This window comes from Coenobita brevimanus, chromosome 50, assembly GCF_032717465.1.
Source record: "Coenobita brevimanus isolate Jiangsu-jjx chromosome 50, ASM3271746v2, whole genome shotgun sequence".
Taxonomy (NCBI): Eukaryota; Metazoa; Arthropoda; class Malacostraca; order Decapoda; family Coenobitidae; genus Coenobita; species Coenobita brevimanus.
Genome location: NC_137003.1, coordinates 40,778,251 through 40,922,429, shown reverse-complemented (window position 1 = coordinate 40,922,429; position 144,179 = coordinate 40,778,251). Strand labels below are relative to the sequence as shown.

The following is a 144,179-nucleotide window of genomic DNA, read 5'->3' as shown; positions in this document are numbered from 1 at the left end:
GTGAGAGAGAGAGAGAGAGAGAGAGAGAGAGAGAGAGAGAGAGAGACTAATAAACCGATCATGTCTTTCCCATTCTGTTACATTACTGATTCAGCACACGAATACGTATATAAGGAAGAGATGAAAAGAACTAATCTCTCTCTCTCTCTCTCTCTCTCAGACACTGCTAGTCGTAATGCTGAGCACCTTTCAGCTCTATCTCAGGAGACAATGTGACAGCAGTCTTCCATGTCTGCTCTGTTTTCGGCCCAAGTGATACGAAGATATAAAAACAAAGATAAAGAGGAGCGGAAGACCAAGAAAGAAGTGGAAAGATATTAAGTATAAGAGTACGTAGGGAAAGGATGGTGCGTTGTGGGAATACGCTTCGTTACTGAGTAGGTACACCAACGCCTACAAGTCTCTTTGTCGAAGCCGCCCCTCACAGAACACTGTCACTTAACAGATATAAAGAGATAGGCTAGACAGATAAATTACTGACAGGCTGATAGACAGAGGTAGATAGAAAGGGAAGGGAGAGAGAGAGAGAGAGAGAGAGAGAGAGAGGGGGGGAGACAGACAGACAGGCAGAGAACGTAACCAAATTTCCCAGGCAAGTGACAGGAAGTGATTTAAAACAAGTGTAAAATAATAATCTGTGGGCCGGAAGTGACTTGACTGAAATACACTGTGAGTGTGAATTTCCCAATTTAGCCAGGGAGGGATGGTAAGGTAGTGCGCTCTCTCTCTCTCTCTTTCTCACATATACACACACGCACACACACACACACACCATTGGCACAGCCAAAGGGAGGAGGGAACCGAGAGGACCTGGCTCCTCTCCCTTTGAAACAGACTAAGCTGAATGAGAAGGTAGTCATTTAGCAATTCATTTATAATTTTGTTTACTCATTCAGGTATTAATTACTGTTTCCTGCGTTCTTGCATTTGCTATTAACAACTGATTTATATTTCTTTTATTTATAATATAGATACTGCTCGGATACTTTGCACACAACTGTATCTCAGCAATAATGACAACCAAAATTAAGCCCTCCATAAATCCACGGCTGCGCCCTCTTATACCACTTCCCAAGACGCATTCCTCCCCTCTCTCTCTCTGCGCCAGACTCAAGCCTCTCAGCGGTGTTTGCAGCCGAAAATAGACTTACATAATCAAGGTCGATGGAGACGTCATGCGTATGAAGACTACCCCAATACCAATTACAAAGGAGGCTTCGTAGTACCTGTTTCTTAGCGATTTGGTGTGGAAATTGGAGTTCAGCATTTTTGTTATACGTTGATTGTATCGTTTAATGTCGACATAATCTGCATCGATAACATAAAAGAGGATACTGAGGTGTAATGCATAGAATAAATCTCCCACGAAGAGGTGTTACGAATTCTCCAAAGTCATAACAGGACCGTAAAAATGCCAACGTCACTCTCTCTTCTTGTATTAACTCCCGGAGACTTTTTTCTGTTTCATTCTTGCTACCCTCAGACGATTTTATACAGCTTAGGGGAGGGTTCTTACAGTGAAGGGTGGAGGGAGGCTTTATCTAACCTTGCAGGTTCGAAAAGTCACCCCTGAGTTGAATGAAATCATTCGGAGACAGCAAGAAAAATAAAAAGCCACCGTTTCCTCTCCAACACTGACCTCGTGAGTGAATCATTCTTTTATAACTTTTCGTCCTTTTGTAGATTATTCCACGCAGATCAGTGGATAAAAAAAAAAAAATACTACAGCTCTGCATCCTAACCAAATCACTTCGTGACTAGCATCATAATCTAGCGTTTGTCTGTTGTTACAACTGAGAATTCAAGACGAAGGGATGGCTATATTAGGCCAAGTTAGATTAAAAGGAAAGTACAGTAGCATAATTTTAACGTCTTCACTGCCATTACGTTTTTTTTTTTTTTTTTCAATTGACAAAGGCTACCAGCAGACGATCTTATCCAAAGACTTTATTCAAAGAGAGTAGAATGGGTTGATTAGGGCTGTACCTCTCTCCCAATTATAAAGATCTCTCCTGATATATAAAAATAGTCTGGATGTAGCAAGAATTGAATAATTTACCAAAGAAAAAAAAAATGACAGGGTTGACTCTTAAGGCGCCATCTTTAACCTCTTCACTCTGGTAACGTACTATTTTCATTTTATTCTTGCTGAATTTCAAAGCTTTTTTAGTCAGCTTCGGAGTGATGTCTGGCAATGAAAGCGTTAATGAAACCTGTATTTAAGCTCCCCAGTTCAAAATGTCTCTTTACCGCCGATTAAAAATGCCTAGGAGCGGCAATATTAAAGAAAAAAGAAAGAGATAAAGAAATAAATAGACAGATAGATAGATACATAGACAGATAATTAGAAAGGTGGGCAGGTGGGTAAGTGGGCAGGTAGATAGACAGATAAAACAAATAACGTTACCAAACTGACACGGTGAAGATACTGATGAGGTGAGGGTAGCAACAAAAATTTACATCCTAAGGAAAGCCTTTTTCTTTACTATCCTTGCCTTACTCTAGTAGTTTAGTTACTCATGTAGGAGTTGCCTAGCATGGGCCAAATGGCCTTCTGCAGTAGGCCTAATCGCCTCTTCTTATGTTCTTAAGTTCTCTATGGTGGTATTCTCATTGGCCTAAGAGAGTCCCCAGCACCTCTCATTTACCACCTCACCTCTGCACACGGCACGCTGATATTCTATGGTACGTTGCTGATGCCACTTACAGTGTAACGAAAAAAAAAAAAATGCATAGACAACAAAAAAAGAAATGATTTTTTTTTTTTCTGCGGGAGGTTCTCTGAGAAGAATCTTGTCTGTCTGCCTTATAAAAATCGTTTTTCTTTTTTCTATAATTTATGTCTCTTTGTCACTTCACTCCCATCGACTACAGTGACATCAATAAAACTCAGAATTACGACTCTGAAGCTCCAGCCTCTGTTGAGTATTTTGGTACTTGTTCTTTTTTATTATGCTACTGTCAGGCGATTTCATTAACGTTTAGAAAGGCCTCTCGTACTAATGAAGTGTACGAAGGATATAGCTAACCCCTCCAGTTCGAACAGTTCTCCTCAACTAAATACAGTCCTTTGAATACAGAAAAAGAGAAAGAGAAAAAAGGAAATGAAAAGAAAAAAGAAGTCACCATACTGAAGAGGTTAAGCTTACGAAAAACCAGGCCCATGGTAACAAAGAAGAGAAAATTAGGCCTTCCCGCAGCCCAGAGAATTCGCCTCTACAAACACCACACCTGACCATACAGCTCAGTAGGGAACAGGTGTGTGTGTGTGTGTGTGTGTGTGTGTGTGTGTGTGTGTGTCAATAACATCAACTTACTTTCTAATTAAATGCTCCTCTGACACACATCTAAAAAATAGTAGTGATAAATGCCAGTAATCATACCTTCCACGCTACGTATGCATGAGGGTCATGAACACTGAAATGAAAGAAATATTGCTCTTTTTTTTGACACAGCTATCATACATCTTCATCCCCGATTAGGTTAACTTATGCAGACACCTGAGAAACACCTGTACACACACACACACACAAACAAACAAACAAACACACGTTACGTAAGTGTTTATATCCCCTCTATACGAAATCGTCACCATTCATATAATATTTCAAAAAGGCAATAAAATTTCTCTGGCATTAGGCAATATCAGTCTAACTATTAATACTGAAACACTCCTGTATGTGCACAACTGCAGAATAAAAAAGAGAGAAAAAAAACTAGAAATTCTGTAGATGTAAAATTGTCAAGTTTCTCCTGAGTCAACTTATTCTTCCATCCCTAACTGTAGGTAGGAATATAGGATTTGGATATAATTTTCTCAGTCCTAATTTATTTTCGTATATCAATTTACTAAGTATTAAACAGAAGCCAGTTAAAATGAAGTCCAGCAAAACCGAAACAAACGAGAAAAAATAAATAAACTACTGAGCATATGATTTTCCTAAGTTTCTCTTATTCAGATGAAGTTGCTAATCAATGTCATTATTGTAACCTATTAAACAGGAATAATTAGAGTGTAATAATCATTCAAAATAATCTTCTGCTACTCAATCCATTTGCCTAGACGGAATACTAACATCCTCCCGCAAGAACAATGAAGGAAATGGCCTTACCCTGGGCACAAGTCGCCAGTCAGGATGATTAATGACACGCGGGATGACTGACGTGTTGTGGCGGGTCGGGCACTGACGAGCCACAGCTGACAGCCTGTGATGGATTGCAACCACAGTCAGTTAGCGACTCGTTCACCTCAGTAATATGAAGAAAACCATCATCTCAGTCAGAGGGTTTCAGACATCTTCATATCAAGGACCGCTAAATATGAACCCCTGAACATGGCTCCCAGGCAAGAAAGAAAAAGAAGAAATTAATAAATAAATAAATGAATACGTACATTCATATATAAAATGCAGTATCAAAAGAAAATCATCATCATCATCATCATCAACCACATCATCATCATGACCATTTTTCCTACCTAAGGATGGCATCAAACTAAGGATGCCTCATAAACAACATCTCATCCATCCGATCAACATGCCTTATTCACCCAATCAACATATCATCCACCCAACCAATATATCAGCCACCCAACCAATATATCCACTCAACCAATATATCATCCGCTCAAAAAAATATCATCCACGCGACCAATATATCATCCACACGACCAATATTTCCACCCAACCAATATATTATCATCCCCCTAACCAATATATGTCAATCATCCAACCAGTTTATATTAACCCGATCAAGTTCTTCACAACAATAACATATTTTATTCTTTATTCTTGCCAGCACCATTTATATATATTTCTTTTAGATCAGGAGAAACCTCTTGAATCGAAAAAGCTTTATTCAGCCTTCATTATCGCTCTAGGGGGCTCCTTTCATTAAATAAAATGGTTTTGTAGGCGAAGAATTGTGATTTCTCCCTCTTGAATGTTGAACTATAATAAGAGATTAACACAAGAATATCATACAAGTCATGAAAAGATGCTAGGGAAAGGATGTAAGGCCGTAGCATTATCTTATTATGCAACTGAGCAACACAAAACACGCTGCACACTGGCGAAAATCTCCGCCTAATTAAAATGACTGATCCATAACAACACTGAACGTGTGAAAATGTTTAAAGGTTTGAAATGGAAGCTAATCCTGATATCGCTGGTTCGACAACCCGTGTGTCAAGGAGCGGTACTGCTAGGATTAAAACTGTTCAAAACAATAACGAATTTTTCTATTAAATCATCCTAGCCTCAGATGACTTCCCCCCTCCCCCTCATGGTTTCGGAGACATTTCTAGTTGGAGAAGATAGACGCAGCCTTAACTGCATGACCCCTTTACTATCTGTATCAAGCTGAATAAAAACATCTGATAGTAGCAAGAATAAAATTCTAAAATGTCATCGGAATGAATGAATTCACAACTTTTTACGATAAACAAATTTCCGTCGCAGGAGAATTTTATCATGAATTCCTTTGCCGTAGCTTTCACACTATTGTTCACTCCAATCTGGTTGTCAAACTGTTTAATGTATGTATGAGTAAAGATAATAGCGTAAAGAAGAAATCTTAGACACGGTCTTACGAAGGGATTTTAATTCGGTCCCTGGAGCTCACGGCATGTGGCACCATTACATCGGGGTCAAGAAACTTGAAAGAAATAAAAATGACTATGAAAATAAATGGATCGTCCACCTGGCCAAATGGCGTTCACCCAACTAATCTGTCACTTAACGTAATCCACCTTTATCTACCTATATAAATTTACCTGTCATCTGCCCAAAATGATATCCCTGATCAACATATCATCAGCCTGCGCCATCATCCACATAGTCATCTGCCCCATCGGCCTGTCGTCTATCCACCTCGACAGCGTCATCCACACACCCGTCCATCCCACCCACTGTCCACCTGCGTGCAGTGATCCACCTGACTACCTTGTCATCTGTCCAACTACACATTTATCATCCACGCAGCCATCCCTCCCATTCCAAGTTCACCCACACAGTTATCATCCACTGTCCTCCATCCCACAGCCTTTTCACCTATCCACATGAATAATCCAAACATCCACCCAGCCCACTCCCTGTCCATCAACACATCATCCACACATCCATCCATCCTGCTCCCTGTCCATCAGCGCATCATTCACACATCCATCCATCCCACTCCCTGTCCATCAACACATCATCCACACATCCATTCATCCCACTCCCTATGTACCAGCACCTGAATTGTCTTCAAACACCACTTACTATCCAGCCATAACTGCATCATCCACGCCTCTGTCCATCCTCTGCCCTGTCACCTATCCACCAACACAAGAATTATCCACACATCATCTATCCACCACGCTGTCATTAACTCAGCCGCCATAATCCCTCACCGTGTGCCACTAACACGCAAACACTTATCTAAAGTAGAGTCTTATTCTAAGTGGCTTTGGAGATTTCGTAATGCATCTTTCTTGGCAATTAATTCATTACAGTTCTCAAGCATGTTATTGATGCTAACTTTGTCGATATTAAAGACCATATAAAAACACAGAATAGGATGATAAGGAGTAACATGTATGCAAGTCACCAAGGAAGAAGTACTACGAGGCCTCCTATGCCACGCCCGTCTTACCTAACAGTTCGAGCGTGACGAAGGCCAGCAGCAAAAACCAAACTACGCTCCTCTTATCTAACCTATGGCCGTATCCTGTTACGAGCTAACCTGAATTCACATGACTTTTCCTTAACCCAGTCACAGGATTTTTTTTTCTTGCTATCCCCAGACCATTGCACTTAGCTTAGACGGGATTACACACAGCTTTCATTAACCCGATATAATAGATCGGTTCAACTGCCTGGTCATACATGATACAACGCCCCTTAACTACTGACCTATCTCCCAAAAGGAGGATGGTGGATTACAGAAGACGGGTAACTCAATCCTGCAGTATACCGGGTCCACGGTTCAGATGGGCGTGAGGTCACAACAACAACAACAACAACAAAGAGACGTAGGTCGCTTATGCTGAGTAATATCGTCCGGCAATGGTAAAAATGAGCTACAAATTTACGTCGTGTTGTGGCGATCAGGTTAACATGATCAAACCTAAACTGCCGTAACTTGCCTTAACTTATTATAGCCTTATCGGAAATAGCTAACCTGCCCTGCCATCATCAGTAGGGTATCATCGTTATCATCATCATCATCATCATCATTATTGTCAGCCTTCTCTGCCCTAATGTACCTAAATTAAAATTAGTCTCAACTCTTTTCCTAGCGGTTACAACTTATAATCTTGCTATCACCAGATAAATTTCTTCAATTTAGGATATATTACTCGTGCTGAAGGGGTTGATGAAAGCTACACCTAACTCATCTTTAGTTCAATCTCTCCTAAGCTGAATATAATTGTCCATGGGTAGAAGCATAATACTACTAGGCTACTAATGCTAATAATAGTAATAATAATAATAATAGTAATAATCTCGGTCAAGTGATTAGCCTAAATCAGCGAACAGTACATTGGAAGATAACGAGGGCAGGGTCAAGAGGGAGGGGATAACGTAGGGAGGGATGGGAAGGGAGGAGGTAACGTAGGTAGGGGTGGGTAGGATAGGAGTGTGTGGGGGAAATGAGGGGTAACAGAGAGGGAAGGGGGGTTGGGTTAGCGTTGGAAGGTGTTGGGGAGAGGTAAGGTAACATAGGGAGGAGTAAGTTAACGTAGGAAGGGGTGGGTTAACGTAGGAAGGGACGAGGTAACGTTGAAAAAGAAGGAGTTGAGCAGATTATAGACCCTGTAGTAATAATGTAGAGGGAATAGTGAAGTTCTGATGATAAGGATAACTAGGATGCCAAGAGGAAGTGAGAGCCTTAATGAGCTGGGCCGCTTTACTGACTTAAGATTTGTTTTTGCAGGAAGAACAAGAAGAGAGTACTGACTTTTCCCTTTGTGTCTCTTATTCTTTCTGCAAAATTAAATCCGAGTTACTAGGTAGAGCTTATCGTGAGTTTGTAAATCACTCCCTCCCGTTTTCTTACTCCTCCCTGCTGCAACGTCCTCAGGTTATGCTGAAGACCAGATGGCATATATACACGCACGCCTACTATACACGGACATATAATTCTTCACATACATAGAGAAGAATGCAGTACGCCACTGCATATTAAACGTAGTCCATGGAGGACAGAACATCTGTAGGTAGTGATAGACTCAGTCTGTCACTTACCGCAAGAGGATGGCCTACATAAACTTATAAACTATATGTGCAATCGTATTTCATTATCGTGGAAGTAAATGTCAAAACTGTATGAGCATAAGTCCAATTACGCACCTCACCGTCTTTATCACCAGCATACATCCGGGGTAAATGTTCGAACCCAGGGACCTATTACTCTCCTCCTCTTAGTAAAAGTGGCATTTTGTTATGCGCCTCATGTTTTTTGTACATTCCTGACTGAACAACAAATTAGGGTCATACACTCATGCATCATGATAACGAATCTTGAACACTTGTTAAGGTGGAGTTACACGTGGCGAACGAACGTGAACAAACATCAGCGAACATTGTAGTGGGTATGCGCTGTCGATATAGCGAACATCATCGAACCTGAACGAGCTCATGTGAATGTTCGAATGGTTTTATGAACATCAACTTTTACTTCAAGAGCCCGTGGGTGACATGCAAGTGCCTTCTCTTTGACATACTTGTACGGGAGTGATTGCAACGGGAATACTGATGCCTTCATCTACTACGAAGATTCCAGAACATATACACGAATGTTCGTGAGTGCTTGTTCGTCAGAATTTGTTCACTTTCATTCACCAGGTGTAAATCCACCATTTAAATACAAGTAGTTGAACTCTCTTTGCGACGAGCTGATATTTACATGTGCGTATCGATTCTGTCCCGCTCTCAGTATTATTATATTATTTATATTAATATCATTCTGATCATGCCATATTTCATATACGGTAACAATCAAAACTTGATCTTCCTATTATTATCACGAATTTTTTGTCCCTTGCCACGTTGGCTCTTCCTAGTTTTTCCCGAGTGTGTGATGACGTGTCACGCATGTGCTATTCTCCTCCATAAACACTTGTACACTAACATACACACCACCTGGTTGTTTATGGACGTAATTATGAGCCAAACCACACCTAACAACATTCACCATCACCAACGCCATCACCATTATCATCATAATTATCATCAAGAAGTACAAATACTTAAAATTAGTTTTTCTCTGGCGTCACAGATGCGAGGAAAAAATTTGGTGTTACTGTACTTACTTGGCTAAACATATGGGTAAATGGGGGAGATGGATCACGGGGAGAGAGAGAACTTGGTATACGGATGAAATGTAATGTTAGAAGCCTAAGGTCAGACGAATAAAGTAATGTACTGAATGAAAACTTAACTCACTGAATGGACGTCAGATAGAAACATGGATGTGTGGACGGATAAATGAGTAAAATATGGCTAGAAATTCACATGTACAATCTAAGACACAATTATCTTCCCAGTTCCGTCTACAGAAAACTTACACCTGGCGAAATACAATGAACACCCTATCTCAACTAGTGCGTCTTTCAAATGGTACGATATTTCAGCTATATACTCGTCAAACTTTGAGATGATAATTATGCCGACTAACGGCTATATTTATATGGGGTGAATGGATGGAAAACTACATGAAAAAATCCAAATATGGGAATTCACCTTGGGTTAAAGTGGGATGGACTATGAGCTACAGAGATAATGAGTGTGTAATGAAAAAGTAATACTGATTGGTGAATGACTGTGTAAAGGAATGGTAATGATGACCAAGTCGATATGGAGCTGCTGTGTGTGTGTGTGTGTGTGTGTGTGTGTGTGTGTATGTATATATATATATATATATATATATATATATATATATATATATATATATATATATATGTGTGTGTGTGTGTGTGTGTGTGTGTGTGTGTGTGTGGTGTGTGTGTGTGTGTGTGTGTGTGTGTGTGTGTAACATCCATTCATTCGATGTAGTGCTGCTCTTGGATGACTGCCCATTCCTCTCTTCATTCCTTCCTTCCTCTTCTGTCGATGTAGTGCTGCACTTGGGTGACTGCCCATTCCCCTTTTCCTTCCTTCTTTCCTTCCTCCCTCATCTTTCCTTCATTTTTTCCACTTCCTTCTACCTATGGGTGACTCTACACCAAGTGACAAGCCAAATGGTTTCTCGTACAGCAGGAATTCCATTTAGAACACTGGGTGGTATTCATATAGGCCTAATCAAATTATGGCGCTTGGCGGTTTAGAGAGTAATTTAAGCGCTCCAGTCGGATTGAGCCGATGCAGGTTTATATCCATGGGATGGTTGAGGTTACTGCTCACGTAATGCCACTCAGGGATGAGCGAGGCTAGTCACTCTCATCATAAATATCAGGACCAACTTGCTTAGCCTTGGGCTCCTACGCTCCTCATGGAGCAACATAGGTTTGGATGATGTGTGTGTGTGTACATATATATATATATATATATATATATATATATATAGCTCCTCATGGAGCAACATAGGTTTGGATGATGTGTGTGTGTGTGTACATATATATATATATATATATATATATATATATATATATATATATATATATATATATATATATATATATATATATATATATATATATATATGGCAAATGGAGGTGCCCATCATCCACTCACTCAGTGTAGGGATAACTTATGGTCTCCACACTGAGTGACATGCCAAATGGTTTCCTGTACCCAGGAAACCATGTACTAGACTGGGTGGTAACCATATAACCAAGGTTTTTGTCCAGGTCAAATGTCCCTCAGATTACCCTATCTAAAATCACTTAATTATGGCAAATGTTTCGGAGAACTTTGGAGGGCCCAATACCTGCCCAGGGCCTCACCCAGATGGGCAGATTTGCATGGCCATGTAGAATGTTGGAGGTGCGAATGAGGAGAGCAAGAGGGTGGAAGTGGTGAATGTGTTCAAAGGCACGAGGTATGCCGTGATGGCACTGTGTGAAACAAAGATGAAAGGGTGTGAAGTAGAAGAGTGCGAGGGTGTAAAATGTGTAAGATTGGGCATGAACGGGTGAGGAAGATACAAGGAAGGAGTTGCTTTGTTGATGCATTAGGTATGGCAGAGTGGCATGACAAATGTGTCAGCTCGAGATGTATATATGTCAATTTCGAGTGTGAGAAGGTGAAACTGGCTGTGATTGTAGCATAAGCACCATGTGATGACAGGAGTGAGACAAACAGGTTTTGGGATGAGCTGGATAAAGCAGTGGGAGAAATGCCCAGGAGCTATTAAGTGATCCTAATGGGCGATATGGATGGAAGAGTAGGCACTGGTCCTGAGGATGACATAATAGGTTGTAATGAAGTACCAGGAGAAAATGAAGATGAGAAGCGACTGAAAGATATGTGTCAGGAAAGGAGGTTGTGCATTTGTAATTCGTATTTCAAACACAAAAATGCACATAAATATACATGGTATAGAGGGAACGGGGATCGTATTGAAAGGAGCCTGACTGATTACGTGCTCGTAGAGAGGTCGATGCTGGGAATGGCTGCTGATACGAGGGCCGTGAGAGGACGATGTGGAGGTCTGTCAGATCATATGATTGTGGTATGCAATATCAAGCTCAGAGGAGAGAGGTGGACCAGGAGAGAAAGGAGCAGTCAGGGAGAATGACTGAAAGTCAAGAAGCTAAGGATCAAACAAATGGCAGATGAATAAAGGATCAAAGTAAGGGAGGAGGTGGAATCAGTGAACTGGAATGAAATGGATCTGGACAGCCTGTGGAATGCATATGGGGACTGCTTAGTTAGGACTGCTGAAGTGGTGTGCGGTGTGGCATGAGTAAAAAGAAAGAAGAAAGGTGCGGCATGGTGGGATGAAGAGGTTAAGAGAGCAGTGGAGAAAAAGAGGAAGTGGCTAGAGTGGTTACAGGACAGGGGTTCAGTTGAAATAAGAACTGAATATACTGAGAGCAAGAAGCAGGTAAAGAGACTAGTGAAGAAGAAAAACAAGGGGGTAAATGATGATCTAGGAAGAAAACTGAATGCAAATTACTCTGAAAATAGGAAGTTATCCTGGAAAGAGGTGGGCAATTGTAGAAGTGACAGCGGAAAAAAATGTGAAAGTGTGAAGGATGTAAGTGGTAGATTATTAACCGAAGGGGATGAAGTAAGGACCAGATGGAAGGAATATTTTGAAAGCCTGACGCATGGGAATAGAGAAAGTAGAGCTACGGTAAACATGATTGGTTTTGGGGATGTGCAGAGAAGGAATGCAGTGCCAGGAAACCTGACACTCGCAGAGGTGAGGAACGCTGTGAAGCGGCTGAAAAATAGGAAAGCAGCTGGGGGTTGATGAGGTGTGCGCAGAGATGATTAAGTGCAGTGGAGAGAGCGGAATGAAGTGTTTGTTGGAGATATTTAGGCGTGGATGAGTGAAACTGTGCGGGAAGAGCGGAAAAAGACTGTGATTGCACCGCTGTACAAAAAGGTGAGTGAAGTAAATGCAAGAATTATAGTGGCATAAGTTTATTGAATGTGGTAGGGAAGGTACATGGAAGAGTTATAGAGAAAGTAAGAGATTTATCAGAAGTCCTAGTGAGTGATGAACGGGGTGGCTTTAGGAGTGGCACAGGATGTGTGCATCAAATATTTGCAGTAAGACAGATAGTGGAGAAGGACTGTGAGAAGTACTATGAGGTGTTTATGGCATTCTAGGATATGGAAAAAGCATACGACAAAGCAGACAGAGAAGGACTGTGGCTCTTGACCTAGGACTGTGGAAGGTTTTGCGCCTGTACGGTGTAGATGGTAAGCTGCTACTAAGGATTTCAGGGGCAGTGTCCAACTGTTTTTTTTTAATAACGTCTCAACAAAGCGTCGGACAAGGATTTAACTTTGGCAGTGCATGTTTGAAACCCTGACCTAATTTGTAAAATTATGTTTTTGTACCAAATGTGTATGATTAAGGCATTTATAAGAGTAAATGTAGGGTAAACTTAGCTAAAATCGTCAGAGGCATGTAGCGAGGCTAGCTTCGGTCACAAGCCCCGCCCACAATTCGGAACGTGACGTCGGTGTGACGTAGTAGTAATCACCGACGCAAGTGGCATTTCTATCTTTCTAAACCCCCCCCCCACATACTGTACTCTCTCTCTCTCTCTCTCTCTCTAAAATCGTCAGAGGCATGTAGCGAGGCTAGCTTCGGTCACAAGCCCCGCCCACAATTCGGAACGTGACGTCGGTGTGACGTAGTAGTAATCACCGACGCAAGTGGCATTTCTATCTTTCTAAACCCCCCCCCCCACATACTGTACTCTCTCTCTCTCTCTCTCTCTCTCTCTCTCTCACACACACACACACACACACACACACCGAAGTAATATTTCACCCCTACTACAGATTCAGTATGGTCCTTATATGAGAAGAACGTTTGAGAAAAAAAAGGTGCCGGCTCAGGCAGTGATTACTACTCTTCAGAAGTGAATAAGTCATATTGACGTCACAATATGTGTAAGAGGGCGATGCATATACTATGTACTAATAGGGAGTCTGGAAGGATGTACAGTCACTCTAAAAATCAGCCGCAGCTCAGAAATATCAGTAACCCTGAGGCATTGAATCTGAAGCAGCTTACATAAAGACAGAACTGCCACTTGCGTCGGTGATTACTACTACGTCACACCGACGTCACGTTCAACCGAAGCTAGCCTCGCTACATGCCACTGACGATTTTAGCTAAGTTTACCCTACATTTACTCTTATAAATGCCTTAACCATACACATTTGGTACAAAAGCATAATTTTACAAATTAGGTCGGGGTATCACACATGCACTGCCAAAGTTAAATCCTTGTCCGACGCTTTGCTGAGACGTTATTTTAAAAAAACAGTTGGACACTGCCCCTGAAATCCTTAGTAGGTGCCGTCAAGTTTTTATGATGATAGCGAAGCAAGTGCAAGGGTTAATGGGCATCGAAGTGAACGGTTCATGATCAGTTAACCTGTGTAATGGAGAGAGGGATGGCACTGGTAATGAATGGTGATGTATGGAATATCTCAAATTTGTTGTATGCTGATGATGCAGTAGTAGTACGACTTGCAAATACTGGATAAGAGCTTGGTAAACTAGTGCAGAGTTTTGTTGGTGTCCGTGAGTGTCGTGCCTTGAGAGTACTGTAAATGTAGAAAAAGGTAAAGTGATGGTTATTGAGAGAAAAGGTTACTCCCAGTGTGATGTTACTGTTATGCAGCGTAGTCTGGGCTCCGCCTTCTCGGGTCCAGATACCGTGCGGCCTTGGGTTCTTTGTTCACGACCGAGTCAGAGTACACAGACAAGGAGGGGAAGTCCAAACACCGACTGGTAAAGGCATACGTATATATTAACAATAACAAATTACTACGGTCCATGACCAAACCTAAATGATACAGAATATTAATATAACACAAGGAAGTATACCTTACACTGAATATCTCCACCTGGTTCATATAGAGCTTTGACCAACACACACAGAGGTATGCCTCTACTTATACAGAATACAGTAATCCCTGTACTATCTGGACGCCCACTTTCCGGACATCCCCACTTACCAGATATTTTGGTCCCAGGATCCAATATTCCAAAAATGGGCCAAAAATCGAAAAAAAATAAAATAAATAAAAATCCGACTTTTTTTCCGCCTGTAATTTTAACTCGGCACGCACGGCGTGGACCAGCTGTGTTTTGGTGCGTAGTTCCGCCGCCGTCCACCAGAGCGCCCCTGCATCCTCCCCATTTACCGCCCATCTCTTGTTGTGAGTGCATGCTCATGATCATGGCCGTCCACATGCTTGCTTTTGTGGTGGTGCCTTACCTGCTGCAGGCTCTGCTGCTGCTCTCGTGCTTCTTGTTAGTGTGTGTGATGATGGCCCTGCAGCCTGAGAAGAGGAAGAGAGTGGTTTTGACTCTGGAGAAGAACAGGGAGATATTGGACAAGGTGGATGCGTGATGGTCAACCCAGGTATCCTTCGTGAATTCAGCCTGGCCCGATCTACTTCGTTTGATATCAAGAGATCTCGCGACAAACTCATGCAGTACATCACTGACTTCTCGTCCAAAAGCAAATGCAACGTGGAGAGGAAGATGATGTTTACTCCCCGGTACACAGAAGTCGACCGCTCCACGTTGATTTGGATCGACAGCAACGTTACGTACTGCTGGTGTGCTGGTGCATGGCACGGAGCTGAAAGCTGCTGCTGAGAAGTTTGCAAGGCTTCACGACGCCCTAGACTTCAAGGCATCCGAGGGTTGGCTCTTCGCGTTTAAGTTACGAAATGGCCTTACCAACTGTAAGGCCCATGGCGAAGCTTTGGATGCCAACGAGGATGGAGTAGAGGAGTTTCGGCACAAGGTGAAGCGCTTGATCGAAAGGGAGGTCCTCATTCTCGGTCAAGTCTACAATGCCGACGAAACTGGTTTATTCTATCGCTCTTTGCCAACGAACACTCTAGCCAAGGAGACGGAGAAGCATGCACCTAGCCACAAGCTCTCCAAGCAACGGATATCTGCTTTGTGTTGTGCCAATGCTAACGGCATACACCGGCTTAAGCCCGTTTTTATTGTTGGCCGTGCAAAGCAGTCTCGGTGTCTTTGTGGGGTGATGGATGTCCTTCCTGTCATTTGGTACCATTCTTTGAAGGCATGGTTCACTGCCCAGATCTTCAAAAACTGGTTCCATTGCCATTTCGTCAAGGAGGTCATCCATTACCAGACAGAGAAACTGGGAATCCCATGCGACCAGGTAAAGGCCCTCCTTCTCCTCGACAATGCACCTGTTCACCCATGCGACACGGACTTGGTGGCTGAGAATGGGCGCATTAGGTGCATGTTTCTGCCTCCTAGTACCTGCTCTTATCGAACCAATGGACCATGGAGTGATCATGGCAATGAAGAGGCTGTACCGACGGAAGTTCCTGGACGAGGTGATGGTTGTTCTCGGGGACGAGGACGAGCGCAGGGAGGGACGGGACACACGAGGCCAGCAGACTTTGGAAAACCTTCGCTGCTACAACATCAAGGCTGCAATTTACAACTGGCCCAGTGCATGGAAGGAAGTCCCCGTCAAGACTCTAGAAAATGGTTGGTCTCGTCTGCTTCTCGGAACAGATGTGGAGCCCGATTTCCTAGGTTTTGACGTGGATGACTTCCATGCACGTCTAAGTGCGCATGGGAATGATGTTGATGTGGACGAAATGCATGAGTGGGTGGATGACGACGAGGGTGATCCTGGGTATCAGATAATGTCTGATATCGAGATCGCATCTTCAGGTGCATGTGTCAGCACCCAGCTTGAAGATTCCGATGAGGACGGCGATGATGATGCGGACTCCTCTCAGTGTGACACTACTCCAGCCATCCCCAAACTGAGCGCACTCCGGGAACACGTATAGTTCGTTCTCAACTACCTGGAACACCCAGAGATGAGGCCCTTGGGACTTGTGGAGGAAGTGCGCACTTTAAGGCAGAGCATCATTAATCACCAAAATCATCGTTCCTTGCGTCAATCAACCACTGACAGCTTTTTCAGACTCGTGACCCCCACTGTGCCCAGCCCTGGCTCCACTCCAGTGCCTCCCCAAGACAGGCCTTCATCCTCCGAGCCACAGCCCAGCACATTAGGCACGGTGGAGTCACCACTTAACGTGAGTTTGCGCCTGTCTTCAGAGTTGTCTGCAGTGGGTTCTCCATCACCACGACCCAGCGACGCACCCCTAGGCCACCCACATCAGCTACTCTCAGACTCTGACAGTGATTAAACGGCAAGAACTTCTCCACTAGACCACACGGGAATTTACAGAGTTGTGCAGTGAAAAAAAAACAGTGCATAGTGTTAAGAAAATAGAATTCAGAGTGAAAAGACTAAAGTGCAGAGTGCAACACTGATTTTATTGACTTTCAATGGAGCGCAAATTAACTAGAGTGTGTTATGTGAGAACGCTAAATCATGACGGTAAAATCGATGAGTTAGTGAAGGTTTTTCAAAATTACGGACTTGATATTTGTGCTCTGACAGAAACTAGATTAACTGGAGTCGATAAGTTGGATTTGGAGGATGGTATACGTTTATTGATATCTGGTCGACAGGACGGAATGCATTATCAGGGAGTAGGATTGTTGCTGGGTTGTAAGGCAAATAAGGCATTATGTGAGTGGGATCCTATAGATGAGCGATTGTTATACGCACGGTTTAAATCAAATCATGGCAACATCAGTCTGTTTGTGTGTTATGCACCTACTAATGATGCACTCGATGAAAGGAAAGACACATTTTATGAAAAGTTGCAAGAAGGAGTAGGAAGGGTACCTAGACATGATGTTTGGATCTGCGTTGGAGACTTTAATGCAGTAATGGGCTGTTCAAATGAGGGATTTGAGGCATGTATGGGTAAGATGGGAGTTGGTAGTAGGATGAGTGAAAACGGAGTGAGGTTTGGAAGCTTCTGTCTAGCAAATGACTTAGTCATCGGGGGCACACTCTTCCAGCATTGCAATATACACAAGACAACTTGGGTGTCGCCGTGTGGAAAATATAAAAATCAGATTGATCACATCGCTATCAGTAGGAGGCATAGAAGTTCTCTGCTAGATGTTCATGTTAAACGGGGAGCGGATATTGGTAGTGACCATCAACTCAGCATTGCAAAAATAAGGTTTAAACTTAAAAATCAGAAGAAGGAAAAATCTGGTGTTGGTAGATACGATATTGTTAAGCTTAGAAGGGAAGGAGAAGAAAAGGAGGAATTCAGATTAGAATGCAGAAATTGGTTTTTGGTGTTGGAAACGTTGGAAGAGGGGGAGAGAAGTGTAGATGAGATGTGGGAGGATGTGAACAAAGTTTTGCATGAGACTGCTGAATGTACGATTGGAAGGAGACATAGCTTCAGGAGAAAGAAATGGATATCAGAGGAAACGTGGGATATGATAAAAAAGAGAGGTGAGGCTAAATTGAGGAGTGAGATGCAATGCGTTGATGAACAAGAGATTGAATTAGCAAGAGCTGCGTACTGGAGTTTGAATTCAGAAGTAAGAAGGTTAGCTAGGAGAGATAAAAGAAGATGTGTGGATGAAAAGGTTGCAGAGACTGAAATCTTAATGAACAAAAATGATGGACAGAGTCAAAGAATAGCATATGAATCGATTAGAGAATTGAGTGGTAATGCAGGTAAACGCAAGGAAATACCAGTTAGAGACAGGGAAGGAAATTTATTGACCAAAGATGGAGATATTAAAAATAGATGGAAAGAGCATTTTGAGACAGTTCTTAATAGACCAATACCACCAGAAGAGGATATACCGTCTGCTCAGGAAGATTTAAATATAGAAACAGGAGAGTTGAGGCTTGCAGAAGTGGAGAAAGCAGTAAAACAGTTAAAGAATAATAAGGCACCAGGGGAGGATGGTTTATTTCCGGAAATGTTTAAAGTGGAGGGGGATAGATTAATAATGATCTTGACCAAGCTATTCAATAAGATATGGGTGACGGGGTTACTACCATCAGTTTGGAAGAATGGTGTAATTGTTAAAGTTCCGAAGGAGGGAGACCTGAGTGAATATGGTAATTGGAGGGGAATCTCTTTGTCACCGATAGCTTTGAAAGTTTTCAGTAGAGTGTTGTTAAATAGGTTGGAGCCAGTGGTTGACGGTATTCTGAGGGATGAACAGGCTGGTTTTAGAAAGGGACGTGGTTGCAATGATCAGATCTTTATAGTTAGGCATTTGATGCAGCAAGTTAATGAAATGAGAGTACCGTTAAGTCTTTGTTTTGTTGATTTTGAAAAGGCTTTTGATAGTGTTTCGAGAGAGACTATGGGGAAGATCATGAGACATTATGGAATACCAGAGGAGTTTGTGAGGGTCATTATGAACATGCATGAGGACACATTTTGTAAAGTGATGGTTGATGGTTGTCTGAGTGATTCGTTTGAAGTCAAGTCCGGAGTAATTCAAGGTGGTGTTCTATCGCCTTTACTATTTATATTGGTCATTGATTACATTATGAAATGCGTTGGAACAGAAACCGGTGCAGGTATACTTTGGGGAGAGAACAGGAAACTTTTGGATTTAGATTATGCAGATGATATAGTTTTGATTTGTGATGGGCCAGAAGAGATGCAGAGTGTTGGACTGTTTGGTGAGTGAAGGTCGCAAGGTGGGTTTGGTTATTAATTGTGGAAAAACTGAAATAATCAATATGAATATGGAAAATGCGCAGGAATGTGTAATTGGAGGTATGGTTGTAAAGCAAGTTGATAGGTTTAAATATTTAGGTACTTATTTAGCCAAGGATGGTTCTTTGAACTTTGAATTCGAGGAAAGGTTAAAGAAGGCTAATCAGGCAATGGGAATGCTTAAGAATATTTGGAATAATAACAATTTCTCTGTGCATACAAAAATCAAACTTTATAAGGTAATGGTTAGGAGTATCTTAATTTATGGACACGAGTCTTGGTACAGCACAGTGACTATTCTTGGTGTTTGAAAATAAAGCACTTAGAAGAATATTAGGAGTTAAGTGGTGGGAAAGGATACCAAATAGTAGAATTAGAGAAATAACGGGAGTGCAGCCGATCGATGAATATGTTAGATTCTCACGATAGAAGTGGCTAGGACACGTGTATAGGAGACAGGGAATAGTACGAGGTACACCAGGGTGGGTGGCACTTGGTAGGAGAGGTAGAGGAAGGCCAAAAGAGACGTGGGTGAGGACAATGAGACGGGAAGCTGGAGATGAGTGTTGGGGAGATCTTGAGGAGTTAGCACAAGATAGGATGTGGTGGTGTGAGTTCATCGAGGCCCTATGCATCCCCGAGGGTGCCACAGGAAATGATTGATTGATTGATTGTGTTATGTTTAGAAAATGGATTTATGAGTGCAAAGACTTTAAGTGCAGAGTGTAACACTTATTTCATTACGGTACAATGGAGCGCAAGTAAGACTAGAGTGCGCAGTGTTAAGAAACTGGAATTCTGAGTGCAAATGACTAAGTTCAGTGCAAATGGGAGAAATGGAGTTCCCCCGAGCTAAGCCCTGTATTGGACTATATAGCCCCGCTAGGGTTACAGGAGGGAGCTACCCCTCCCGGCACGGCAGCCCGGGCGAGGCTCGAACTTGCAATCCCCCGATCACAAGTCCAGCGCGCTACCACTGTGCTACCGTGCCCCCCTAAGTTCAGTGCAAGCCTTCATGTACAGTGTACTGCAGGTACTTCAGGTACTCCTTTTTACTGTCAGAGTCTGAGAGGAGGCGGGTTATTCATCGAGATGGCCAGGAACTTGTTGCAAGTACCCAGAATGTTTCATATTGTACTGGATTTTCCATACTTACCTCTAAAACCTCATTTTACTCTATTATGTCCCTTATTGGTGTGAATAGGGTCTTAGGTGCTATGCATGTGCAGTACGGAGGTGTTTTTCTGAGTTAGGCTAGGTTAGGGTCCATAACTACCAGTACAGGAGCCAGGGACTTGTTGTAAATACCCAGAATGTTTAATATTGTATAAACTCACCTCTAAAACCTCATCCTCTGGTTCTTTTGCATTTATTTCAGTCTTTTATGTCCCTTATTCGTGTGATTTGGGTCTTAATTAGGTGCTATGCATGTCCAGAGGGAGTTGTATAGGTGTTTTTCTGAGTTAGGGTCCATAAGTACAAGTCCAGGAGGCTGGGGTCCACTAACCGGACGGGACCACTTTCCGTATATGCCTTTGGCTCTATTTCATCGGACAGTGGAGGGATTACTGTATTTCCACACGACAATACACGTATATCTCATACAGTATGCCAGGTGTGTCCTGGTCCCGTATGTATAACACTTTCAAAATAGTTTATTTCAGTATACACAGTGCGTGACAGGGACGGAAGTATATTCTCATTCCTATACACATTCACGTGACATAGACAGCACTTTATACCAGCTATAACACATCCACGTGACACAGACGAGATCTAGGCTATCTTATGTTACGCCTGCATGACATGGGATGGAAGAATATACCACTTATTACCTACTCGTGTGACAGGGACGGAGGATACTATTGTTGCATAGTATCTCTATGTAGGCCAATTACAGAGAGTATACCCTGAGTGTATGCACTTGGTGTGTACGGAATAAGACTAAGGGGGAGGGAAGAGGATATACGATAATTACAGGGGCAGGGGCATGGCACTGATACTTGGAGGGAGTTTACCATGTATTGCAGTGGGGGGAGAGGTCACACTGGGGAGCAACCAGGACCTCTCACCTTGTACCAATACTAGTAGTCAATGTGGATTTCCCCTGGGGTAGCTATTTCAATTGTCCACGCAAGGGGGTGCAACACTGGGGCAGTGGGGAGGGTCTGTGTCACATGGGATCATATCTTAACATCACCAGGGGACAAAGCAACAACAGTCTTTCTACTCACGGGTACAGGCAGAGAGGGGCGCTAGGGCACGCTGGGGAGAACCCTATACTGACAGCCACAGGTGGCAGCCAGGAATAGGGGGTGGGCCGTCAGGAGTGTGCTCTCGGTGTAGGTCATTGTCAGGATCGCCACGGGTCCTACGGGATCTGTTGGGCAGAGTGGTGGGCAACCCTATCTCTGTAAGGGCCCTGGGAGAAGTGGGGCCCTCGGGACTGGGATCGAATAGGGCCAGGAGGCACGCAGCACGGCGCCGGCCCTTCGTCGTGGTAGGAGTCCTGGGGGCAGACCTGGCTAGGCCTGGGCTGAGGGTTGGCTGCAGGTCAGGCGGCACCCTTGAGAGGCCACAGTCCCGTCCGGCAGGGGCAGCCATCAGGGGCTGGCTGTGGCCACCTACGCCGGGAGGGGTCCGGCGGCTATGGTGGGCGGGAGAGATGGTTCACCTGCTACAGAGACTGCAGCCTCGCCTAGGGGAGGAGGCCGCCAGGGGTGGTCTGCGGCCGCTCTCTCTGGGGGAGTCCAGCAGCGCCTGTTGGTGGTGAGGGTGGAGCCACAGCGACAGGACACCAGGCCTAAAGGTCGGCTCCCCCTGGCTGGTCTTTGGCGGGGTACCTGCAGGGGAGCAGTTCTCACTCTCCGGGGGAGAGGGGCGGGGGGAGCGGTGCCTGGCTCTGTCACAAGAGGGGCGGACTGAGCAAGGGGTGTTACCCTCAGTAGGAACCCCGAGGGTCGTGGGAGGGGGGGAGCAACTGAAGATCGGTTCCCCGGCTTGGAGGGCCTGATGGTCCCTGTCGAAACTCCAGACTGGGACGCGAGAGGGAGACCCAGTGGGCACTGCCGAAACTCCAGACCCGGGACAGAAGTACAGGCAAGTCCAAAGGATGCTCCCTCAGGTGCCGCTTGTCCCGGGGACAACAGGACGGGGAGGCCCGATGGGCTCTCCTGGCTAACACTGTGGGTCCGGTGGACTCTGTCCTCCTGCTGTCAGGGCAGGGGCACCTGTCCCGGGGATGACGGGAGGGGGAGGCCCGGTGAGCTCTCCTGGTTGATGCTGCAGGTCCGGTGGACTCTGCTCTCCTACCATCGGGGTTGGGGCAGCTTGGGGGATGACCGGTGGTCTGTCCCATGAAGCCAGCTCCGGTGGAGTCTACCCCTGGGCCCACCTCCCTCATGGAGACATCCAGCGAAGGTTGTCTGTGAGACGTGCCGACGTGCTGGCTCCCAAAAGTGAATGGCAGAGGCGGGAGAACCAGTGGTCACTCCACCTACGGTAGGTCCGGTGGACGCTACTGTGCCGCTGCTCCCCTGGGGTGTAGCAGGACTGGAGGCTCCGGTGGAGTCCTCTTCTCTTGTGAAGGCCGATTCAGTGGACACGGCATCCGAGGGCCTGCTTGGGACTTGGTTGTTGCAAGTCCCACCCCGAATCTAGTGAGTGCTTCCTTCGCCAGAGTGTAATGCTCTCAGGCTGAGTACTGCCTGATGGTCTGGCTGCGGGGAAGAGGGGCGTCAGGTCACAGGGGAGATATGTTGCTCCCGCTCGGAAGGCTCGGAAGGCAAAAAAGGCCTCCCTGAATTATAGAGGCAAGAGAGGGAGTATGTCTCATGATAAGCAAGAAGTGGAAGGAGAATATAAGAGAGTATGGAACAGTGGGTGCAAGGATTATATGGGTGAGGATGAAAGTAGGTATACAAGCGTGGGCGATTGTATAATTCAGCGAGAGAGTGCTGTTGATTAGAGACATGAATGGCAAAGTTGGGAATGTACGAGAGGATGGAGTGGTTGGTCAGTGGGGTGTGCCAGCTGACGTAGATGGGAATGGAAGTGCTTTGGTGGACATCTGTGCTTGTAAGGGGTTGGCAATAACCAACACCTACTTTCGGCATAAGATGATCCACTGGTATACATGGAGAGTAATGAGGAGGATGGATGGTGAACTTGTTGAACGAAAGGCAATGATAGACTACGTGTGGGTGGATGAGCGAATGAGAAGACAAGTGTTGGATGCAAGAGTGTGGAGAGGGTGGGGGAATGGAGTCTCGGACCATCACTTAGTGATGGCCAAGGTAGACCTGCAAAGAAAGTGGTTGAGGAGAAGAAGGGGAAGACAGGAGGAAGCAACTCCTGTGAGAAGAGTGGAGAAATTGCAAGATAGTGAGAAAATGACAGAGTATAAGAGCATAGTGGAAGAAAGCGTGGGAAGGTATGAGCTAGAGCAGATGGAAGGGGTGGAAGACGTTTCGTTTCGTTTCGTTTTCGTTTAGTTTTTAAAGGCTCCAACATGCTTGCATGTGTCGGCCTTGGTCACCTAATGGCGGCTCTCCACGCTGCACGATCCATTGCAGCCTCCCTGTTCAGTCCCTTAACCCTAAGATCACACTTAATGACCTCATCCCATGTCTTTCTCGGTCTACCCCTCATAACCCCACCCCCAATATTAACACTTCTCACCTTCCTCATCCAATTATCATCCCCCATCCTCTCCACATGTCCAAACCACCTCAATCTACCTCTCCTCATCACAACACCAATACACTCCAGTCCCATCCTACCTCTCAACTCTTCCATTGTATGGAAGATATTCACGAAAGAGATAGGCGCAGTGTGTGAGGCGGTTTGTGGAGTGAGGAGGAGATGCAAGGGTGTGCAAGGGACAGCATGGTGGAATGATGAGGTGAAATGAGCTGTGGAGCAAAAGAAGAAGGCATATAGTGAATGGTTAGCGAGTAGAGGTAGGGGAGAAGATGAGAGAGAGAAGAGAGAGGTATATGTGAGCAGGAGAAGGGAGGTTAAGAGACTGGTGAAGGAGAGTAAAAAGAAAGTGGGTGAAGAGTTTGGGAGGAATCTGAGTGTGAAATGGAGGGAGAGTAAGAAATTGTTTTGGAAGGAGGTAAAGAAAGTAAGGCAGTGTGAAAGGGGAAATAGTAGGGGATTGAAAGATAGGAATAATAGATTGTTGGTGGAGAAGAGAGAGAAACTGAGGAGATGGAAGGAGCACTTTGAGGATTTGTTGAATGTAGAGAGTGACAGCAGTGCGAGTATAAGTGGTTGGGGAATGGCTGGGAGAAGAAGAGATGAGAGGAGGGAGGAAGAGATCAGTAGGGCGGAAGTAGTGGAAGCGATGAAGAAGATTAAGTTGGGACAGGCCCCAGGAATTGATGGAGTGTGTGGTGAAATGCTTAGGTATGGGGGTGAGATTGTTGTGGAGTGGATATGGAAGTTGTGTAGATTGGCTTGGGAAGAGGGAAGGGTTCCAGAGGACTGGAAATCAGGTATAATTGTTCCTTTATACAAAGGAAAAGGGGAGAGATAAGTATGTGGTAACCATAGGGGTATTTGCCTACTTAGGGTGACTGGTAAAATATATGGCAGAATACTCATTGATAGGGTTAGGCATATGACAGAGGAGCTAGTTGGAGAAGAACAAGGGGGATTTAGGAAGGGAAAAGGATGTGTAGATCAGATATTTGTTCTAAGATGTTTAGTGGAGAAGTATCTGGAGAAGGGAAGGAAAGTGTATGCTGCCTTCATGGACTTGGAGAAAGCTTATGACAGAATAGATAGGCAAGGTATTAAGAATATATGGAGTGGAGGGGAAATTGCTGAGTGCTGTGAAGAGAATGTACGAGGGAGCTAGGGTTACGGTGCGAGTGGATGGTGAGCTGAGTGAGTTCTTTGATCTCAATGTGGGACTGAAACAGGGTTGTGTGATGTCTCCATGCCTGTTTAATATATACATGGATGGGGTTGTAAAGGAGGTGCAGGGTAGGGCAGTGGATGTGGGGGTGGCTCTAATGAATGAGGGTGAGATTTGGAAGCTTCCGGTGTTGCTGTTTGCTGATGATACAGTACTGTTGAGTGAAGATGAATGGGAGTTGCAAGGTTTGGTGAATGAATTTGGGACAATGTGTAGGAGGAGGAATCTGAAAGTTAATGCAAACAAAAGTAAAGTTATGGTGTTTGAGAGGAATGAAGTCACAGAATGTACAGTGAGGTTGGGTAGTGTGATGAGTAAGGATGGAACTTTGGGGGACGAAGTGCGTGAAAGGGTACAGCAGGGAAGGAAGGTTGTTGGTACACTGAAAGCAGTGATGAGAAATAGGGAGGTGAGTATGGAAGTTAAGAAGTCACTGCATGATAGTACTGTGATCCCTACCCTGACGTATGGAAGCGAGGCATGGACCTTGCAAGAGGGGAACAAGTCAAGAGTGAGAGTAGTGGAAATGAGTTACTTGAGAGGAGCATGTGGAGTGACATGGAGGGACAGGTTGACGAATGAAGAAGTGAAGGAATGCTGTGGGGTGGATGTGGTTGAGAAGATTAGGAGCAATACACTGAGGTGGTTTGGACATGTGAAGAGAATGGAGAATGAAAGACTGACTAAGAGGGTGTATGTAGGTGAGGTGGAGGGAGGGAGAGGGAGAGGTAGACCGAGAACGAGGTGGAGGGATGGAGTTGAGAGGTATATGAGGGAGGGGGGGTGAGTTGGGGGGAGGGTAGTCAAATGGTGGGTGACAGAGCGACTTGGAGGCGTTTTGTCTGCGGCCACCCTTTGCGGGATTAGGGCATCGGGCTATAGATAGATAGATAGATAGATTGGAGAAAATTCAGAGAAACAAGAGAGATACAGAGGAAGTGGGATATTTGCCTAGGCCTTTATAGTTCAGGAGTGGAAAAATTTGTGCCAAGAGTAAGAGGGAAAGAAAACAGGAAAAAGGAGTGGTTTAATAGGTGTATGATAGCAAAAAAAGAGAGAGGCACAGCGTGGAACCATTGAAGAAAGAGAGGTAACAACAAAACAAAGGAAGACTATAAAAGAACTAGAAATGAATACACAAGAATACGTAGAGAGGAAGAAAGGAATTTTGGAAAAGGTATAATAGACAAATGTAAAGATGAACCCAAACTGTTTTATGGATTTGTCAATGGCAAACTGAAACAAAAGGAAGGAATTACCAAACTGAAAGTAGGAGAGGTCTATGAAGATGCGGTAATGCAAGGAGAAATAATGAACAAATGTTTCCAATCAGTTTTCTTTAATGAAAAAGAGTTTGTGGAAGGAGAGGGAGTGACTAGAAATGTAGTGATAAAAGATATAAGAGTGGAAGTACAGGAAGTATATAAATTACTGGAAACTCAAGATGTAAGGAAAGCCCCAGGACCAAATGGAATCTCTAATTGGGTACTGAAGGAATGCAGAGAACAACTGGCGGATAAGATTCACAGTTTAATTGTGGATTCTCTGGAAGAGGGGAAAGTGCCTCAAGAATGGAAGAGGACAAATATGGTACCAATTTATAAGGGAAGAAACAGGGAAGAACCCCTGAATTAAAGACCAGTGTCCCTAACCAGCATGGTCACAAAATTGTGCAAGAGAATTCTGAAAGATAGATGGGTAAAATATCTGGAAGAGAAGAATATTTTGGCTGAGTGTCAGTTGGATTCAGAAGTGGAAGGTCATGTGTTTCCAACTTGTTGAGTTTTTACTCAAGAGCGATTGACGTGCTTCAGGAGAGAGATGGTTGGGTGGACTGTGTGTATTTAGGTTTGGTGAAGACCTTGGACAAGGTATGCCATAAGAAACTAATGTGGAAACTAGAGCATATAGGATGACTGAAGGGGAATCTCCTGGAATGGATGAGAGACTTTTTGAGAGACAGACAAATGAGGACAGTAATAATGGATAGGATGTCTGGATGGAAGGAAATAACATATGGGGTCCCACAGGGTTCAGTGTTGGCGCCAGTAATGTTCCTGATTTAAATAAGTGATATGGTAGATGGAGTGAACAGTTATGCAAGTCTGTTTGCTGATGATGCAAAGATTGGAAGATAGAGGCTGAGGATTGTAAAATGCTGCAGGAGGATCTGGATAGGCTACATGAATGGAGCCAGATGTGGGAAATGAAATTCAATGCAAAATAATGTGAAATTTTGGAAATGGGAAAAAGTATCAAGAGGCCATCACTGAACTATCTGATGGGTAATGAACCAATTACAAAAGCAAGAGAAGAGAAAGATTTGGAAGTGCTGGTCCAGGACAGTTTGTCACCTGAAAAACACATTAACAGGACAGTTAGAGAGACGTATAAACTCGTGACTAATATAAGAGTAGCTTTTCATTATATGGATGAGGAGATGATGGAAAAACTGATAGTGGCCATGATTCGCCCCAGGTTAGAATATGCAGCAGTAATGTGGTCGCCACACAAAAAGAAAGATATGAACATGACTGAGAGGATACAAAGAACATCAACCAAAATGGTCCCCAGTCTGGCAGATGTCGTACAGAGAGAGGCTGTAAGAGCTGGATTTGCCTTCTTAGAAAAAAGGAGAAAGAAAGGCAACATGATTCAGGACCATGATGGGAGTAGATAAAATTGACAAAGAAGATCTGTTTTTATGGGATAAGAGAGTAGCAAGAGGACAAGGAATGAAATTGAAGAAGCCAAGCTGCTTGAAAGATATCAAGAAATATAGTTTTCCTTATAGATGTGGAATAGCCTGGACAAACAGATCGTCCCGTCTAAAAACTTAAACGAGTTTAAAGCTAAATTTGACTTATTGAGAAACAGAGACGGGACCCCACGAGAGTAGCACATTTCCTGTATATCACAATTAGGTAAATACACATACACACACACACACACACACACACACACACACACACACACACAGCAACTCCAGTGACATAAATTTCCACTTGTGCTGCTCATCCAATACTCCAAAAGCCTTATACACTTATACTTTTATGTGAGGCACTGGGTGGGGAGGTAAGTCACTTCTGAGACAGAAATGGCATTCCTCATCCAAAGGAGCAATTGCCCATAGGAACCAACAAAACAAGGCTTGTATCTGCACTGCAGAGCTGTCCACCAATTCAAATATGTGCAAGCTGGCTGCTATAATCCATACCAGTATGGTACATACAGTACACAATCAACAAGATTCCTATTATTTTATGATCAATTTTGTCCTCACTTTGGTCATGTTTCTTTTTGTTCAAAGGCACAAGCACAGCCAGCTTCTACTACACTGGCAAAAAGACAATTTCTGGGATATTTCCTATGAATATTCCATTTCTCTCTATCCAGTACATTTTATCATCTCTGGCTATATATCATAAAGTACTGGAATCTTCCCATTTTCTCCACACCATTCTTCACTTCTGCAACTCCCACAGCCTCAGGCACCATATTGCTTTCATCATCTTTCAATTTATTCTTCCCATATGTTTCTTATCTCTTTTCCTTTTGTTAACATTCTCCTCCTCATCCCCTACATTTTCATACTTTTTCCATATTAATTCTTACATTTTCCTGTCTTCCAAAATATTTTACATCTATTTTCTGAGTAGATTACTTCATTTTCCTTTCATCATTTACCCTTCTCTTCCTCAACTAACCTCTGTCAACCAAGATTTTTTTTTTTCCCAACAGTATCCAGCAACTGTTAGAGAGTGATCAGCTGGTATGACATTGTTAATTTTCAGCTATGTCTTTACCATCCCCACTACATGGGTTCCATAAGAAGAAGCATATTGGGAATCAATAACTTCCAGCAGAACAGCTACCATCAAGGAAACTTACAACCATCACAAACAAATTACTTTTATTAACTTTTACAGAGCTACATGGATTCAAAACTAATCCTCAGGTGATTTCAGTACATCATCTATCAACACTGTTAACTTCTTTTTGGATTTATTCTTCTGCTGATATTCATTTTGCCCGTGGTTTCTCATCTGGTAAGCTTTATATCTGGGTTGTGAAGTACTTACACCAGGAACAGATTTATGGTGCTGGTGACCAGCTGAAGTATATGGCACACTGAAGGCAGCAGCATCTGGCACTGAATAAAACTTTGGGTGTTTCTTGGCTACACCAGGCTGTGTTGGGCAATGACTACCAGCATCAGTGGTATGAGATGTGGGATGTAAACAGACCCACGAGCGGGGTGCCTGATAGGACTGGTTTGATGGTTTTGGTGCTCCACTTTCATAGGGTACATGCCATCTGCCTTCATCTCCTTGGGCTATGGCTCCAAATTTTGTAGGGCCCTAAGAAAATGGGAATTAATAAAATTATGGGTTCAGCCAGCCCCAAAGAACCTAATAGAATGAGATACTATAGTTTGCCCAACTACATATACAGTATGACCTCATTGTAACGGACTAACTGGGACCCAAGCCATTCTGAAAAATGCGAAATTCCGATAAAAGCGACATCTGGACTTTCCCTGCTAACCCGGACTTTTTCCAATGTATCAGACATTAGTCCATTCAACGGTTTGTAAACTGTTTTCACTACCATTGCAGTGCTGTACTGTATAATACTTTCACTACAATAATCAAATGGTATAATATATATAATAATACTGTACTTGGCTGCCAAGCGTAGGGCTAGAAGAGAGGTATACAGGGCAAAGTCTGAGTCACAGAGACAATTACTTGATGACCTAAATCATGGGGAAAGGCAAAATATATTTAGGGTGGCAGGTTAGGTGAAGAGGGATAATCAGGATATCAGGTGAGCAGTGTGAGAAGAATGATGAAGGAAGAGTAGTGGTGAACAGTGAGGATATTAAAGATGCATGGAGAGAGCATTATAGCCGGTTGTTGAATGAGGAGTTTGACTGGGAAAGGGAAGGTTTGGAGCCAGCAGATCCAGTGTCTGGCCCTTGGCCTTTGATTGATACTGCTACTGTGAGTGAGGCAATAGGCAGGATGAGGGTGGGGAAGGCAGCAGGTGTGTCTAGGTTGACTGCCGAAATGCTGAAGGCCTCAGGCGATATAAGGGTGAGTTTAGTCACTGACCTGATAAATAAGATTATTTATGAGTGTGTTGTCCCAGATGATTGGTTGAAGAGTGTAATTGTAAATGTGTATAAAGGGAAGGGTGATGCCCTGGAAAGATGAAATTATAGGGGTATAAAGTTTTAGATCAGATAATGAAGGTAATGGAGAGAGTTTTAGAAGGTATGATTAGAGAAAGAGTGAATATTGATGAGATGCAGTTTGGGTTCATGCCAGGTAGGGGGACCACTGATGCCATATTCATTGTTCGACAGCTTCAGGAAAAATGTATTGGTAGGAGAAGGGATCTTTATTTTGTTTTTGTTGATTTGGAAAAGGCCTTTGACAGAGTCCCTAGAGAGGTGGTGAAGTGGGCAATGAGAAAGCTTGGCTTGGAGGAGTGGCTGGTTAGGGTGGTTATGGCCATGTATGTGGGTGCTCACACCCAGGTGAGAGTGAATGGAGATTTGAGTGATGAGTTTTCCGTGAATGTTGGTGTGCATCAGGGGTCAGTCTTGAGTCCCATGTTGTTTATCATGGTACTTGAAGCCCTTTCATGTGACTTTAGAAATGGACTCCCGTGGGAGTTGTTGTATGCTGATGATTTGGTGTTGATTGCAGAGAATAAAAGGGAGGCGGAGGAAAGGTTTAGGAAGTGGAGAGATGGTATGGGGCAAAAGGGTTTAAGGGTAAATGCAGATAAAACAAAAGTGATGATATCTAGGGTTGGTGGCAGTACCATCAAAGACGAGGGAGAGTGGCCTTCTGCAGTTTGCCATAAGGGCGTGGGAAGTAATTCCATCTTATGCGGTGTGTGTGATAAATGGGTGCATAAGAGATGTAGTGGTATCAGAGGCAGACTGCGAGATAATGCTGATTTTATGTGTATGGCGTGCCGGGGTGAGCAGGTGGAGATTGTCAGACGGGAAAGGATTGAACTTGCTGGTGAATCTCTTGAGTGTGTGGAAGAGTTTTGTTATTTGGGAGACATGTTCTGTGCTGGAGGTGGGGCTGGAGCTAGCTCTGTGGCTAGGGTGAGAAGTGGTTGGAAGAAGTTCAGGGAGCTCTTGCCTCTCCTGACATTGAGAGGGCTCTCCCTACGTGCTAAGGGGTCTTTGTATGCAGCATGTGTTAGGAGTGTAATGCGGTATGGTAGTGAGACCTGGGCAGTGAAGGAGGAAGATATTCGCCGGCTCAGACGTACAGAAATGACAATGATTAGGTGGATGTGCAGTGCGTCCCTGCGTCCAAGGCCTGGAGGGGCTGGGTTTACAATAGAAGAGTTGAGAGGTAGGATGGGACTGGCGTGTATTGGTGTTGTGATGAGGAGAGGTAGATTGAGGTGGTTTGGACATGTGGAGAGGATGGGGGATGATAATTGGGTGAGGAAGGTGAGAAGTGTTAATATTGGGGGTGGGGTTATGAGGGGTAGACCGAGAAAGACATGGGACGAGGTCATTAAGTGTGACCTTAGGATTAAGGGACTGAACAGGGAGGCTGCAGTGGATCGTGCAGCATGGAGAGCCGCCATTAGGTGACCAAGGCCGACACATGCAAGCATGTTGGAGCCTTTAAAAACAAAAAAGAACGAAAACTGTACTGTACACCAATAAACATGTCTTTTATTTACCTTATTGTGGTGAACATAGCTGGATGCAGTCCAGACTTCTGGATTTATCAGACTTTTTTTGATATACAGTACATACACGCACACACACAAACACACACACACACGTATATATATATATATATATATATATATATATATATATATATATATATATATATATCATCTCATCAGCTGTTTGAGTGTCCAGTGCAGGACTGGCCTATCCCGACCGAAGTGGGGATGATACAGCCAGTGTATCTCTAACAAGTGGCTTAGGCTGTCTGGTAAAGATTGTATGTAGGGTGAGAAGTGCTTGTAAGTGTAATGGTTGTGCTGGAGTGGCTTTGGATGTGTGTGTAGTCTGTGAAACGAGTGTAATCGGCCCCCGCAAGCCGACTGGGTGCAAGTATACTTTATAGTATGCAACACTGGTTCAACCACAGCACCCCTTGTGTCCATCAATGCAGTACGTGGCCAGAAGAATGCACCGAAAGTTTATCACCCTGGCGGGGTGTGAACATTCGTTCTTCAGTGTACAAAAACGCACACATTACCGCTGTACCACAGAGGATCCATATATATACTGTATATATATATATATATATATATATATATACAGTATATATATGGAAGGAAGAGAAGACGGAGGGGGGTGCAAGGAACAGAGTGGTGGACTGAAGAGGTGAGACAGGCTGTGGCACAAAAGAAGAAAGCATACAATGAATGGATGAGAAATAGGGGCGTGGAAGAAGTTGAGAGGCGAATGAGAGAGTTATATGTAGAAAGAAAGAGAGAGGTGAAAAGATTAGTAAGAGAGAGTAAAAAGAGAGTGGATGAGGAATTTGGAAGGAATTTGAGTGTAAAGTGGAGGGATTGTAAGAAAATGTTCTGGAAAGAGGTGAAAAGAGTAAGACAGGGTGGAAGTGAAGTTAGCGGGGAAGTGAAAGATAAAAATGGTAGATTACTAGTGGAGAAGGGAGAAAAAGTGAGCAGATGGAGAGAACACTTTCAGGAATTGTTGAACATACAGGATGGAAGTAATGCGAGTATAAGTGGCTGGGGAATGGCTGGGAGAAGGAGGGAGGTGAGAAGACAGGAAGAAATCAGTAGGATAAAAGTTGTGGAGGCAATGAAGAAAGTTAAATCGGGGAAAGCCCCAGGAATTGATGGAGTGTGTGGTGAAATGCTGAAGCATGGGGGAGAGATAGTAGTAGAATGGATGTCGAAGATGTGCAGATTGGCCTGGGAGGAAGGTAGAGTCCTGGAGGATTGGAAGTCAGGTATAATTATTCCCTTGTACAAAGGAAAAGGGGAAAAAGAAGTGTGTGGTAATCATAGGGGCATTTGTCTTCTTAGTATAATAGGAAAAGTGTATGGTAGGATACTTACTGACAGAGTTAGAGAAAGAACAAAGAAATTAGTTGGAGAAGAACAGGGAGGCATTAGGAAGGGAAGAGGTTGTGTAGATCAGATATTCATTCTTAGATCTTAAGTGGAAAAAATTTCTAGCGAAGGGAAAGAAGTTGTATGCGGCTTTCATGGATTTGGAGAAAGCATATGACGGTGGATAGACAAGGATTGTGGAAAGTGTTAAGAATATATGGAGTAGATGGGAAGTTGTTGAATGCTGTGAAGAGTATGTACGATGGTGCGAAGGCTGCAGTGCATGTGGATGGTGAACTAAGTGAATTTTTCTCTCTGAAAGTTGGGTTGAAACAGGGATGTGTCATGTCTCCATGGTTGTTCAATCTGTACATGGATGGGGTAATAAAAGAGGTACAAGGTAGGGTAGTGGATGTTGGAGTGGCCCTGGTGAGAGAGGATAGTGTTTGGAAACTCCCTGTACTGTTGTTTGCAGATGATACTGTGTTGTTAAGTGAAGACGAAGGGGAGCTTCAAGGCTTGGTGGATGAGTTTGGGAGAGTGTGTAACAAACGGAATTTAAAGGTGAATGTAGGGAAGAATAAAGTGATGGTCTTTGAGAGGGGTGAAGTCAGTGAATGTACAGCGAGGTTGGATGGTGAGGAATTGGAAAATGTGAGTACGTTTAAGTACTTGGGTAGTGTGATGAGTAAGGATGGAGGTTTGGAGGGTGAAGTGCTTGAAAGGGTACAGCAGGGAAGAAAGGTTGCTGGTTCTTTGAAAGCAGTGATAAGAAACAGGGAAGTGAGCATGGAAGTGAAAAAGTTACTACATGACAGTATTGTGATACCAACTCTAACGTATGGAAGTGAAGCTTGGACGTTGTTGGAAGGACACAAGTCAAGAGTGAGAGCAGTGGAAATGAGTTATTTAAGAGGAGCCTGTGGAGTCACATGGAGAGACAGGCTGACGAATGAGGATATAAAGGAGCGTTGTGGTGTGGATGTGGATGTGATAGGAAGCGTTATGAGGAACACACTGAGGTGGTTTGGCCATATGGAGAGAATGGAGGGTGAAAGACTGACGAAGAGAGAGTATGTGAGTGAGGTGGAGGGGGGAAGAGGGAGGGGGAGGCCGAGGATGAGATGGAGGGATGGGGTGGAGAGGTGTATGAGAGAGGGGGGTATGAGTTGGGAACAGGGCAGTGAAATGGCAGGGGACAGGGCGACTTGGAGGCGATTTGTTTGTGGCCACCCCAAACGGGATTGAGGCGTCTGGCAATAGATAGATAGATAGATATATATATATATATATATATACTGTATATATATATATATATATATACAGTACAGTGGGGCACCAATTTTCGCGCCTAATTGGGTCCAAAAATAATGCGCGAAAGTGGAATTAGCGAAAGTTGGGGCATTGTCTTTATGGCAAAAAGGCTAATTGGTTCCCGGTTATCCTAAAGTAACATCAGATTTTCATTTTCACTTGCAATACAGTACATCAAATCACTATTGTACATTGCATTGTGAGATACAAACAATAAAAACTGTACAGTACACATTATATGAGGAGAAACATACCACAGAGACCAGGTTGAGGTGTTTTAGCCTTGGCCTTTCCTCCCGACTTTGAATGTCCCGGCCACTTTTTATCACCACCACTGCCTCCCGGCCCTCCCCCCACACCACCAGGCTCTCCCCCCACACCACCAGGCCCTTTTCCCACACTACCAGGTATAGTAGAGGCCATTGAACCGTGAGAATCCAACACAATGGAGCTAGCACGCTCGTACACAATGGCGGGAATGGGTGGACAGAGTGTTGACATGACGTCATGCAAGATGGCGGTGGGTTGCGGGCGGGCGGTGCAGGAAATTCAAAGTTCAAAATATTGTCCCAAACCCAAAATTTGTGCGCGAAAATCGATTTTTTTCAAGCGAAAGTGGAAGTTAGGGAATATTTGGTGCATGCCGCGAAAGTGGATTCCACGAATCCTGCTGCAGCGAAAGTTGGTGCACTACTGTATATATGTATATATTGTATATACAGTAAAACCTCGATATAACGGACTTCAGTGGACCGGAATTTGTTTTTATCGGACTCGAGGAGCTACGAGACTAAATTCCTATACATCGGAAAAAGTCCGATAAAGCCAGAAGCAGTCCGGACTACCTAACCACTTCAGCTATGTTTACCACAATAAGGTGAATAAAAGACATGTTTATCAGTGTACAGTACAGTATTATTATATATATTATACCATTTGATTAATGTAGTGAAGGTATACCACAGTGCAGTACCGAAATGGTAGTCAAAACAGTTTAAAAATCATTCATGCGATCCAGACTATGTCTGATATAAAGGAAAAAGTCCGAGTTAGCAGGGGGAAGTCCGGATGTCGCTTTTATCGGAATTTCGCATTTTTCAGAATGGTTGGAGCCCCAATTAGTCCGTTATAGTGAGGTCTTACTGTATATATATATCTCTCTTCCCTCATCTCATCAGCCGTTTGTGTGTCCACTGCAGGACCGGCCTATCCCGACCAAAGTGGGGACGATAGTATCAATGTATCTCTACTAAGTGGCTTAGACTGTCTTGTAGAGATTGGATGTATGGTGAGAAGTGCTTGTAAGTGTAACTGTAGTGTTGTAGTGGATATGTGTGTGTAGTCTGTGAACCAAGTGTAAACGGCCCACGCAAGCCGACTGGGTGCATGCATACTTTATAGTATGCGACACTGGTTCAACCACAGCACCCCTTGTGTCCGCAAAAGCAGTACGTGGCCAGAAGAATGCTCCCAAAGTTTATTACCCTGGCGGGGCGAGAACCCTCATTCTTCAGTGTACGAAAAACGCACACTTTACCACAGAGGCTCCACACACATACACACATATATATATATATGTACTGACATATACATATATATATATATATATATATATATATATATATATATATATATATATATATATATAAATAGATATACTGATATATACATATATATAAACATATATATATATATACATATATATATATATATATATATATATATATATATATACATACAGGTCTCCCTCATTTTACGCTGTATCGTTTTACAATATTTCGCATTTACAATCCTTATTCTTTAGTACCAAGTGTTCATTTTACAATTGAGCTCCCTCGCATTTATGATTGGACATGTGGAAATCCCATGCTCACAGGCAGATCAGCTGAGAGTTGCGTGGCATACCCACCCAAACCTCCACCTCCACCACCTCTCATTCTCCTGATTCATGCACCCCTGCCACCCAGACCTCCACCACTCCTGCTTCCTCCCTCTCCACCTCTTGTGTTGACGAGTGATGGGCTTTGGCCCAGGATGTCTCCTAGCATCGGAGGAGACATTAAGGCACTACGTCCTTCAGCCTCGGGGGGGACCAACTAAGGGTGGATGTAGCTACAGTACAGTAGGAGGGTACATTACAGTACAGTACAGCTATATTTCATGTTGTTTTTGCTATTTCATGTCTTTATGTTTGCAAATGTACAAACCTATGAGATTCTGATGCACTACAATACATAAAACATCATCATTATTATTGCATATTAGATCACTTGTATGGGTCTTTGGTTCCTTATACATGAGTCCAGGAACGCATCCCTATTTTTCCCATTAAACCTTAATTTCGCTTTACGATATTTCGGTTTACGATTGCCTTTCTAGGAACTCATACCAATCGTAAAACAAGGGAGACCTGTATATATATATATATATATATATATATATATATACTGATATATACACATATATATATATATATATATATATATATATATATATATATATATATACAGTAGAAGTCCTATTTTTCGGCATTTATGGGACCGCCAGTTTGCAGTCCACAGTTAATCCTCTGCACTCTAAATTCTAATTTCTTAACACTGCACAACACTGTAAATTCCTGTGTGTTCTAGTGGCAAGGTATTGCAGTTTATTCACTGTTTATTCACAAAAAACAAGCACCTGTGGCTTGCACTGTTATGAGTATCTGCTCTCCATCGGAGTTAAGCTGTGACTGTTGATGTTGGTGGGGTAACAGAGTTGCCAGATCGCAACAGCCACATTACCAATCTCCTCAACTTTCATTGTCAAATATAACTTTTCATTACCAAATTAGTGAACATACTGTATATAAATGTAATGGTACAGTAGGCCTACAAGTTCTCATGCACTTACCTATAACTTATAGTAGGTTCCTTAATTACACTATGTACAATAGAAGGGGTTAATCAGAGAGAGCAAACAATCCACCATCTCCATCCTGTGTATCCTCATACATGTGAAAAATCCATTTGGTAATGCATTATTCTAATTCATTACCAAACGATTTTTTCATTACCAAATTGGCCCACACTTGGTAATGAAAAATACCAAATGGCAACCTGACAGGGGAGGGGGAGGAAGGAAGGGGTGAAGGGACCATGGTGTAACAGCTGTTTGGCGCCAGGCGGGAATTTCAAATTATGGGAGGGAAAAAAGTCAGATTTTTTTTTAATTTTTTGCAGTTTTTGGCCCATTTTGGGAATATTGGATCCCAGGAGGATTATGTCCGGTTAGTGGGGATGTTCGGATATTGGGCGTTCGGATATTAGAGGGATTACTGTATATATATATATACATATATTTACAGTAATCCCTCCACTATCCGATGTAATAGAGCCAAAGGCATGTCCGGAAAGTGGTCCTGTCAGGATAGTGGGCCACAGCCTCCTGGACTTGTACTTATGGACCCTAACTCAGACAAACACCTATACAACTCCCTCTGGACATGCATAGCACCTAATTAAGACCCAAATCACACCAATAAGGGACATAAAAGACTGAAATAAATTCAAAAGAACCATAAAATGAGGTTTTAGAGGTGAGTTTATACAATATTAAACATTCTGGGTACTTACAACAAGTCCCTGGCTCCTGGACTGGTACTTATGGACCCTAACCTACCCTTATTTTGAAAGCCACCTAAGTAACTCCCTACCGGACATGCATAGCACATATTTAAACCTATTTAAGACCCCATTCACACCAACAATGGACATAGAGCTTGAAATAAATGAAAAGGAACCAAAGAATGAGGAATTAGAAATGACTGTACCTCATCCAGGGTAATTACAGCACGTTTGTGGCTGCCTTTTGTAAGGTTTTGGCTGTGGTGAAAGTCTCTTGAAGCACGTACAGTAATCCAGTGTTGCGCTGCACTTACAGTAATTCTTTGCACTGTGAGTTATAACTGTTTAACACTGCACATTGTTAATTGCACCATGCCAGTTCCAACTGCCATTTGCACTCCACAGTTAATCCTTTGCACTCTAAATTCTAATTTCTTAACACTGCACAACATTGTAAATTCCCGTGTGGTCTAGTGGCGAGGTATTGCAGTTTATTCACTGTTTATTCACATAAAAATGAGCATGTGCAGCTCCCATTACAACATGCTACCACTCGCAATCGAAGTTAGGGTATAACTACTTGGGTGTTGGTGTGTGAGGAGGAAACAGAGTTGCCAGATTGCAATGGCCACATTACCAAACTCCTCAATTTTCATTATCAAATTTAACTTTTCATTACCAAATTAGTAATGCTAGCATTTGTTCTTCACTAATTATATATACAAGTGGAAATACATGTAATCACTCTTTGTATAATTAACAGCATGTTGGTTATTTTCACGCTATGTACGTTAGCAGATTAATCAGAGAAAGCAAACAATCCACCATCTCCATCCTGTGTATCCTCATACATGTGAAAAATCCGTTTGGTAATGCATTACTCTGATTCATTTCCAAACGAAATATTCATGACCAAATTGGCCCACATTTGGTAATGAAAAATACCAAATGGCAACCCTGACAGGGGAGGGGGGATGAAGGAAGGGGTGAGGGTCTGTGGTGTAACAGCTGTTCGGTGCCACACGGCAATTTCAATTTATGGGTGGGAAAAAATTCGGATTTTGGAGGGATTTTTTTCTTTTTTTGGCCGTTTTTGGGTTCCGAAGGTCCAGGCCCACAATGTCCGGTAAGTGGGGATGTCCGGAAAGTGGGCATCCGGATAGTACGGGGATTACTGTACATCCATCCATCCATCCATCATCCAATCTTACGTTCCCCCATGAGGAGCATAGGAGCCCGGGGCTAGGCAGTTGGTATATCTATCTATCTATCTATATAAATAGTGTATATATATATATATAAATACATTTCTATCTATCTATGTATCTATTGCCAGTCGCCTCAATCCCGTTTGGGGTGGCCACACACAAATTGCCTCCACGTTGCCCTGTCCCCCGCCATTTCACTGCCCTGCTCCCAACTCACACCCCCCTCTCTCATATACCTCTCCATCCCATCCCTCCATCTCATCCTCGGCCTCCCCCTCCCTCTTCCCCCCTCCACCTCACTCACATACACTCTCTTTGTCAGTCTTTCACCCCCTATCCTCTCCACATGGCCAAACCACCTCAGTGTGTTCCTCAATACAGTATATATATATATATATATATATATTACAGTACACTCACTATTGTCGCGATATATATTCTCGCGAAATTTCATTTCCCGATGGCAAGGAAATGTTTTTTCCTAAGAGTCTCGTGATTTTCCTACGATTTTTGCGAGCCCCTGCATCTCCTCAGTCACTTGTTTTCAACCCACCATTGAGGAGATGTTGGAAACAGAAGAACAAGTCAATGACAACAAAGTTCAGGAAGAACCCTTACCTGTCCCACCAGGTGAGCCAACATCTCGCCAAATTACAGACTTATTGACAACCTCTACTTGTTTGAAAGAGTAGATTGAGGAATGTGATGGGAGGTCAGAGATCAGGGACACCTTCCTCCCGATGGTGTATAAACTTCTGGCTAATTACAAGGACCTTTTCAACGCCAGAGTTCATGCACGTCATCGAACTCTGATAACATCATTCCTGTCCTCTCGTATTCAACAAGCACAGGGTTTGGAGAACATACGGGCTGAGGAGGACAACGGTGCTGTGGACGAGGACATTGACGACACTGGGGAGCTTGATGAGCTCCCACTGGATTTTGAGGGCTTTGATGTTGAAGCATCGGGAAGTGGTGGTGTGTGGGACTCAACAGTGGTGGCGGGGAGCAGTGAGGTGGCTGGTGGTAACTAACCACTGCTCCCAGCCTCGGAACTCATCTTCAAGCCCCATCAAGCAATTCAGCCCAGGTGTCAATGTTAGTAAATTCTTTGTTCAGTAATATATGTCCGATTAACAGTATGTAATATACAGTAGGGATATTGTGTCATTAATGGGTAGCTAAGGGGCAATGAGGTGGCTGACCCCGGGAATCAATTACCACTTATAACATGTAAAGTATTCGAACGAATTTTGCGAGTTTGACTTTCCCGCAGCAACTGCGGTACCAATTAGGCGCAAATATAGTGACTGTACTGTACATATATATATATATATATATATATATATATATATATATATATATATATATATATATATATATATACACACAACAGAGCATTTATCCCTTACCTAATAACACAGCAATACCTTAGCATATTCCAGTTCCCTTACATACCAGCAGTCTGAGATATCTGTTGGCCTCTGGGACAATCTGATGTGCTCTCTGCCAACGTCTAAAGGTAACCCTCAGTAGTGGCAGCTCCAGACGATGAACGTGATCACGTAACTGGTCACTTGAGAGAGGAAAGTGTGATAATATGTGAGCAATCAAGTACGGCATAAAACAAATGCTCTTGGAAAAAGTTTTTTTTTTTTTTTTTTATTATGGCATTGTACTTTCTACTACTTAAATCATTTTTCATCCCCTGTCATACTGGAGCATCTTCTCCTCTATATGGCACTTCTCTCATGTTTGTACTGTACGAAGATTCTCAAATTCAATAATACAGAATTAAGAGCTGTGCCTTGATATGGTACTAGTAGCTTTACATCTGCAGCTCCCGGATCATCTGAAATGTGAGTGGTCTGAATGCTGCTGAAATTCCTCTTCTCCAGCAGTTCACTATCCACCTTTTGGGGGATAAAGGAGATGAAGGATGCCTCAATAACTGAGCACTGGATCTGCCTGGCTTCATCAGGTATAAAGAAATCCCCCTTCAGCATCATCCTGTCCAGAACAGACACTGAGAAATCAAGAAAGGCTTGCAAGGAAATTTGGAAACAAAATGTACTACGGAAAATCACTGAGTAAAGAAAGAAGGAATATGAATATGGGGAGGCAATGAACACGATAGTGTGCAACACACATTTTAGGAAGAAAGAGAGTAGGTCAATTTTGTACGAGACTGGGGGAAATAGCAGTCAGAGAGATTATTTTCTGATCAGGAGGGCTGATAAGAGGTTAGTGAGGGATGTTAAAGTTATAGGAAGTGAGGAGTGTGTGCAGCAGCACAAACTATTGATTTGTGATATGGTGCTTAAAGATCGAATGATGAAAAAGAGGACTTATGTACCTAGGAGGAAAATATGGAAGCTGGAAAACCAAGTGGTGAGGGATACCTTCTATAACGAGATGAGATGAGAGTGGTGGCTGAACAGGGAGCCATGGACAGAGGTGATAACGAACAGTACAGTGCCCTCAAGAAGACCCTCTTTTGAGTTACTGATGTATGCAGTTGGACAAGAGGACCACCAAGACATAGAGCATCTTGGTGATAGGATGAGGGTGTAGAAGCTGCAGTTAAGGAGAAAGGAAGGCTTTTCCGGGAATGGAAGAAGGGTGGTAACAAGAAGGAATACTTGGCTGCCAAGCGCAGGGCTAGAAGAGAGGTATAAAGGGTGAAGCCTGATTCACAGACTTTTACTTGATAACCTAAATCATGGGGAAAGGAAAAAAATGATATTCATGGTGGCAAATCAGATGAAGAGGGATAAACGGGATACTATAGGTGAGCAGTGTGTGAAGAATGATGATGGAAGGGTAGTGGTGAACAGTGGGGATATTAAATATGCATGGAGACAGCATTATAGCCTGTTGTTGAATGAGGAGTTTGACTGGGACAGGGAAGGTTTGGAGCCAGCAGATCCAGTGTTTGGCCCTTGGCTTTTGATTGACACTGCTACTGTGAGTGAGGCAGTAGGCAGGATGAAGGTGGGGAAGGCAGCAGGAATGTCTGGGTTGACTGCCAAAATTTTGAAGGCCTCAGGAGATATACGGGTGAGGTTAGTCACTGACCTGATGAGTATGATTATATATGAGTGTGCTGTCCCAGATGATTGGATGAAGAATGTAATTGTAAATGTGTACAAAGGGAAGGGTGATGCCCTGGAAAGAAGAAATTATAAAGGTATAAAGTTTTTAGATCAGATAATGAAGGTAATGGAGAGAGTACCAGAAGGTATGATTAGAGAAAGAGTGAATATTGATGAGATGCAGTTTGGGTTTATGCCAGGCAGGGGGACTACTAATGCCGTATTCATTTTTTATAACTTCTGGAAAAATATACTGGGAAGAAAAGGGATCTGAATTTTGTTTTTGCTGATTTGGAAAGGGCCTTGACAGAGTCCCTAGAGAGGTGGTGAAGTGCGCAATGAGAAAGCTAGGGTTGGAGGAGTGGCTGGTTAGGGTGGTTATGGCCATGTATGTGGGTGCTCGCACCCAGGTAAGAGTGAATGGAAATTTGAGTGATGAGTTTTCCGTGAATGTTGGTGTGCATCAGGGGGACAGTTTTGAGTTCCATGTTGTTTATCATGGTACCTGAAGCCCACTCACACTACTTCAGAAAAGCACTCCCGTGGGAGATGTTGCATGCTGATGATTTGGTGTTGACTGCAGAGAATGAAAGGGAGGCGAAGGAAAGATTTAGGAAGTGAAGAGATCGTATGGGGCACATGGGCTTAAGAGTAAATGCAGATAAAACAAAAGTAATGATGTCTAGGGTTGGTGGCGGTGCAGTCAAAGAGGGACAGTGGCCATATGCAGTTTCCCACAAGGGTGTGGGAAGTAACTCCATCTCGTGCAGTGTTTGTGAAATGGATGCACATGAGATGTAGTGGTATTAGAGGTAGACCGCGAGATAATGTTGATTTTATGTGTGCAGCGTGTCGGGGAGAGCAGATGGAGATTGTCGGGCGTGAAAGGATTGAACTTGCTGTAAGTCTCTTGAGTGTGTGGAAGAGTTTTATTTGGGAGACATGTTATGTGCTGGAGGTGGGGCTGGAGCTTGCTCTATGGCTAGGGCGAAAAGTGGTTGGAAGAAGTTCAGGGAGCTCTTGCCTCTCCTGACACTGAGAGGACTCTCCCTATGTGCTAAGGGGTCTTTGTATGCAGCATATGTTAGGAGTGTGATGCTGTATGGTAGTGAAACCTGGGCAGTAAAGGAAGAGGATATTCACACGCTCAAACATACAGAAATGACAATGATTAGGTGGATGTGCAGCGTATCCCTGCGTGCAAGGCCTGGGGGGGCTGGGTTTACGATGGATGAGTTGAGAGGAAGGATGGGAATGGAGTGTATTGGTTTTGTGATGAGGAGAGGTAGATTGAGATGGTTTGGGTATGTGGAGAGGATAGGGGATGATAATTAGGTGCAGAAGGTGAGAAGTGCTAATATTGGGGGTGGGGTTGCGAGGGGGAGACTGAGAAAGACGGGGGATGAGGTCATTAAGTGTGACCTCAGGGTTAAGGGACTGAACAGGGAGGCTGCCATAGATTGTGCAGCATGAAGAGCCGCCAATAAGTGACCAACGAGCTTTCAAAAACAAAACAAAATGAAACGAAAGAAAACAAAACAATAAAATGCCCAAGTAAAGTCAATTAAGTTCGGCATAAAACTAAGCAAGTGGTATACCACCTAATTCACTACAATGGTATCATCATCATCATCAAAATTCTGTGTTGTCCCGTGAAGAGTCTAGGATCCAAGAGCTAGGCCAGTTGGCCCTGACATTTAAGATGAGAGTGATCAGCCTCACACATCCCTGAATGGCATTAGGTGAGCAATAAACCCTAAGCACCCCTTGGATATAAACCTACACACGCTCAATCCAGCTGGTGCACTGTAATTACCCACTAAATCACCAGGTGCCATAATTTGGTCATATGATTACCACCCAGCATAATAAGTAGTTTCCTGGTGTACAGGAAACCATTTGGCTTGTCACTCAGTGTAGAGTCACCCATGGACAGAAGGATGAGGAAGGAATGAAGGAAAAAAAGACAGAAGAGGAAGAAAGGAAAGAAGGAAGGAAGACAGGAAAGGGCAGTTACCCGAGAGTAGCACTACATCAAGTGACTGGATGGTGAGCACCCCCACTTAATGGTATATTTTGTATTCATCAATCTGACTAGCACATACTCTAATATTATTCAGCTTGGATGACAGTTTCTGAACTCGAGAAGTTAGATACAGCATTCAGTAACCTCTTCATTTCAAGAAATCTCTCAAAAGATTAATCAAATAATTTGGTGGAAGTAAAATACAACTGAGGAATGTCATCACGCTGATGGGGTTAACCTGTAAAATGCACCTTGGGGATAATATACTCTGCCCCTGGTGGAAGAAAATAAGAAATAAAATACTACTAATAATAACAATCCTACTGATTTTATGGCCAATTGACTCAGAGAATGTGGGGAAATACAAGTGTAACTTTTTTTTTACGTGGAATATTTCAGCAGCTAAAGTGTCCTGCAGCTGAAAAATTTATAGGGGAAAAAATTACAAACATATTTTTGTTCATCAAAGACCAACTGTATGGGTATAGGATAGAAGAGGGCATGCTGACATGTGGGTGTGCACATTTCCTAGTCAATAACTACTCTAGGTTAGCAAAAAAAAAAAAAAAAAAAAAAAAAAAAAAAAAAAAATCTAAAATTTCCAAGATGTATGCTGCGGTCTTCCTGGAAACACTTCAAAATGTATGTCATAGTTAATTGGTTAATTATGATAATACAATGTATACTGATAAATGGGGATATGGTATAAGTACTGATAACATACACTAGAAAACAAAATTCTTATTCTAAAACGACTGCTAAGATGTAGGGATGGGAAAGTGAATGAACAAGAGATGAATCATCATCATCATCATCATTAAAGCACAAAAAGAAAACAGCATTTGGGATGGGAGGAGATTCAGAGTTCTATACCCAGGACTACATTCTTCCAGTAGTATGTGGTGGCAACCACCACCCATTCATTTGATGCTGTGCTGCCTACTTCTTCAGGTGATTCTACACTGAGTGACAAGCCTAAAGGTTTCTTGTAACCTATGAAACCATCTACAACAGTGCATGGTAACCATGTATCCAAATAACTGGGTGAGGTAAAGCCTACAATGGAACCTCTGTTAACCAGCTCAGTCGGTAGAGAGGTGACCTGCAGTCCCACCAGACCCAGGTTCAAATCCCCGCTGGGGCAGAGAACAGTTTAAGGATTTGAATTTAGCGAAAGCAGACTTTACTTATCTACCAGAAGACCCGCCAACATGTCGTAAAAATACCCCCGCTAATACCAATACACCAGCCCTGTATGAGACAGTCCTAGCATGTATACAGTATGGATGGTGGGTGTTAGCGCCGAAGTGGTGACATGTAGAGGTGTATGGTATGTAGGAGGACTACTGGGCCTTGAAAGCAGGCTGTGAAGCCTATGCCCAGGGTCGGATTAAAAAAAAAAATAAAAAAAAAAATGGATGGACAGATACAAAATTTTATTAATATTAATAAATATTAATAAAGGGGGATAGAAGGTGAGAGGTGTTGATATTGGGGGTGGGGTTGTGAGGGGTAGACCAGAAAAGACGTGGGACGGGGTCATTGGGTGTGACCTCAGGGTTGGGGGACTGAGCGGGGAGGCTGCAATGGATTGTGCAATGTGGAGAGCCGCCATTAGGTGACCAAGGCTGACACATCCAAGCATGTTGGAGCCTTTAAAAAACGAAAACGAAAACGAAAAAGAACGAGATACAAATACAGCATCCACTCCAGAACCAAACCTACACACTCTTCTCCATGCTTCACTGGGGCGAGGTGCTGTCCATCGCAGAGGAATATCGGTTCTGCATGGGACAGCCCTGTGGATGCAATTGCTTGCCTATGGCTGACGAGTCTGCTCAGCCAACAGAACAGGGTTACTCTACTACTACTACTACTGCCAGCTACAAGTTTTGAGAGTACACTGTAGAATGCAGAAATGGATATAAAATTCTGAATCCTCTCCCATCCCTAATGCTCTCTTGTTTCTGTGCTTTTTTCAGCTCTTGTTTTGACACTTTTTCTATCCCAGTATCTTTACAATTATTTTAAGATTTTTTTTTTTAGTTAATAATTATTATAAGGAAATTAGCTACCAAACTACATGCACAATACACACTACACTTCGTATTCAAAATTCACCAAAAATGGCGTCAATTCACCCAGCCTCGGAGTCCCCAGGGGGGTGGACCATAAATGCCCCCGCCATCTGCCCCTCTCCCGGTGACGACTCGAGGAGCCTGGAACCACTGTCTGACTCTCTTCTTCTTCATTTCTGCAACATTCGCGGCCTTTCATCTAACTTTCGCTCTGTTGAGCACCACCTCTCCTCCTCTAAACCTCACCTTCTTTTTCTAACGGAGACTCAGCTGTCTGAGGCAACTGACAGCAAACCCTTTTCTGTATCCTCCTACTTTCTCTATACTCATTTCAAAGCCAAAGGTGGCTGTTGTGTATACATACGCAACGACTTATCTTGCTCTCGTGTTCCTGAACTTGATTCTTCTGAATTCTCCACACTCTGGCTTCGGCTTTCCTGTCATTCTCTGACTAAATATATCTGTGCTGTTTACTTATCCCCTAATTCTACTGACTATCAAAAATTCTTCGACTATCTTACTTCTACGATGGAACACATTCTGTCCATTTCTCCTTTCTCTGAAATCTCCATTCTTGGAGATTTCAATGTTCACCACCACCTTTGGCTCTCCTCTCCTTTCACGGATCCACCTGGTGAACAAGCCTACATCTTTTCTATCCTTAATGACCTAGAGCAGCTTGTACAGCACCCTACACGTATCCCTGACCGCCTTGGAGAGAGCTCCAACATACTTGACCTCTTCCTCACAACTAATCCTTCTGCTTACTCTGTTAATCTTTTCTCTCCGTTGGGCTCCTCCAATCACAACCTTATTACCTTAACCTGTCCTATCACTCCGGTACGGCCTGTGGACCCTCCAGGGAAACGTCGTCTGTGGCATTTTGGAGCTGCGGACTGGGAGGCCCTCAGGCAGTACTTCTTTGATTTTCCCTGGAATGATTAATGCTTCCATGGCCGTGAGCCATCTGAGTGTGCCTTGCGCATTACGGAGGTTATTCTCTCGGGCATGGAAGCATACATTCTTTTCTCATATCCTTTGACTAACGCAAGAAAGCCTTGGTTTAATCACGCTTGTTCTAATGCTGTCCGCAACAAGGAGAAGGCCTACAAAAGGTACCGGAGCCAACCCACCTTTGAATCACATAATCTTTATGTTTCTGCCCGGAATCGTGCTAAGTCTGTTCTTCGCTCTGCTAAAAATAATTTCATCCATACTAAATGCTCTCAACTCTCCAACTCGAATTCTTCCTGCTCCTTCTGGCACCTTGCCAAAAATCTTTCTAACAACTTTACCTCATCATCCTTCCCTCCTCTTTTCTACTCTGATGGTTCTGTAGCTATTTCTTCTACTGATAAAGCAGATCTCTTCGCACAGACTTTCTCCTCCAATTCCACCTTAGACGATTCCGGTGCTGTTCCTCCATCACTTCCCCCCTCTGACTTCCTCATGGCTGACATTAAAATTTCTTCAGTTGATGTATTTTCTGCCATCACTGGCCTCAGTACTAACAAGGCATATGGGCCTGATGGGGTCCCTCCTGTTGCTCTCAAGAACTGTGCTTCTGTGCTTACACCCTGCCTAGGCAAACTATTTCGCCTTTGTCTGTCAACTTGTACCTTTCCTTCTTGCTGGAAGTTTGCTCTCATTCAGCCAGTCCCAAAGAAGGGTGACCACTCCCAACCCTCCAACTATCGTCCAATTGCTTTAACGTCCTGTATTTCAAAAGTTTTCGAGTCAATTCTTAATAGAAAAATTTTAAGGCATCTTTCCTATCACAACCTTCTTTCCGATCGTCAGTATGGGTTCCGTCAGGGACGCTCCACTGGCGATCTTCTCACCTACCTTTCAGACTCCTGATCATCCTCCTTTCGGGACTTTAGCGAAAGCTTTGTCATTGCACTTGACATCTCAAAGGCTTTCGATTGAGTCTGGCATAAATCTTTAATTTCCAAACTGCCCTCCTACGGTTTCTATCCTTCTATCTGTGCCTTCATCGCTAGCTTCCTTTCTGGTTGTTCTATAGCCGCTGTTGTAGACGGCCATCGTTCTTCTCCTAGATCTATCAACAGTGGTGTTCCTCAGAGCTCTGTCCTATCACCAACTCTCTTCCTTTTATTCATCAATGATCTTCTAAGCTGTACATCTAACCCTATCCACTCATACGCTGATGACTCCACCCTTCACCTTTCCATTCGGTTCCCGCAACGCCCATCTCAACAGTTACTTCAAGAAACAAGGGATGAGGCTATGGCACACCTAATGTCTGACTTGGCTCATATCTCTGACTGGGGTAAAAATAATATGGTTGTCTTTAATGCATCTAAGACTCAGTTCTTACACCTATCAACCCGACAAAATCTTCCACAGGTATACCCACTAATGTTTAATAATATTCAGCTTAATCCTGCATCATCCTTGAACATGCTTGGGGTTTCATTTACTCGGGACTTATCTTGGAAAGATCATATTACATCTCTTGTAAAATCTGCTTCCAAGAGATTGGGTGTGCTAAGCCGACTCCGCTCTTTCTTTACCCCTGCACAATTGTTGACTCTATACAGGGGTTTTATCCGCCCCTGTGTGGAGTACAACTCTCATGTGTGGGGAGGCTCCCCACATACAGCTCTTCTCAATAGGGTGGAGTCAAAGGCTTTTCGTCTCATTAACTCTCCTCCTCTTACTGACTCCCTTCAACCTCTGTCTCTTCGCCGCACTGTTGCATCTTTATCTCTTTTCTATCGCTACTTTAATGGTCACTGCTCCTCTGAACTGTCTGCTTGCATTCCTCCACCTCTACGACGGGCGCGTAGCACCCGTCTGGCAGCAAACTCTCATCCCTTTTCTGTCCAACTCTCTAATGCAAGAGTTAACCGTTACTCCCAGTCTTTCATTTATGCAACAGGTCAGCTCTGGAACTGTCTCCCTCTGTCTGTATTTCCTGCTGCCTATGATCTCCAGTCTTTCAAACGCAGTGTGTCCAGGCATCTCAAAATGATTGGATCTTGAATTTGGCTCTCTATTGTATTTTGTTTTTCTCTTGGAGGGAACTGTTACTGCGGGCTCATGGCCTTTGGTTCCTTCTTCCTCGCATAAAAAAAAAAAAAAAAAAAAAATACACATTTACTACACTATAAAATTATTTGTAACTGTATGATAATTGCTACTGTGATTACTGATACAGTATACATGGAATGTTTACATGGAATGGGACAACATGAATTTGTGGAATCTTACATATCCTGGGAAGAGGTCTGAGTACTACAGAATGTATTTAAGCTGTAACTCACACACTTGCTCAAATGCTACTCTAAGTATGAAAACAAACATCCCAGGTTGTTAAGAAGTGTTTTAGTAAGTAACTTGCTCATGTATGTCTTTTTGTTTGGGGGTTATGAAAGAAGAAAGAAGGAAGGACTGGAGGGCAGGAAGAAAGAAAGAAAGAAAGAATGAAACTTATACTTTCGCAACTCAATTTCACGATTCCTACAAAGGTTGGTGGGCTCTGCAAGTAGCTCTGCACCTAAACAGAGGTCTTTTAGTCCGTATGCTTAAACCTGGGCTTTGAAAGTGTCCTAGTGCATGCACTACCTACCCCTTATGTACAGCATATTGAACCTGCAGAATTCCTACTTAGTAACTGCTACTGCAATAATTGATTAACCGATGGACTGCGCGCCACAGCTCAGGCTGGGTAGCATCGCGTTGCGAGTCACAGCTCAGGCTGTGCTGGCTGTGCATTACCATTACCGACTCCACCCCTACGTAAACTTACGCATGGCGCTACGCAAAGACAGAAAGAAAGAAATTTTGTCTTTTCACCAGATGATGCCCTGGATGTTTAGTTTGAAGTTTATAATAAACAAAAGCAAAAACAATTTTTTTTTTTTCACTGCTCCCGTAATAAACTTATGCATGGCCCTAGGCAAAAACGGAGAGAGAGAGATTTTTTTCTTTTCACCAGATGATGCCCTGGATGTTTATCTTCAAGTTTATAATAAACAAAAACAAAAAACAAAAACTTTTTCCTTCGTTTTTTGCACACCACGGGGTGGAATAAAAAAGGGTAATTGCACAATCCACAGGTTAAGGAAATACAGTAAACGTTCAATTACCCGGTTAAACATCTGGCCCAACATAATCTTCGGTGATGCTGGCTCGGCTCTATTAAAACAATATCCAGTGAAAATTTTGTAATATCCGGCGCAGAAACAGAATGTAACCGGCACTTCTATGCAAAATCCAGTGTTGAGGCGTATCAACTGGCTCATAAACGGTAGCCAACCAGAGCTGTATTACTGTATTACATTATTTTATCATTATTGTATTTTATGCTTAATTTTCATCTTTTACTCATGGGAAACTTTTTAAAATAGAGGGTTCAGACGGGTAATAACACAATATCCAGCTCAACGGTGAATACTGAGCCGATGGGTGGTACTATGCAACATCCAGTGTAGGGCTTGGCTGAATTACGCCAAATAACTGAGAGTTTACTGCACATGTAAATGGGAAAGTTACAACTGATGATGACCAAACAGATGAAAGGTGGAAGAGCTCTGGAACACAAACATTAGGGCAAAGATGTGTAATGAAACTTATGGGAGTGATCACATTCTGGGCTTTTCTGATAAATGCAAGTGGAATCAACATCATCTGAATGAGAGAATAATGATCAAAGGTCTATATGCCAGCTGCTGAAACAAGAAACTCTTAAGTTAAAACAACTCGTCTGCTAAGACTCATTTTTCATTCACCCATTTTCAGGCAATTAAACTCTCTAAGCACAATGATTTCTTTCACCTTAGTCTCTATCAATTTACAGACATTACAAAAAAATACATAAATAAATAAAAAGTAACAACTAGTCTCTCATCACCCCCTTCAAGTTATAGAGGACAAAGGCCATGTTACTGTAGTATACAATATTTTAGGATAGGTGACTGACCAACCTGTGTCCCTACTGGCATTACACAGAGAAGCTTTGAACCTGTGAGTAAATCAAGACCACTATCACCATTACCCAAAGTTTTTTTTTTTTTTTTTTTTTTTTTAACCCCTTAACCGCGGGGCGTCACTTTCGTGACGCTTGGGAGCAAGGGATCATACCGCGGGGCGTCGCTTTTGTGATTCTGTGTTATTTTGAATTCACCCGGGCTTCCAAGCGGGGGCTTGTATCATCTATCAGTACTGCCAATGTCCAACACTAGTCAGCACTCCTAATCTCATCTGTACTCCCATCCATTGTTGACAATTTAGCCATTTCTCCCCGTTCTTGACTCCCCTCCCTACCCCCCCTCCATTACCCTATCCTCTCGCCTGCCCGGCCGTGCTACGCTAAGTAAATCTTCCCTGGAATTTTTCACTTTCATCCATTGAAATAAGCCCTATGTCCTATTCTTATACCAAATAATATATACAAGAAAGAAATAAGGTAAGTGAGAGTGCCATACACCTGGAATTGGCTAATCATCACCTGACAACACCTCACGTGCACTCGTTCGCTAATTTTCGCTGTTTTTTTCCCCTTGAAATATGCCGTATAATCTATTTTCGTAATAAATATACATGTAAGGAGGGAAGGGAGAAGCCTAAGTGATATTTACATTCACCTGGAACTACCTAATTTATAATGTATTGTCTAGATTTCCTGCCAATCATATCAGTGCTAGACAAAGCTGTTTCAAGATATAACATTGGTAGCTCTGAATATATATCTCCTAAGTAGGCCTCTAATCTATTTTCGTAATAAATATACATGTAAGGAGGGAAGGGAGAAGCCTAAGTGATATTTACATTCACCTGGAACTACCAAATTTATAATGTATTGTCTAGATTTCCTGCCAATCATATCAGTGCTAGACTTAGCTGTTTCAAGAACTAATATTGGTAACTCTGAATAACTCCTAAAGCAGGCCTCCACGCTGGCCCTCCGTTATCAGTTTACTCTCATCTTCCAAAGCGAGAGTACGTATGTTTCTTCTTGCTGACTTCAAGGCCTTTTTTCACCCCCATGCAAATGGCCCTGTGACCTTTACCCCCTACTAAACCTCATGTGGAAAGAGGTAAAGGGCTGACAATTGATAAAAGAGTGACTACGATCTTTCTATTGAGTAAAACAGTGCAAGTGGAATTGTAAATAATGTGTAAACAGCAAGTGAAAGTAATGAATGTAAATACAGTATACGTGAAAAATGGAAAATAGTTTTATAAGTTATTTCAAGTGACAGTGCACAACACAGTGTAAATAAAATAGAAATGTAAATAACGTAAATAAAATAGAGAACGTAAATAGAAATGTAAATGAGTAGTATTATAAGAATACGAGTATATACCCTAGGAGTAATGAAAGTGAAAGTTTCACTCTAGCATGTCTGAATGCTATGAGTTATGAGAGTGAAGATGAAAGTGACATTCACTCTCAATGCCAGTATACAGGACGAGAAAGTGAATGCTACGTATTTTACTGAAAGAAATTGAATCCCTACAATGACAATAAACTAATACTACTGAAGGAAACTTATGGATAAAGACTGTAGATATATATAAGTGTTATATAGTAATAGAAATATAAAGTGTGAGGGGTTTTATGAATAATAAATGACAGAGTAACAAAAACGAACTAGTGCCAGTGCGACGATCAGACGCGCTCGTAATTTCCATTGCTTTCACAGTGTTTTTTTTTTTTGAGTATGGATCCCAAACTACTTGAAAATTGTAGAACAGTGTTTATAGTGTTTGTATCTGGCTGTGGTAATCATATTACGGGTTGTCGGGAAGTGTAAAGTGGAGACTTCGTTACCCTACTTCTGAGGTCTCCACAAGTCCTACGGTAACTGACGAAGGCTCAACAATCATTCCAGGAGAAAGCTGAAGGTATGTGCCATAAGCATATGTAATTTTATTATTCTAGGACTAATAACTGATTTTTGGCAAATATTTGTTGAGAGTCTGTCGGAGCCCAAATAACCCCGCGGCACACGCAAGTCATTGGTAAACAAGCCCGCGGTGTAGGGGTTAATGCGAGGAAGAAGGAACCAAAGGCCGCAGGCCCGCAATAACTGTTCCTTCCAAGAGAAAAACAAAATACGAGAGAGAGCCAAATTCAAGATCCGATCATACTGAGATGCCTGGACACACTGCGTTTGAAAGACTGGAGATCATAGGAAGCAGAAAGTACAGACAAAGGGTGACAGTTCCAGAGCTGACCTGTTGCATAAATGAAGGACTGGGAGTAACGGTTAACTCTTGCATCAGAGAGTTGGACAGAAAAGGGATGAGAGTTTGCTGCTAGACAGGTGTTACGCACCCGTCATAGAGGTGGAGGAATGCTTGCAGACAGTTCAGAGGAGCAGTGACCATTGAAGCAGCGATAGAAAATAGATAAAGATGCAACAATGCGGTGAAGAGACAGAGATTGAAGGGAGTCAGTAAGAGGAGGAGAGATAATGAGAGAAAAACCTTTGACTCCACTCTATTGAGAAGAAATGTATGTGGGGAGCCTCCCCACACATGAGAGTTGTACTCCACACAGGGGCAGATAAAACCTCTGTATAGAGTCAACAATTGTGCAGGGGTAAAGAAGGTAGGGAGTCAGCTTAGCACACCTAATCTCTTGGAAGCAGATTTTACAAGAGATGTAATATGATCTTTCCATGATAAGTCCTGAGTAAATGAAACCCCATGCATGTTCATGGATGATGCAGGATTAAGCTGAATATTATTAAACATTAGTAGGTATACCTGTGGAAGATTTTGTTGGGTTGATAGGTGTAAAAACTGAGTCTTTGATGCATTAAAAACAACCAGATTATTTTTACCCCAGTCACAGATGCGAGCCAAGTCAGACATTAGGTGTGCCATAGCCTCATCCCTTGTTTGTTGAAGTAACTGCTGAGATGGAAGTTGCGGGAACCGAATGGAAAGGTGAAGGGTGGAATCATCAGCATATGAGTGGATAGGGTCCGATGTACAGCTTAGAAGGTCATTGATAAATAAAAGGAAGAGAGTTGGTGACAGGACAGAGCCCTGAGGAACACCACTGTTGATAGATCGAGGAGAAGAACGATGGCCATCTACAACAGCGGCTACAGAACGACGAGAAAGGAAGCTAGAGATGAAGGCCCCGATACAAGGATACAAACCGTAAGGGTGCAGTTTGGAAATTAAAGATTTATGCCAGACTCGATCGAAAGCCACTGAGATGTCAAGTGCAATGGCAAAGCTTTCACCAAAGTCCCGAAAGGTAGGTGAGATCACCAGTGAAGCGTCCCTGACGGAACCCACACTGACGATCAGAAAGAAGGTTGTGATAGGAAAGATTCTTTAAAATTTATCTATTCAGAATTGACTCAAAAACTTTTGAGATACAGGATGTTAAAGCAATTGGACGATAGTCAGAGGGTTGGGAATGGCACCCGTCTTTGGGACTGGCTGAACGAGAGCAAACTTCCAGCAAGAAGGAAAGGCACAAGTTGATAGACAAAGGTGAAAGAGTTTGCCTAGGCAGGGTGTAAGCACAGAAGCACAGTTCTTGAGAACAACAGGAGGGACTCCGTCAGGCCCATATGCCTTATTAGTATTGAGGCCAGTGATGGCAGAAAATACATCAGTTGAAGAAATTTTAATGTCAGCCATGAGGAAGTCAGAGGGGGGAAGTGATGGAGGAACAGCACAGGAATCATCTACGGTGGAATTAGAGGAGAAAGTCTGAGTGAAGAGATCTGCTTTATCAGTAGAAGAAATAGCTACAGGGCCATCAGAGTAGAAAAGAGGAGGGAAGGATGATGAGGTAAAGTTGTTAGAAAGGTTTTGGGCAAGGTGCCAGAAGGAGCAGGAAGAATTCGAGTTGGAGAATTGAGAGCATTTAGTACGGATGAAATTATATTTAGCAGAGCGAAGAACAGACTTAGCACAATTCCGGACAGAAACGTATAAAAGATGTCATTCAGGGGTGAGTTGGCTCCGGTACCTTTTATAGGCCCTCTCCTTGTTGCAGACAGCATTAGAACAAGCGTGATTAAACCAGGGCTTTCTTGCATTAGTCAAAGGAAATGAGAAGGGAATGTATGCTTCCATGCCCGAGAGAGTAAACTCCATGATGTGCAAGGCACACTCAGATGGCTCCTGGCCATGGAAGCAATAATCATTCCAGGGAAAATCAAAGAAGTGCTGCCTGTGGGTCTCCCAGTCTGCAGCTCTAAAGTGCCACAGACGAAGTTTCTTTGGAGGGTCCTCAGGTCGTAACGGTGTGATAGGACAGGTTAAGGTGATAAGGTTGTGATCGGGGGAGCCCAACGGTGAGAAAAGATTAACAGTGTAAGCAGAAGGATTAGTTGTAAGGAAGAGGTCAGGAATGCTGGAGCTCTCTCCAAGCGGTCAGGGATACGTGTAGGGTGCTGTACAAGCTGCTCTAGGTCATTAAGGATAGAAAAGGTGTAGGCTTGTTCACCAGGTGGATCAGTGAAAGGAGAGGAGAGTCAAAGGTTGTGGTGAACACTGAAATCTCCTAGAATGGAGATTTCACAGAAAGGAGAAATGGACAGAATGTGTTCCATCGTAGAAGTAAGATGGTCAAAGAATTTTTGATAGTCAGTACAATTAGGAGATAAGTAAACAGCACAAATATATTTAGTGAGAGAATGACAGAAAAGCGACAGCCAGAGTGTAGAAAATTCAGAAGAATCGAGTTCAGGAACACAAGAACAAGATAAGTCGTTGCGTATATATACACAACAGCCACCTTTGGCTTTGAAATGAGTACTGAGAAAGTACGAGGATACAGAAAAGGGTCTGCTGTCAGTTGCCTCAGACAGCTGAGTCTCAGTGTCCTTTGACAATCTGATCCCTAGCCATACCGCAGTACCAGTAACAGTCAATCCTTTATTACCTCTCTGGGGTTACTAATACACCATATGATATATACGAGGAGAGGAATACACATACCAGGTGATGAATTTTGTACCCCAACCTGACATCAAGGCAGCATACAGGAAGAAGGCATCATCTCTGGATCTGTAAGTAGAATACACCACACTCATATCCACAATTCTACTGCTTTTCAGTTCTACGATACTGAGAATAATGTAAATAAAAATGTTAGAGAAGTACAAGCCTAAAATTAGCAACATTCTTTACATATAGTAAGCCCTTCCCTTATGCTGACCCTGCTTGCAAGGATTCTGCTTAGATGGTTCCCACATGCTGTGCCTAAACCTGGCACAGCACCTACTGACTGTGGCAAAAATTTGTTTTTGTTTTTAAAGGCTCCAACATGCTTGCATGTGTCGGCCTTGGTCACCTAATGGCGGCTCTCCATGCTGCACGATCCATTGCAGCCTCCCTGTTCAGTCCCTTAACCTTGAGGTCACACTTAATGACCTTGTCCCATGTCTTTCTCAGTCTACCCCACATAACCCCACCTCCAATATTAACACCTCTCACCTTCCTCACCCAATTATCATCCCCCATCCTCTCCACATGTCCAAACCATCTCAATCTACCTCTCCTCATCACAACACCAATACACTTCAGTCCCATCCTACCTCTCAACTCTTCTATTGTAAACCCAGCCCCTTCAGGCCTTGGACGCAGGGACGCACTGCACATCCACCTAATCATTGTCATATCTGTACGTCTGAGCCGGCGAATATCTTCCTCCTTCACTGCCCGTCTCACTACCATACAGCATTACACTCCTAACATATGCTGCATACAAAGACCCCTTAGCACATAAGGAGAGTCTTCTCAATGTCAGGAGAGGCAAGAGCTCCCTGAACTTCTTCCAACCACTTCTCACCCTAGCCACAGAGCTAGCTCCAGCCCCACCTCCAGCACACAACATGTCTCCCAAATAACAAAACTCTTCCACACACTCAAGAGATTCACCAGCAAGTTCAATCCTTTCATATCTGACAATCTCCACCTGCTCACTCCGAAATGCCATACACATAAAATCAGCATTATCTCGCAGTCTACCTCTGATACCACTACATCTCTTATGCACCCATTTATCACACACACCGCACAAGATGGAATTACTTCCCACGCCCTTGTGGCAAACTGCACATGGCCACTCTCCCTCATCTTTGACAGTACCGCCACCAGCCTTAGATATCATCTTTTGTTTTATCTGCATTTACCTTTAAACCCTTGTGCTCCATACCATCTCTCCACTTCCTAAACATTTCTTCCGCCTCCCTTTCGTTCTCTGCAATCAACACCAAATCATCAGCATACAACAACTCCCACGGGAGTCCGTTTCTAAAGTTACGTAAAAGGGCTTCAAGTACCATGATAAACAACATGGGACTCAAAACTGACCCCTGATGCACACCAACATTCAGGGAAAACTCATCACTCAAATCTCCATTCACTCTTACCTGGGTGTGAGCACCCACATACATAGCCATAACCACCCTGACCAGCCACTCCTCCAAGCCAAGCTTTCTCATTGCCCACTTCACCTCTCTAGGGACTCCAAAGGCCTTTTCCAAATCAACAAAAACAAAATAAAGATCCCTTCTCCTACCAATACATTTTTCCTGAAGCTGTCGAACAATGAATATAGCATCAGTGGTCCCCCTACCTGGCATAAACCCAAACTGCATCTCAACAATATTCACTTTCTCTAATCATACCTTCTAAAACTCTCTCCATTACCTTCATTATCTGATCTAAAGGCTTTATACCTCTATAATTTCCTCTTTCCAAGGCATCACCCTTCCCTTTACAATTACACTCTTCAGCCAATCATCTGGGACAACACACTCATAAATAATCCTATTTATCAGGTCAGTGACTAAACTCACCCCTATATCGCCTGAGGCCTTCAGCATTTCGGCAGTCAACCCAGACACACCTGCTGCCTTCCCCACCCTCATCCTGCCTGTTGCCTCACTCACAGTAGCAGTATCAATCAAAGGCCAAGGGCCAAACACTGGATCTGCTGGCTCCAAACCTTCCCTGTCCCAGTCGAGATAATTAAAAAAAACACACACAGTGACATTTACCTTGCCATCACAGCCACCATCTTGCACGTCACTTCAATCTGGATGAAGGCATGTGATTCCAACAGACCTGCTGTCAATTCCCTATGCTATCCCATTAAAAAAAAGACAAAAAAACTGCAGGCTAACGAGTGCAGTACGTGTTACCGACAGTTCAGTGGTACCTTGCCAGTGATTTTTTGTAAGGCCAGTGTATGTCATCAGTGGTTCTGTGCAAGTGATCTATGGTATGGTTGAGTCCAGGGGGGGTTCAACCATACCAAAGATACAGTATACAGTTTATACAGTATATGTATTCACATATATATATATCCATCCATCCATCATCCAATTCTAAGTTGCCCCATGAGAAGCATAGAAGCCCGAGGCTAGGTAATTCGGTCCTGACATTTAAGATGAGAGAGACCAGCCTCACTCATCCCTACATGGCATTAAGTGAGCAATAACCCAAACCATCCCTTGGATATAAACCTTCACTGGCTCAATCCGACTGGAGTGCTGTAATTACCCACTATACCACCAGGCGCCATAATTTGGTTATATGGTTACCACCCAGCGTTGTAAATGGTTTCCTGGTGTACAGGAAATATATATATATATATAGATATATATATATATAAATATATATATATATATACATCTATATATATATATATATATATATATATACATCTATATATATATATATATATATACATATATATATATATATATCTATATATATATATATATATATATATTTGCAAGAAATGAGGAAGGGGAAAGGTTACTCGTGTTTGGAGAGGCAATGAACATGAATGTGTGCAACAAACATTTTAGGAGGAGAGATAGTAGGTTGATTACATACGAGTCTGGGGGAAATAGCAGCCAGATAGACAATTTCCTGGTCAAGAGGGCTGATAAGAGGTTAGTGAGGGATGTTAAAGTTATATGGGGCGAGGAATGTGTGCAGCAACACAAGTTATTGATATGTGACATGGTGCTTAAGGAGCAGGTGACGGAAATGAGGACCTATGCACATAGGAGGAAAAAATGGAAGCTGAGAAACCATGCAGTATGGGATGCCATCTACAGGGGGATGAGGAGAGTGGTAGCTGAACAGGGAGACATTCACAGAAGTGTTGATGAACAGTACAGAGCCATCAAGAGCAACCTCTTGAGAGTCACTGATTCAGTATGTGGATGGACAAGGAGCCTGCCAAGACATAAAGTAACTTGGTGGTGGGATGAGGGTGTAGTAGCTGCAGTTAAGGAGAAAAGAAGGCTTTTCTAGGAATGGAAGAAGGGTAGTAACTGAGAGCAATAATTGGCTGTCAAGTATAGCGCTAGAAAAGAGGTTTACAGGGCGAAGTCTGAGTCACACAGAAACTTTTACTTGATAACCTAAATCGTGTGGAAAGGAAGAATATGGTATTTAAGGTGGCAAATCAGATGAAGAAGAAGAATTGGGATATAAAAGGTTAGCAGTGTGTGATGAATGATGAAGAAGGGGTGGTGGTGAACAGTGGGGATATTAAAGATGGTTGGAGAGAGCATTACAGCCGGTTGTTGAATGAGTAGTTTGACTGGAACTGGGAAAGTCTGGAGCCTGCAGATCCAGTGTTTGGCCCTTGGCCTTTGACTGACGCTGCTACCGTGAGCGGGGAAAAAGGCAGGATGCACGTGACGAAGGCAGCAGGTGTGTCTCGGTTGACAGCTGAAATGTTGAAAGCCTCAGGAGATACAGAAGTGAGGTTGTCACTGACCTGACAAATACGATTATACATGAGTCTGTTGTGCCAGATGATTGGCTGAAGAGTGTAATTGTAAATGTGCACAAGCAGAAGGGTGATGCCCTGGAAAATCACAGAGCCATTAAGCTTTTAGACCAGATAATGAAGGTAATGGAGAGAGTTCTAGAAGGTATGATTAGAGAAAGAGTGAATAATGATGAGATGCAGTTTGAGTTTATGCCAGGCAAAGGGACCACTGATGCCATATTCACTGTTCAACAGCTTCAGGAACAATATACAGGAAAGAAAAGGGAACTGTATTTTGATTTTGTTGACTTGGAGAAGGCCTTTGAAAGAGTCTCTAGAGAGGTAGTGATGTGAGCAATGAGAAAGCTTGGGATCGAGGAGTGGCTGGTTAGGGTGGTAATGGCCATGTACGTGGGTGCTTGCACCCAGGTAAGGGTGAACGGAGATTTGAGTGATGAGTTTTCCATGAATGTTGGTGTGCACCAGGGGGTCAGTTTTGAGTCCCTTGTTGTTTATCATGGTACTTGAAGCCCTCTCACGTGACTTCAGAAATGGAATCCCGTGGGTGATGCTGTATGATGATGATTTGGTGTTGACTGCACAGAATGAAATGGAGGCGAAGGAAAGATTTAGGAAGTGAAGAGCTGGTATTGAGTACAATACCACACGGGTGTGGGACGTAAAAGGCCAGATAGGAGGTGGAGATGAGATAAAAAATTTGAAGGTAAAGTGTGGCAAAGACTGGCTCAGTCAAGGAATATATGAAGAAGGTTGAGAGAAGCTTTTGTTCAGCAGTGGACTTGTAATTGCTGATGATGATGATGGTGATATATACATCTATCTATCTATCAATCTAAATATACAGTATATATATATATATATATACAGTAGGCTCGCACAGTGTGCGAGAGATTGGGCAGTCCACGACCTCGCGCACTGGGAATTCGCATACTGGGAGCTCACGTCCTTCCCTTGGAGACTTTTCTTTACGAGGTACCACAGGTTTTCAATCGGGTTGAGGTCTGGGCTATTTCCTGGCCAGTCTTTCATGAATGATACCTCGCAGTCACGAAGCCAATTGGTGACCGATTTGGCCTTGTGAGCAGGTGCACCGTCCTGCTGAAACACTCGAGCACCTGTTAGCTCGAAGGACTCTGGTAAATGATCACACAGAAGCTCCAGGTAAACATCCTGATTCACTCTAAGGTTCTTGAGAAGCACAACAAGCTTCCCCAAATCCTTCCCTGAGAAACAACCCCATACCATGAGTGAATCAGGATATTTTACCGTGCTTTCAACATACCGTGGGTCAAGTGGGTCACTACCTTTGCGCCAGTACACACGTGCTCCTCTGTTACAGGTGACACTAAACGTTGCCTCATCAGACCACAACACTGACAACCATTGCTCCTCACCCGTTAAGATATTTGTTAGCAAAGGCAAGCCTACGAAGTCGCTGGTTCTTGGTGAGAAGAGGCTTTCTCACAGGACTGTGACTTGTGTAACCAAGTTCATGGACCCTACGAGAAACTGTTCTCACAGACACCTCACCAATCACTGCTGGGTTGCTCTCCTTTATTTTCCTTGCACGCACACGAGGATTAGACTCCACTGCACGTTTTAAAACATTAAAAGACCTTGGGGAAGTTTTCCTAAGCCTACCAGACCGCGGTTTCTTTGTGGGAACTTCACCACTGTTTTCCACTCGAAACCGCACGCACCACCGACACACTGTCGATCGAGCCACACCAACCAATTCACTATTTTCCTTTGTCTGGTGGCCTGCCTCCTTTAGAGCAATGATCTGGGATATGATTTCACTCGATAGTTCACGGGTAGGTGCCATAACAAAGTGGCGAAAGCCAAAACACTGCGGGACACTTGGTAAAAAAGGGCGCAAAAAGAGAGGGAGATGTGGCGGAGTTCCTCTCTCTCAGGCAGCCCGTGGGCAACTGAGGCGGGAACCAACCAGCGCGTCGGAAGGCCTCAGGCTACCATGACGTCATGCTAGCGCCGCAAACTTGTGGCTCAGTTTTTACCCCTAAAAATGGGTGATTCATTTTTGGCCATAAGTATTGCGTGCCCGGCGGTAGGCGCTCGATAATTTTGACGAGCACTGTATATATATATTCAATCCTCGTAAATCGCGTGTTCATAAATCATGGATTCGTAAATCACGGCTAGGTGGCCGTCAGACTGCTGGCAACCTTAAATCACTGTTAAGTCACGAAAATGGCAGATCTAGGCACCCAAGTGGGCCTTTTCCGTGGAGAATCGTAAACCACGGCATTCAAACTGAAAATCGCGACCCAACAACCAATCACCATGCGTCCCTGGTGGCAAGTGTGCATACTAATGCCGCCATGTTGTTGTTGTTCTTGTCTTGCCAGTCCGCACACTACAGACCGTCGCCATGGAGTATGAAAGTTACCTGCCTTTTTAGTGCAACTTCCCCCCGACTCCTACCAGCCATGGCCCCTCCCGACCCCTTGATGAAGTGCTCTAAGCAGTATGGCATCAAGAAGCTGCCACAGTTGTTGTACAGTCAACGTTTGGAGCTCATTCCTCATGTTGAGAGGGGAGAGAAGTTTTCAAAGCTAGTGAAAGAGTTTGTGAAGAACAAGTGCTGAGAGGTTCTAAGTTCTTCCCAACACCACCCCACTCCATTCACTTAAGCAATTTTGTCATGGGATGAAGGTGAGATCCCTTAACATGGCTTATTTCTATTTAATACATGCACTGAATATTCCTAAATTTGTATGTTTGTGTTTGATGGTGCCTAGATAGGTGTAGGTAGGGTGTCGTGGGGGGTGGTTGGCCAAAGTCCAGACCCAAATTCATTTTTCACATAAGAGTTATTATTTATAAACCACAGAATTTGTAAATCGCGGCAGTGGTCCAGACCCAAATTGCCACGATTTATGAGGACTAAGTGTGTATATATATATATATATATATATATATATATATATATATATATATATAATTCTACAAGGAATTACCTTGTTATACTGAAAAAAAAATTACAGTGACCTCAAGGTGAGACTAAATTACAACTTCTTTTAAATAATTCTGTGTAAAAAAATATTTTTACATACGTTTCATAATACATGAATTATCCAAATAGCACAAAAACTTCAGAAGATATCAGACTTAAGGTGGTGTCACACTGAGCAAAAAATGACTAACAAGTTGAATGTTTCTGAATGCTGATTGCCGAAATGACCAACAGACTGTGAGATTTTGCTTGTGATAAGAAATGGATAACAATTTTGTCCTTGGTCTGCTGCTGCAGCTAGTGACCGAATAAGCTCAATACAATAATCCCCATACTACCGTGACACCCACTTTCTGGACACCCCATGTACCGGACATTGTGGGCCTGGACCTTCGGAACCCAAAAATGGCCAAAAAAAGAAAAAATCCCCCCCAAATCCGAATTTTCTCCCACCCATATTTGAAATTGCCGCAAGGCCCTGAACAGCTGTTTACACCATGGCCCATTCACCCTTTCCTTCCTCACCCCTCCCCTGTCCGGGTTGCCATTTGGTATTTTTCATTACCAAATGTGGGCCAATTTGGTAATGAAAAATTCGTTTGGTAATGAATCAGAATAATGCATTACCAAACGGTTATTTCACACGTATGAGGATACACAGGATGGAGATGATGGATTGTCTGCTCTCTCCCTGATTAATCCGCTAGCCTGCATAGCGTGAAAATAATCAACATGTTGTTAATTATAAGGAGAGTGATTACATGTATTTCCACTTGTATATATAATTAGTAAAGAATAAATGCTAGCTTAACGAATTTGGTAATGAAATGTTAAATTTGGTAATGAAAATTGAGGAGTTTGGCAATGTGGCCCTTGCGATCTGGCAACTCTGTTTCCCCGTCACCAACACTGTCCAACAGTTACTGCCTAACTTCGATCGCGAGTAGATGCTTATCGCAATGGAAGCCACACATGCTCGTTTTTTTTTAATAAACAGTGAAAAAACTGCAATACCTCGCCACTAAACCACACGGGAATTTACAGTGTTGAGCAGTGTTAAGAAATTAGAATTTAGAATGTAAAGGATTAACTGTGGAGTGCAAATTGGCAGTTGAAACTGGCGGCTGAAACTGGCGTGGTGCAGTTAAGAACAATGTGCAGTGTTAAACAATTATAACTCACAGTGCAAAAATTAAGTGCAGCACAACACTGGATTACTGTATGTGCTTCAAGAGCATTTTCACCACTGCCAAAGCCTTAGAGAAGACGGCCACAGACATACTGTAAGTACCCTGGTTGAGGTACAGTCACTTCAAATTCCTCATTCTTTGGTTCCTTTTCATTTATTTCATGCTTTATGTCCATTATTGGTGTGAATAAGGTCTTAAATAGGTTTAAATAGGTGCTATGCATGTCCAGTAGGGAGTTATTTAGGTGGCTATCAAAGTTAGGCTGGGTTAGGGTCCTTAACCCGAGACGTCCCGTCGACGTATGGGTACGTTGCAACATTTTGCATTTGCCAGTCCCGATGACGTACTGGTACGTTGTGCAATTGCAAGGTCCCTAATTTGCACAATTTTCAATTTTCGCGCGTGATTTTTCATACATATACACGGGACACCTTCCTCTATTCCTCTACAAGATGCCAAGAAGGGACAATGCCTTACACCGCATAACCTCCCCCCCCCCATTGTCTCAGCAATTCACCTGTTACCAGTGACCTGGCCAATAAAGATATTCAGGGCCAGAGTGATTCCTCAATCGATGACAATGTGAAGGACAAAGTTTACATAGCAGTAGAGGAAGAAAGTCAGAAATGATGATTAGGTAATGTGGCAAAAGAAGGTCAGGAATGGTGATGAGTTAGTGAGTGAAACAATGCTTATAATGCCTATATTACTGTTTGAAAACCAATATACTCTCGTACTACATATAAATTCGTACCAAATAAATAAATAAATACCGTTTAGGAGTGGTGTGGAATAGTTATCCTCCCACAGAACTTGTTTTCTTTGCAGCCAGCCTGATAGAAAACCCTGTAAGGTAAGGAGGTACTCCTACCTGTATCGAGTATTTTAAACCTCAGGTGAGCGATTTCTCTATGAATTTTCGATGTTTCTCACCAAAAGCGGATGTTTTAGCCAAGAAAATTTTTTTCCAAAAATGGTCGGGACTTGGGGGTGTCGGAGGTGCGAAAGTGCTCGGGACGTGACGGGTTAAGTACCAGTCCAGGAGTCAGGGGCCCACTTTCCAGACATGCCTTTGGCTCTATTACGTCACACAGTAGAGAGATTACTGTATAAATTTTATAAAAGACAGTAAAATATTCTTTTTAAGTATGAGGAAATAATATTTAAAAGTACTGTGGTGGGTGGGGGTGCTCACCATCCACTCACTCAATGTAGTGATGCTCTTGGGTGTCTGCCCTTTCCTCTCCTCCATCCTTCTTTCCTTCCATCCTCTTCTGTCTTTCTTTCCTTCAGTCTTTCCTCATCCTTCTGCCTACGGGTGACTTTACACTCCCTCTTCCATCTTTCCTTCACTCTTTCCTCTTCCTTCTGCCTGTGGGTGACTCTACACTGAGTGACACGCCAAATGGTTTCCTGTACACTAAGAAACCATTTACTATGCTGGGTGGTAACCATATAACCAAATTTTGGTACCTGGTGGTTTAGTGGGTAATTATTGCGCTCCAATTGGATTGAGCCTGTGAAGGTTTATATCCAAGGGATGTTGGGGTTTATTACTCATGTAATGCCACTCAGGGATGAGCGAGGCTGGTCACTCTCATCTTAAATGTCAGGACCAACTCCATAGCCCCGGGCTCCTACACTCCTCATGGGGCAACGTAGGATTGGATGATGGATGGATGGACTGGTGAAATAAAGTGTGAATCTTGTACTTCCTTTTTCTGGTATCATAAAATAATTATTCAGCTCTCTGATAATTACTAGCCGCAGACAACGTTTGTAAACACACTTTACCAAGGGCTCTTTATCATTTTTGAACGCCGTCCACTCACTCAAAGTAGTGCTCCTTTCGGGTGCCTGCTCTCTATTCTCTTCCTTCTTTCCATCCTTCCTCTTCTGTCTTTCTTTCCTTCATTTTTTTCCACTTCTTTCTGTCTAAGACACATTCTATTATCAGTATTCCCAGGCCTGCTGCTGACTATCCGGGAGGAGGCATAGCATTCATCTATTCGGCAGCACTTGCAAACGTTTCTCTCACTGACTCAGACCTGACCCCATCATCATTTGAATTTATGGAAGTATTAATAAATTTCCATCAGAATACCATTAGAATTGCAATTGTCTATCGACCAGGTCATCCGGGCAGAGATCGAGGTTTTATGGAGGAGTTTGGGCAGTTTCTTGAAGGGTTTTCTCTTAAACCTGGAGGACTTCTTGTTTGTGGTGATTTCAATTACTGGGTTGACAGTCCAGAGTCAAAACCATTTTCTTCAGAATTCCTTGAGTTGATCACCCAGAACAATTTTTTCAATCATGTGAGTAATCCAACTCATGTCTCAGGACATGTCCTTGACTTGATCTTGTCCCCTGTTGGTTGCAAGCGCGTATCAGATGTGGAGGTTGACTCATTTGACCCCCTCATCTCTGATCATGCTCTGATCACTCTTTGTTTTGGTGTCCCGAAATCCCCTTCATATAAAAAGGTCATCAGGTTCAGAAATTACAACAATGTTGACTGCCAGTTGATGTGTTTTGAAATTGATCAACGTTTAAACTCCATCGATTCTTCAAGTCTTTCTTCTGGTGAATTGGTTGATATTTACAACAACGAGCTCGGGTCAATTTTTGACCATTATTGTCCTGAGGTAGTAAAAACAATCACTGTACGTGATAATTCTCCGTGGTATGGTCCATCCATTAATTCTTTGCGTAGACAACGTAGAAGGGCAGAGCGTGAGTGGCGCTTGCAGCGGACTGAAGTAACTCGTTTGCGTTATGTTTTTGCGAGAAGAGCAGTTGTTCACACTGTAAAAGCCCAAAAGGCTAGGTATTATCAAAATAAAGTTGATTCATGTGATGGTGATAAAAAAAAATTGTCTGCAGTTGTGAACAATTTGGTTGGTCGGAGGAATGTAATTGTTAAACCAACTTCTTTATCTGATGCCCAATTGGCTTCTGATTTTGCTTCATTTTTTACAAGTAAGATATCTCGCATAAGAAGTGATTTAGATAGCAGTCCTCCTAGTGAAGCGTACTCAGTTGACTTCCAGCCACGGTGCACCGGGGATCATTTGCTTTCAACATTTCATCCACTGGATGTAAACAAAGTCAAATGTTACATCAGAGAACTTAATAAAACATTTTGCTCACTCGATCCATGTAACATGTCACAACTGCCTGATGTGTATGAGCATGCTGCAGACTTTATCTGCAACATAATAAATAGATGCTTCTTAGAAAGTAATTTTGTGCAGTCTGAGAAACGTGCTTTGCTTAGGCCCCTAATTAAGAAACCTGGCCTTGATGTCGAGAGCATGACAAATTATCGTCCTGTCTCTAACCTGTCTTTTTTATCCAAGATTATTGAGCGGGCCATACTCGACCAACTCTTACCACTACTGGAACACAACAGAGTTGTTCCTGTTGTTCAATCAGCATACAGAAAATACCATTCGACTGAAACTGCACTAACAAGGATTCAGAGCGACTTGGTGGCAAACACTTGTAGTGGGATGTCCTCTCTCCTAGTTCTTTTGGATCTGTCTGCAGCTTTTGATACAGTAGATCATAAACTATTGTTGGATGATCTGTATTTTTATGGCATTCGTGATAGTGCCCTTTTGCTCCTTAAGTCGTATCTGTTGGACAGATCTCAGAGAGTGGTTGTTGATTACGCTAGCTCTGATTCTGCTCCTCTTCTATTTGGAGTCCCTCAAGGATCAGTTTTGGGTCCAATTCTATTTACTATCTACATAAGTAGTTTATCGTCTCTACTTGATGCTCATGATGTGTCCTATCATTTTTATGCTGATGACACCCAGCTCTATGTTAAGATGTCAGATATCAACGATACTAAGATAAAGTTTGAATCTCTAATGTCTGATATTAAGATTTGGATGGCTAAGAGGAAACTTAAGCTGAATGATGGTAAAACTGAGATCATCATCATTAGAGGAAACAGAAGGGGTGATGACACTGACAATGCCCTGGCTTTGAACACTGGCGTGTCACAGCTGCATCCAGTCAGTTCTGTTCGAAATTTGGGTGTTTATTTTAATTCTAAGTTAAATTACAAAGAACATATTAATCAGGTTGTAAGAGGGTGTAACTTGCATATCAGAAATCTGTACTCTGTGAGAAGATTCCTGAATAGACAGTGCCTCTTAACATTGGTCCATGCAGTGGTCTTGTCTCGTGTTGATTATTGTAATTCACTGTGGGTTGGTCTTCCAAATAATATACTAACAAAAGTTCAGTCTGTGTTGAACAGGGCGGCACAGCTTATCTTTGGTCTCCCCCCAAGAACCTCAACTACCCCGTTTCTGACTGAGTTGCATTGGTTACCAGTAAAGGCTAGAATTGAATTTAAACTGTGTCTTATTACATTCAAGGTTCTTAAGTTTGGTGAACCGAAGTATCTTGCTGAATTGTTAAAACTCCCATCGACACGCCCGGGTGTGATGTTACGCAGTGAAGATGATTCCTTGCGTCTTGATGAGCCAGGAGCCATTCACCAGTCATCTTTCTCTGATCGTTCTTTTGCATATAGAGCCCCTAGATTATATAACAGATTGCCATTGTCCATAAGACAACTCTCTACTGTTGAATCCTTTAAGAGACAGCTGAAAGCCTTTCTTTTTTCAAAATGCTACGACCTGGAGAAAGGTACTATGACGGATGATTATAGGGTTTAATTTTTGCCACTTTCATGTATATATGATGTAGCTTGTATTATATACAAGAAATGTCACAATTCTTGTAATTGTAAAAATAATGTATGTGTGTCGAGCGCTAGTGAATTCCCAAAAGGAAGAACTGGCGCTTCTGAGAAACAAAAGGCCAGATTATTATTATTATTAATATTATTATTATTATTATGGGCAACTCTACATTGCGTGACAAGTCAAATGGTTTCCTGTACACCAGAAAACCATTTACTGTGCTGGGTGGTAACCACATAACTAAATTATGATGCCTGGTGGTTTAGCGGCCAGTTAAGGTGCTCCAATCAAACTGAGTCGGTGCAGGTTAATATCCAAGGAGTGGTTGGGGTTTATTGCTCATGTAATGCCACTAGGCGATAAGTGAGGCTGGTCACTCTTATCTGAAACGTCAGGACCAACCTGCCTAGCCCCGGGCTTCCACGCTTCTTGTGGGGTAGCACTGGATTAGATGATTTAGATGATAAATGAATGAATGAATGAAAGTAAAATCATTATTCAAATGTTGGAAGCACAGCACCAGTTTCCAGAAGGAAATGGAAATCTGTTAGAGTTTCTTTCACTGGATGATCCATGATGATCTCTGCCTGCTTTACTGTTGTTATGCAGCATGGGACAAACTATGCTACTTGCCAGTGTGATAACTGCTTCACTCTGTTAGCCATTTCAACTCACAAAAATGGCTAACATGTTATTCCAAAATGCCTTATTTCAAGGTAATAAACAATCTAAACACCACTAAATTAGAGAAAATTGTTATGTGCAAAGTAAAAAATAAACACTATGTAAGGTAAATAATTAATGCTTCATAACCACAAAACCTAACCTCCTCACTTACTTTTAATTATTATAAGATAATTATGCTTAAATTACACAAAAGTCACATTCACAACTGTGTAAAAAACAAAACCCTTGCATAAACTGAGGTCATTGGACTGCATATCAAGCCACAGTACAATGCTCTGCATAATAAACCATGAAACCACACTACAATGCTATGCACAATAAATCAATGAAAGTAAGATGGGTGACAATTTTTCACAAGTGCATGCTATATGGGTAACAATTTTTCACAAGTGCATGCTATACAGATACTACATACATGTTTTTGACAGTGTAGAAGATGATTCGATTTCTGACAAAGTATGCTCTGGGAATAGAATGTCTCATATGGTCTCGTCCAATCATCAGTACACGACCATCCCCATCTACGTGATCTAGTACAGCCTGCACCACTTCATCAAGCTGTGGGTTGGTGAATAAATTTAGCTTTGTTTCAGAATATGGTTTATCATATTCAGTAAAATGACATATTCTGGTTTATTCATGCCAGTTCCACACAATTTATTTAAAACTTCAGAAACATCTTTTGTAGGAGGGTTTATTGAAAGCTGTATCTAACTTCACCTGTTTGTAGCTTCTCCATACTTGAATAAAATCATCTAGTGATGGCAAAAATAAAAAACAAAAAACATCATATTATCAATATTACCTGAGTAAACATCATTGTACTGGTTGCCATTTAACAGCACAAGTTGCCTTGATACTGTGGAATTAAACAATCATTTGTCAGATTAATATGAATTCAGTCACAATTACTCGTCACTGGTTTTACAGTTGCAATACTACATAACATGAAACTGCTGGATAATAAGTAACATCAGGTATATCAGAACATAACATAGTCATGAATTACAACCAACATACTGAACACAGCACCTGCCAAATCAATCATTATAGTACACTCCCCACCAAGTAAAATCTATCCCAAAACTAACCACCATCATCATCCAGACCTCCTTTCCCATCCTAGAGCAGGGTGAGGAGTAACAATGTCCAGACAGTCTAAGTTTGCCCAATTCAATGGGCCACATTTCCATTCACTCATCATTCAAGCCCATAGAATCCTGCCTCCATCAGATATGTCACAAATGTGTCACCATGTTCTGTAGCTTCACATATACTTATCTGATGAAGTCAATCCGAACACTGTCACATTAACCCATCAAATGCTCTATACAGCCTGGGCTGTTCTGAGTGCGACAGCTCAATACAGCCCTGGCAGCGCAGGTGCCAGTTAAATATGGTGCTATGGTGACCATGCAAGCATGTTGGAACCTTCAAAAATGAAAACGAAAACAAAAACAAAAATGAAAACTACACATTCCAATATGGTTTCAGACACTTCGATGTTCTTCCATGGCTTTAGCAAGGTAAATATTGAGCTAATATTTCATTACTATATACTTTGGCATGTATTCTCTCAATTCCTAAGACAAAATTGGGCTTTTGGGAAACTTCAATTTTACCCCTATGTCTGAGCACCACAGACACCTCCATCTCCTATTTATATATATATATATATATATATATCCATCCATCCATCATCCAATCCTACATTGCCCCGTGAGGAGCGTAGGAGCCCAGGGCTAGGCAGTTGGTCCCGACATTTAAGATGAGAGTGACCGGCCTCACTCATCCGTGAGTGGCATTACATGAGCAATCAAACCCAACCACCCCTTGGATATAAACCTTCACTGGCTCAATCCGATTAGAGTGCAATAGTTGCCCACTAAATCACCAGGCGCCTGAGTGCAAGGCCTGGGACTAGGTTTACGATGGAAGCGTTGTGAAGTAGGATAGGACTGGAGTGTACTGTATTGGTGTTGTGATGAGGAGAGGTAGAATCAGGTGGTTTGGGCTTGTGGAGAGGATGGGGGATGATAATTGGGTGTAGAAAGTGAGAAGCGTAAATATTAGGAGTGGGGTTGCGAGGGGCAGATCAAGAAAGACCTGGGACGAGGTTAAGGGACTGAACAGGGAGGCTGCCAGAGATTGAACAGCATGGAAAGCTGCCATTAGGTGACCAAGACCAACACGTGAAAGCATGCTGGAGCTTTAAAAAACGAAATGAAAAATGAAACGATAAATAGCCTGGATAAGTGAAGGCTGTGACCAAAGAAAAGGCAATTGAAGTGGGTGTAAAAATTATCATAAGTTTCTGCGTCACGAAAAAGGTATCCTGAAGACAGAGAAGATAGAGAAGATACATGAATGTTTGGAGACATGAACAAGACAGTTTTAGGAGTGACAGAGGATGTGTGAATTATAGTAGCTATATATTTTCACTATGGCAAATACCGGGAGGAACAGAGGTCTTCCTAGGTTCCAACAGACAGCATTATTAGCTGTCAAATGTCATTACTTATGCACTAACACTGAATAGCTCATATTCAGGTATATCAGTGACTTCCCAATCAGAATATAGCATAGTTCTTCTTATACTGCTGGGAAGCAAAGGAAGTACAAAGAAGACTGTTTTCATTAAATTAAAATCTTTCTACTGTTCCCTATCATACCTATGACAGAGGTCATGATCTTATGGTCAGTATTCCATTTCTTCCACCATTTAACCACTACCACACCGAAGTGTTCAACAGAAAATGACAGCTACATCTTGAACGTACTACTGTTCACATTTGAAGCTATTCAGAGACACTGATACATACAAGTACAATAAAGTCACAATTTAAGACCAAACGAAACAGAGATCTTACAATAACATGAGTATTTAATTTCTCTCATAATTCTATAATTGCACAAAAATACCACTCAACTGCATGAGAGAAACTGTGGGAAATGGGTGTTTTGGTATTGGATTTCCAGATACAACTTGTGTGTTATGCTTCTGTCAGTCCATGATTGGTTTCTTTGACCCGACCCAACCCACGTGACCCCCATATCACTTGCCACAGCCTGCTCAGCCCTGCTGCCTATTGCCTACCTCAGTTTTGTGTGAATGGTTGCTGTGATGAGAAGTTATTTGCTTATTTTCTTGCTCTTCGTTTCCTCTCAGACCTCAGAGCATGTGGTTCCAAACTAACTTTAGTTATGCCTTGGCACCCTGAAAGTGCTATGAACACAAGAGAAGTATTTATTCTAAATGAAAATGTAAAATTATTGGACGAAGTAGCGTGTGGTGTTGGAGTTTAAATGCAAATGATCAGACAGATAAAAACAGTTGGGTGTGTTTACAATGTGGATAGTTTTCTTTGTTGGAAAAAAAAGTTTATGATGAAGAAGCAGCAAAATTCATGTATTCGCCTTTAGTACAACTAGTGTAAAAAAAAGAAAAGAAGAAGAAGAAAAAAAAAGCTTTGTGATCAATCTTTGTTATAAACCGATGGTTTTTGGTCAAGTAAATTCAGATCTCACGATACGTGAAAACAGGTGTTGACATAATAGTTAGGTAAGACAATTATGTGAGTTCTGTTCTTGTGAATTATACTGTCATACAAATTATACTGCTTGGCTGACTTGTTTATTTTCCACGATAACTGCATTCATGTGTGAATCTGAGAAGTGAGACAGGAAATTACTCCATGCTGACAACTTCTTTATATTTTTTTTTTTCCTTTATTGCTGATGACTAATGGCTTTCAAAAAGTTTCACACTGCATCTTTTTTTTTTTTTATGAGTGCTGAAAATGATTCGTGACGAAATATGCGTGATGCTGGACGGCCATTATTCACATGTTGTTTAGGTCAAGTTTTTGCTTGATTTCTAATGAGGACTTTCAAGAGGCTTAGTGGCAATCCTTGGTGATTAAAATTTTTATGAGGAGTATTAGGGGGCAAAACTAATCGGGTAGGTTAGGTCAGAATGCAATGCAATACCTATGCACTGATGTGTCCAGTTGGTGAGGTCACATGTAAACACACTGTCTTCGGTGTCTAAGGCAGACATATTTGTAATAATCTATAAATAAATTTTTAACAAAAAATATGAGGCTCCTAGAACCTAACCCCCTATTTTATATGTAAATACTGTATACAGTATGTCACATTTTAGCGCAAAATCAATTTTGCACAAGGTTCTGCATAACCTACCTCATGTTTTCTGAAGACTCTACTGAACTGCATTAGATACACTGCATTTAACTTACCCTATTCTTATTGCCCCTGAGGTAGAAGAGGTTAAGGCCATCCATTACCAGTGAGAATGGACGGTTGGCCTCTACAAACTTCTGAAAGTTACTCCATTCCTCAGGGCTACTTGAGAGGAATATATCTGACCGTTCCACCACACAAGACACAAACTCTTCCTGCAAACATTTAAATAAGTTTTAACCGCCACAATATTATAGCTGACATGAAATAAATTCAGTATGATGCACTCAGTTGACAGTTCAGCCATTCCTTTTCATTAAAGATATTTCAAACCAGATGTTCTTACAACCCTGTGATAAATGACCATATTCTTCCAAAGGCAATATCCACTGTAATATGGTCGACACAGGCTATGGACACATTCTGCTGTGGCTTGTTTCAAAGTTCACCACTGTACACGTATCAGCAAAAAAAAATTTTGGGAGCATTTTTCAAATAATTATACATTCACAGTGGAGTTGAACTCTCTTTGACCACTGGTTAAGTTCAAAAGAATCCCTGGCACCAAATATACCTGTGTGTGATGGCAACATAAAGGAAAAACATGTTCTGGCAAACTAAAAACCATTGTAAGTTAAATATAGACAGGAAGTAATAGATCATGCGTAGACCAGAACAACGAAATGTATTCCATCCATCCATCATCCAATACCTCGTTGCCCCATGAGAAGCGTGGAAGCCCAGGGATGGGCAAGTTGGTCCTGACATTTAAGATGAGAGTGATCAGCCTCACACATCCCTGAGTAGCATTACATAAGCATTAAACCCCAAACACCCCTTGGATATAAACCTACACAGGCTCAATCTGATTGGAGCACCTTAATTACCCACTAAAAGAAGGAGCCATAATTTAGTTATATGGTTACCCCCCAGCATAGTAAATGGTTTCCTGGTGTACAGAAAACCATTTGGCTTGTCACTCAGTGTACAGTCACCCACAGGCAGAAGGAAGAGGAAAGAATGAAGGAAAGAAAGACAAAAGAGGGATTGTAAAGTCATCCATAGGCAGAAGAGGAAGAGGAAAGGATGAAATGAATTAATACAACAAAAAACTGCATTCAGTAACTGGGTGCATCAGCCTTATAAAGTGTTGCAGATACAGCTAACACCATCCAGCCATCATCCAATCCTACATTGCCTCATGAGGAGCATAGGAGCCCAGGGCTAGGCAGTTGGTCCCGACATTTAAGATGAGAGTGACCAGCCTCACTCATCCCTGAGTGGCATTACATAAGCAATCAACCCCAACCACTCCTTGGATATAAACCTTCACTGGCTCAATCCGACTGGTACGCAATAATTACCCACTAAACCACCAGGCGCCAAAATTTGGTTATATGGTTACCACCCAGCAGAGTAAATGGTTTCCTGGTGTACAGGAAACCATTTGGCTTGTCACTTAGTGCAAAGTTTCCCACAGGCAGAAGGAAGAGGAAAGAACGAAGGAAAGAAAGACAGAAGAGGGAGTGTAAAGTCACCCGTAGGCAGAAGGACAAGGAATGAGTGAAGGAAAGAAAGACAGAAGGGGATGGATGGAAAGAAAGAGGGAGGAAAGGAAAGGGCAGACACCTGAGAGCAGCACTACATCAAGTGAGTGGATGATGTGTGCCCCCACCTACCACAGTCAATACCTACTAACAATTAACACTAAAAATCATGAATGGTTCCAGTTTGTCCCCATTCACACACATACACACACACACACACACACACACACACACACACACACACACACACACACACACACACACACAAATTCATTGTTTAAAAGTGATACCAATATAATCAGTTATTAATCTGTAGTAATCCAAACAGTGGTACAGTGGGCTCGCACAGTGCGCAAGTGGATGGGCGATCCTCGACCTCGCGCACTATGATTTCGCGTACTGCGAATACATAATCTTATGGGAAAAATAACATATAGGTGGGACCTCTCAAACCTGGATATTTTTTTAACCTCAGAGATATAATAAAGTTTCCAGAGAAGGGAAACAAGTTGTATGCAGCCATTATGGATTTGGAGGAAGCATATGACAGAGTGGATAGACAAGGATTGTGGAAAGTATTAAGAATATATGGAGTAGACAGGAAGTTGTTGAAGGCAGTGAAGAGTATGCATGAGGGTGCTAAGGCTGCAGTGCATGTGGATAGTTAACTGAGTGAATTCTTTTATCTGAAGGCTGGAGTGAAACAAGGATGTGTCATGTCTCCATGGCTGTTCAATCTGTATATGGATGGGGTTATAAATGAGATACAAGGTAGGGCAGTGGATGTTGGAGCAGCTCTAGTGAGAAAGGGCAGTGTTTGGAAACTCTCTGTACTGTTGTTTACATATGATACTGTGCTGTCAAGTGAAGATGAAGGGGAGCTGCAAGGCTTGGTGGATGAGGTTGGGAGAGTGTGTAAGAAACGGAATCTAACAGTGAATGTAGGGAAAAGTCCAAGAGAAGTGAAGTCAGTGAATGTACAGTGAGGCTGGATGAGAAGGAAATGGAAAATGTGAGTGCATTTAAGTATCTGGGTAAAGTGATGAGTAAGGATGGAAGTTTAGAGGGTGAAGTGCTTGAAAGGGCACTAGAGGGAAGAAAGGTTGCCGGTTCCTTGAAAGCAGTGATAAGAAACAGGGAAGTGAGCATGGAAGTGAAAAAGCTACTACATGACGGTACTGTGATACCAACTCTAATGTATGGAAAGTGAAACTTGGACCTTGATGGAGTGACAGAAGTCAAGAGTGAGGGCAGTGGAAATGAGTTATTTGAATGGAGCATGTGGAGTCACATGGAGAGACAGACTGACAAATTAGGAAGTGAAGGAGCGTTGTGGTGTGGATGTGGATGTGATAGGAAGCATTAGGAGAAACACACTGAAGTGGTTTGGCCATGTGGAAAGGATGAAGGGTGAGAGACTGATGAGGAGAGTGTATGTGAGTGTGGTGGAGGGGGGGAGAGGGAGGGGTAGACCAAGGATGAGATGGAGGGATGGAATGGAGAGGTACATGAGAGAGGGGGGTGTGAGCTGGGAGCAGAGCAATGAAATGGTGGGGGGAAAGGGCGACATAGAGGCAATTTGTTTGTGACCACCCTTTAAGGGATTAAGGTGTCTGGCACTAGACAGATAGAATAGACATAATAAAAGGAATATTTTTAAGACATATACCACAGGTGCAGTTAAAATAACAAAAATATGGTCAGTCACCTTACAAACAGTAGACGACAGGCCTGACGGACTTAAACAGCAGGGGTTCCTAGGCGCGGCTACACATTTAGAGTGCCCCCGCCGCCCCAGCCACAACACGCGTGTTTAACAGTTGCCAGTGTTTTATTATTCCAGGCTTTGATGAAGAAATTTACGGCCTGTCGAATGTTATGTTTCTTCCAGAATGCAGCAACAGTCATTATGGTAGGGGTTGCAGGTATGCCAAGTGAAGCAGGTGAGGCAGGTGGGGCTGTGGAGGTGGAGGGGAGGGCGGTGGGCAAGTCAGGGGAGGTGGTGAGGGGAGGATCCTCCATCTCCTCATTACTGCTCACATTTTCGGAAATTTATTTCACATCTCTTCTTGTTTGTCTGTTTCATTCCTCATCTTGTTATGAACGTATTTACAGTATAACAACTTGGCATTCGCAAAAAAAAACGTTATTCAAGTAGATCCAAACATTATTAAAGAAACTGGGTATCTATTCTAACTTACCACAAAATAACCATTATTCAAGTGAATCCAAACATTATTAGAGAAACTGGGTATCTATTCTAACTTACCACTATTGCTGAACATGCTACTGTTGAAGTCGTTATTGGTGAGATCTCACTGTAGAATCATCTTGAGCACCTTCCCCATGAGCTTCTAAGTCACGATGGGCACATCGTGTGGGGAGGGGGGGGGTCGTGTAGTCAGGGAAAATAGAGGTTTTAGGCCTCTCTTAGCCTCTGCCTCGCACACTGTGGGCTAAACTCGTGCATTCAATCTTTTATGGTTATGATTTCTGGTTACTCGTGTACTATACGATTCACGCACTATGATCACACGTACTGTGTGAGCCCACTGTACTCTTTGATATTTATTGCACTTTACAATAATTTCCCTTTATGGCCTTCTTTTAGAAATGCTGCAGGCACCTCTTAAAACAAATTGGCAACAGAACCATACTTGTTTTTACAATACGACTGAAATACTAGCAATCTAATTCATATTAAACTATCACTGGTCTCAGAAACACACCTGTAGTTGCTGGAACTCTTCCTTGCTCACATGCACAGCCGGCAGCTTCACTCTGCATGCTGGGCACACCCCACTGAAATTTTCAACAGATTGCTGTTTTGGTAAATATGCCCTTACCCTACAGCAGTGTCAGGAAATTACTGATAACTACAACCGTCAATACAAAGTTGAACATCCAAGATTGTTCAAGGTATAACATACAGTAAAAGCCCTATAAGCCAGTATCCTTGAAGCCAAGAACATACTAGAACACTGGATATGTCCGATATTTGGGAAGTAACTCTAAAAATGGTACCTACACCTGTAAATTATGAAAAGTAAATACAGTATAGTACACACACACAGTTTCACAATTTTCTCCAAATCAAAAGCTTTACAGCAGGGCCAATACCTGGGTATATTATTCTTTATTATCATCATCATCCTGACCTTTTTCTTACCTAAGGATAGAGAGAAAAACAAACTGCCAAGTGGACAAAACTAATAAGATGCTGTTCATCTCCACTCTTGTAATTTCTTCCTACTATGACTGCACTCAATGTATGGTGAATATAATATTTACTGTAACGTACCACAATAAATATACATTGTACTGTATTACAGGGGATATTTGAGAAAAACAATAATGTGGAAACACAAAAAGATTGAATGAACAAATCCTATCAAAGGAAAAATGAGCGAAAAACATTTTGCAAAAAGCAGTCACAGGCATACTTCATCAATGCTTGTGCTATAATGCTACAATGACAATATGGCAGTCACAGTGAGAAGGCAGATGCATTTGGAGTAAAGAAGATGAAAGAGACCAGAGACATGAAGTCAAGAAATGCAGATGTGATGCTTATATGATAGTGTCACTTAGGTGATTTTATGAGGGCAAGAGAAAAATGTACGCATTTCTGACACGCAAAGAGGAAGTCACACAGTCAGTGTGCATAGGATAAAACAGATCCTACTTCCTCCATCCAATAATGGTTTTGGCATTTATTTAGCATTCAATACATTGTTCTCTTTCCATTACCCTTCTCTATTATAGTTTTAAGAACTGAGCATAAAATTTTTTTTCCTTTAGCCCTCTCTTATATATAAGCTCTCTTTCCTGATATGGTTAGAAATACATTTTCTATCAGCTAACCACATCAGGGCAAGAAGGGTTTCCCTATGCTCAATTATCTAAGACAATGAGCTATCAAGAAAATGCCTAGCAGCAATAATATTAAAGAATACAAGTTAGAAAATAGGGAGATATTATATATATATATATATATATATATATATATACTGTATATATATATATATATATATATATATATATATATATATATATGTATATATATTTATATATATATATATATATATATATATATATATATATATATATATATGCAGTTAAAGTCCATTAATCCGAACATGGATAATCCAAAAATCCCAATAATCCGAATTTTGGAAGAAGGCTGACAAAAACTCTAGAAGTAAAAAAAAATCAAAATTAAAACATTCAAATTGGCCGCTAAATGCGCCAAAGTGCCGAGTGGTGTGGTCATGGATCAGGTAATATATGGATCGGCAACTCCTCGTAAACAACCGACCACTTTTGGATCTGGGAAGAAGAAATGAGTGATGGTAACATAATGAAAAGTGTCATTAACCCAGACATGCCAAGGATGAAAAAGACGAGGAGGAGGAAGAAGTAGAAAAGACAGTGAAAGTTTCATGGAAGGAAGCTTCTGTATACTTTGATGAACTGGTGCATTTCGCTGAACAAAATAATCATTACAATGGGGCTGAGGTGATCAATTTCCATATCTTGCAAAACTAGTTCTACAAGAAACGTGCGCAGGCTATCAGGCAGGCTGATACCCATGACTAGTTGAAGTGCATGAGCAACCAGGCAGGTAAATCCACTCATGACAACCCAAGACCAGCTACCCACACTCCAAAGAAGGCACCTCAAAGAACCCTAGAAGAAGCAGGTAGTCCGGAGCTGATGCTCGAGGACGATGAGTGAAAGTGACAAACAAAGTGAAATACTGTATACCGTACCGTAGGTTTAAGGAATTTTCCACAGTAATACATACAGTATTAAGTTTTTGTGCTTTTACAATACGTGCATATTATTATTAACTCTGGACTTACTCTCTCCAATTGGATTTACCTGCCTACAACTGCTGTTTTCAACACTACGCATTACTGATGAGTTAAACAACCCATAACATCTCTTAATTTACCAATTGCAGTTCATGTCTTCAGTAATACATTATTAAGTAAAAAATCTGTGTAATAAGTAATGTTAATATGTGCCATATTGTATTATGAATGAATGAAAAGTGATCCATTTGGTAAAATTTCAGTTTAAACATGAATTTGTCTTAGGGGTCCCACTCAAAAATCCGAAAAATCTGATAATCCGAATGATTCTCGGTCCACTGCCATTCGGATTAATGGACTTTTACCGTACAGAAAGAGAGAGAGAGAGAGAGAGAGAGAAAGCTATATATTGAATAACATTCTCCTCATTGGTTTCCACTTTCACAGACACAATTTGCACAAATGGGTGTGGGTAGGTAGGGTAAGGTTAGTTACTAAATGGCTTTTCCCTACAATAATTTGCAATTTAGGGGGAGGCGGTGGCTCAATCGGTAGAGAGGTGGCCTGCAGTCCTACCGGACCCAGGTTCAAATCCCCGCTGGGGCAGGGAACAGTATAAGGATTTCAATTTCGTTAAATCAGACTTTACTGATCTACCAGAAGACCCGCCGACATGTCGTAAAAATAACCCCGCTGATGCCAATGCACCAGTCCTGTATGAGACAGCCCTAGCATGTATTCAATATGGACGGTGGGTGTTAGCGCCGAAGTGGTGACATGTAGAGGTGTATGGTATGTAGGAGGACTACTGGGCCTTGATAGCAGGCTGTGAAGCCTATGCCCAGAGTCGGAAAAAAAATAAAAAAAGATGGAGAACTGCACAGCACACCTCACAAAAATTTCACTGGTTATTATACTGCATTGGTTTTTATACTGCAATTGCATAAAGATATGATGCATAGCATCAAGATGCCTGAAGGAGTTAATATGTAAAACATTTCACACTAATACTATGTATCAGATACAACAACATAATCTACAGTACATTAACAGAGTATACTGATGAAAAACCTGGGTGCTCATGATCATGATCATCATCATCAGCTTTACTTCATACTTGAGGATTAGGTTATGTGCAACATGATCAAGGCTGCATTTGCGTCATCTCTATTGTAAAGCACTGATGAAAATTATTAAAATACATAGCTAGTCCAATAACTACAGCCCGGATGTTTAGGCAATATACCACAAAATGCCTTTTTCACCTTTTTTGTGGGAATTCGAGTGATAATGCCTATTTCATCCGTCTACCATCCAATCCTATGTTGCTCCATGAGAAGCGTACGAGCCCGGGGTTTGTCCTGACATTTAAGATGAGAGTGACCAGCCTCACCCATCCCTGTGTGGCATTTCATTAGCTATAAGCTCCAACTGTCCCTTGGATATAAACCTGTACCGGCTCAATCCGACTGGAGCGCCTTCATTACTAAAGAAATGCCTATGGTGCCTTTTTTGCATATACACTCGACCCTCAATTTGCTGGACTAAAAGGGGGGTAGACCAGTCCGGGAATGGCAAAAGTCCGGCCCCACATACCATTCCCTGGACTATTACCATACTTTATCCGAAGTCTCCAATACTGTCTGGCAATTATTACGATAATCTAGAGAATTCTGGAATGTGGGCTACCTATACCAACATAACTAACATACACAGTAGATAAAATAATAACAATGATGCAATAACAATAATAATAACTGTCACAATAGCTGTATTTTGCTAGCTACAACCCTAAGAATGGTTCTTTTGACAGTTGTTGACGAGAATGTGGAGGGTATAATTGAAGAAGATCAGAAAGCTGAGGAAAAAGAGGAAAATGAGCAAGGAATAGAGCACCACAAGGTCAGCCAACCACTAATCAGCTAACCGAGATACAAAGTACAAACACACAATCTTGGACCGCATTGGCAATTTTAATAGGAAAATATTTTAATCTTTATCATCATATAGGTTTGCACACCTAATTATTTGAAATTCAGTCAAAAATTTGTGCTTAATTTAATTAGTAATAGAAAATCAGGATTCAGAGTGAAAAATTCTTAAAGTTAGTGTAAGTGTTTTGCCTCTAGCCTAACAACTCGACTTGATGGACTTTTGTTTTGCATAAATATCGATTTACAATGTAGATACATTGTTTTTTTACTCAAAATAAATATTAATACAAAATAGAAGCCTGTCAAAGTGTGCTGACAATCTAAAGGGAAACATCTGCTAACACTGGCCAACCACTAATCAGCTGATCGAGATACAAACAATCATCGAATATGATCTCAATCTTGGACAGAATCGGCAATTTTACTTGGAAAACACATCAATCTTTATCACCATATAGGTTTGCACACCCAATTATTTGAAATTCTGTCAAAAGTTTGTGCTTAATTTAATTATTAATAGAAAATCAGGATTCAGAGTGAAAATTTCTTTAAGTTAGCAGAAGTTTTTGCCTCTAGCCTAACAACTCACCTTGACGGACTTTTGTTTTGGATAAATATCGATTTACAATGCAGATACATTTTTCTTGTACTCGAAATATTTATGCAAAATAGAAGTCTGTCAGGGTTAGCTGACGATCTGCTAACTTTGGCCAACCACTCATCAGCTGACCGAGATATAAACACTGACGATCTGAAGGGGAAATACCTGCTAACATTCGTGCATTTTAGCTTTGAAACCTAATTTTTTAACCCTTTAACCGCGGGTATTGTTTTGGTCTGACTGTCCTCTCCCGCAGGGGTTCCAGCCAAATGTAAACAAACCTTTAAACCTTAATAACGCTGCACAGAATAAAGCTAGAGAAAAAAATAAGGTACCAGTAGAAAGTACTAACCTTCAGCTTTCCATTGATGTAGGTTTCATGACTTTGTTGACTTTCACAGGACAGGCAGTGCCGTTAGAAGTGAGGGGTGTAAAATCACTATTTTTCGCTCACACACCATTACCTTCGCTCATACATCATTACCAAATGCCAACCTCATTCTGATAATAATACTATAAACATATATGAACACTGCACATACAATAAACACCCACTCTGTGTTCACTGAGGCAGGTAAAAGGCACTGTAATTACCCGCACTTCACTGCCACATCAGCGGTGTTGTAATCACTATTTTTCGCTCACACACCATTACCAAATGCCAACCTCATTCTGATAATAATACTATAAACATATATGAACACTGCACATACGATAAACGCCCACTCTGTGTTCACTGAGGCAGGTAAAAGGCACTGTAATTGCCCGCACTTCACTGCCATATCAGCGGTGTTGTAATCACTATTTTTCGCTCACACACCATCACCAAATGCCAACCTCATTCTGATAATAATACTATAAACATATATGAACACTGCACATACGATAAACACCCACTCTGTGTTCACTAAGGCAGGTAAAATGCACTGTAATTGCCTGCACTTCACTATCACATCAGCAGTGTTGTCACTCACACAGCTGGACAGATACTGATGCGTGTTTGGTCCGGGGTGGGGTGGGGGGCCCAGGGGGTGGGAGGTGGGGCCCCAGGGGGGGGAAGAGGGAGGTGGGGGGTCGGCTGGAGTGAAAGAACTTAATAGCTACTCTCCCTTGAAACAATTGGCGCACGGAAAAAACGCGGGGTATTCAAAATATTCACAAACATTCGAGAATGACTCCCGCGGTTTGGTCCAGTTTTTGCAACGCCATTCTGGAATGACACCCGCGGTTAAAGGGTAAATTAAGTTATACAGTATTAAGTAAAATTTTTTATGTAGATTTCAGATATTTAAGTGTGTATGAGCCACTGTGGCGAAAAAAATTAAAATATTTTCCAGTGAAAAGTGCCGATTCGGTATTTAGTCACACCACGTTGGGTGAGCTTAGTGAGTAGGAATGGATCCCACTGACTTTGTCTGTAAGAATTTTTTTTTCTTTATTACCTATGAATATTATTGTGTCCAAGCCTTCCTTAAACTTTACTGTGTTATGCAATAAACAATTTACAGTGGCATTTGAGAAAGGAAAGAAGCAAATGGGATATTGCCACGAGTTAGGAGCTGGTGGCGTGAAGCAGGTTGGTGGCCAAGATGCATTTCATGATTGAAAATAATTTCTTGTGTGTGTTACAAATGGCCTTTATCGAGTCAAAACCTTGCTAAAATTATACTGTATTGTGCAGCAGACTGATTATAGTTTTGTATGAGAGAATAATGGACAGACTTTTGTTGAGAATCCCAGACTTGTACGGGCATTTGTCTGGCATTTGATAATATTGTCCGGCCTCAGCCCATGTCCGGGAAATCCGAAATCTGGGAAATAGGGGTCCGCCAAATCGAGGATCAAGTGTATTTCGAAATAGTAACACTCCAGGCACAAGACAGAAGTTTCTGAGCACCACAATTTATCCACAGAACTGAAGCTTCGACACACACCCATAAAATGTTATCAAACCAAAGCACTAATTAAATATTCCACTACACTTGACAACACTGCTTTCATTGGCACGAGACACGCAACACTACATCAGTAAAATGCCAACGGCAGACCATGATTGCTCCAGAGCGGTAGAGAATGTAAAAATACTGAAAGTTAGTGCATCCTCCGGCAATAAGCTGAACAAGCTTGTTTGGGAGTTGTTTGGCAACATGTGTAGACTGCTAAACGTCAAATTCCTGCTCAGAGGACAAAATCAGTGTGCAAACAAACAAGTTTGCTGACAACATTCAAAGCATCCCCTAGCCGCAAGTCAACCTTTTCATTAGAGCTGTGTAATGCATTTCCTGATGCTGGTATTCCACTGTGGAAACTGGAGAACAAGTCTCTATTAGAAAAATACACAAAACAACAAATCCCAAGCAAGTCTACTTTAAGGAAGAATTATGTGGACACAAACTATACCTTGATGATGCAAAGAATTAAAGGTGAAATAAAGGATAATAAACTATGGACTTCACATAAGACAACAGATGTCGTGGGTGGGTTTATTGCCAACACGATTATTGGTACTGTACCTTGGAAGTTGCTCAGATGCCGAAAATTTACCTGCTAACCTCAGAAGAACTCCAGAAGACTAACAGTTCAACAATGGCTCAACTTATTATGACAGCTCTTGCTTTGCTTTGGCCAGAAGGCATCCAGCACACAAATATTCTTCTCTTTCTGACAGATGCAGCACCTTAAATGCAGAAGGCAGCAAAGGCACTTAACCCCTAATGTACTAAGCTCATCGGTCAAGCGTTTTGCGCAATTTCTTAAAAGGACGAACAACGCCGATCGTGCAACATCCACAAAAAAATGACGGCAGCTGGCTCCACCCCAGCTGTGACGTGGTTGGCTTCTAAGCAATCAGAACTAAGCGTTGGACACACTGGAGGGGGGGACCCAGGACCGTACCCAGGAGGTGGGGGGTGTACCCCCACCTCCCCCTCGCCACGTCCCTCTACCCCACTATCTTGTTACTACCCTACCTCCCACCCTTCTTACCACCACCACCATCCCTCCCACACCCTCCTCATGCATCCCCCCCTCCCATGTGGATCCCCCCCATGTCCCCCCTCCCCCAGTCATCTGGGGGGAGGGTATTTCTCCCCTACCCTCCCTCCATGTCCTTGTACTCCAGTGGGGCCCTTCCTTGTGTCTGGTGGTGGCCTCCTCCCATCCCTCCATCCCCATACACCCCCTCCTGGCCTTACCACCTACCACCACCACCACCCACCCCCACCCCCACCCCAACCCCCTAGCACGCATTATCTTTACCTCCCTGGCCTCGAATATTCTGCATATTTTTTACGCTTTATGGTGCGTTTTTTAATATTACCTGTAATTTATTCGTGTCTTTGCATACAGATATGCACACCACAATTATTTTACAAGGGGAGGGGAGGGGAGGGAGGGGAGGAGGGGAGGAGGAGGGAGGAGGAGGGAGGGGAGGGGAGGGGAGGGGAGGGGAGGGGAAGGGAGGGGAGGGGAGGGGAGGGGAGGGGAGAATAATTTTTACTATTTATCATATTTATAGGGGGTGGTCTGTCACCATTTTATTTTTTTATAAGCACATTACAATGGTTTATAACATCTATACACAACAAAAAAAAAATTGATTTTGGTGATTTTTGTAGGTATTTTTGTGAAGAAAACAGGTGCAAGCGGCATATTTTCTTTCTCATCCGGGCCGTGACAGGTAACTATTATCAACTTTGACGGACCATAGCTTGGTAACTATTGAGTCTAGGAGGGTGGGGTTTGCGTTTTCAGGTGTGTAAATTCAAGCTCTATAAATCAGGCATAAAACTTCCTTTGAGAAACTCAAAAAATAGGCCCGTTTTTGCGTCCTGGGGGATAGTCGAGGCTGGAGAATTGCGTACCCTAGGGGTTATGATACTCTTCCTGGAAAAGATACCCCTGACTTGTTTAGCCCATGCACTTCACTGGACTGCAGAGCATGTATGCAGACTATTCTCCAGTGTTGACAAATTAGTTTCCAATGGCAAGAAGATACTTCTTAATGCCCCACCAAGGTGTGATGCTTTTCAAGGAAATGACACCTCAACTCGCACTGCCACCAAAGCCAATTCTGACGAGGGGGGGGAACATGGATTTCGGCTGTACTGTACTGTGCTTCTAATTTTGACAGGTTTCAAGAAATCATACCGAGTTTTGATATCACTGATTCTTTTGCTATCCACACCATGAAGGAACTACTAAAGGGGAAGTCACTTCATAATGATCCTGCATTCATCACTTCAAACTATGCAAAGCTGCCAGAGGCCATCACCGTGCTGAAGAAGAATAACTTGCCTTTGATTGATGCTTTGAAGTGTTCTGAGACAATCGTTGTGGACATCACTCACATTCCCGGAGGGAAAGTAAAATCTGTAGCCTAAGTGAAAAATGTGACCAAGTGATTGCTGCAAACCTAGACTTGGTGGGAAAAAAAAAAAAAAACTGGAAAAGTTCTTGAAGAAAAACTGATGTGGATGTTGGGGATATGGATCCGCAGACTGTGGAATGTTTTAAATATGCCCCTGTTAAGTCAGTGGAGGTGGAGATCATTCTTGCTTTTCAGGCATCTCCCATCTGACAGAAAGAATGGGTTCAAATTTGAAAACCTCAAGAAAATGCTTGTTATTCTGTGTAACCAGACCAATTAATCTAAATATGTGTAACAATAAAGTTTTCAGTCAGTGTCACCTGTAGCTGTGTTTAATATTTTCTGTCTCTTTTTCTTGTTAATCACAGGCATTTGTCAGCATTTAAATCATTGAACAGATTTATAGTTCTATGGTATAAATGCTCTGGAAATATATGTTTTTTTTATTGCCTACTTTGCCATTTTATTTTGACTTTTTGCCTGCTAAACATCCGGGCTCCACCAATATCTAATACTGTACATATAAATGCCTACCTTGAAGGAATATTTACATATCTAGCCGACCAGCCCAATTTTTTCTGGAACAACTGAGTAATCTCACTGACGACTGGAACTGTGGGAAAGATTTCAAGAGTGGCAAGCTTGTGGAAAAGTATATTTATTCTGTCCCAGGTGTCCTGAAGATCTTCAGCTGCATGACACTGCTTTAACCACTCGAAGAAGACTGCATCTTGTGGCTCCTGTAAAAGTTATACTGCTCAAACTTTCACCTAACACAGATGGCTCTAATTCACACAAACATAATTACTGCACAGCAGTGAAACAGTGCCAACAAATGCCACAACGGACAATCCACATGGACTTAACACCACCATTATCCGAGTTCTCACTGTAAAATGGGGTGGGTGGGGTACAAAAACAAAAGATGAAATGCAGAAAGTGTTGATAACTAGGTACAGAGTCCGATGAACTGGGGCACAAATCCATTCATTTATCATTCAAGTTTTTAAAATTCTCAGGTTTATCTCACATGCACAAACCGCCCACAAAAACTTATATATATATTTTTTTAAGTGCACTTGTCTTTGGTATATAGGGGTGCCAACCATCCAATCAATGCAGTTCCCTCATCAATTGGCTCTATATTGAGTAACAAGCCAAAAACAGTAGCTTCCTTTGCTCAAAGAAATCATTCCTTACAATAGGCATTAACCCTTTAAACGTGGCCGTGAACAGTCGACCCCCCCCCGAGTGGCGGTGTTGTATTGTGGTCTGAGTACCTGTAGGAAAATATTAGCCAAAAATCAGAGATTAACCCTAAAACATTATACTTGGTATGGCAGATAGTACTTACATTCAGCTTTCTCCACAGACAGGTGTTGAGCCTTCGTGGACTGCCCAAGGACTTGTGGAGACTTGCAAAGTTGGGTAACCAAATCTTCACTTTCACACCTCCAGCAACCCGGTTTCCCCTCTACCACAGCCTCATTCTGTCACAGTAAACTTTATACTACAACATAAAGGTAGTTTGGAATCCGTATTTGTACAATAAGCACTGAAAATAAGGCTAAAATCAACGAAGCGTACAGCCGACATGCTGCGCAGCGGCGGTCTTCCCGTCACTCAACAAACATTTTCATTTTCACAGCTAAAAACATGTATACTACATTATTTTCAATCATATTACTTCCCAAAAGATCACCGCGGCATGCTTTTTATTCTGCCTTATGCCCGTCACTTTATTCTCGTTCCTGTCGGCAGCTTGCACTGACTCGGAAGAGCTAGAACTCGCCATAATGTCACTTTGAAAGCCTGCAGTAAACTGACACTAAACAGGGGCAAACTGTGCGAAAAAAAGCTAGTGTTACAACTGGGGAAACAAATGTTTCCTATTAGCATAAACTGCTTGTGAGAGGAGAGCGCAGATTTACAGTTCTGAGCAGTCAGAGCGCTGCCATGTATCACAGCCAGGCTGGCCGGGCCGTGGTGGGCGAGGAGAGGGGAAAAAACGCGATACTTGGCAACAACGGAGGTCAGTAGTACAAAGGTAAAGTATGCTAATTGTAGCTAAAGGGTGGTGGTACTGATAGACAATACCAGGTGGAGCCTGCTTGCCCGCGGTTATTCAAAATTTACTAGAATCGCAAACGTGACGATCCGCCGTTATGTCCTTTTCGCCGAGCGTCACAAACGCGACGATCCACATTTAAAGGGTTAATGATATTAACAACTGGACTCGTTAAATGTCTGGACTGAACAGCCAAGCCCCAGGCTCCAATACTCCTGATGGGATAACGAAGGACTGAATGGTCATCAGGTGGATGGAAGATGTGCTTTTCAAATACAAGAAGATATAGCAATTCTCTCAACTACCAAATTAAAAGTCATGAGCAAACCCAGTCTGATAAATTAATGTACATGCATACCTAAGTCAAATGTCTAATCACATATTTACTAACCATCCATCCATCCATCATCCAATCCTATCTTGCCCCATAAGGAGTGTAGAAGCCCTGGGCTATTCATGTTGGTCCTGACATTTAAGATGAGAGTGACCAGCCTCACTCATCCCTGTGTGGCATTACGTGAGCAATGACCCCAACCATTCCTTGGATATAAACCTTCACCGGCTCAATCCGATTGGAGCGCTGCAATTACCCACTAAACCACCAGGTGTCATAATCTGGTTATATGGTTACCACCCAGTGTGGTAAATGGTTTCCTGTTGTACAGGAAACCATTTGGCTTGTCACTCAGTGTAGAGTCAGCCATAGGCAGAAGAAAAGGAAACAATGAAGAATAGACAAAAGAGGGAGTGTAAAGTCACCTGTAAGGAGAAGGATGAGGAAAGAATGAAGTAAAGAATGACAGAAGAGGAAGGAAGAAAAGGAAAGGAAGGAAAGACACCCGAGAGCAGCACTACATCGAGTGAGTGGATGGTGAGTGCCCCCACCTACCACCAACATTTACTAACAATATAACAAATGTTACAAAAATTTATCTGGTAGAAGCATACCCAAGTAATAAAGTACTATAACTGGTGATAATAACAGAAATATGTGTAATGTGAAAAATTTTAAAATTAACTGGGAATCTGACAAACTGTAGCCTAGAAACTTGACATCTGACTTGACTGGAAATGTGATAACTGTCTTTGACCTGCGGTGGTTTTAAACAGTGCCCATTCATTACACTCTTTTTACTTTAACTTGGCCAAAAACTACCGTCTCTTTATTTTGAATGATGTGTTGTGACAAGAGATTAACACTAAAATATGAAGCTAGTCATGAAAACGTGCAATGGAAAAAGATCTCAAGCCACAACATTGTCTTTTTCTGCCACTGAGCTTTGTGAAACACACTGTAAAAGGACAAAAATATGGGCCTAGTTAAGGTGATACAAGTACAGAATGAATATTCTGGTAACAAGATGTAAGTCCAATACAGTATAATGATCAACAATCTAAACAGCTTTAACAACTATCGGATTAAACCTGTTTACCTTTTGAATCAGGTGACATTCTGGTGATTCATTCTTGCTATCTTTAAACTGTAGACATACATGCCCTCCAACACTGTTCGAAACATTCCTTATAAATGTGTTATGAACAGGCTGGAATCATGTTCCCAACCATGATAGCCAACAAACATATATGTAGACATGTCTGCTGACATTGTTTAAGGAAATGGCTTCATTCTGGTTAAGGCAGAGAGTGTCCAAACATGTCTGTTGCAATGCCACTCAATATGTCCGGCTTGGTGTAGCTGTAGCAGTGGTGCTATATGAGTATGACCGTTGATGAGGAGCAGGAACAAAGACAGGTACAATCCCTGATCTGCTACATTCATGTTTGGTGGAGGAAACATCTGCACCAGCTCTACCATCATGTTTCCACACAACGTTACAAGTTTGTCCATGACAATGGTACATCAACCATGTTTAGAAACACATTCACAGCTGAGTCCACATCGAACACATGCTTCCAGCACACATGTCCGCACCCTTAGACGATTTCGTTAATTTTATGGGAAACTTTTTGTGGTGATAATGTTAGTGAAATCTATATCTAACCCTCTACAGTAGTTAATAACTCTACTAACATCATCATCATTATCATCCAGACCTCCCTTACCACCCTAGGGTAGGATGAAGAGTAGCAACATCCAGACAGCCCAAGTCTGCCCAATCCAATGGGCTATGCGTCCATTCACTCATCATTCAAGCCCCTGGAATCCTGCCTCTATTTGATGCACTAAAAACTTTCCTAGGGTACAGTGAGGAGTAGCAATATCCAGACAGCCCAAGTTTGCCCAATCCAATGGGCCACACTTCCATTTACTCATCACTCAAGCCCCCAGAATCCTGCCTCTTTCCGATATGCTAAAAACTTTCACCACATTCTGCAGCTTCACATAAACGTATCCGATAGTTTCAATCTACTAAACTGATAAAATCAACAGAAGGCAGCAAGAATTAAGTAAAAATTATGTCACCAAAGCAAAGAAGTTACCAGCAATCCAAATGCTGTACTGTACTCTGTTGTCTCCTACCCACTGCTACAGTTAACATGATAAAACACTTCTTCTGTTAGGCCTACTGATGTCAGCACTGGAAACGGAAGTGAGCAGACAGATGTTCAAATACAAAGCTGTACAATATACAGAAATCAGTAGACAGGGCCTGTATAATTGTCTCTACAAAAACATCCAAAACACTAAATATGTTTCTCTGGCAGCCAACCGCACTAAGCTTTACTTGAGAGTCACATGCATGAATGGAAAGGTTCCTATTCAAACAAAAGAAACAATTTATGGACTAAATGCTGGGTGTTGATGGACAACAGACAATTTATTATGCCATCATGCTTCACAAATATTGTCAGAGAACCCAAACCACAGCAGCAGTCAAAAATGAGATCTTGTATGTAACATGACAGTTTAGTTGAGTGGTGGAGGAAGCAGAAGAGTTTCATTCCCTCAACCAGAACTTAACCATAAGGAGTCAGGTGGCTCTACAGTGAGTGACAAGCCAAACAATTTCCTATATTCCAAAAAAATCAAGGAAAACAGTTTCTTATCCTCCAAGAAATCATTTACTATGCTGGGTGGTAACCATATACTGTTGCCAATAAATAGATGCCAGGTGGTCTGGTGAGTTATGACGCTTTAGCCAAATGTAGCCCATGAAGGTCTATATCTTAGGAATGGTTGGGATTTACTGCTCACATAATGCTGATCAAGGGGAAAAGCAACTGCTTACTCTCACCTTCAATACACGGACTGAGTACCCAAACACCAAGCTCTTATGTTTCTATTAGGGCAATAAAGCCTTGAATCAGAGGTTGATGGATGGCCTTAACTAATGAATTTTCCCAAATATCGACCTCTAAATAAACTAACTAGCATTATATAACCATATATTGCAACATCTTCAAAGGTTGTAAGTTTATTTATTTACTTTTTTCTGATTTCATCTATGGTATACTGTAAATGTTTTTTGAGCTACTGCAGATTTTTTTCAATTTTTAAATGAACTCACTAATATCCAAAGTCAGATCGCAAATGTCTAAACAGTAAAAGTCCAATTCTTCGGCATCCAATTCCCCGGCAAATCTGACACTTTGGCAGTTTTGAGAAATAGTCCCATTTACGAAAATCTGATTGTTCAACAGATATTCCGACTGTTTTCGTCAGTCTTGGAATTCTCCATGAGGCTTGCCAGCTAGCTACCCGCCTTTACCCGCCTTAGTGAGTGAGATAGTGGAAGTGACGGAACGAGTCTACCACTGCTGTGAAGCTCAGAGGCTAGCTCTTTCTTCCACAGCATAAAGAGAAGACAATCGTGTAATGAGTCTAGCATGGGAAAGAGAATCTGTTTCGCCATTCTTCTGAGTTGTTGCCGTGCTGCTGCCGACTTCTCTCGATTCATCTGTGTGCTTTATGAACTTTGTACTGAAATATATCCGAGATTATTATCCGAGTGCGCTGTAAGCAATGTAACATCATACTGGAGCTTTGTAACATCTGAGTGGACCAGCCATGTGTTGTGAACAGTGTAAACATCTGCATGCTTTGTAATGGCCTCCAAGAGTGGAAAGTTAACTGGTGAAAGCAAAAAGCGTACACATAAGGTGTTGACTATTGCTCGGAAAACTGAGCTTTTGAAAAAATTACAGGTTGGTATGAGTAGGAAGCAGATAATGGATGAGTTTAATGTAAGCTCCTCTACAATCTACGATATTAAGAAACAGAAGAACGATCTATTCAAATTTGTTTCTCAGGCCTCCGGTACAACCCAAAGGAAAGCAATGAAAAAAGCAAAGTTAAGTAAGCTGGATGAAGTGCTGCATAGGTGGTTTGTGGCACAGCATTCAGAAAGGAAGCTTGTTTCGGGGCCTATCATCATAGAAAAAGCCAAAATGTTCTATGCTGAAATGAAGATAACAGAACTATGTGTTTTCTCAGATGGGTGGCTGAGAAATTTCAAGGCTCGGCATGGCATCAGGCAGTTGGATGTGAGTGGTGAATCGATGTCTACTGATGCTGATGCCGCCAAGAAGTACAGTGAGATTTTCTGTAATCTCATAAAAGACCATGAGCTTCAGCCTTGCCAGATACATAATGCGGATGAGACAGGCCTTTTTTATAAGAGTATCCCTGAAAGGACTCTAGCTGGGGCAGGAGAAAAGGCAGCCAAAGGATTTAAACGAAACAAGGAACGTTTAACAATGTTTGTGTGTTCAAATGCCTCGGAAACACACAAGCTGAAACTTTTTATCGTAGGGAAATATAAGCACCCGAGAGCATTGAAAAATGTCCAACATTTACCAGTTTGGTATGATGCACAAGGAAATGCTTGGATGACTGCAGCAGCTTTTTCGTACTGGTTCCACCACCACTTTGTTCCATCAGTGAAAGCTAATTTGGTGAAAGAGGGTTTGCCTACTGAATCTAAGGTCATCCTCCTACTGGACAACTGCAGGGCTCATCCTCCTGCCAGTGAATTAGCGAATGGGAACATTTCTGTTGTGAGTCTGCCCCCAAATGTGACAGCATTAATTCAGCCAATGGACCAGGGAGTCATCCAGAAAATTAAGACATCTTACCGTGCTGATTTTGATAGACAACTGCTGAATTCTACGCTTCCAGTGCGTGAATTCCAAAAGCAGTTCACCATCAAAGATGCACTTTTCATGGCTGCCCTAGCCTGGCAAGATGTGGAGCAGGGAACTTTGCAAAGATGCTGGAGAAAGCTGTGGCCAGGTGCAATGTTCCAGGAGGAACAGGTTGACACAGAGGAGTTTGTTGGCTTTGGGGACAAGAGGTTAAGTGACTACAAAAATATTGTGCAAATTGTTCAAGGTGCCCCACAGTCCCATACCCTAAGCTCATTGACCGATGATGACACTGCTGAGTGGGTGGAGCAAGACACTGATACACCAGTTGTTCAAGAGCTGACCAATGAGCAACTAATTATGAGTGTGACAAATCCTGAGGCCATGGAAGCCCAGGAAGTTGAAAGTGATGATGAAATGGAGGAAGATGAGCAGCATAAGGTCACCTGGAAGGAAGCAGCAGAGGCCTATGAAAAATTGTTGCAGTCTGTTGAGGGCTCATCTCATTTAAACAGTGGTGAAGTGATGCAGTATCACATCATGTTCAGGGACTTCCAGACTAAAAGGGCAGCATCTGTGAAGCAGGCAACTTTATTTGACCTCTTCAAAAAAGCTGCCAAGAAAGCTACATCCTCTGCTGCTCCCTCCTCTCCATCACCTACAGCAGTCTCTGAACCTCAAGCTCTACTGCCGCAGCAACAGGGAGAAGAGTCCTTAGAGCCTGCTGCAGGACCCTCTACTGCAGGGGACTTCTTCCAGCAGTAGCAGACTCCAATCAACCCCTTCTATTGTACATATGTAAATATGGAACCTACTATAAGTTTAAGTAAGTGCATGTGAACTTGTAGGCCTACTGTACCATAACATTTATATATGTTTGCTAATTTCTTTATTTTTCATATTCAGGTATAGTACTGTATTTAATACAGTATTGTACAGTATCGAACAGTATACAGTACTCTCTCCAAACACATCTGTAATGATATGAGTAATAATGATAGTGTTCACCGATATATATAAGGTACTGAGTGGGTAGGGTTTTTGATTATTCGGCAATTTTGATTTTTCGGCACTAGCCTGGTCCCACAGATGCCAAAAGATCAGACTTCTACTGTATATGCTCTACACAATAAAGCCACTGGAACAGCCCTGCTGTTCAAACTCACCACACGGCAGTATGAAGCCACCTCAACAACGTGGTGACTCAGAACTACTCTATGTCCACTTTTCTCAGAAGCAACATGATGTTTGCTGATTCCTTACTGATACATACTGAAAGCTCACTGGTTCAAACACCAACTGCACACCATACATCTGTTTTTTCCTTAAGGTTGCAAAAAGTAAATTTTTTATCGGTAACAATAGTCCATCCATCCATTCCATCATCCAATCCTATGTTGCCCCATGAGAAGAGTAGAAGCCCGGGGCTAGGCAAGTTGGTCCGGACATTTAAGATTAGAGTGACCAGTCTCACTCATCCGTGAGTGGCATTATGCGAGCAATAAACCCCAACCAGCTCTTGGATATAAACCTACACAGTCTTAATCCATCTGGAGAGCCTTAATCACGCACTAAACCACCAGGTGACGTAATTTGGTTATATGGTAAACACTCAGCACTGTAAATGGTTTCCTGATGTACAGGAAACCATTTGGCTTGTCACTCAAGGTAGAGTCACCCATAGGCAGAAGGAAGAGGAAAGAATGAAGGAAAGAAAGACAGAAGAAGGTATGTAAAGTCACCCGAAGGTAGAAGGAAGAGGAAAAAATGAAGGAAAGAAAGACAGAAGAGGAAGGAATGAAAAGAGGAAAGGGCAGACACCCAAAGCAGCACTTAAATTTCAGGACCAACTTGCCTTGCCCCTGGCTTCTACACTCCTCATGGAGCAACACAGGATTAGATGATGAATGAATGAATGAATGAATGATAATAATAATAATAATAATAATATTAATATTAATAATAATATCTGGGTCGGTGGGGACGCTCACCATCCACTCACTCGATGTAGTGCTGCTCTCGGGTGTCTGCCCTTTCCTTTTCTCCATCCTTCTTCCCTTCCATCCCCACCTGTCTACTTTCCTTCATTCTTTCCTCGTCCTTCTGCCTACGTGTGACTTTACACTCCCTCTTCCGTCTTTCTTTCCTTCATTCTTTCCTCTTCCATCTGCCTGTAGGTGACTCTACACTGAGTGACAAGCCAAATGGTTTCCTGTACACCAGGAAACCATTTACTACACTGGGTGGTAACCATATAACCAAATTTTTGGCGCCTGGTGTGAGTGGGTAATTATTGCACTCCAATCGGACTGAGCCAATGAAGGTTTATATCCAAGGGTGGGTTGGTGTTGATTGCTTATGTAATGCCACTCAGGGATGAGTGAGGCTGGTCATTCTCATCTTAAATGTCAGGACCAACTGCCTAGCCCCAGGCTCCTACACTCCTCATGGGGCAACGAAGGATTGGATGATGGATGGATGGATTTTTCATTCATTCACTGCCAGACGCCATGTATCCCAAACGGGGTGGTCAAGGGCTTAGAGTTAATTGTTTTACAGGGAGGGGCACTAATCCTCCACCAACCCCACTTGACATGTAGGGATGCCAACAGCATCTGGTGTTCCCAGGCGGTCACCCATCCAAATACTGTACTAACCAGACCCAACGTTGCTTAACTTCGCTGATCGGACGGGAAGCAGTGTACTCAACGTGGTATGGCCGTTGGCATAATAATAATAATACTGTAATAATAATAATAATAATAATAAAACAATGCAGTACATAAATCAATAAACAATTGAAGTCAACCTATCTCATGGTACCATACTATTAAAAATCTCATTCCACTCTTCCTCTTGAATTCTCCATATTTCCTCTTACTTTGCAACTTCACTTCCACTTACACCCTTGGTGTTGGAAATGGATGCCTTCTTGCAATGATACTGATATACTGTAATTGGCCAGTGTAACTGCCCAACCGATGAAATGACCCTCAACTGCCTCTTTATCTCTCCAAAAGAGGATACTGAACTGCAGAAGGGCAAATATGACCTGCAGTCCACCAGGTTCACATTCAGATGAGCCTGGCCCTAAGGCAACAACACCGTTAACAACAAATGAAGTTCTTCCCTTCTATGGTACATTTTTTTCACATTCTCTTATCACTCACCTTGCCTTCACCGCAAATAATGTCGAGGTAGTGCCAGCCCAGGTCATAATCAGAATTCCTGAAGGCAGCAGAAATGAAGGCACTGTAGGAGTCAGAACACATCCATGACATTTTCCTCATATACTCCAGATGATTCAGAGCACGATGCCACTCCTGGGTTGATGATAAAGCCACCACAACACTTCTGCTCAGCCGCACATCCAACACCTGATGTACAATTCCATATTGGTGAATACTGAATTTTTTACTGTGAAATTTTGCATAACATAAAAGTTTTTCATACTGAGGTTTCTGATTACTACTGCACTCTAGTTCTATACAGTCAGGCCTCAGTATATGTCAGTCTGGTATGCTATAAACTGACACAACAATGACCTAAAAGTTACACCCAGTTTTGCGATGATGGTGGTAAAATTCACTCATACGAAAATTGTGGTGGTTGCATACGACAATCCCCTATTTACACGGTGTCTCCCATGCAAGCTGACAGTCACAGTGCCTCCCACACAAGTTGGCAGTCAGACTTTTGTGCCAAGATGGGTGCCCAGTGCTTACATCAGTGATCATTTCCCCTTTTGTTCCATTTCATGCATGCAAGGACAATGAAACACCACTGTTATAACCAAATAATAGTGCAAGTGTGCAATGAATAGTGCAGTGTGCAACATTAAGTACAGTGATAACTTTTTTGTGTGTGAAATACTGAAACTTATGACTTGGAAATCAGACATTTGGCAAGGATGCCACCGCTAGTGATAAGCATGGTGCTACTAACGATGCCGAGGGCAAGCCTAAAAGGGTAAGGTTTTTTGAGATTTTAGGGTAAAAGGATCTCGGCCCCACTTCCATATCCCCACTGATCCCACGTTATATCAACCTCAGTATATATCATTATGCCATGACCTTTCATTTGATGATATCCCATCACATACCAGTACCTAGCGTGACTGTATATCATTTAGCTACTGTGTGTAATTTTTGGTAAAGTCAGGATTCGAGGGGTCTGAATAGTGAGCATGGCCCATTTCTCTAGGCATGCTACTGATTAGTTCTCCCAATACAGTATGATATTTCTTCCTTGTTTTCTGGACCCTAGCTCACCCCACCTGTGGGCAGAGTAAAGAGGTAGGATGACAGTGATGAATTTCTGGCAAAAGTACCGTACACTGTAGGCTATGTCTATACTGATTCCAGCATATAATCTTGCGCCACTAATCAAGCTATTCTTTGTATATCAATTTCAACACAGTAATATGAAAAGTTCAGCATTTATGCTTTTTTTCTTAAAGCTTCTTAACCTTTCCAATTATTTGACATATTCTTTACTTCTCTTCCTTCTCATTAACCAATACACTGATCCACTCTTTTCTCACTTACTGTACTATATAACATATGCCACTGCCAAAACTACCTTCAGTCTCACTTTCACAAACTTTCTTTGGCACATTACCTATATGCATTCTTTGTGTATGTCAATACCATCTCAATGCATTCTTCTTTATCCAAAAAGTATTTCTACAATGCTCTTCTATAGTTCTTTCTTCCATTCCAGAACACCCATAAATTACAATTCTGTATTATTTATATCCCCATCCTCCCTAGTGCCTGCAGCTGGTCTGAAAATGGTCATTGCCACAGCTTACAAACCTAGACAGTTCTGTGTCACTCACTACCTTGATTTCAGTCCCATACAAGTGCTCACAACAAAACACTTTCACACAGAAGGAGGGGGGGGTGAGTTGGGGGGAGGGTAGTCAAATAGTGGGTGACAGAGCAACTTGGAGGTGTTTTGTCTGCGGCCACCCTTTGTGGGATTAGGGTGTCGGGCTATAGAGAGATAGATAGATAGATAGACCCTTTCAAAATACAACTGAGTTCTCCAATTACCCTACCTCCCTTGAAGTTCTCTCTCCTTAACTTCGTACAATATAGCCTAACTCCCAGTAATGCTCAAATACCTGTAGCTAATGTTACTCAGGGTGAAAGGACGAAGAGTCACCTAAAATGTCTAAACTGAATGGCCTGGTCCCCAGGTTTTGAAACTCATGATGGAAAAATTTGGGACTGAATGATGAATGGGTGAATGGATAGACAATATAACTACAGTATATCATTACACCCATACCCCGTTATCCAGCGCATTGATAACCGGCACTCTGCTACACCAAACACAAGAAAGAGAAGAACATTCCCACAATTAGAACGATTTGAATCTCTGTCGCCTCACTAGTACGACACCCCACCTCATCCTAGGTTTGAAACGAAGCTCTCCCAGTCCTCCCTTCCTCCCTCCATCCCCTCTCTTCTCTGTCCCCCCACCCTGTCCCTGCTCCCCCACCACACTCAGTACTGCCAGGCATGTCTCCCTCCCTTCTCCAACCCCTAGGTGTCTCCCTGTCCATCCCCCCACCCTCCCCCACCCCTGCTTGTTTCCCATGTGTGTGTGTGTGTGTGTGTGTGTGTGTGTGTGTGTGTGTGTGTGTGATGAATGACAGTGGTGAGTGAGTGAGTGAGAGTGGTGAGTGAGAATGGTGAGTGAGTGAATGAGTGAGATGGGAGGGGGGGAGGTAGTACGGCTGTTTGACTTTCTTGCCTCCTTCCTTGTCCCCCCACCCCTGCTTGTCTCCCTCCCCATCTCCCAGCCCTCCAACATCCCCACTTAGTGCACTGCCAGTGGCCTGCTTGGCTGTTTAGTTGCTCCGAAGCGGTGTTGAACACTGCATGTCCCACCACCCTACCATCCTGCATGTGATGTTTGATGTGCCATTTTTTAACAATAGTATTGTTTATGGGAATGATAACATTACCTATGGTGTTTTTGTGTCAGTCTCGATTGATTAAGTACCGGTAAGGTATATGAGAGTTTGGGTTTGAGTCTGGAATGCATCTCTGGCCTTTCTTCAGTATCTTATGGGGAAAATTGCTTCGATTTCTGACATACTCGCTGGCCAAACACTCCCACTAGTACACAACGTTGCCAGATATCTGGGTAGGGATGCACCTAGACATACAAAATAACACAGTGTAAGATGACAAACTATACAGTCTACCATGTAACAATACAGTACCTGTTATATAGCAGTAGCTGGTGCCTATGGCAAAATTTATTTTTCTACATCAAACAATGAGTGGCTTACAAAAACTACTGTAATACAATTAAACAATTAAGAGCAGTGTGGTGGGTCCTTACCTTAGACTTGGAGATTAGCTGTTCGTAAATCTGAAGCACTGTATCTTCACCACATTGATCCACAAGGCGACCACACAACAGCAAATAGGTTCCAAGGGTTGCCAGGTTTGCCTCACGTCCTAAACAACTCAAACGCTTCATATAAGATTGTCCCAGGGCCAGGTTTTGTTTTCTGAGGCATTGCATCATCATCAGGGCATCACAGTTTTTCTCATTAATTGTTGGAATTACCTGAGCTGTGAGGCTGATAATGTCTTGCCATTCAGATTCAGATAATTCACTCTTGGTTAAAAATATGTGGTCCAACTGCATTTTTGCCTCACTTGAAGCTATTTCATCCTCCTCCTTTCCTTCATCCCAAATGTCAACACTAGTAAACTTTGAATCATAATACTTACATATCTGTATCTTGTTAGAATGTGATGGCACAAACATAATATTTTTATCAGATACAATCAATGAGCTCTTAGTTCTGGCAGCACTAAACCTTTGACTGTGAAGCCTTATGTTAAAATTTTTTGTGTAAGTCCACCTAGGTATTCTGGTTTTCATGTATGAGAGTTTTAAAATAGGCCACACCTGTTTTCCTTCAACTAAGAAATGTTGTAGAGCCATCTGAAACAACAAAAACCAAATCAGTAAGCTAAAAATAATTTAACATATGGTACAATAAAGTACCATACATATAGATGAACTGGTGATTTTTTTTTCCCAATGGAACCTACCAGTTTTTCATACCTTACATCAGATTCAGACCAGTACAGGACAGCAGCTATAAAACTAAAATATTCCCAAGTAGCTGATCAATATATGGCTGAAATATTCTTATGACATTAAGCTTCTTTTTAAGGCTGAAACATTCCTTTTTCAACTGTTTATTGTACAGCATTACTGTAAGCTGCATTGTATTAGCATGTGTGAGACTAAAACTGTTGCATCAGGGCTCTTCCTCATATATTGGTCAGCTATTTGAAATACAGTATTCAGAAAACTTGTACAGTACCTGATTCTGCTTTTATCAGAATGTATCTTTCCACTAATCTGATCTCATGAGATTATAAAAAAATAAAATAACTTGGTTTTACGCCAGGTATCCCCGTTGCCTCTGGGTAGAGGACTCTTGGATTGGAGCGTGTTGCATTTTATGACCGGATGCCCTTCCTGATGTCTACCAATGACCCTTGGGTGGATTCGATCATTTTAGTAGATAACATCAAGCAAAAGGCTTATGTACACATAATACATGCAACTTTACTCTTCTGTATGCTCTTTAGAACAATGTAAGATTAAGTTCAGTAAATACGGAATATGCATTGTCATTACACAATATATACAGTATTTCAAAGATAGAACACAAAAGTGACAGCAATGTATCACCAACTCATGAATACCAGTCTGAGACAAGCACTGCCATCAACATTAGCAACATTAGCAAAGTACAAGGGAACCAATAATGTAGTAAATTCAGAGTTACCAAGTCAAAAGAACTTGAAACACTAGGATCAGAAACATTAAATGAACAGCAGCAACAGAATTCCACACACAATTAACATTACCAATAGCAGCATAAAAACCAAACCAGAATCAAGACATATATATCAAACTGCTCCAAGATTATTACAATATCTGAACTACATTTGATTTACATGTACAGTACTTATATGAATATGACTGAAGAAAAATGAAATCCGCAAGATTTAACAAAAATTATATGCCTAAGCATGCACAATACATCAGATACAGACCTTATACCATAAATGAATAACAACATACACTCATTTTTTTTTTATCGAGGCGAGATTATATTACAGTATCTCCTGTTTATGTTTTTTCTAATTCAACTATGGCACAAATTTACCGAAATATGGCCAGAAAACTGAGGAAATATTATATGCAATGACAATCTACTGACCACAAACCAGTGATGAATTTCTTACCTATAATGTTTGGGGTCAGAATACAGACAGAATTTGATTCTTCCTGGATTTTCTGTTGTCATTTCTACTTCACTTTTCCCTTGCCCAATACAGGAGTAATTTCAGAGTGCACTGTGAATGTAGCCTACAGTATCTGCAGACAGCAGTGAAAGCATATGAAATGGAATGTACAGTCCTGTATTTATGAAAGATTGACTGAAAGAGGGAAGCTGTATCTCAGAAACTAAGGCAAAATTTTAGCTTAGAGACATCACCTGAAGGACCTTACCAGTCATTTTGATTTCTTTACGGACCTCATCCAGCGTCCTGCTGAATACTGTTTCGGTATTTTGTAGTCGTGACGTTTTTCGTTTATGAGAAGAATATTTTCTATAATATTTGTACATGACCATTCCTACTGTCCTGTTCTCACAACCCTGACTCTCTGTTGTCATTACCGGCACATGTTCATAACTAAAAGAGTGTTGCATTTGTTTCCTTTCCTTTCTTGATAGGATATGTTATATTAGGCTGCTGGGTTAGGTTAGGTCAGTTTGGATTCAGAGAGGTTAGATTAGGTTAGGTTTGGTTAGATTAGGGTAAAACGCATTAGGTTAGGTTGGGCTGGTTTTCCAAAAGACTAGTACAGTACTTAAACAACTGGAAGTTTGAAAGACTGAAAAAGAGTGAACAAACGTACCTGGTACTGTGATAACCTTTTATTTAGGCACATAAGGGATTCATTCATTTATAGTGTCTGCAGTGGACATGACAGGAATGTGGTAGGAGCAGTCAGATAAGAGTATCATTTAATGATCAACTTCTCTACTAATTGCCAGATGCCTTGAACCCGTAAGGGGTGGCAACAAACAAATCGCCTCAATGTCGCCCTGTCCCCCACCATTTCATTGCCCTGTTCCCAGCTCACACCCCTCTCTCTCATATACTGTACCTCTCCACTCCATCCCTCCATCTCATCCTTGGCCTCCCCCTCCCTCTTCCCCCCTCCACCTCACTCACATACACTCTCCTCATCAGTCTCTCACTCTCCATCCTCTCCACATGGCCAAAATACCTCGATGTGTTTCTCCTAACGCTTCCTATTATATCCACATCCACACCACAATGCTCCTTCACTTCCTCATTTGTCAGTCAGTTACTTCATGTGACTCCACATGCTCCTCTCAAATAACTCATTTCCACTGCTCTCACTCTTAACTTCTGTCCCTCCAACAATGTCCAAGCTTCACTTCCATATGTTAGAGTTGGTATCACAATACTGTCATGTAGTAGCTTTTTCACTTCCATGCTCACTTCCCTGTTTCTTATCACTGCTTTCAAAGAACTGGCAACTTTTCTTCCTTGTTGCACCCTTTCAAGCATGTCACCCTCTAAACTTCCATCATTACTCATTACACTACCCAAGTACTTAAATGCACTCACATTTTCCATTTCCTCCTCATCCAACCTCACTGTACATTCACTAACTTCACTTCTCTCAAAGACCATATCTTTACTCCTCCCTACATTAACCTTTAGATTCCATTTCTTACTCACTCCCAAACTCATCCACCATGCCTTGCAGCTCCCCTTCGTCTTCACTTAACAACACAGTATCATCTGCAAACAACAGTACAGGGAGTTTCCTAACATTGCCCTCTCTCACTAGGGCCGCTCCAACATCCACTGCCCTACCGTGTATCTGTTTTATTAACCTGTCCATATACAGACTGAACAGCCATGGAGACATGACACATCCTTGTTTCAATCCAAACTTCAAATAGAAAAATTCACATAGTTTACTATCCACACACACTGCAGCCTCAGCACCCTCATACATACTCTTCACGGCCGTCAATAACTTCCCATCTACTCCAAATATTCTTACTTTCCACAATCCTTGTCTATCCATCCTGTCATATGCCTTCTCCAAATCCATGAAGGACGCATACAACTTCTTTCCCTTCTCTAGAAACTTTTCCACTAGAGATCTAAGAATATCTGATCTACACAACCTCTTCCCTTCCTAAAACCTCCCTGTTCTTCTCCAACTAATTCCTCTGTTATTTCCATTCTCACAAACAAAAAAAAATGTCATAACTACAAAATACTCAGAACTATATTAGAAGAAACCCGCAAGAAAACTGGAGTGATTGGTAAGTGCCTTCTGGTGATGTCCCAAAACTTTATCTTTACTAAAGCTATGCATTTTGTTCAGTTCTGGCATACAGTTCTTTCACAAATCACCTATTTAAATTTATTGTATCTCCCAACCAAAACTCCTTCATTCCCACACCTTTCCCCATGAGTGTCAGTATTATTTTACATTACCTTAATACTGGATTCTTCTAAAAATAAGTTCAAATCCTAAATTTTGGACAGCTTTCTTTTTATGTCCTGACAGAGCTTTATGTTACATCCATCTGAAATTTACTTTTGTTACTTGGTGGTGTTTAGCGGTCCCAATCTCCAAATTTTGTCTTTCCTAAGTGCCTATTGGTGAATTGTTTCTATTTTGCCCCCTCATAGTCCTGGAAGTGGTAACATCTCTGCTCTTCAAATTCTAAACTAAATTACTCTCAAAATGACCCCACTGTATGCTACTTGCATTTTCTGATTAGGATCTATAACATATGCAATAGCCTAAAGTATGGTCTGAAGGATTCAAGGATACCAAGGGTATGCCTGCAGGATGCCAAGGCAAGGTTAAAATGATGCAGCTTTCACAAGCTGGTTAGCATGGCAAAATATGGTTTAATTTCAATTAATCCATCTGAGAATGCCCAGGTTAGGCAAAAGTTAAGGTTATGATAGGTCATGCAAGTAAACTAGCCTATGCATTTCATGTGGTTTTTTATGTTTTGATTTGCTCATTTTGAAAAATCATAAACTAGTTTATTTAGGAAATGGAGAGGACTTAAGAGTAAATGCTGATAAAGCAAAAGTGATAGTACTAGGGCTAGAGGCAGCACTGTCAAAGAAGAGGCGGAATGGCCATGTGCGATCTGCCTCAAGAGTGTAGGAAGTTATTCTATCTTGTACAGTACAGTGTTTGTGGTGACTGGGTGCATAAGAGATGTAGTGGTATTACAGGTAGACTGCAAGATAATGCTGATTTCACGTGTGCTGTGTGTCAGGGAGAGCATGTGAAGACTGTCTGGCACGAGGACTGAACTTGCTGGTGAGTCTCTCGAAGGTGAGGAAGAGATTAGTTATTTGGGAGACAAGTTATATGCTGGAGGTGAGGCTGTAGTGAGCTCTGTGGCTAGAATGAGGAGTGGTTGGAAGAACTTCATGGAGCTGTTCCCTCTCCTGATATTGAGAGGGCTCTCCCTCTGTGCTAAACGATCATTGTATGTGACGTGTGAGACCTGGGCAGTAAAGGAAGAGGATATTCACCACTCAAACATACAGAAATGGCAATGATCAGGTGAATGTTCAGTGCGTCCCTGAGTGCAAGGCCTAGGGGGACTAGGTTTACGATGAAAGAGAGATAGGATGGGACTGGAGGGTTTTGGTCTTGTGATGAGGAGGGGTAGACTGAGATGGTTTGGGCATGTGGAAAGGATGGGGGATGATGAGTGCAGAAAATGAGAAAGTGTTAATGCTGGGTGTTGGGTAGCGACAGGTAAACCAAAAAAGGCCTGGCAGAGATCATGTAACATGGAGGACTGCGATTAAGTGACCAAGGCCGATGCACGCAAGCATGTATGAGCCTTAAAAAATGAAACAAAACGAACTGTGGGCTATAACATGAAACTATCGTAGAGATCTGCGATAATTTAAAAAGCCGAAATCGTCCAAAACACATTAAAAATCCAAGATTAATTTCCTGAATCTGGTTGACAAAATTTTGATTGTCAGAGGGGCAAAACTCACAAACAAGGATGTACTCCGACTGAAGTGGATGTCACAATCGACGGACGCAGACAAAAACTATATCAATTCTAAACAAAAAACTGCCGGTCGCACACATTAATTTACCTTCAGAACTTGGCAGTAATTAGATACCAGTAAACTTTTTAATGATCAACAGAGTACAAAGTTCTTATGACCAGTATATGAAATTCTGCACAGGTCATTGATTCTATGGCATATATAATCTACGGTCCTGAAATCGTGATGAAAAATACGTTCAGGGTACACGAAATATCAGATGCTCACCATCACATGGGCGTCGTGTTATCAGCTGACATTTGTTTGGGGTTAAGGTTGGCAAAGCCGCTTATAGATGGCAGCACAATACAGAAGACTCTTGCAGCGGATATTTAAATTCATGATACACTTGTTCTGGACAAATGTGGAAGTGTGCATGGAAAAGTTTGGAAGGAATGAGAGAGTGTTTTTGATCGGTGATATGAATGGTAAAGTTGGGAATGTGAAGGTGGATGGAATAGTTGGTGAGTGGGGTGTGCCTGCTGAGATAGATGAGAATGGCAGTGCGTTAATGGACATTTGTGCTGGGAGGGGGTTGGTGATAGCCAGTACCCTCTTCGGGCATAAAATGATCCACAGGTATACATGGCGAGTGATGAGAAGGGTGGGTGGTGAACTGAATGAAAGGAAGGCAATGATTGATTATGTGTGTATAGATGAAAGGATGAGAAGATGTGTAATGGATGCAAGGGCTTATAGAGGGGGGAGAGGACTCTGACCACTACTTTGTGGTGACCAGAATTAGGATCCAAGTAATATGGAGAAATAGAAGAAGGGAAAGGCGAGAGGAAGGAGTAGTTGCAAGGAGAGTGGAAAGGTTACAAGAGGATGAGAAAAAGGCAGAGTATAAGAGAGAAGTGAAGGAACGATTGGGCAAATATGAATTGGAGCAGATGGGGGACGTGGAAGGTGTGTGCAGGATATTTACAGAAGAAATGTGTGCAGCATGTGATGTGGTGTGTGGGAGGAAGAGAAGACGGAGGGGGGGTGCAAGGAACAGCGTGGTGGACTGAAGAGGTGAGGCAGGCTGTGGCACAAAAGAAGAAAGTATACAATGAATGGATGAGAAATAGGGGCGTTGAAGAAGTTGAGAGGCGGAAGAGAGAGTTATATGTAAAAAGAAAGAGAGAGGTGAAAAGTTTAGTAAGAAAGAGTAAGAAGAGAGTGGATGAGGAATTTGGAAGGAATTTGAGTGTAAAGTGGAGGGACTGTAAGAAAATGTTCTGGAAAGAGGTGAAGAGAGTAAGACAGGGTGGAAGTGAGGTTAGCAGGGGTGTGAAACATAAATATGGTAGATTACTAGTGGAGAAGGGAGAAAAAGTGAGCAGATGGAGAGAACACTTTAAGGAATTGTTGAACATAGAGGATGGAAGTAATGCGAGTATAAGTGGCTGGGGAATGGCTGGGAGAAGGAGGGAGGTGAGAAGACAGGAAGAAATCAGTAGGATAGAAGTTGTGGAAGCAATGAAGAAAGTTAAATTGGGGAAAGCCCCAGGAATTGATGAAGTGTGTGGTGAAATGCTGAAGCATGGGAGAGAGATAGTAGTAGAATGGATGTGGAAGATGTGTAGATTGGCCTGGGAGGAAGGTAGAGTCCCGGAGGATTGGAAGTCAGGTATAATTATTCCCTTGTACAAAGGGAAAGGGGAAAAAGAAGTGTGTGGTAATCATAGGGGCATTTGTCTTCTTAGTATAATACGAAAAGTGTATGGTAGGATACTTATTGACGGAGTTAGAGAAAGAACAGAGGAATTAGTTGGAGAAGAACAGGGAGGCTTTAGGAGGGGAAGAGGTTGTGTAAATCAGATATTCATTATTAGATCTTAAGTGGAAAAGTTTCTAGAGAAGGGAATGAAGTTGTATGTGGCTTTCATGGATTTGGAGAAAGCATATGACAGGGTGGATAGACAAGGATTGTGGAAAGTATTAAGAATATATGGAGTAGATGGGAAGTTGTTGAATGCTGTGAAGAGTATGTATGATGGTGCTAAGGCTGCAGTGCGTGTGGATGGTGAACTAAGTGAATTTTTCTCTTTGAAGGTTGGGCTGAAACAGGGATGTGTCATGTCTCCATGGTTGTTCAATCTGTCCATGGATGGGGTAATAAAAGAGGTACAAGGTAGGGTAGTGGATGTTGGAGTGGCCCTGGTGAGAGAGGATAGTGTTTGGAAACTCCCTGTACTGTTGTTTGCAGATGATACTGTGTTGTTGAGTGAAGACGAAGGGGAGCTGAAAGGCTTGGTGGATGAGTTTGGGAGAGTGTGTAAGAAACGGAATCTAAAGGTGAATGTAGGGAAGAGTAAAGTGATGGTCTTTGAGAGAGGTGAAGTCAGTGACTGTACAGTGAGGTTGGATGGTGAGGAATTGGAAAATGTGAGTTCGTTTAAGTACTTGGGTAGTGTGATGTTTATAAGGATGGAGGTTTGGAAGGTGAAGTGCTTGAAAGGGTACAGCAGGGAAGAAAGGTTGCTGGTTCTTTGAAAGCAGTGATAAGAAACAGGTAAGTGAGAATGGAGGTGAAAAAGTTACTACATGACAGTATTGTGATACCAACTCTAACGTATGGAAGTGAGGTTTGGACGTTGTTGGAAAGACACAAGTCAAGAGTGAGAGCAGTGGAAATGAGTTATTTAACAGGAGCCTGTGGAGTCACATGGAGAGACAGGCTGACGAATGAGGATATAAAGGAGCGTTGTGGTGTGGATGTGATAGGAAGCGTTATGAGGAACACACTGAGGTGGTTTGGCCAAGTGGAGAGGATTGAGGGTGAAAGACTGACGAAGAGAATGCATGTGAGTGAGGTGGAGAGGAGAAGAGGGAGGGGGAGGCCTAGGATGAGATGGAGGGATGGGGTGGAGAGGTATATGAGAGAGGGGGGTGAGTTGGGAGCAGGGCAGTGAAATGGCGGGGGACAGGGCGACGTGGAGGCGTTTTGTCTGTGGCCACCCCAAACGGGATTGAGGCGTCTGGAAATAGATAGATAGATACACTTGTGAAAACTGCTCAGTCGAGACGCCCCTCCTCCCTTTTTTTTTTCTTGTTTTCTGTGGATTGGAGCAGATGGGGGACGTGCAAGGTGTGCAAGATATTAACAGAAGATATTTGTGCAGCATGTGAGGTGGTGTGTGGATTGAAGAGAAGACGAACGACCGGGGTGCAGGGAACGGCATGGTTGAATGCAGAGGTGAGAGTGGCTGTTTTTAAGTGGATGAGAAACAGGGGTGTGGAAGAAACTGAGAAACGGAAGAGAGTGTTATATGTAGAGAGGAAGAGAGAGGTGAAAAGATTATTAAGAGAAAGTAAGAAGAGAGTGGATGAGGAATTTGGACGGAATTTAAGTATAAAGTGAAGGGAATGTAAGAAAATATTCTGGAAAGAGGTAAAGAGAGTTAGACAGGGTGCCAGAGAAGTTGGCTGGGAAGTGAAAGATAGAAATGGTAGATTACTAGTAGAGAAGGGAGAAAAGGTGAGCAGATGGAGAGATCATGAAAGTAATACGAGTGTAAGTGGCTGGGGAATGGCTGGGAGACGAAGGGATGTGAGAAGAGAGCAGAATGGAACTTGTGGAAGCAATGAAGAAAGTTAAAATGGGGAAAGCCCCAGGAATTGATGGAGTGTGTGGTGAAATGCTGAAGCATGGGGGAGAGATAGTAGTAGAGTGGATGTGGAAGATGTGCATATTGGCCTGGGAGGAAGGTCGAGTCCCGAAGGATTGGAAGTCAGGTATAATTATTCCCCTGTACAAAGGAAAAGGGAAAAAAGAAATATGTGGTAATCATAGCGGCATTTGTCTTCTTAGTGTAACAGGAAAAGTAAATGGTGGGATACTTATTGACAGACTTAGGGAAATAACAGAGGAATTAGTTGGAGAAGAACAGGGAGGTTTTAGGAAGGGAAGAGGTTGTGTAGATCAGATATTCATTCTTAGGTCTTTAGTGGAAAAGTTTCTCGAGAAGGGAAAGTTGTATGCGGCCTTCATGGATTTGCAGAAAGCATATGACAGGGTGGATAGACAAGGATTGTGGAAAGTAGTAGAATATATGGAGCTGATGGAAAGTTGTTAAATGCAGTGAAGAGTATGTATGAGGGTGCCAAGGCTGCAGTGCGCGTTGATAGTGAACTAAGTGAATTTTTCTTTTTGAAGGTTGAATTAAAACAGGGATGTGTCATGTCGCCATGGTTGTTCAATCTGTATATGGATAGGGTTATAAAAGAGATACAAGGTAGGACAGTGGATGTTGGAGCGGCCCTAGTGAGAAAGGGCAGTGTTTGGAAACTCCCTGTACTGTTGTTTGCAGATGATACTGTGTTGTTAAGTGAAGACGAAGGGGAGCTGCAAGGCTTGGTGGATGAGTTTGGGAGGGTGTGTAAGAAACGGAATCCAAAGGTGAATGTAGGGAAGAGTAAAATTATGGTCTTCGAGAGAAGTGAAGTCAGTGAATGTACTGTACAGTGAGGTTGGATGGGGAGTAAATGAATAATGTGGATGCGTTTAAGTACTTTGGTAGTGTGATGAGTAAGGATGGAAGTTTAGAGAGTGAAGTGCTTGAAAGGGTACGACAGGGAAGACAGGTTTCCGGTTCCTTGAAAGCAGCGATAAGAAACAGGGAAGTGAGTATGGAAATGAAAAAGTTACTACGTGACAGTATTGTGATACCAACTCTAACGTATGGAAGTGAAGCTTGGACGTTGTTGGAGGGACAGAAGTCAAGAGTGAGAGCAATGGATATGAGTTATTTGAGAGGGGCATGTGGAGTCACATGGTGATACAGACTGACGCATGAGGAAGTGAAGGAGCGTTGTGGTGTGGATATGGATGATAGGAAACGCTAGGAGAAACTCATTGAGGTGATTTGGCCATGTGGAGAGGCTGGAGAGTGAGAGACTGACGAGGAGAGTGTATGTGAGTGAGGTGGAGGGAGGAAAGGGAGGGGGAGGCCAAGGATGAGATGGAGGGATGGGGTGGAGAGGTATATAAGAAAGGGGGTGTGTGAGCTTGGAGCAAGGCAGTGAAATGGTGGGGGACAGGGCGACATGGAGGCGATTTGTTTGTGGCCACATCTTACGGGATTAAGGCGTCTGGCAATTGATAGATAGATTCTTTTTTTATAGTGGTAGTCTGCAGAAGGGAGGTTTAGATCCCAAACAACACAATAAGTGATTAATTTATCGTTAACAAAATATCAAATCCGCATATGCGTGGATAAAACGAAAGATAGCTACACTGAGCTGTATAGACCTTTTCCAGTGACGTCACAGAAATCACGTGATTTTGTTTACGACTCCATATTGGACGGCAAACTCCTCGCAGTAATGGCTGTCCAGACAGGGCTGTCAGAAATGAAACTGTCAGATATGCAGAAAAATGAAAATATGCCCGTATCTACTCACAAATCATCGGTTCTCCTGATAAAAAATGCTTGCAACAGAGGCGGGAGTAGGCCGTAGGCTGCCAATTCTCCCACTTCATGGCAGCTATCCGCTTCTCTCGCCTTTCCTCATTTTCTGGTAACCGGTAGAAGTTTAAGTTTTCTGCCTTGTCTTACAGCCGAAGGCACAGCAACGGAATACCAGTGTGGATTCTGCAGTTCTCTCTCTCTCTAGACGTCCGACAATTTGCTGTCCAATATGGTGCCGTAAACAAAAGTCACATGACTCGTGACGTCACGTGGAAAAGATCTGTAGTATGTAGAGGCTTTCTCATGGGTAACACCACGTAATTCATGTAGCCGCCGTCAGGGCGGCGCTGGAATTAGCGGCAGCCGTGTTACACCACGCCTGATGCCCGCGTTTTTGTACTGGGCTGTACTGTGGGTTTTTGAAAGCAGCTGATGATTCCGGAAAATATAGTGCCATGGTCCACTGTGCAGCTTACGGATGCAAAAATGGGCACAGGAATTCATCGAAGAGAGAGAGAGAGAGTTACATTTCACAAATAAGAAATATATCTTATTATTACTGCCCCCTGGGGTGGAGTGGGAAGATTCTTCCCCTGTATCCCTGCATGAATGAGGCCACTAAAACTGGCCCATTTATCTCCAGTCGTTCTCTCCATGTCCTCGTCTCTTCTGTTCACACTCTCTTGTAGATATTTCCCTGTTTCTTCGGACCTTTATCAATCTGGATATTCGGTTTCATGACATGGACAGTGCCATAAAGGGTAAGTTCTGCACTGCGCTGCAGCAATCTATGGCGTTGTTTTATACTCATTGGCTAAATGTACCCGATATAAATCGTTGAACTAGGCAGAAAAAAATCACAGTCCACATATGTTTTTGTATTATAAACGACGAGTGTGTCCATATTAATAACCACTGAGTAGTGGAAATAAAGTATTTGAATTTGAGTGCTGGTGTTTCAATATGGCAGCCAAAATCACACGCCCGCGGCGGAGATAACCTCTCCATACTATAGAGCTTCAATCAATCAATAATTTCCTGTGGCACCCTCGGGGATGCATAGGGCCTCGATGAACTCACACCACCACATCCTATCTTGTGCTAACTCCTCAAGATCTCCCCAACACTCATCTCCAGCTTCCCGTCTCATTGTCCTCACCCACGTCTCTTTTGGCCTTCCTCTACCTCTCCTACCAGGTGCCACCCACCCTGGTGTACCTCGTACTATTCCCTGTCTCCTATACACATGTCCTAGCCACTTCCATCGTGAGAATCTAACATATTCATTGATCGGCTGCACTCCCGTTATTTCTCTAATTCTACTATTTGGTATCCTTTCCCACCACTTAACTCCTAATATTCTTCTAAGTGCTTTATTTTCAAACACCAAGAATTTATTTTCCATAGTCACTGTGCTGTACCAAGACTCGTGTCCATAAATTAAGATACTCCTAACCATTACCTTATAAAGTGGATAGCAAGTAGTCCGAAAATCATGAGGGGAACATTTAAAGTTACAAGAAAGTTATTTTACTACCTTATCATGAGGAGACATAAATAGTGCCAAGGAAGTGATTACGAGCTCATTTGTGTTCTATGATCCCCTCAAAAGTACAGTAGGCTATGCTCGCTTAATATACGGGTTTAACCTATGTTTGTTTTGAAGGCACGTTATGAAATAACGTGCCATTAAGAATAAAGCGCTATTCTACTAAAGAGACTGCAGAAACAAAAGATAGGCTACAGGTGTGAGACAGGAAACGAGTGAAACAAGAGATATTAAGACAAGATACAGGGTGAAACAGGATGTCGTGTACAAGAGTAGCCTTAACAAAAGATGCACGTGCAGAACAGACGATGCAAATGTGAAATGAGACAGGGTGAAATAGGATGCAGGTCTGCAGCAAGATAAAGGATTGAAACAGAAGATACATGGGTGAAAAGATACAGAAGATTTAGTATATGTTTAGATTTCTACAGTATTTGAAATCACCATTGTGATACAAACTTGGTTACATCAGAGAAATGATAAACAACATCAAAGTTGATCGATTCTGATCAAACAGCTGTTCCATTCATGAGAAACCCCATCGAGCAAAAACATAGTTTTGTATGCCAGAAGTAAAATCTTCCTTGCAAAGACATCGGCAAGCCTATCATCTGCGGATAGAATTATACAGGTATGTGTTCACGGTCACGTCATGCGCGTGGAATATCAGTGTAAACTGTCGTTACTGTTAGTAATTCCAGTTTGATTTTTTTTTCTCTCTAGGATTACAAAACACCGCTAAGGATCTAAAATGATCAAGCATTCGACCTCTCCGAAAGGCAAGGGCGGTTAAGCCACGTTGAAGGCAGGAAGGACATCCGCTTACAGAGTAAGCACGCCTCCGCTGCATAAATAGACTTCACAAGCAAATTCGATGACCACTCCTTAGGCAAATCATTTTATCCTTGATTTTCATTATTAATAGTTAGGCTTGTGACAGTGAAACAGTAAGGGAAAGAAAAAAAAAAAGAATATAGCACCACCTCATTGTAAATACAGTACTACGGTAATAAAAGTCCTGAATCGGTGGTCTCTCCTGAGTTAAATAAAATCGTCAGGCGGTAGCATGAAATACAAAAAATACTGTAATAAAGAAGTGGTCTTACAGAAGGGGTTAACCACGTAACACCAAAGACATGCAATTAACCCGTCGTGAATGACAATCGTCAGCGGTTAGTCAAATTAAAGAAAAAAAAAAAATAGAACCAACGCGATTGTGACAGGGTTAATGTTGACAGCTTTAACACCCAGTATAACCGCGAGTATGATGTTAGCTGAAATGAAAAAGTAGGTCAGACATGGCTACGAGAGGGTTAGTGTTGCCTGAACTATACTCCATTTCACCATGTCTGACACCGTTTCAGTGATGTCAACACCTGTAGCACTGATAAAAGTCCTCAGTACTGGATATGCCTGTCTGCATTGCCTTTATATTGACTCTCAAGGTAATAAATAGAGGTTCACCTAGTACAGAAAATTTACATCAACACTACAGGCGTTGACGACGTCGCTGATGGTGCCAAACTTCGTGAAATGGAGTATAGTATTAACATTCCCAGGCTCCTATTATCAACCTCGAATTGAATAAAATTATCCAGTGTAGGACTTAAGCTACTATGGGAGGGTTAATGAGGACAGCATTAACATTATTAGACTTCTACGAGCCACTCAGCTAAATAAAATAGTTTGGGGTCAGCGGGAATATAATACTAGAGTTGTCCCGACCATGAAAACGATAATGAAACACTCAAGTTCTTCAAGAAGGATTTGACGGGGATCTCCCTTGACATGAGTGGTTACGGGTTGGCACTTGTGATGGATGGATTTGTCGGAAGTCGTCTGGGAGGATTTATTGCCGGGATGAAGTCCCTGTCGTAACTTAGATCTGTTCTTACAGGAAGACCAATAGATGTACGGTAGGAAATTTCTGCACACTCTTTGTTTTGTCCTTCCTGCAAACCAAAGAAAAATCTGATCGTAATTTTCCTCTTGTACTGTAAGTAGCCTAATATTTCTTTTTTGATATGATGAACAAAAGTCATGGGAAGATTTCACACTTTCCTTGTCTTTCCTAAAAACAAAACAAAACAGAACAACAACAACAACAACAACACACACACACACACACACACACACACACACACACACACACACACACACACACACACACAATACCTAAGACATGGAGTAAACCGTAAGTTTGGAGAAAATGTTGATGGGAACTCAGATGCGAAGCCCAATATTTATATTTCAACATCAACACCACGTGGGCCTTGTAGAAATATGTGTGTGTGTGTGTGTGTGTGTGTGTGTGTGTGTGTGTGTGTGTGTGTGAGAGAGAGAGAGAGATTTAAATGCCATATGTAGCATAGTCTTATTTAATATTTTCTGACATGGTATTGATTTATTCTTTATATCGACAAAATTTTCATCAGTAACATATTAAAGGATATTTACGCGTTTAAGCAAAATAAATCCACGAGGAAGAGGTGTTAAGAAATCCCTCAGGTCAGCGAGAATACCGCCTCTGCAGTGTTCGTCGTGTGCATCATCATCATCATCGACTGGTACATGAAACCCCTGTTGCAGTGCTGCTGTGTCTTCTTAGTGGGTTAACCTTGGCAAGATGTGGTATATGTGATTATTATGACAGCGATGGAGGCTAGGTCCGAGAGAGAGAAGGGGTGGGGAGTGTTGGTCGCACAATCAGGGACAAAAGTTTGGATGCTGTTTCACCTCTTCTACATCTCACATTCATCTATTAGCTCCTATTCCAAAGCCGAGAGAGGGTTGGTATGTTTCTTTGCCCATAGACGCTTCATCCTGATATAATGCATCAAAGAGGAAAGTGACGAACATGTCTTGAAGTGTGAAGTAGACACAGTGGAATAGAACTTTTGCTCCTGACCGTACAGTTCCCCCTTCCCTCTCCCCCCCAAAGAAAAAGAAAGAGAAAGAAAACAGTATCGTACCACTACTGTACGATGATGATAAAAGTACCAAATCCCCCATTCACAGAGTGATCTAACAGGTTGTTGTTATCTCAGGCTATAATATACTTTATTGCGCAGTTTTAGGAATTTTTCTAGAACTAATAAACATCAGGAAAAGCATATGTTGTGGTGTAAAGCAAACTTTACACCACAACACATCGTCCACGTTTCAGAATGCTGAGTACATGAAATGGTTGGGTTCTGTCTATCTTTTTTTCATTCTTTCTTTCTTTCTTCTTTTTTGTCAGGGGTACAAAAAAATGCTCGGATCTAAGGGGGCCCAGAAAACCAGGCATGAGTTTTCTAACAAGTAATAAATATTCTTCCGTAATACGTAAACTACATACCGGTAACAATTATACAACTGATCATTTCCCCCCAGAGAATATGCTACGCCACAAGCCAGGATTAACTTTCTTGAGGGGGAAGGGGTTCAGAAGCCCGTAGTAGTAGAAGTAGCAGCAGTAATAATAGTCGTAGTAGTAGCAGCAGCAGCAGCAACAGTAGTAGCAGAGAGAGAAAGAGAGAGAGCGTCCTCTGTAGCCTAAGTATAGCCGCAGCCCTTGAGCAAGGGGGAAAAGGAGGGGAGGGACGAGGTGAGTCCAATAACGAAAAAAATAGACAAAAGCCTTAACCTGCTTCAGAATAGACAGGAATGTGGCATAACAAGTTGTTCTTTTCCATCTCTCTCTCTCTCTCTCTCTCTCTCTCTCCTGTAAAATTTCGTAGCTTTTTTTTTTTTTTTAAATTCGGGTGTCCTTTTAACATGCCCGTTCTGCGGTTGGGAGAGGTGGGTGTGGAAAGTCTCTATCTTTACTCTTCTCTCACTCGACAGCTTCATTCGTGGTGCATCTTTGGTATAGGTCGTAAGACATTCCGAGGTAGTACTTGTCCTTGTAACTCCTTGTAAGTCTCCCTTTCTTCACCTCTTCAGGACAGCGATCATAATAATTATACGGTCCACCTCTTGCCAAGAGTATCTCACCATGCAGTCAGGATCAAACAAGGCAGGCTTCATTCTCTCTCTCTCTGGGGGGAAAAGAATAATTCCCCAGTATCCCTGTTTGTCGTGAGCGGCGACTAAAAAGGGCCTTTTTGACTTCAGTGTTTTTCCCCTAACTCTCCTGCTCTGCTCTTCTGTCGTACCTCTCTCTTCTTGATATTTCCGTGTTTATCCGGCCTTTATTTTCCCTCTATTCCTACAGTGTCATATAGCCATATTTTCAATATTCCTTCCCCTCTCTCTCTCTCTCTCTCTCTCTCTCTCTCTCTCTCTCTCTCTCTCTCACATATATATATATATATATATATATATATATATATATATTATATATACAGTATACATCATATATACAGTATATATATATATATATATATATATATATATATATATATATATACAGTATATATATGACTCTGGGCTAAGGCAAAGTAGTATAGTGTATTTTCTAAGGCCCAGCAGTCCTCCTCTCCCCAGATGGCGCCATACATTTTTGCATGTCACCACTTGGTCACTAATACCACACCGTTCATCATGCAGGGTTGGTGTGATGGTGTTAACAGTGGAGTGTTTGCTGTATGCCGGTGGGTCTTGCGCAAGTTCTTTTAGCTCGTTCATTCAAGTGACGTTTTTACGGTTTGATCTCACTTATACATTTATTTATTTATTTATGTATTGCTATCTACAGGCGATTTTATCTACCTTAAGAGATTTTTTTGAATTGGAGGGGGTTATATATAGCCTTCATTAACTTCTCCACCATCAAAAACTCCCTCAACTAAACATAATCAAGTGGGGGTAGCAAGAATATAATAGAAATACGTCATTGGAGTGTAGTAGTTAAGGTTTATCTACTAAAATTAAGTATCTGAAATATATAGACTGATCTGTCGAACACCACCCACATTTACTGCTTGCTGTTTACCAACAACTCTCACTCTTTTTACTCTCATTCTTTGTCACTGCATCCCATCTTACCCCACCCTTAAGTGGGGAAAAAAGGTCAGCATGATGATGATGATGATGAGACGGGGGAGGAGAAGGAAAAGGAGGAGGAAGTTGCTGTTGATGATGGTGATAATGATGATGAGAAGAAGGAGGAGAAGTAGAAAGAGGAGGATATTGGTGACGATGATGATGATGATAAGGACGCCGACGATGTTGATGATGATGATGATGATGATAATGATGACGACGACGACGACAGTGATGATGATGATATACCCTTTCAGTAGATGCTAGGGGTAGGGGGGTACACGAGATGGGAGCAACCTTAATGACCCCCTCCCCCGCCTCCCCACACCTTGAGATAATTATGAGAGGATAACCTTGAAAAGAGCAAAGCTACTTGATGTTGCTGCTTCCTTTGATAATGGTAAAGAAATACAATAGGAGACAATGAGCTATTTACTAATACTGTAGATGTGTGATTGGCAGGAGAGATAAGTCGTTTATCGATTTACTGACTCGTAGTGTTAGCAATGGAAGTAGAGAAAGAGGAAGAAAATAAAAAGAGGAGGAGGAAGAAGAAGAAGAAAGAGGAAAAGGAGAAAGAAGAAGAAGAAGAAGAAGAAGAAGATGATGATGATGATGATGATGATGATGTCGAAGGAGAAGGAGGAGGCTTTGATTATTACCTATCGACTCCACAAGGATTATAAAGGTAGGCAATCAATTTTTGCTGTCCTAATCATTCTCTACAAGACGACTGGCAACAGTCGATATTACGTCCTGATCCCCATTCAGAAGGAGGGAAGGAAGGGGATGTCCAGACAGAAAAAAAAAAAAAAAATGGATACTTCTCTGAAGTGGAAGAGGAATATCCATCTTTTCCTCTTTTTTTATTTATCCTTCTCGCTTACGTCGCCATTATCTAGGCCTCTCCCCTTTTTTTTTGCTTTTCTCACATGCGCCTTCAGTTCATCTCTCGCCCCTGTTGTCTTTTAGTCTATTCTATTGTTAATCTATATACAGCTACTCTAGCACTCTGGCATACGACTCTCTTATATTAGGTATCTTTTATAATGAATGTGATTACTTATGCGACCAGAACACGTATTTTCGTGGGGTTAGACGTCGTTCCAGAACATATTCCCCAGCGGCTTATTTTCCGTGCTAAGCATTGGTATTTCTTCGCATATTATTTATACCATTTCAGCATCGACATCGTTTGTAGTAATAGCATGGAAGAGAGTGGGGTAATGTGCGATGCTCATAAATAAACTGGTGAAGAAGAGGTGCTAAAGTAATTTGAGACCACGATCCCTGAGTTGAGATCCACCCTCCTCTGGCCATCTCGTGCGTGTGGCTGCATTGCGGTCGCCAACACTGCGGTCGCCCTGCAATACGATTCTTATTTTTCTTTCATTCTTGTTTATTTTCAAATCATGCCATTCACCTTAACAGGACACCACAGTACTAGAAGGATTACTAGTTAGCCCCTCCGGTTCGAGCAGTGACTCCTGTAAATAAAATCGATTGGGGATATCAAGAATAATTTGAAAAAGGCGTCCTCGACTTGAAGATGTTATACAACTGTAGTGTCGGTTTGATTAACGTAATATCTTGGGAGAAGACTCTGACATATGTATAAAAAACCCCTCAAGCTCTAAAAATCAACAGTTAGATGAATGAAATCTGAAACTAGCAAGAATGCTCTGAAAAAAAAAGTCCCCGGATGCAAATGGTTAATCATTACATTCCTCTCTCTCTCTCTCTCTCTCTCTCTCTCTCCCCAAACCCTCACCCACTATATACATAAAGGTGGGACTGAAACATCATACCAGAGAGACAGACAGGCAGACAGACAGAGAATTACCATACTACTTATAAAATTTTGTCATCAGAAGCCGTATTTGTGATCTCGCCTAAGCGTGAGTTATGTAAAAGATTATTTGTGTATACGTTGTCCTTCACCCAAACAGCTACCAAACATTTCACAATCAGATTCGAGTCAGCATTAAAGTGAAAAAAATTAAACAAATTACGAAAATCCTTTATAAATGCAATCTCTGAAATCCTTACAGTTTTTAATTTGTTTTGTTATTTTATTCTTTTTATTTATTTATTTATTTATTTTTATTTTTGGCTTTAGGAGTGGTAGAACAGAGCTTTGTTTTTGGCGGCAAGGGGAGACCTCGTGGCACCTCGTCCTTTGCGATTTATTTTACATATTACGCCTTTATATCCTCCTTTGTGTTAATAGCATCTTTTTCATACCGAGAGAGTTTGCATCACTAATATACAAGAGATGTTAAAGTTTAATAGACAGAATAAATAGCAGAGGAAGATGTTTTAGGAAATCTCTTTAGCCTTGGGAAATACGGGCCACTGTTGGGAAAGGAGCTGGTGTTGGGAGAAGAGTTGGTGTTGGGAGAGGAGGCAGAGTTGGCAGTGTTGGCAGAGGAGGCGGTGTTGGCAAAGGAGGCAATGTTGGCAAAGGAGAGAGTGTTGGCAAACAAGGCAGTGTTGGCAGAGGAGGCAGTGTTGGCAGAGGAGGCAGTGTTGGCAAAGGAGGCAGTGTTGCCAGAGGAAGCAGTGTTGGCAAACTAGGCAGTGTTGGCAGACGAGACAGTGTTGGCAGAGGAAGCAGTGTCCTTGAAAGTGCGGGAAGTTTGAGAGAAAGGGTACCAACTTGCCCGGAAAAACCCTTGGGTCTGGGTTTTCCCTGGAAGGGTGAGATGTCAATTGTGATCAGAGTGATGGCAGTGGTAAATACACTGTTAGCTGAGAATTTTGTACTTAGTTCTTAGTAAAACGTGATATGTATTGTATCTGTAACGTACCGTAACTGTAATAATGTCACCAGCTTCGGTGTACTGTACTTACAGTCCACCTTTCATGCTGTATCCCTTTTCGGAGTTCATCCTCTAAACTATCCCTGCTCATCACACTACCAAGAAACTTGAAGGTGCTCGCATTCTGTTTTTACGACTACTACTACCACCACCACCACCACTACTACTACTACTACAATTACTACAACACCCATTACCGCCACTCCAACACACTGTTCCTTTCATCCTCTTTCTCCTCACACCTGTGAATACCTTACTCACACCCTCCACTTCCTCCTGCTCAAAGTTATATTTGCTCGGTCACCTCTCCACTTCCCTCCTGAACTCCTCCCTTTTTCCTTCCCCCCTGCAGATTTTCTTTTTTTCTTTGCAACAACTGCTTCTTCCTGCCTTCCTCTAAGTCTGTTTACTCATTGTTCAACCCATACCCTCAGTACTACAACGTAATAGTCAGACAAGCCACCTGTTATTCTCATATATATCCTGGAATCAAGCACTAATCTCCTTATTCTCCCTCCCTCCCTCCCTCTCTCTCGATAGATAGATAGATAGATAGATAGATAGATAGACAGACTGATATATGGATATACCGGACGTGAATCTACTTTGGTACACAGGCATTGTACTTTCAGCATCATTCCCTCACTCTCTGGTCTTTAGAAAAACGTACTGTAGACTTGGGTACTTGGCTTCATGCTGAGCAACAGAAGAGCATCAATGAATCAGTCAGATGACAACAATAGTTGGAGGGGCTCAGGGCAAGGGCAAGGTCATAGTGGTGCAATACCCGTGCCCCCTCCCCTCTTTTCCTCCTCCCCTCCCCTCCTCACTACTCTTTTTCTTCCCACCCCCTCCCCTTCCAGTTCCCCCATTCCCAACATCCCCTCATCCTCCCTCCCCTCATCCCACTCTCCTCTTCTCTCCCATTCTCCCTACCCCTCCTTCCAAACTTCCCCCTCCTATCTCCCACACCCACTCCGCCTCAAGGCCCACCACTCATATTCGCTGTCTCACCCCAGCGGTCCTGTCGAGTTACAGGTGAGGTGTTTATACTCAGATTTGGCGTTGTTATTGCCTATTTGCTTTCTAGTCTTGCTTCGCCGGATGATTAAAAACACTTCATTCTGGTAACGTTTTTTTATCCTTGAAACTTCCAGACTATTTATACGGTATTCAATTCAAGGAAGATCTCTTGTAGTGAGGGGGATAATTAAGAATATATTTAACCTTTCTAGTTAGAAAAATTCCTCTTAAACTGAGTAATATCGACAGGTACTCAAAACTAAATGACGTTCTCGTAGTGAAGGCGTTAATTACGGGAAAAAAAAAAAATTACCATTCTGAAGGATAACAACTGTCTGGTCAAAGGCGCCTCATAATCCTGTTGCATTTTGTTTTTGTTAATGCCACCAATATAAAATCCCCACCAGACAAAGGAACATGGTGCCGCCTTTCTTCCTACTTCCAGACGATTTTATTCGGCTGTAGGAAAAGCAGTGTCTAAAATCCCTTCAGTAATACAATGGCGCCACTTTTATTTCATTTTCGTTATCTCTACTCTCTCTCTCTCTCTCTCTCTCTCTCTCTCTCTCTCTCTCTCTGCTGCAGGACTATAAGAGTTCCACAGATTCTAAAGGGGTTACCAAATGTCACATCTTCGTCCACACAATTAATACTGGAACTGGAGAAGTAGGAAATTAGCTTTCTACGTATCGCTGCAACATTTAATCAATTTTTTCTTCACGTTTTACGACAACTGGGGATATTATTAAGGAGGACTTACTGTACTTCGTGGTATGTTTATTTCAGAATTTCCCTTTCCGTAAAGATATTTCCTGTGTAACTCTGGTCCACTGTCTTGGGTTAGATTGCGTAACACCTCTTCCTCAGCCACTGTTTTTGCCCATTACACCTGAACATCCTCTTGTGGGTCACTGATGGAAACTAAATATGTCGATATTAAGCAGACATAGTTAGCATACAAGTGAATATGAAGGAGAAATGTATAAAGTAAATAGCTAAAGGAGAAGTGCTAGGAATTTCCCAAGCCAACAAGAATGTTACCCAGTGTGGCTTCCCTGGAAGATAAGGATGCGGGAGAAACTCGTGTGACGGGCGACATGAGATGAGATTTTTTCCTTTTTTCTTTTTCTTTTTTTCTGCCAGTTTAGATAGGAAGATTCCTCCTACGGTAGTGTTACGTAACCTAGGATACCGGTATATCTAGGGGCTACCAGATACGACTTTGAGAGATATCAGGTTAGCCGCTCAGCTAATTATCCATTTGGTACACTTACACGGTATTTTGTTTAGGGTAATAGGTGTTTTCCTGGGGTCACTTGTATGGCAGTGCAGAACCTCGATTTTTTTGGCATCAGTATAATGAATATGTATATGATATAACTCCTAACAAAGTGTCGAGTTGATCTGGAAATCCTGCGTCACGTGCTGCTGCAGTGTGAACGATACAAGGGGCAGTGACCATTTGGATAAGAGGGGTGTATAGGCCTCATGTGACAGACTCCTCACTCCCTCAAGAACTATGGAATTTCTAAGGTGATTAATCCAGCGTCGTACGAATGTTACACTATTGCATAGGTGTTAAGAGTTCATGGGTGTTAATACTCGAAAGTGCTAAGTGATATATTTTCACCATCATTCATTTAGCTTGCTAGGATACATTGATTGTGTGTTATAAATAGTAAACACACACACACACACACACACACACACACACACACACACACACACACACACACACACACAGTTTGCACCCTTTCCTACCTCACTTTAACATTCTCTAAGTGGGAATACTAGCAGGAGTCGGAGGTTAAGAATCGCTGTAGGGTTGGAGGAGGAAACTGAACGAAAAAAAAAAAAAAAGTGAAAAATGACGGAGAGGGTCCTGGCATCCTGCCTGTATGATGGGAGCAGGTACGACAATGCCATCTTCCAGCGTACGATAATCTTGGCTTGTGCAGTCCTCCCCCCATGTCGGGGATAGAAAACACCAACACAAGGGGAAAATACACTTCACAGCATCGTGGTAAACGCTAACAAACCCACTTTTAACGATGGGGTAGCTCTTTTCCACTCCAGCAGACACCAGAGTGCAGTTTTAGAGAGATTAATGCTGGCTAGCGTGACTGGCTACGAAGGAGAGGGTATATAAGGGGCCGGGGGGAGGACCAGGTAGGTTTGTGCAAGGTGTGAGGGGCAGAAGAACAGGTATCGAGAGACGCAGCACACCGGTACAACAACGTCACACCATTAAAGAGACGCAGCACTGCTGGAGAGGGACAGCACACCACTAGAGGGACGCAGCATACCACCCCTCGGGGCAGCAAGTCGATGCAAAGACATATATAGCTTCCCGATGTGTAGTTGATCAGAATCCCCAGCAATGTCGGTTCAGTACAATTACAAGATTGCCAGTGGCAGTAGATTTCTTTCGTTTCTGAGGCTCATACGAAGGTAAGCAGAATAACATCCTATTTTTTCCTGGCAACGGACGCATTTATGAATTTCCACTATAGGACGTACTGCCATCAGCAAAAGTTCGTCGGCACTTCTCTGCTAACGGTGCCAATGGAAAGTGTTACATGAACAACTGTTATCTGATAGCAACAGAAGTATATGGAAAAGCATGTGAGAGGGAAAGATACTTCTGTCGCTTGGGGTGGAATGAGAAGTATATAATTCAGGAAATGGTGTTGACAAGGGATTGTGTGCGAAAGTTTGTTCAACGCATGTGTGTATTGTAGCGACTGGATGGATGCAGCGGTTAAATAAGGCTAACACCAAGCGATTTTGCTAGCTAAAAGAAAACCTGGAAGTGGCAGGGTTAATACTGGTTACCGTTAAACGTTGCAACTGAACAGAGGGGAAAACCCATGGCAGGTAAAGGGTATGAAACTTTCGATTAACAGTTTTCATGGTTGCCTAGTGAACACGCTATGGATTTTATTTTGGGTACCTCTAAAAATTTTTATTTCGACTACCCACGGACTTTTTTTTTTTTTTCAGTAGAGGGATAAATCAAGCAACCAAATGAATGTAGGCTTTGTTGGCTAAATAACATCATCTAGTGATGGCCTACATAAAAAATATAGGATGGGTTCGTCAGTGGCAGCTTAAGGGTGGTACTGTTACCCTTTCATAGTCAGGTCAACTCTAGCACTGTATTCCAGCCAACTTCAGACTTTTTTTTTTTTTTTTTAGCTGAACTAGCCTTAGGAGTCCGAGAGTGTTCATTTTGCTTCCATCAACACTTTCATCATCGGGGTAACTCTAGCATTCTGTTCCATCTAACGCCACGCGATTTTATTCAGCTGAAAGTACGTCATTTGTGCCTGAGGGTTAAAGAACAGATATTAGGGTGGTGATGAAAATAATGCATCCTCTAAGTTCAAGATGATTTTCTTATAAACCGGTGCTGCCTGCTGCTTATGCAATGGAGAGAGAGAGAGAGAGAGAGAGAGAGAGAGAGAGAGAGAGAGGGAGGGAGAGGGAGAGAGAGTTACACAGGCCACGCTTACTTTGATAAATTTGATAAATTTACAGGGCGGCTCACATATGACGCACCTCTTTAACTCTCCTGGATGATTTCTTGTGTGCTATGGAGACGGCTCAGTCGGCCCTATCAGTGTCCATCTTGCATCATTTATTATTTCCTGCTCCTATTGTCACACCTACGGCCACACCAGCAGACTGAGCCATCTCCGCAACACATAAAGATATTGCCAGGTGAGTTTCTACCGCAGTGCTATTTGTGGACCACCGTGAATAGTAACAACCAAGGAGGTTTGATAACAAAAGTATACAGATAAAAGTAATTTGGAAGTAGATTGCAGTCATTAACCCTTTCAAGCAAAGGACGTACATTTCCTGCTACCGAACAGATGATATAGCCAAGTTTAGGAGATATCTTGAGTGACATTTTCATTTTTTTAGGTCTCTGAAGTATGGTGGAGACCTACTGTATTTCCTCAGTTTCTTCTTTCTTTCTTTCTTCTTGATAATTTTACGTCCTCTTCTTATTTTTTTTTCTTTTTTTTTCTTCCTTCTTCTTTTCTTTCACCATCTTTTTATCATCTTATTCTCGTAACAAAAGTGATACACCACAGACGAAGTCATCCCGTTGAAAGGCTAATAAAATCGTGCAGCAGTAGCAGCAGGAATAAAATACCGTCATCGTAGTGAAGAGTTGATGAGGAAACACAAGCAACCCTCGGCCTCCAGACACCGCACAACGCCATTTGTACTTTATTCTTGCTATCTCCAGATGATTTTCTCCACTCCCATGACCAATTTCATATTCTCTTATTGCTACACCTGGACGATTTTATTGGAGAAACTTTCCAAATTAACCCCCTCACTACTGGAGTACCAGCAGACGATTTTAATCAGTTTCACGGCGATTTTTCGAACAGGATATAGCCCTCATTAACCCCTTCACTGCTACAGGTCTGTGCTAAGTTGAATAAATTCGCCTGGTGACAGCTAAAATAAAATATAAAAATACGTCATCACTCATATTCTAAATGGCATGGGAGGTTTCGTAACACTTCTTCATGAGTGAGTTTTTTGCACATTACACTTTAAAGATCCCACTCACTCACTACATGTTATTTAGATTGTTTTGATATCGAAACACTGTGCATCGTTAATATACTACAGGATATTAAAACGCATCATGCAACCTAAATCGCTGAGGAAGGGTTGCTACGACAAATCCAAAGCCATCTTGGTAGAATGAATTCTCTTCCCTCTACTTTTTTTTTTTTTTTTTTACTTGGGTAGGCGGGTGTGTGGGCTTCTGGCAGAGCTCCATTTACCACTAACTTTTCCCCTTACTCCCCACCCACAACCACCACTCACTTTCCCTGGCACTGACCTCACTTTTACTTAGAATAATACACACACACACACACACACACACACACACACACACACACATATATATATATATATATATATATATATATATATATATATATATATATATATATATATATATATATATATATATATACTGTCGTTTCTGACTGGCAATAACAAGAAAAAAAGAGCAAAATATCATCGGATGGAAGGTGTAAGGGACTCCTTTACCATAAGATCCTTTCTCTCTCTCTCTCCCTCTCTCTCTCTCTCTCTCTCTTGCTGTCTGTTTAAATATCTATCAATAACTTTCTCATAGCCTACAATAACTCCTACCCACGACCGGCTCTGCTTCGACCGAGCCCCTGAAAATATCCGAACTGCAGTCGATTTGGACACTTTTCTTTCCGCAAGGTCTAAGTTAGGGTAGTTGTTTAGGATGAGGATTAGGCTAGGTTGGGTTGGATGAGGTTAGGTGAGATGAGTTAGGTTAATCTTCACGCGTCAAGTCAAGGTAGTTTAGGTTAGGGTAATATAAAATAATGTGTGATTATCCCGGGAAAAGAAATGGCTTATATTGCGGAAATAAATATCCTGATTCAACTTGTGGAAGATCTCATGCATTGAATGGGTTAATGAATGTTATAATTAATACTTCCAGGTCCGAAAATCTCTCCCAAACAGAATGAAATCGCCTGGAAATGACAGGATTAAAATAAAAAGTACGTCATGGTGGCGGTGTGGTGAAACTCAAGTCGTAACCTTTATGAGTCAACAGGCTAACTATGGCTACTCCTTAACCCGTTCAGACCGATGACGTCCTGTGAAGTCTATTCTTGCTACCTCCAGACGATGCAGGAGAGATTTTTCGACCTGGAAGATTTAAATATAGCCCTCATTACAAGACATTTCCTTCTAAACTTAATAGACTAGACTGGTGGCAGCAAGCATAAGCCAAAAAATGCGTCATTGGACTGGAAGTGTTAACAGCGCCGATACAGTAAGCCCGGGTGACCTGGAGTGGGAGCGTGGGAGAGATGCAGGGCTTGAACGGGTTAACGCCCTCACTCCCAATACATTGTTTTTTTTTTCTTTTCTAGCTTTTTCCGGATGATTTTATTTAACTTAGGAGAGACTTTTGAGCTGGAGGAGTTAGGTATAGTGTCCATTATCTCTTGCACTACAGGGGGCTCTCCCAACCTGAATCAAATCTTCTGGAGGTGGGGAGAACAAAGTAAAAGCCACGTCATTGAAGTGTAAGAGGTAAATGACTCCTTCGATCGCCCCCTTTGTCAGTGGATAAGCCAGTCATCCATGGAACAGAAAACTACTTGTGACTAACCCCTTCACCCGAGAGACATCCCTTCTCTTATTTCCTTACCGTCTCCTGACGATTTTATTCGGCTTTTGACAGACTATTTGAACAAAATTGGTTAGCTACAGCCTTCAGTAACCCATAAGCACATGGGAAGCTCTCTAACACCTCTTCCTCTGTGATTTATTTCGCTTACTACACCTCAGTATTCTATGTGATTTACGGGTGTATGTTATTTATACCTTTTTAAATACCGACATAATTTGCATACATAACACAAGAGAATATTGACGTGATAAATGTAGAAATATCAGGTAAGGAAAAGGTGTTGGGAACCTCCTTGAGCTGTATACAAAGTTTCATAGGCTTCTTAGCAATTCTTCCTAATTGATTCATCTTCCATATTACACCTTAACATTCTCTTGTATGCCACTGATATACCTTTAATATCGCTGTAATTTACATCGCTGACATACAAGAAGATGTTTAGGTGCAGTGTGAAGAATTAATTGCTAAGGAAGAGGCGTTACGACATCCCCAAAACCACTTACTATGCAGCCTCTCACCCGACGAGAATATAGGGCAGAACGGAGGGAAAGTGTGATGTAAGATCCTGCATGAAAGGAAATTTTGTTTTTTTAACATTATGTAGCTTTGCAATGACTTATAATGATGGTGACAGTGTATATTTAAATTAACTTAATCGTGTTTAATGTGATTTGTTTTTTATTAAGAACCTCTCGGAAAACGTGGTCTGGTTGAGCTGTTCAGGTAGCCATTTGGGGTACCACACTACAAAGTATAAACATTACTCACGAGGCTCTTACCATCTCATGGATTGTTAATTTTAATGCTTTCAATGTTCAATTCAGTTAGAGTCCCAACACTGGGGATGTTGTTAAAAGACCATTCAAGATTGGATGGGTGCGTAATTAATAGGGATACGTAGACATCACTTTCCCCCTACACCCCTTTCACATTCTCCTCCCCCTCCAAAAAAAAAGAAAAAAAAGAAAAGCCATGTCAAGGCACAGCAAACCCGTTCCCGGTAGTCATTTTAGTGCTGACAAATAAACACAACAGGATATCTAGTCAAAGATGTCACATATCAGATTTGGAGTAAATCGGGTAAAAATTGACGATTTTATGTCCATTTGAAAGTTTAGGCCCAACCCACCTGACACTGACCCCCTACCGCTAACTGGGGGGTGACCCCCCTGATGTAATGAGGCATGTTATAGGATGTAGATTTGAAACACGCACCTTTAGGTTTTGGTTTCATGTCGATATGACGAATTTAAAAGGAGTTAAGGCGAAAAAACGATTTTTACCCGTCTCCTTTTTTTTTTTTTACATGTTGAACCCTACAGCCTGTGTCTTGGCCCAATTTGGCCCAAAATTTAATCAGATGATCAGAAGGCCATAGTCCATCATCCCTGTAATTTTGGTCAAAATCGCACCAGTAGTTTTCGCGTAAAGTTGTTAACAGACAGACAGACAAACAAACAGACAAACCGAGTGAAAACAATACCAGTTCCCGAGCCCCTCCGAGGCGGAGACGGTTAAAAAAAAAAAAAAAATCCCTGCAGTGATGGTTGTACTGTAGATGGTATCGTGATGATGGGGTCCCGCTGTGTCTCCTCATCATAACCCATCCCTGAATGTCTTCTTGGGGAGGCATGGGCGCGGCTACCTGCGGGGATGGGAAGCTGTGCCTAGATTCATAGACTAACTTAAGATGAATTATCTGCAGTAACTGTACTTTATTTTGCGGGAAGAAGAGACATAGGAAGATTTATACTCTCTTTTCTTTTTCCTTTCCGGAAAAACAAATTAGAGTTACGGCTGAAATTTGATCATAAGTGTGTGGATCTCACTAATGGCATGCCAAATAGGAGTGGGATTCTCAAGCAAATTTAAGATTGATTCTTGTTACAACCTGATTTTTTTTTTTTTTAAGGGAGAACTAGACACGTGACGATTCTGCACTCTTATTTCTTGTTCTTCCAACCGAAATGTGTGTGTGTGTGTGTGTGTGTGTGTGTGTGTGTGTGTGTGTGTGTGTGTGTGTGTGTGTTGGAAAGAACAAATATTCAGCACTCTTCTTGTCCATCCTACAAAAACAAATCAGGCTGAATCTCTGTCCACCCCTCCCCCGACCCCAACAACACGTCGGCTTTTATTATTCTGCTCATATTTTTGATTTACCACCCACATTCAGTAAGTACCTCTAACACGCATACAGTAATGCTTCCAACACCAGTCGATCGGTCCAAACACTCCGGGGAAGATAGACGCTTCAGGTATAACACAGATTTAAGATTTATGAAGTGGCAGAAGATAGGTATGGAAGGGATGGGAGAGGCACTCGGTGGAAAGTCCCCGCTCACCGTAGGATTCGAACCTGCTCCGTCACACTCTTAAGACCAGAGGGATGTGCCATACTAACCACACCACGGTTGCCTCTAATATCTGCTGGTTTAGAAGAGTTTCCCGTTCAGAAAATGAATTATTTAACTAGATATCAGATAGGGATGAGAATGTCGACTCAGTAGGGTATACTTGTCTTATAAACAGTCTGCTTTGTCATATTTGTAGGGTTCCCTAGAATAAACAACAAAAAACTGCAAAGACTGCATGGTGTATTGAAAAAGTCTGCTTTGTACAGTCATTTTATACCTTCACAAGTAAAGACATAGATATCTCACCAAGGGAAGGCTGTGGTGCTTAAAGTTTGACATCCGTGTTGTAAATCATGTAGCCTATAAAATAACCGTAGCGCTCTAAAACGAATATCGAAGGTTCTTTATAGTATGTGGTTCGCTCATTTACTGGATTCATTTTTCAGACATTGTTTTTGTATCACAAATGCCTGACCCACGAAAATCTGTCGCTGCTAGTAACCTAAACATTATCATCATCGTTATTACTACTGAAATATTTATCCTAACTGACGTGTGAACTCCTCTGAACACATCTTGTCAACTAGAAGTCTAGAAGGAGATATAATAGGTCTCGCATCATTCACTGACCTTTTGACAGAGGGAGTTTTCCCTATGGTCAGTAAAATCGTAAGACGGTAACTTGAATAAGGTGCTGTGACATATTACATCACCCTTAGAGATAATGAAGCAGGGATACCGTTCACTTAATAGCTTCATGTCATACACACACACACACACACACACACACACACACACACACACACACACACACACACACACACACACACACAACTACAAAAGCAAGAGGTGGAAAGTAGAAACTCCTCCCTTACCTGCATTACCTTAGAATAGTGAAGATCCCATCAGGCCCTCTTGTGGTGCAAACACTCTCGTATATAGGAAGGAAGATGTGGGACTGGAATTTTCTTCTCCCGTGATTCAAATCCTACAGGAAATCGAAGGTGCATAGTTTTGAATCTCCCCACCCTATTTGTCAAGGAACAACATGGACAGAATGATGATTGCAGAGAAAGAATTACGCATCTGTATTCCAAGTGATATGGTCTAGACGTACTGAATTGAATGAAAGTTGCCTGACGTGCAGTATAGTTAATAACAGCAATTCTCCTACGTGCATCGTAAGGCACCACACTCCTCCACATGCCACCAATTGCACACTAATATAATTATTCTTTCTGTCATTTTGGCCTGTTGATATCACCAGTTCATTTCATTATCTCCAGTTGTATCAAGTTGTTATGGTTTTCTGGTCGTATCTGTTGTTACTTCTTATCAGCTGCCCCAACAAAACACTCAAACATCAATTACTGTATCAGATATCACACTCTAAAAAAAAATGAGTAAAGTCATAGTATTTGCACCTGACTGTGAAAATACCACATCTTCTTCAGCGATTTATGTTACCGACTAAGCCTTAATGCCTTCTTATGTTTCTAATGCAAACTTTTAGTACTGAAAATATTAAAATTAACATGAATAACACTACTGATGTATAATATGGAAAATAAATCGCTAGAGAAAAAGGACTACGATGCTTGCCTGTTGTGCCCATGAGCCGAGTTCTTTGGCCTGGGAGACATCGCCTCTTCCTTCGCGATTTATTCTGAATATTACTCACCAGATTTATTTATTTATTTATTTATTTTTTTACAGCAGCTGGAAATCCTTAGATGTCAGTGGCTAAATGTTATCTCGTTAACCCCCACACTGATATTGTCACACATTTGGCGTTGCATTAGAGCTATTACCCGATGGTTCTATTTAGCAATTAGCTGCCCCGAACAATCAAACGGTATTTTCTCTCGTAGTAGAAATATTGATATTTTTTAGCCATAATTTATCTTCTGTTAACCCCTTTCAAGACAATGACGTATTTTTAAGTTTTATCCTTGCTATTTTTAGACGACTTCATCCAGCTTGGGAGAACATTGTCCTACTGAAGGGGTTAATGAGTGCTATATTCACCCCATTCAGGTCGAAAAAAGTCTCTTCTAAGCTGCATAAAATTATCTGGTGACATCAAGAATAAATTGGGAATCCGTTATAATCGTAGTGAAGGGGTTGATGCATTACAAGGGTAGCACACTTATTTCTATTTCCGTAAGAAAAATCTGCATTGTTATCTGCCACATCCTGTTCCTGCCACTTCCTGTTCCTTCCTGTTTGTGGATGGCAGCAGGTATATGTACTAATATTGTATACACCTAAAAACAATGATATGCTTATACAAATACAGACGTTATGAACAAAGACATCCAGAAAAGCTTCAACTCAGGGTGACGTTATTCTCTCCGACAAGGAGAGTATGTTTTCACTTTTTTGTTTGTTTGTTAACAGGATTACTCAAAAACTAAAAGAGAGATTTGGACCAAATTTGGTTGGTAGGTAGCCCATGTCCCAGGGAACAATCGGTTAACTTTAGGGACTGATCCGGATCATATTACAGATTTTGGATCCGGAAAACACTTTTTGCGAAAATGCTAATCATTGATGAGAAACACTAACCCATTATGATGAGTTGTTTAGAAATTGCGCTTCCCTTGTAGGATTGAAGGCTAATATAAATGGATCTCTGTAATTCATACTATAATAATGTGGATATATGTTGATATGACAATAAATGACATTGTTGTACACCATGTGTAAATTACGTTTTTTTGTTTGGTTGGCACTCTCGAGTCGTATTTCAAAATGGATGGATGGGTTTATTTAGTAGTCATTCCATGGCCAAGTACACCATATAATTTTGTGGAATTACTCAATCAAAGAGATTCTGGGTCCGGAAAACATTTTTTGTGAAACCCCTAATCACTGATCAGAAAACCTAACCCATTATGAAGAGTCGTTTGGAAATTACCTTGCCCCTTGTCGGAGAGACGTGCTCCACTGTGTGCCCCTCTAGTGTTGTTATGTTTTGTGAGATTTCGTAACGCCTCTTCCTCGGCGATTTACTTTGTTACTCTGATATTTTCTGATATGTAAGTGATACCGTGTCGATATTTCAAAAGATATATTCAGCATATAATAGCCTATTCACAAACTGATACATACTCGTACATACATAGTGTCGTATTTTCCTTGCTTTAGGTAGTGTTGGACTGCTGTTGGAAAGGATGCCAGATCGATCCCACGCTGGGGGAAGGAATAGTTTGTGGGTCTGAATTTCTTGAAAACAATCCTCATAGATTTTCAACAAAACCTACTGACAAACTTTTAAACACACGCTTTTACCATCACACCGGTTTTGAAAATATGACTGCTCTATCATGTGTTTGGTATGGACGGTGGGTATTAGTGTGAGATGTGGGCCCGTAGATTTACGTCATGATTTCAGGTTGATCGTAAAGACTCCGTACTGCTACTGAATGCTTTACTGGGCGCTTAAGTCTTTCACCCACGGAGTGTAGTTGACCTCTAACTTTCATACTGTCTTTCAGGGCACAGGTAGAGAGTTTCCTTTGTGCGTGTTGCCCAGTGTCACGACTACACTGTTTACACATAGAACTGTCTCTTCAGCAAAATTGGCAAGAAGTCAGCTGGCTTCTGCTGACTCATGAATTCTACCTTTGTCCGACTCATGACGGATAAGCAACAAACATCCGCTCTCTTACATTAGTGCTCAAGTGGTGACATGCAAAGGCAGTGTGCAGGACCTCTTGTGTGTATGAGGACTCCTGGGTCTCGGCAGTGGAGGTTTTAGGGATGTGCAAAGTGACAGGGAATTCACATCTTTGAGTGTCATATGTTCAGGATTCCAAGTAACGTTAATAGAACAGAAATAAGAAAACCCTACCTTAAATGGCTTTGATCATGACTAGTAGTTCGTTATCAAATATGTCTGTTAATTTCAGTGCCATTAGTATGTTGAAATTGATTCTGCGGCTGATGTTAGTGAATGTGTGTGTGTGTGTGTGTGTGTGTGTGTGTGTGTGTGTGTGTGTGTGTGTGTGTGTGTGTGTGTGTGTGTGTGTGTGTGTGCGTGCGTGCATGCGCTTGAAGGTGTGCATGCCAGCGGTTGTTTTTGCTTTTCTCCTGCAATATAAGTGCAATGTAACTTCCCACTTGCGAATCTCCTTTCCGTACAGTAGGTTCATCTTAGCATAATACCTTTGTTAAAATATCAGTATAAAAATAATGATCGTTTATCTCCCTCCCCACACATCTGAGCCGCACTGGACTCCCTCGCTTAGCCAACTCTCCCGGCAAAGCGAGGGTGAAGGCAAATATTAGGCTATCTTGCACACTTCTCCTCCCCACAGCCAAAAATCCACACTAGGACTCACGGGAACGGACCATATAATCTATGTCCTGTGTAGAAAACATGATTAAAAGAAAAAAAAAAGGTGGTGTTGATATTGGGCCATTACTTTTATTGGTCCAGTAGTCACTGACAATAAGATTAGATAGGCTATGTTAATATTCTCACTTCTGTGAATCAACTCCAGCTGAACAGAATCGTCTTACGTAAGCCAGAGTAGAATACAAGAGTTGACAACTTGACCGTACCGTCAGGGTGTTTATGATGACACTCAGGATCTTATGAATCACGGTCAACTACACAAAAATCATCTGGCGTTAAAGCTAGAATAAAAGAGTAAGCCGTGACGATGAAGATATCAGAAATGCAGAGACAGTGAACTGGAGTTATTACGGTAAATCTGGGGAAATACAAGATTAAAGATTTTTTTTTTTTTTTTATTCATATCGAGGTCGTAGCAGTCCGTCTTAAGCCTGGGATCTGCCTATCAGAGTCACATTTATAAATTCTCTTAAGGTAAAGTTTTGAATAAGATTGGACATGTATATATTTTGACTCATTTAGTTCCTCTGCACTTCATAACCAAACTCGAGTGAATGATAAATGGACCAAATATGAAAAAGAAAAGAAACTGTGATATTAATTAACTGTTGTAGAGACCTGTTATCTTGTAAATGAGTTAAGATCCTTTACAGGTAGTTCCCCTGGTGTACAGTGCAGTTCCGGACAAAAGTAACGTTACATTTTTTTAGTGGAACATTATGTAACTTTCATGTGTTATTAAAAAAGTTTGTTGGGCTCCTGAGATCACCCCACTGTGATTCCGAAGTCATCGCTCACTGTCCCGTTACTTATCGTTATGAACTGGATCAATATTTATGTCCGCAACCGTACATACTCTCCACTATATAAGACACACTCCCACACTTCTCAAATAAATCCATGAATCAGAGCGTGAGCCGGCAGCTTATGATAGCGTGGGCGTTATCTCTCCTTAACAGATAAGGTTCCTCATTTCACACATCAGATACCCGTAAATGACACCTGCCAATTTTGTGGCTGACATTACCAGATCATAAGAAAATAATTATGTTACACTGTCTCGAAATTGTGTTAAAGCACAATGAAATCTTGCTACAATAACCGACAATATTCATGTGAGTTTGATGACATTGTATTCTATTTTCCTTAGTTCAGGTCCCCACACTGTGTAACTGGAATGCTGACTACAACTGTACATTTTTTTCCATATTTTTTCCTCGATACCACGCTCTGAGACTTGTACATGAGACATAGGCAGCACTGGCTGCCTCGTGCTTCCTGCGAAAAATAACCTATTGTGCCAGAAGATGTATTTTACACTTTATTGTTAATACGTACAGACAGTGTTATTATGCTTAGGATAAATATCTCGAACTGGAGGGGTTAGATAATGTCCAAAGTTTAATATATTCATCTGGAAGTACCAAGACTCTATCAAAATAAGACGACATTATAGTTAAAAGGTTAATATTAGTTAAACACGGAAGTGATTGTAAGAGTGTGAATCCGGGCCGCTTTAGGGGGTAATTTTGTCCTCCCGCTCCAGGCGTCAGTGACTCGATAGGCTGAGAGATAATGTTTACTAGCGTGACTGGCTGAAACAGACGCGATATAAAGGGGAACCGGATTTGTGTGTGTGCAGTGTGGCTGGCTGGTGGGGTGCGCCAATGATTGTGTCTGTGTGTTAATTCAGTACATTTTCCTAAACCGGGTGACTGGTGTGTGTTAATTCAGTGAACTTTGTTGAATACAAATGTCAGTTATCCATTCTACGAGGGAGCCGGTGGTGCACTGCTTAGCACACATACTACCTGCAACTGGATGCATCCTCCTTCGATTCCGGGGCTAGACAGAGTGCTGGTTCAGTCTGTCTCCCGCTTGTCCCTGTCCACCAGCAGTACAGTTAAGGACTTGGATATAAAATGGACTGTTGTGGGTGGTGTTCTAGGCGATGACTGGGCCTTAACAACAATTGACTACCTGCTTTAATAACCAGTGCATTACATAAACACTAATACATTTTTTTTTAAAGTCTGTCAACATTTCGGATGCTTTACTTACCAGTTGCACTCTAAACTAATACATTCTAAAGCTCAAGCCTAATAAACAAAGTTGGATACACTTATTAGATGCAAAGAGTGTGGGAAAAAGTGGCTTATTTTAAAATATCTGTATCCAGAATACTGCCTTGCCCCAGTTCATGTTCCAAACTAATGATAACGTAAGGTAGTTTTACTTACTGGAAGCAGTGTAAAAAAAGGGGGAAAAAAAAAAGAAGAAAATCCACAATTCATGAACATCCGTTATTCAGATACCACCTGGTCCCCCAGTTTATTTTCCAAACTCTAACTCTCACTAGAAGTAGAGTCTGTGATAAAGTAAAGTGACCGATAAATAAAAAAAGAAATCATAAATCCAAATGTTGCTCTGCCCCTCTTGACTGTGACTTGGGAGACTCTACACTGTGTATGGAGGGGGTCGCTGCTCTCCCTCTCCAATCATGGTAGTCCAATACACACACAAAGTTGCTAGTGGCAGTGGATTCCTTGCCTTCCTGAGGATTCTAAAAAGGTCAGTGCTGCATTCTAACAGAGTGGTGAGTGTTGGTATGGGACGAGTGTTGTTGACAGTATGTGGTGAGTGTTGTGGTGGTATTGGTTAAGTGTTAGAATGAGGCAAGTACATGGGAAGTGTTACCATGTGGTGAGTGTTTGTATGTGGTGAGAAACAATGTACTCGTATGGTATGTGCTAGTATATGATAAGTGTTAGTATGTTGTGAATGTTAGTATTTGATGAATGCAGCATGATGTGACAAGTGTAGTGTGATGTACAGCTACCAGAGTAATATATTTTGTGTTGGTGGTGCTGATGACAGAGTAGGATGTAGGAGAAGGAGAAGAAATGTTAAGTGATAATGAAGGAAGTGAAGTGTAACTCTTTCACTAGTTATATTTTCATTTTAATTTGACCTGAAAATTGCCATCTTTCCATCATCAATGCTCAGGTGTAACAAGAGATTAACACTAGATTACGATGCTAGTCAAGGGGAAGTGCTATGGAGAGAATGTAGAGCCATAGCATTATTTATTCTGACATTACGTAAACTGAACCGCAAAAGGAAGAAAACCTGGGACAAGTAAAGATGGCAGAACTAAAATAAACACAATATCTATGTGCAGGTGTAACTCTTTCTTCCATCCAGATTAATATATTAATGTCGTGAGTGCGCAGTGTCGAGGGTGGAACATTTAAGAGGTGGAGAGTGTATTGTGAGGTGATGGGGGAAGTGGAGTGTGCCGTGACCTTTCCCTGACCAACAGGTTCAGTTCCAACATGAGGGAGAGTAACTGTTCCATCCAGACTACGTATTTGGTGTCGCTGTTGCCAGATGCGAATTGTAGTACAGAGTATAAAAGGTGGAGTGTGTACTGGCAACTATTAACCCATTCACTACGATAACGTATTATTTATTTTAGTGTTGTCACCATTAGGCTAGTCTGCTCTGTTTAGGGAAGGTTTTCAATAGTAGATGAGAATAGATATTGCCATCATGACTCGTACACTACAAGAGGTTTCCCCTTAGCTGAATAGTATTGACTGGAGGTAGGAGAAAATAATCTATTAATGAGGGCAGTGGAGTGTGTGATACTCTTTCACTAACCAGAATAATAAACATATCTTGTGTTTCAGATGGCGTGGCAGCGTGTACAAGGTGGTGTGGCCAGACATGCTCATTTACCTGGTGCTCTACTTTACCATCTCCATCGTCTACCGTTTCGCACTTGACGAGGAAGGACGCACGTAGGTCCAACTTAACACAATGTGGAAGGATTAACAGTATGTTTATACATACATACATACATACATACATAAATGCAGAATGACAAAACGCAATATACGGTCTGAATGATTAAACACCTCTAAGAAGGATGCCTTTGTAGCCACCTCGTCACTGTGGGTCTAAAAGTTGTGGGCCACCAGATATAGTGACGTTTCCTTTCGGATTCCAACTCCCGATCCATTGCAATGGAGGAAGCAGTGACAAATATATGAAGAATGACTAACTGCAATATACCGCACTATTGGTGCTCACATCATTTAGACCGGCACTGGTGAGGTGGTTACGAGGCCCTTTCCTTAAAAAAAAAAAAAAAGTGTTTCATCTACGTCATGGTATATTTCATATATACTGGTACATATATTTTAAAGGCCTTGTCCACGTACAAGCCTTTGTCACATGAAGGCTCATACCATCCTCCAGTAACGCTACTTGAAACAGGTTTTAGTTGCTGCTTACCCTTCTTGACGCCTACCACAGTTATAGCATATACGAAAATACAAGACTATAAGGCAGCAGATTTTGAAATCGTGGTTTCCCTTCTCTCGAAACGAGCGGCCAACCACGGCTAAAGAGACCCACCAGCCTTAGTATGCATGGTGACGCAGACCTGACTCCTAAAAACTAATTTAACTGAATCTCGGTTATGAGAGAAAAGATTTTCTCAAATTACTTTGTCCATCTTGCCCCTGGTATTGTACATCATTTTCAGGTGATACGTTAGTACGTACGTCCAGAAGTTTTGCCATATAGTTACAAAGTAAAGCATGTTTCTGTTCTTTATTGTATGTATTCGCTGTAAGAGATGAAGAACGGACAAACTTACTGGGCTTTGATTATTTTGTCATACATTTGTGTTTCCTTTTTCGGTTTCTGGTAAGATATACGATGATAATGATAACTGTGATGCTGATGATGTTGAAGATTCTACTAGTGATTCTCTTATAATCAACTCATTTCTTTCAACTTCAGGTTGAAGTTGAGCCTTCAAGCTCACAGCTCCATCTTCCCACAGATCCTTCGAGATGCTGGTAATCCACTGCGCCCGCTTCCGTAACCTGATCCCCGTGTCCTTCGTGCTGGGTTTCTACGTGTCTCTGGTGGTGAGCCGTTGGTGGGATACTTACCAGTGCTTCCCATGGCCTGACAACCTCGCCTGCCTCGTTTCCACTCACATCCCTGATCTGGTAAACTTATGCCCGGATTCTCTCTCTCTTCTTCCTATTTTTTCTCCTCCAATTTCCTTGTCATATCCTCCATTTTTTCCCCAGTTTCCTAGTCATAACCCTCTGGTCTCTCTTCTTTCCCATCTTCCCTTGTTATATGCCTTCCTCTTTTCATCTTCTTTTTTCATTCTGTCTGCTAAAAACTCCCTCGAAATGGCAATCAGGTATGTTGCTGTTTGCTTTCCCTTGTACTTTTCCCTTCACTTTCACTCCCATCCTCCATCACCCTTTCCTTTCCCTTTAATTTCCCTTTTTCTTTTCTGCTTTCATCCTCATCTTCTCGTTTCATTTCCTATTTGATTCCCATGATCGTCCTCACTACCGCACAAACCCATGACCTGGTAACCTTCACAGTTCTGATCCACTCAGTCGTGAGTTAGTGACAGCAGATAAGATGACACCAGTGTTTATGAAATGATCTGGCTGTCAGAGATCACATTTAGTAAAACCAAGTTGTTGTTGTTGTTATTGTTTTTGGTGGTTGTGGTGGTGGTGGTGTTGATGATGATGATATTGATGATATTGTTGATGTTAACGTTGTTGTTCTTGCTGATGTTATTGGATATTGTCACGATCCATTCTGACTGAACCAGACCTGCTGTTCGAAGATAACCAAGGGATTCGGTAGGGGCGGACCATACATTCATCACAGCTGATATGGTTGATAATATCGATTGTTAATTGTTATCTCAGGTGTGTGAAAGCCGGACAATGTGTGACGCTGTATTACGTGGTGTGGGGAACTTTTGCACTGTGTACATTTGTAGTCTATAGAGTTCTCTACTTTGTGATTATTAGTATAAGCGAAGTGATTGATTGTGCCCGCAGTGTATTTTACATATTTCCACTCTGACACTGATAATCATAATTCTGAGTTGTTTGTGGGCAGGGACCTTGCTCTGATTAGGCAGCTGGGAACAAGGCCGTGAGCTGCATGATTGGTGATGGAAGAATGAATCAGTTATCTATGTGTTGATGTGGATGCTTTACGTCAACTTGCTGAGGATAACTATTTGTCTGGGTTTTTAAATGGGTTCTGCATACACTGATGTGGGTGTCGGGTTAGCTCTGTGCAGATAAAGTAAGCTGTGTTCCCTCATAATATTCTAGATGATGTTGCTAATAAAGTAGATAGATGGATACAGTAGATAGATAAACAGATATATAGACTGATAGATAGACGAATAGATAGACAGACTGATAGATAGGCAGATAGATAGATAGATACTCTGACAGATAGATAGACATATAGATAAAGAGCACTAAAAAATCCCTTCCTCAGAGCAGAGTGAGAACGGACGGGCGATAAGGTCGACAATCATGCGCTACATCAACGCGACGATCGCCATTACCTTCACCATCATATCTCCCGTGGTGAAGAAGCAGATGAAGTCACTGCGCGACCTGGTAGAGGAAGGTGAGAGAGAGAGAGAGAGAGAGAGAGAGAGAGAGAGAGAGAGAGAGAGAGAGAGAGAGAGAGAGAGAGAGTTGATTAAGAGATTAGGGGGATTTAAGATATCTATAAAGCTTGTAGCAGCCGTGGCTCAGTGGGTTAGAGCGCGCCGCTCTGACCGAAGGGTCGGTGGATTGAATCCACCCAGGGGTCATTGGTAGACATTAGGAAGGGCCTCCGGTCATAAAATGCTACACGCTCCAGTCCAAAAGTCCTCTACCCAGAGGCAATTAGCCCTAAAGCTTCCAAAAAGTCTCCCTTCTCTCTCTCTCTCTCTCTCTCTCTCTCTCTCTCACACACACACACACCTAGGCGACCATTTACAATTAGTTAAGATGATTTCACTGAGTATGAACTAAACTTACAATACTTAAAGACAGGTAACAATACTTCAAGATAGGTTAGGAGAGAGAGAGAGAGAGAGAGAGAGAGAGAGAGTCAAACACAGACAGACGGACAGACAGACAGGCAGATAGATAGATAGACAGGTAGGTAGACAAAGACGGACAGACAGACAGACAAACAAACAGACAAAGAGACAGCCATACATTCAGAGACAGGTAGACTAAAAAGGACAGACAGAGACAGACAGACTGACAAATAGAAGCAACAAGAGACAGAGAGAGTATAAATAAATTTCTTGTGAGAATTTCAAATATACATTGCTAAAATATTAATTGCCTTTCACTTGCACTCAGAATACCTGACGGAGGAGGAGCACGAGATCCTGACTCGCCTGGAGGAGAGCACGGAGCAGCGGGTGACGTACGTGCCTGTGCTGTGGGCGTGCAGGTTGGTGGAGAAGGCACGGGAGCAGGGGTACGTGACCACGGAGCACGGGTACAGGGAAATGGTCAGGGAAATACTCCTCGTCAGGGGCAAGTGTGGCAGTGTTATGGGCTACGACTCAAACAATATCCCGCTCGTGTATGCTCAGGTATGTCGTGTATGTCAGGTATATATAGATGTTTAAGTCCGTCTCAGTATCTGTATTTTCCATATAGTCTCTAACAGTTCAGAGTCAGTGTTGTGGAACAGTGTCCTTCATAGTCTTTACTTAGGCATCAATACATGTGGTATACGAAATGGTGAAAGATGTGATGTAAAGCTGCTGAATCAAAAACTCTCATTATACCTGCTTGTGTGTGTGTGTGTGTGTGTGTGTGTGTGTGAGAGAGAGAGAGAGAGAGAGAGAGAGAGAGAGAGAGAGGGAGAGAGAGAGAGAACTATGATTAGGATTGTGGAGTGCGTGTGGTACTGTACATGGTGTGGTATAAGCTGAGGCAACAAATTTGTAAATGGTATTTGCAAAATTCGTTAAAAAAAAATAATCATAAACTAAGAGTATTTACTGTACTGTGTTGTGTTGTACCGAGCAGCTTGAAGGAGTTATATTCAAACAGACGTCATCACACTGGAAGAATTAAACAGTAAAAAAGGCACGTCATTATAGTGGAGGAATCAAATAAGATAATCATCGTCCAGAGAGAAGTTAATGATAGGGTATTTATGTTTCAGGTTGTGAGCATTGCCGTGTACTCCTACTTCATGTTCTCTGTGCTGGGTGAACAGTTCCTTGACCCGACTAAAAATTACCCCGGCCACAACATCGACCTCTACGTTCCCTTCTTCGGCATCCTCCAGCTCTTCTTCTACCTCGGCTGGATGAAGGTGGCCGAGGCGCTTCTCAATCCATTTGGTAGTGATGACCATGACTTCGATTTCCTTAGCTTGCTCAAGAGACATCGGAAGGTGGGTGGTGTGAAGGAGTTTTTGTATTTTTGTGTTTGTTTGGTCTGATCTTGTTATTATTGATGTCTCTGATTATTTAAGAGTGCATCCTCGGCTAAAGACTTATGTCTTGGATACAAAAGATGAGTTTCCTGGAGCTGTATATTTTGAGGTATTTACCTGAAAGGACGTTCTGTAGGTGGAGGTGATTTGATTTCTCGAAAAATCTTGCGTCTTTTATTCGGGAAATGCTAGGTGTATACTGTAGTAATTCCATCCGTTTGTACATCTGAAATCGTAGATGTACAATGTATTAACTGCGCTTCTGTGCTTACGTTTCAAACAGTAAATGTACACTACATTAAATGCTTTTTTGTGTGAACAGTTGAAACGGTATATGTACATTGTATTAGTTGTGTTTGTGTGTGTACAGTTGTTATAGTAACTGTACACTATATGATCTGTGACTTTGCACATTTAAAACAGTAGATGTACAGT

At 42.1% G+C, this 144,179-nt stretch overlaps 2 protein-coding genes and 1 non-coding gene across 4 annotated transcripts in view; 1 reads left to right on the top strand and 2 right to left on the bottom strand.

The window, feature by feature from the left end:
• Positions 1 to 29,114: 29,114 nt before the first annotated feature.
• On the bottom strand, positions 29,115 to 101,979 carry mldr (mitochondrial ribonuclease P catalytic subunit). 2 transcript variants are annotated; one of them, XM_080272380.1, is made up of 10 exons: positions 101,885 to 101,979; positions 100,882 to 101,496; positions 97,692 to 97,898; positions 87,942 to 88,147; positions 78,416 to 78,488; positions 74,196 to 74,354; positions 70,352 to 70,494; positions 56,539 to 56,607; positions 40,853 to 40,970; positions 29,115 to 29,540 (listed from the first exon to the last, which is right to left on the bottom strand). In XM_080272380.1, the coding sequence occupies exons 2-10, from the start codon at positions 101,494 to 101,496 to the stop codon at positions 29,127 to 29,129; spliced, it is 2,004 nt and encodes a 667-aa protein (XP_080128506.1). In that variant the 5' UTR covers positions 101,885 to 101,979; the 3' UTR covers positions 29,115 to 29,126. The 2 variants fall into 2 exon arrangements, with proteins under 2 accessions (XP_080128506.1, XP_080128507.1); XM_080272381.1 differs by lacking the exon at positions 40,853 to 40,970 and having other exon boundaries at positions 29,385 to 29,540.
• LOC145399949 (5S ribosomal RNA) lies at positions 97,125 to 97,248 on the bottom strand. Its single transcript, XR_013897394.1, has one exon. It is a non-coding gene; the product is annotated as a 5S ribosomal RNA (ribosomal RNA).
• A 35,952-nt stretch (positions 101,980 to 137,931) lies between the features above and the next one.
• Positions 137,932 to 144,179, top strand: part of LOC145399742 (bestrophin-2-like) — a 6,553-nt gene continuing 305 nt past the window's right edge. Inside the window, exons 1-6 of the mRNA XM_080272289.1 lie at positions 137,932 to 138,002; positions 139,124 to 139,234; positions 140,287 to 140,458; positions 141,785 to 141,914; positions 142,649 to 142,887; positions 143,469 to 143,702. Of these exons, the coding sequence (XP_080128415.1) occupies positions 137,932 to 138,002; positions 139,124 to 139,234; positions 140,287 to 140,458; positions 141,785 to 141,914; positions 142,649 to 142,887; positions 143,469 to 143,702 (957 nt within the window). The remainder of the gene's footprint in view (positions 138,003 to 139,123; positions 139,235 to 140,286; positions 140,459 to 141,784; positions 141,915 to 142,648; positions 142,888 to 143,468; positions 143,703 to 144,179) is intronic.

What these genes read in the sequence shown, in the direction of transcription:
- mldr (XM_080272380.1), bottom strand. Translation starts at nt 101,496, where the DNA reads ATGGCTCTACAACATTTCTTAGTTGAAGGAAAACAGGTGTGGCCTATT. An exon ending in GGTACAAAATTCATCACCTG is followed by an intron (nt 40,971 to 56,538) that starts GTATGTGTATTC and finishes TCCTCTCTCAAG; the next exon opens with TGACCAGTTACGTGATCACG. An exon ending in ACAGATATCTCAGACTGCTG is followed by an intron (nt 29,541 to 40,852) that starts GTATGTAAGGGA and finishes CCATTTTCTTAG; the next exon opens with GGCCCTACAAAATTTGGAGC.